Source organism: Melanostigma gelatinosum, assembly GCF_949748355.1.
Source record: "Melanostigma gelatinosum genome assembly, chromosome: 4".
Lineage (NCBI taxonomy): Eukaryota > Metazoa > Chordata > Actinopteri > Perciformes > Zoarcidae > Melanostigma > Melanostigma gelatinosum.
In genome coordinates, this window is record NC_136637.1 from 24,293,360 (window position 1) to 24,436,544 (window position 143,185).

The 143,185-nt window shown below is 44.8% G+C and overlaps 9 protein-coding genes across 10 annotated transcripts; 4 read left to right on the forward strand and 5 right to left on the reverse strand.

Annotated features, from left to right (window-relative positions):
• Window positions 1-6,565: 6,565 nt before the first annotated feature.
• shdb (Src homology 2 domain containing transforming protein D, b) lies at window positions 6,566-28,251 on the reverse strand. Of its 2 annotated transcripts, XM_079266864.1 has the most exons (8): window positions 28,103-28,251; window positions 27,066-27,449; window positions 25,344-25,494; window positions 22,317-22,556; window positions 14,054-14,131; window positions 13,131-13,305; window positions 9,864-9,983; window positions 6,566-7,480 (listed from the first exon to the last, which is right to left on the reverse strand). In XM_079266864.1, exons 2-8 carry the CDS (start codon window positions 27,396-27,398, stop codon window positions 7,294-7,296), a joined length of 1,284 nt encoding a protein of 427 aa, XP_079122990.1. In that variant the 5' UTR covers window positions 27,399-27,449; window positions 28,103-28,251; the 3' UTR covers window positions 6,566-7,293. The 2 variants fall into 2 exon arrangements, with proteins under 2 accessions (XP_079122990.1, XP_079122991.1); XM_079266865.1 differs by lacking the exon at window positions 14,054-14,131.
• Window positions 28,252-31,548: 3,297 nt separating this feature from the next.
• ankrd24 (ankyrin repeat domain 24) lies at window positions 31,549-45,159 on the forward strand (the record flags this gene model as incomplete). The annotated part of the gene is made up of 22 exons (XM_079267250.1): window positions 31,549-31,584; window positions 33,478-33,608; window positions 33,941-34,029; window positions 34,111-34,175; window positions 34,328-34,385; window positions 34,658-34,728; window positions 34,944-35,050; window positions 35,661-35,833; window positions 36,516-36,538; window positions 36,769-36,861; window positions 37,005-37,121; window positions 37,209-37,328; window positions 37,442-37,571; window positions 37,717-37,895; window positions 39,495-39,658; window positions 40,047-40,819; window positions 40,924-41,240; window positions 41,878-42,111; window positions 43,214-43,390; window positions 43,471-43,635; window positions 43,794-43,859; window positions 44,807-45,159. The coding sequence occupies 22 exons, from the start codon at window positions 31,549-31,551 to the stop codon at window positions 44,867-44,869; spliced, it is 3,351 nt and encodes a 1,116-aa protein (XP_079123376.1). The 3' UTR covers window positions 44,870-45,159.
• A 478-nt stretch (window positions 45,160-45,637) lies between these two features.
• Window positions 45,638-59,548, reverse strand: shc2 (SHC (Src homology 2 domain containing) transforming protein 2; the record flags this gene model as incomplete). Its single annotated transcript, XM_079267889.1, has 13 exons — window positions 45,638-47,215; window positions 48,058-48,209; window positions 48,348-48,670; window positions 48,768-48,947; window positions 49,611-49,704; window positions 50,198-50,378; window positions 51,659-51,785; window positions 52,130-52,181; window positions 52,367-52,420; window positions 53,034-53,153; window positions 53,433-53,493; window positions 55,519-55,589; window positions 58,811-59,548. The coding sequence occupies 12 exons, from the start codon at window positions 59,546-59,548 to the stop codon at window positions 48,081-48,083; spliced, it is 2,130 nt and encodes a 709-aa protein (XP_079124015.1). The 3' UTR covers window positions 45,638-47,215; window positions 48,058-48,080.
• A 3,540-nt stretch (window positions 59,549-63,088) lies between these two features.
• Window positions 63,089-65,153, forward strand: cks2 (CDC28 protein kinase regulatory subunit 2). Its single transcript, XM_079266577.1, has 3 exons — window positions 63,089-63,248; window positions 63,747-63,874; window positions 64,581-65,153. Exons 1-3 carry the CDS (start codon window positions 63,190-63,192, stop codon window positions 64,622-64,624), a joined length of 231 nt encoding a protein of 76 aa, XP_079122703.1. The 5' UTR covers window positions 63,089-63,189; the 3' UTR covers window positions 64,625-65,153.
• A 66-nt stretch (window positions 65,154-65,219) lies between these two features.
• Window positions 65,220-67,037, reverse strand: cimap1d (CIMAP1 family member D; the record flags this gene model as incomplete). The annotated part of the gene is made up of 4 exons (XM_079267560.1): window positions 65,220-65,707; window positions 65,981-66,094; window positions 66,401-66,511; window positions 66,998-67,037. The coding sequence occupies 4 exons, from the start codon at window positions 67,035-67,037 to the stop codon at window positions 65,220-65,222; spliced, it is 753 nt and encodes a 250-aa protein (XP_079123686.1).
• A 1,804-nt stretch (window positions 67,038-68,841) lies between these two features.
• cpamd8 (C3 and PZP like alpha-2-macroglobulin domain containing 8) lies at window positions 68,842-105,759 on the reverse strand. The gene is made up of 44 exons (XM_079267632.1): window positions 105,394-105,759; window positions 103,312-103,463; window positions 103,102-103,124; window positions 102,167-102,332; window positions 101,710-101,762; window positions 101,073-101,090; window positions 100,519-100,573; window positions 100,184-100,297; window positions 99,794-99,878; window positions 99,518-99,626; window positions 99,065-99,292; window positions 98,742-98,912; window positions 98,524-98,652; window positions 98,157-98,355; window positions 97,676-97,854; window positions 96,036-96,185; window positions 95,751-95,912; window positions 95,489-95,631; window positions 94,800-94,862; window positions 93,535-93,766; window positions 92,552-92,705; window positions 90,868-90,998; window positions 90,664-90,715; window positions 90,226-90,524; window positions 89,397-89,465; window positions 89,151-89,307; window positions 88,817-88,993; window positions 87,440-87,521; window positions 84,075-84,231; window positions 83,825-83,899; window positions 82,083-82,248; window positions 81,537-81,623; window positions 81,264-81,400; window positions 80,829-80,984; window positions 79,927-79,989; window positions 78,412-78,671; window positions 78,223-78,310; window positions 75,736-75,810; window positions 75,415-75,520; window positions 74,949-75,059; window positions 74,652-74,864; window positions 73,165-73,239; window positions 70,644-70,845; window positions 68,842-69,854 (listed from the first exon to the last, which is right to left on the reverse strand). Coding segments are annotated over exons 1-44 (5,610 nt in total). The 5' UTR covers window positions 105,480-105,759; the 3' UTR covers window positions 68,842-69,853.
• Window positions 105,760-106,436: 677 nt separating this feature from the next.
• LOC306776539 (uncharacterized protein) lies at window positions 106,437-114,490 on the reverse strand. Its single transcript, XM_079267251.1, has 14 exons — window positions 114,411-114,490; window positions 113,936-114,000; window positions 113,257-113,324; window positions 112,964-113,081; window positions 112,508-112,612; window positions 112,318-112,421; window positions 111,969-112,127; window positions 111,610-111,751; window positions 110,718-110,859; window positions 110,151-110,265; window positions 109,445-109,473; window positions 108,385-108,799; window positions 107,683-107,965; window positions 106,437-107,372 (listed from the first exon to the last, which is right to left on the reverse strand). The coding sequence occupies exons 1-14, from the start codon at window positions 114,473-114,475 to the stop codon at window positions 106,906-106,908; spliced, it is 2,277 nt and encodes a 758-aa protein (XP_079123377.1). The 5' UTR covers window positions 114,476-114,490; the 3' UTR covers window positions 106,437-106,905.
• A 7,176-nt stretch (window positions 114,491-121,666) lies between these two features.
• Window positions 121,667-122,932, forward strand: foxe3 (forkhead box E3; the record flags this gene model as incomplete). The annotated part of the gene is made up of 1 exon (XM_079266924.1): window positions 121,667-122,932. One exon carries the CDS (start codon window positions 121,667-121,669, stop codon window positions 122,930-122,932), a length of 1,266 nt encoding a protein of 421 aa, XP_079123050.1.
• A 4,693-nt stretch (window positions 122,933-127,625) lies between these two features.
• foxd2 (forkhead box D2) lies at window positions 127,626-129,882 on the forward strand. Its single transcript, XM_079266572.1, has one exon. It carries the CDS (start codon window positions 128,055-128,057, stop codon window positions 129,153-129,155), a length of 1,101 nt encoding a protein of 366 aa, XP_079122698.1. The 5' UTR covers window positions 127,626-128,054; the 3' UTR covers window positions 129,156-129,882.
• The last annotated feature ends 13,303 nt before the right edge of the window (window positions 129,883-143,185 follow it).

The following is a 143,185-nucleotide window of genomic DNA, read 5'->3' on the forward strand; positions in this document are numbered from 1 at the left end:
GTCGGCAGGAACACCAGACAGTTTGTCGGCACGTTTTTGCACCATATGAACCGCAGATCCGTCTGTAGTCACATAACAGCTGAAGTCATACATATATAAATGCACAAATGCTCCGATTTGTCAGTTTATCATGCGTTATTCAGACAGAAGAAGAGAAATGTCATGAGATTTAACCCGGCTGCACTCATTAAATATCCTAATGGGAAGCTGATTGATGCTCTCTCAATCCAGTTCATCAGTAGACCTGGGTCAGCCAGGGTTATGAATAATGCTGAGAAACTCTTGATATTTATTTCAAGCAAGGGTTTCCAGCTCCACGAGGTCAGATAGCTGTTAGTCATGAAAGAGCTTCCTGTTGTGAATAGTCTCCGATCTCTGTTTCAATTTAAAACTGAGGTTTTGTTACATTACAATTCAAACAGTGTGTACATGACGCTTTTTACGTGACCATTTAAAGGATGCGTTGAGATAAAAAAAAAAAGTGTTTGACGCGGCATCGTGGAAAGGGTTTGGTTGTCCAAGACCAGACAGGAGCTGACAGACTGTGCATTTCATACTCACCTGAACTGAAGGATGTGTCTCTGCGCTGCACCTCCGGATCTGATGGAAAAAGACAGCGAGGACGCAGTAACAGCCGCGCATTTCCAGCTTAAATGTCACTGGCTCCTTCTTGAATTAGCCGGGGATGACGGTGGCCTTATGCCATCTGGAACATGAGGAAATGACAAAATGTTGAGCTCCAGCATCATTTGTAGTCGGTGAATCCCTCTCTCCTTCTGCTCCTTTTTATCATTCTCACCATTCTGGTCCAACTTGTTCATATTTCCTCATTAGATTTAGTTTGATTCAAATGTCTTTGTTGTCAAAAAAATCTGTTTGGAGCAGTAAGGAAAACAACGTCCACACAAGTGAATAAGATAAAGAACATTGGACCTTTTCATCGTCAGTAATTTAGATAACCGGGTGAACATACAACGTACAGATTTACTCCACAAAGGACAGATGCATTGTTGCAGTTTCAGCAGAAGTATGAGGTTTCTGGAAGCGTCGGCTAATAAATACCAGGTGTGCCAGCTAATTGCTCAGTGGCATCAATTAGATAACTAAGCTGTATACCTGGGAAATACAAAGTCAGAAGGTCTTCGTCTCGAGCCAAAAAACTTGTGGCATGGAATGTATTCCCGAAATAGATAATAGAGAAGGGCGTGATAAAATCGCGTGTGGAAAAACCTTCCAATAACAACATAGACAGACTGTTGTTCAAAAATATGGATCCAACTCCCTGGAAAAATTGAAGAAAAAAATCCAAATGCTGGAAAGATCGACCAAAAATGAGGAACCAAAGAAGTAAAGTTCAGAATAATAATACGATTTCAGGTTTCATATCGAACGTATTGAAAAGTTCAGTTGTGTATCAGCTCAAATGTCCCTAATGGTGATTACATACAACTGAATTGTGCTCAATTTACAGATTAAACAAACGCATGAGGATATGAAACGGTGCTAAGTTATTAATATCTAACACCACGTGATGAATTCAAACTAGCTCGGTGTAATCTAAACAACTCTCAATGTCATGGCGAAATATTTAGCAGATTTTGACAATGTGGATGTGATGCAAGATTTCAGAACGCGACTTCTCCTGGAGCAGGACTTGGTTCGACACAATAACAAACAGACTGGATTAAGCTAAAGGTAAAGAGAAAGGGTTTTATTCCTCCATGGGGTCCTTTCCATACCGTTCTTAGACATGTTGAGAACAGCCTCAGCCTCTCAGTGGCAATAACAAGCGATTTTAGTGGACGTTCCCTCAATATTGGACACAATTTTAAAATTGTTGTCTCCGTTTGACACTTAGACACAAAAACATGGCGAAATAGGGTCCAGGTTAAAAAATACCAACCTTTGAGGGGAAAAATAGTCACACAGTGAAGATGAGCAGGAAAGACCCAACTGTTCTCATCCACAGACTCAGTGTCATCATCCTTTCAATCTTTATCTCAGAAAACAAGCTCAAACATGTTCAGAGATTGATGGATTCCCTTTCATTTTAATCTTTTTCGTGTCCTCAAATTCCAGAAGATGAGAGATTCAATTTGTCCAAACACCATTCAATGGTTGCATGTGCTAACTGGGTCAAACACCTTAATAAATCATGTTAACCAAATAGCCGTCACCAGTCTTCTTTGAGGATTTAGACATGGTGGATTTGTGTCATTCTCTGTGCACAATGCCTATTTGCATATGACTGATGTGAACACGACAGAGGACAAGAGAATCACACCACCCCCTGTCCTCATGATCCTGGTTTTATACCGTGAGGAAATGGGCATGCATGCGCATGTGTGTGTGTGTGTGTGTGTGCATTTGCATGTGACACAGAGACGCGTGTGTAAGCATCCTCGAGTGTTTTTGAGAGAAAGAACAAAGACTCCATCTGGTCCGAGCTACTGAATGTGCCAGTATGAAACGCTTCTCTCATTCTCAAGTCCTCTTTTTGAAGCAGCGTGTAGGTGGAGTGGGGCCAGGCGGTGATCGGCGAGGGCTCCCGTTGGAGGTGCTCGCTCATGCAGGGAGCCCCCAGCTGAAGCGATTCTCTCCTCTACAGCTGAGTTGCACCCACAGTCATGTGGCATGTGGTGATTCTCCTCCGCTACCTTCACCTCCACAGCTGCGTAATTACTTGTGCAACAACCAGAGTGAAGACTCAGGCAGACTTTGGTGATAAGCTCCCCGGGATCAGAGGGCTTCATCCAGGGAGCAGCTGGGAAGAAGCTGGGGGGGGGGGGGAGAGCGAAGGCAAAGGTCACTTGGTGGGAGGATATCTGAAGGAGCTGGCTGAGACTTGGATTGGTGGACACAGCATCCCCCTCAACACCCCACAGCCATTCATCTCCTGTAGTCAAGACTCCGGTTGAGTTTCAGAAGCAATACCAAAGTAGAAAAAGAAAGAATGTTTTCTGACAGTTTCTATTTTCTTTCTCCTGAAGCAACAACATATGCCTCCTTTCTAGGACGTCTTATTAAATAGGAGTCGAATGTGTGCCTTGTAGGGCTGCAGCTAACATTTGCTTTTACAACTGATTCATCTCTTTGATTAATTGCTTGTCCTCTAAAATATCAGAAAATAGTGATAAAGCTCCATCTCAATTTTCCCACAGCCCACGGTGGTTTTCAAATTGCTTTTTTTTTTGGTCTAAGATACAAGCAGTTAATATATAAACATGGAAAACAGCCTCACATTTGAGAAGCGGGAACCAGCAACCACCGAAATGATTAATTGATTGTCAAAATTGTTGTCACTTATTTTTCTCTTCATTGAGTAATTGATAAATCAACTCCATTTAAAAAAGTATATTTTTCATGTGAGAATAATTTCAGTGTTTCTCTGGAGGACAGGAAAGCCATTGTGCAGTCAACCATCATGTCTCGTGCTGCTCATTGCACCTTAAAAGTGCTCAATACGAACTTCAGAGCATATCCATTGCTTCCACACGGCTCTCAACATGGCGACAGCTGAGCCGGCAGCTAACGGTGCTAACGACACAAACAGCCCGATGACGAGTTAAGTGTTTATGAAGGAGGCACGAATCCCAGGACCGGGACACATACCGTATGAGACAATACTGACCCTGAGAAGACTGCTCTTCAGTACTTCACACAATACATTGAATGAAGCTGAAGATCACTTAATTTCAACTGCTTAATCTCCGCTCCATTTCTTCTTCTGCACTCAGGACAAAAGAGTAGCATACCCGATTAAATGAAGTGTAACTGTATTCGCCAGTCTATGCACGCGGCCTTTCATTGCCATCCTACCATAACAGATAGGTGGCAGGAGTGGATAAGCAATCTATGCCAAAGTCAATACCACCCCCCCCCCCCAAAACAGCAGCTGCTTTCTCTCCAAACCCTCTGTGATTGCGGTCCTCTGGTGGGGCCTGACGGCATGCACACACCTGCTCACTGCTGACCTCCAATCTCCTTCCCCCACACCCGCAACTGCTGGGATTAGCGTGTCTGTGATAGGGGCTAAGTGAGGAGGACGGCAGCCTTCTAGTGTGACACGAGTGTCCCGTTGCTCACTTGTGGCATTGAGCGCGGGTGCACAGCTGGCTGATTCCTTGCCTCTGTGCATGCCAGCAGCCTGGAGTGTTTGTGTGTCGTGTAAAAAGAGCAACGGGCAGGCGGAGACACCCATGAAAGACTTCAAGTGTGAAACTCATGCGAGAGCCTCGGACAACTTGGTTTCAAATCTTACTCGGCACAAAATAATGAGCAACAAATGGGTCTCTCACAAGTCCCCCAACTTCGTGGAGGTGCAGTGCTAGATTGCTGTAAAACCCATTTAACAGAAGTCCCCTTTGTTCCATCTCATGTAACCTTTAACCTCCCTCTTGAGATCAAAATGTATTTTTGATGAGAGCTCTGGGCAAAATGGCAAAATTTTGTTGTGAAATGTTGAATGACTTATTTCTAAAATGTCTTTTTTTTTTAAAATTTTAAAAAATTGTTTTACTTCCTAATTTGTTTGCTAATTTGTTTGTTTTTTTAGTGTCCCTGTAAGACATGCCAGCGTGTCGGCGATCCATCATGCGAAACACCAGGACCCTGAAACTGAAGGACCTAAATAGAATTCGGCCACAATTCACTGTATCATTTACACCCGTGCTTTTTGACACTGCAACATGTTAAAATCTCTTCTGTGAAACCGGTATCAAACTATGAATAAAATAATTTTAGGCCAAGCATGCGTGTGTGCATGTTATGTGGTTTCCGAACATGTACTCTGGCTCTGCGTTGTTCACAGGTGTTCATTCCTCCAAGCATGTCTGATGGATTAACAGCTGCAGTCACCACCAAACCGGTGGCACCGCCCAGATCTGACATTACACACATTGTGACATGACAGCTGCACGCACACACACACACACACACACACAAGACAGTCTACACACACCAAAATCATGGTATAACGCTGTGAGGACGTTGCCATTTGTTCCAAACTAAACAAATGCCCAATAAGAATAGAGCTTTAGATTAGGTATCCTTCAGTCTACTAGAAATGAGCCAAGGGACATTATGAAATACTGGAAAAAAAAAGAAGCAGAGACAAGGTAAGCGCTACACAAAAGCCAGAGAAATGAGTGAGATATGTTTGATTTTTACATGCCGCACTGCCACAGTCGTTAATATTCATATCCCTCCCCAGGGAGCCTTGTTTGAAAAATGGGACTATAGCAGCCCCCCCCCCCCCCTCCATGTCACCGTCTCTCTCTCTACACACAAACACACACTTGTTTGGAGTCTCATTGGGGAAGTACAGCCAGGCAGCGTCTCCTCCCTCCCTTTTTTTTTTTTTTCTTCCTTCGCTTCTCCCCAACAGAGTGATCCAGCTCGTCTCTCTCCGTCACGCGGGTAATCAGCCTCTGCTATTTCATTTGGCTCAGTAATGAAAGCAATCCCAGTGTTTTTCACTGCAGCGCAGCCCAAATAATGAGGGCTGCTTCCCCCCCCCCCCCTCAGCCACACCTCACCCCCCCCAGTCCTCACCCTCTCCCTCCCAACCCTGCTGTCAGTGGATGAGGGAAAGCAAATGTGCGTGCATTTTGAGTGTGTGGAGCACGCGATCTTGCCAAGTCCTTTGTGCCTCTCTTCCTTCTTTCTGGGTGAGTCTAATGAGTGTATTGCATAAAAACAGGAATATTTTGCAAGTCTTTTCTTTTTGAATCAAAGACAAGAAGAGTTTCCTTCTCAAATTGCTTTTGAGGCGTAAAGTGGTGGAAAAAAAAATACACAGTATTGCACAAGAAATGAGAGAAAGCCTTACACCAGTCTGAAAATGAACATGATTGGGTGTCGCAGAATTTGGTTTTTCAGACAACTCATCTCCGAGCCCCTGCTGCCCCCCAGGTTGGGAACCACTGACCTACATGTAGAATCAACACTGTGCATACAGATGAGATGCTTCAACACAGCAGGTAAATTATACATCCCGTCATCTTTTTAATAGTGACAGAAACTGACCATAATAATAATAATTATTATTATTATTATTATTAATACAACCCAGTCAATTTTGGATAAAGAAGAAATGATGAAAATATTTTTTCCATTTGTCATTTTCCAATGTTCATGAAGTGTTTGGAGGAAGTTGGATCTCCTCTAAAATCAGTGTTTGCCACAAAATGCTGCAACCAGGCAGCAGACCCGGGAACCCATTCCAGATGGCAAGCATGTAACGCAAACACAACTCACCAACGAGCATGTAAGGACTCAGCCGAGTGAAACATACGCTCAAATATGTAGAAAGTGCGAGAACGCGGCCGACAGTCACAAAGTTTGAGAGTTGTGCTTCCTGCATCTCAGCCTACAAGCTTAACTTTAAGTCAGTGAGAAGACAATGACAGCAGTGACAGGTTGCCTTTTTATTTTTTTACAAACCCAGCATTGTCTAACAAACGAAAGGCAAGCAACCGACAAAGAGCTCCAGGTCAGCGAGGGCAACACAAGCGCCAATACAACGTCTCTGTTGCTCAGGAGGAACTCACAGCAACATGGAGATGTGTCCAGCAAATCCTCAACGTACAGCAGCACGACAGTGCAGAGCAGACTGGGTGAAGACTAGCAGGTGCGGCTTTGTGTAGAAAAGCATCCGAAATAGAACTGCTGTTGGTAAAAACCTTATATCTTTGAAAATAGCTTCTTTTTTTTTCGTGAAAAATGTAATTTTCCAACATTTACATACGACAGGGTCTCCCAAGCCCGAGGATGACAATTTAATGAAAGATCAGCTAAATATGACGAGTGAGGTTTTCACCTTACAACAGCAATATTTTTTACCAGTGTCAATGAGGTGTTTTATGTGGAACAGCAGTAATTAAATGTACATTTCTCATAAACTGGGGCATCAGTACATTCAGACTTTCTCCCAGCTCCAGCTCGGCGAACTTCTTCTGCATTTCAGTCAGCTGTGAAAGACGTGTAATAAAGTTCAGTTCAGTAAGGAAACGAGAGAGAAGTTACAGCAAAGGCTGCCTCAAGTTCAGGTGTTGCATTTCATGTCAATCGATCCCCTGGATGTTAGAGACACTTGGCGCAAGTACAACAGCAGTGGTGGGCGAGGGCATTAGCCCACGGCGTGTTGAACCATCAAAAGTAGTCCCGTTCTCTCTTCTTGTAGTTCCAGTCCAGCAAGAAGAGAGAGCGGTTCACTCCGCTGGGAAGATCCCATCAAACATTCAAGCGTCACGTGTCCGATCACAACGACGTCCCGGAGGTCCCGGAGGGGCGTCAGAGTGTCTGCACCAGCACGGGGAACAGCAAAGACAGATGCTCGGCGCCTCGGATCGGGAGTTTGTGCGTGGTGTAGAAGTGGATGACTTCTGGGATGGTCTCGAAGGGAGGGCTGTTCTGTCCCAGCACGTATTTGCCGTCTTTATACTGAGTGAACTTCATGTGCATGAAACCCTGGCAGCTCCTGTGGGGAGAAAACAGGAAGAAAGGGTTTATAATGGAAGGAGACAAGAGGAACAAGAGCGGGAGAGATGGAATATGGAAGTGAGAGAGGAGTGGCGGGAGAGGGATGACATGAAATGTGGGGCACATAAACGTCAGACATTTTGTCACATAATGACACACTGGAAATGACAGCCCGGATTTATGTTCACGTCTTTTTTGTTTTCTGCACTCGGAGGACATGATTCCAACCAAGATTTAACACCATGTCACAAATTAGGAAGGCCGGGACATTGTGATGGATGAATGAGTGGTGTAACAGCTCGGGGGGGGGGGGGGGGGGGGGGGGGGGGGGAGAGACAAAAGCCAGAGGGAGAGAGACGAACGCTGGACTGTGAAAGCGGCTTAGCCGAGAGAAGCACGCTGGCTTCCTCCCTTTAAGTGATATTCAGCCACGACAGGACTTCCCCTTTAAGAGCCAGCCAGTCATGATGTACGTCTAATTATAGAAGCAGAGGGAAAGAGGACGCTTGAAGTCGGTCCCCATAATTGTCATTGTTCTAGTCAACCAAATTAAATTTTATAGAGAAGTTAAACTCTCCAAAAAACACTCGCTGTGACTACAAACAGACAAACATGTTGTGATTTGTTCCACTGGCCTCAAGAGCCAGACGCTTCATCACTCGGAGTTGACGGCACGCTTTCATCCGGTCCAGTTTGTTTCCTGGACTCTTTGCACCTCATGATACATTAGAACGTACGAGAGCACCTCCATAAATATTCGTGCTGGTTGAATTCTGGCAGGCCTGTCTGTTTCAGTGCAGACTCACTTTTCATGTTCTTCATCTCGTCTCCAGTGAACAACCATCATCATTCCTCCCGTTGTCCACGTTACTATCAGACCTTACATGAGGTGAGGTTGACTTTTTCCAAGGCTAGCTGCATTATTTCACACAGTTTAGCTGTTATTACACAAGCCGTCCTTGCTGTCATCACAAAGGTAGAGTCAGCAAACCAGTCACAACACCCTGATGAAGACCAACCTACTGTTTCTTTCCAGTCCAGACACAGACATGACTGAGAGACATAAAAGCTCAATTTAAATATATTACAACTTAGGCCTTAATACTGTCGTTTTGGTGGCTGTTTCTATCTGTCATTTTTTTGAATACACACACAAGCTTTCAGTCTTCTCTCCAGGCATACCAGACAAACAGAATGCAAGGGCACTCAAGTATACATTCCAGTAAATGGCCCTGATGCAAAATACCTGACACAAGATAACACTCGAGGGTATTGTCGTCTCTTGGCATGTGCAGACTACAGAACAAGGGGTAGATTCGTGTCAGACAGTGGAATGAAAGGAACGTGAAAGTAGGTCAAAGCCTTTAACGTGTGATGGAGTTATGACTACATATGAGTTTGGGTAATAGTTCGGGCTTTTTTTAACCATCTTCTCTTCCAAATTCATTTCGCTGATCAGGCGCTTACTTGAAAACCTGTGTGATCATCAGATTGCTCTTGTTTCTTGCCACCTCAGACTTCTTTTTGGTGTTGTTCAGTTCCTCGATACCAGCAATTAACTGTTATTACTGGTTAGATGGCCAAAACTAAGACAATAAAGGCCGTATGAAACTAAAGTTTCCCTTTAAGCCGATTAGAGATCTAAGCGGCTTCGAGTCTTTACAGATGGGGCAATGAAGGATAGTCCCACATTCTAACCAAGCAAAAGAACCAGCGCCAGCTGGGAAACCATTGCCAGGAGTGACCTTGTTGCTTGAGCAAGTGTGCGTGTGTGTGTGCTTGTCAAACCCACTCTACTCTTGTAAATGAGTAATGCATGAGCTTGTTTATATGTCACCTCCCCTTACTTCCCTCCCGGATTCCCTTCTTGTGTGGCCCACAGAAGGTAATTCATATTCATTAGTGATTACGGCGAGGATGATGTGTGCACTCAAGTGTGCTCAACCTGCCTGATTACCACTTAGAAGGCCCGCTGGGGCCACATAGGAAGGCCCCAGAGAGGGGCCAAGGATGGGCTGAGGACAGCGGGATGATGGGAGGGCGGTGTGAGGCCGGGACAATGGATCGCGGTCGTAATTACAAGGGAGAGATTTGACCAGATCAGCAGTATTGTGCCCTGCAAATGAGTATCGGGAGCAGAATCAGTGCGGCAGTGATCTTGAGTGGGGGTGATGGTGGAAGGGAGACAGAGGAGGGAGAGACAGATTGAGACTGCGATATGAGATCGCTAGCTCATATCGCATAAATTAAATTGTAACACTGTTTAGTGGAGAACGATACTGAAGGTGCACAGGTGTTTGCTTAGCTTGTTGTGGTATGTCAGTCAGTGTAGGGGTGTGTGTGTGTGTGTGTGTGTGTGTGTGTGTGTGTGTGTGTCTTACCGTAGGGACAGGGAGTAGTCAGTGCGGTTGGTCTGACTATTTCTGACCAGGTAGCTACATTCTTTACACAGCGTTAGCAGAGACTCTGCCTCCGAACGCGACAGCGAACCGTGGTACCATCTGATGAACAGAACACACACACGCACACACACACACACACACACACACACACACACACACACACACACACACACACACAGTTAAGTGTGATTGCAACACATATTTTCACACCTTTTGCTGCTGGATGTCACTGGCATCGAAACTCTGTAGTTGTTATTTTATCGATTTGAATCCAAAAGATGATAATCAAGTGAGAGGTAATTATTAGTCGTATGAATGTTTCTAGAGATTAAGATTCAAGATTTCTAGGGAGAAAAATGAATACCAAATAAAAAAGAAACAACTTCTCTAGTCTCATTTTTCACAGCTGGGCATTTTCAGTTACAGCGGTAACACCATGGTGGAGAGCGTTCTCGCATCTGCGCTGACACACACTGCGAACTGTCGTTCCATCAGCACATGGTCTTCAACATTGTAGCCAAACAACACTTCTAACAAGACGCAGAGTCTACAACCATGCTAGCATCCGCTGAAGCTTGCAGCAGCTAAATGCTCACAAAAGTATGCCAACGTGCTCACAATGACAATGCTAACATGCAGATGCTAAGCAGCAGGTGTTTACCACGTTCACCAACTTAGCTTAGCATTAAGCATGCTAACATTTGCTAATTAACAATAAAAACAAAGAAATGGCATTGGATGAGTATCTCTGCCAAATCTTATGGCAATCTCTGCCATAGTTTTGGAAATTTCACGAAAAACTACAAATGCCAACCTCGTGGTGGCGCTAAAGGAAGAATAAGGGAATCGCCTCTGGGGACCAGGAATGTCTGTACAAAATATCATGGCAATTTATCCAGTGTTGTAAAGATACTTCAGTCCGGACCAAAGTTGTGAGCCAACAAACCAACTGACCAAATTGCCATCCACAGAGCCTTTCCTGTATTGTGGCTGTAAATACACTCACAAAAAATGATACAATAATATAAAGCACTGTTTGGGATAAACACAGCCAGTAAGTAACACAATTAGATATTCTTAGCCATGACTTGGTGAGGTGTACTGAACGCTACAGGTCGACAGTGATGCGGTTTCTGTTTAAAGCAGATCTAAAGGAAACAAAAAGCTCAAAACAGCCTCTAAGACAGGGATTCCCAAAGTGGGGTGCGCGAGCTGCCTCTAGGGGGTGCGCGAGAGGAAAAGTGTAATGGCGGTCTGATGGTGTAATAATATTAAATATAAAAAAATAATGTAATTTTAATTTAAAAACTGTCAGGTGGGACATCTGAAGCTATCAGTCGTAAAAGAGGAGAGGGACAGAGAGAGAGAGAGGAATCGGAGGCGAGGGGAACGGAGAGGTGCAGCACAGACAAATCTGGAGGTGAAAAAGAGGAAACGAGAGAGCATCAGACTGGGGAAAAAAAAGAGGAAATATGATGAAAAGTATCTGTGTCTGGGCTTCACTTGGATTGGCAACGCAGATTGCCCAAAGCCACAGTGCGTGGTGTGCAGTGAGGTTCTGGCTAACAGTCTGAAGCTCTTATTTACGTCGCCACCTGAACACCAAGCATGCCAGTGCAAGTCAAAAGCCCCTTACATTGTTTATATCCAAATTGGAGGAGTTACAAAACAGCCAAAAACAACTGCAGTCTCATTCATGTGTTGGTCTATAAATGACGCACTACGGGCTTCATATCTGGTTACAGAATAGCGAGAAAGGGGCTACCGCACACAATCGCCGAAGACGTGAGCTTGCCAGCTGCCAGAGAGATGGTGGAATGTATGATTGGGGAGAAAGAAGCAAAAATGTTGGACATGATCCCGGTGTCCAACAACACTGTGTCGCGCCGCATCGATGCTTTGTCCGAAGACATCCTGGCTACATTAGTCGCTCATTAATTGTAAATTAAATGTGATCATCTGCCTCTGAGCCTGTGCGTGTGTCCTCGCATCCGTATTGCTCTTTAAAAGTGACGCCTTGTGTCACTGAAAGTTATTGAAACTTTGTTGCAGTGTTTCAGGGCGTTTTCACACCTTCAGTTCGTTTGCTTTGTTGCAGTTGCTCCTTTGTTCGGTTTGTGTTCACACTGCAACATTTAACAGCGGACTAAATCTTGTAAACAAATGCCACGCGCGAGCAAACTGTTCTCTCATTGGTCCGATTCTTATGCGGCTATGAAGGCTTAAAAGGCTCTGTTGCTTCTTTTTTTTTTTTTATTAAGGGGGGGGGGGTGCGCGAACCCAGTCGGGATGTAGAAGGGGGTGCGCGGCCTAAAAAGTTTGGGAACCGCTGCTCTAAGACATCATCAGGGAGTAATGGGGCGTAGTAATCAACTGCCATCCTTAAGTGAATCTGTGCACATGTATCCGTTTGTGAGCACAACACTGTGTGCGCACGTGCTTAAGGGGTGTCATGTGCTTGGATTTCATTAGTAAAACGGCCTTTTATGAGCACAGAAACAGCACATGAATTACACCAATGATGTCTGAAACTACAAGACCAAAGTAAATGTTTCCTTTTAATGTTCCGACTTAATTAGTTCTCATTCTAACCTTTCGCAGTTCTGCAAGTTCTCACCGCTGCTGCTTAGCCTAAACACATAACTGCTTCTTTTGAACGTGTCCGTGCCCTTAATAGATCAAAGCGGTGCAATAAAATTCAGTTTTTTATTTATTTGTGGGATGTACAACCCCTTTCCCCCTGAAATATTCAAAATCCGTCAAACAACAACGTTTGATAACGTATGAGCATGGCAACCATGCAGAGACACTTACAGCCTGCAGAGATGAATAGTTTATGCTAATTGTGTTTACATGTACAAATAATTGCATAATTTATATTTGTTTGATGCATTTAAACATCAGAACTCAGAATAACGCTCCAGACAACATGCCTGCTTTAATCTTATGTTTCTGTGATGCGTCTTATTCTTTACAGTCCTTTGATTGCCACATGTGTAACTATTGCACAGCATTGTGGGTACAATTTGCAGCTGATGGGAACTGTATGATCAGTACTATTAATCTTTCTTCATCCTGAATTATATTCAAGGTAATTAAATGTATGACAACAAAGACAATCATTAATTATCAAAAGCCTCTTAATTTGATGAACCCTTAATTGGAGTGTGTGGCGTATCTACACCCTCAGACACCTTCATGTGTTAATGTAGCTCCTGTGGGTGTAACAGAAGACTGCGTACATACACCTGCTTCTCCAGAGGCAGAGTAGGGTCCACTCTCTCCCCCACCATGGTGAGGCCTTCCTGCGGCATGCGAAACTTCATCCCCCCTCCCGCCAGCGGGCTGGACCTGGGCCCCGGCGGACGCAACCTCTCTGTGGGCGACGAGGAGCGGTCCCACTCTGCGCCATCAAACTGCACTGTTGGCAGACGGGGGGCAGAAAAAGTGAGTCCGAGTATTTACACAGTGCTGTGATCAAAGGGGATTAAACCTCACAGGCAGATTTGGGTAAACACCAGACATCCGGCTATTGCAAAACCACGCATGCAGCAGAGAGACCTCTCGTGGATGAGTCAACGTAGAGGACAGCAGGCCTGACAGACTGCAAAACTATCAGCGTCATCACAATTACCGGCAGCAACATTTTTATGAGTCACCGAGGGCAGATAAGAGACAGGAAGTTGGCGTCTTCCCTGCTTGGCTCTGTTGCAAGTCTTTGTCTTCCACTAGGCTACGCTGCAGATTACTTAATGTTGACGATACCGATTCCATTCTGGAGCAAATTACGTGTACAGACCAAAGTGTTATTTACCCCTTCTGCGCCTGATTTTGGTGAAATTCAATCTGCAGAACTTGTAATTAAACATTAAGTGTACCGTAGCACTTCGAAGTACCTTAAAATGAACAAGGCAGACATCTCAACTTAGAGGGAGCTTTTCATGCGTGGTTGATGCAAGAGGGGAATGTGGTAATTTAAGAAGGGAGAGCTTTAAACCCCCCAGAAAACGGACAACACAACAAACGCAACAGGCAGGGACAAATGCAAGGTGGTGCAGATGTAGGACAACAGCTGGGTCATGAAGGACAGGGTGACTGCATACGCGCGTGTTGGCGGTGACAAAGGGAGGCCGTAAAGGGGGAGGGTTGTGTTCAGGGTGAGAGGTCACCTGGCTCTCTGACTGGGGGCTCCTCCTCCAGCTGACCCACCGGGGCGGGCCAAGGCAACTCCGACAAGTCCCTCATTTCTAATAGAGGGAAGGGGAGCGGGGAGGAGGCGAGAGAAGAGAAAAAGGGAGCGACGGAGTGAGAAAACAGCAGATGGGCTCGAACAAAGTAACGATGGGAGGATGTGTGAGAGAAGTGGTGGTGATTAAAGATGCAAGACTGAAATCAGGTGCAAGATTTGAATGTGAGGAGGCGAGAGTGAGCAAGAAGTGAGATGTGGAAGCCCTGTTGAGAGGGTGCATGTGTGATTGCATGACAGATGTGGTGTGTAATCAACTATACCTCCTGGCACGAAGAAAGGGAATAAACTCTCCTGTCTCTTTGCTTCATCACACTTGTGGGAAAAACCATCTTCAGACCCTTTATTTACATCATTTGATCATGCGTGAAAAGACTGAAGAATGCAAAGAAGATAAAAGCAGAGAGGCCATGAGACGTCAGAGGCTGCATTATTTAGAGTCATTTGAACAAATCCACTTTAAGAAACTGTCTCGTAGCAGTAGATGCAATGAAAACAAAGCGTGACTTTATGTGCACTGCAACCCACAGAGCAGCGAGACAGAGGAAAAGCAGAGCGCGGGGGCAGAATAATGCTCCATTCACTGTCCTACCAACAGTAGCAGAGCGGCAGAAGGTTCACAAAACTGAAAATAGCTCATTATCTACCGTGGCAGGCAACCATGTACTTTAACAGTCATTACTGCAGCCTCACACACACACACACAGTCGCATTATGCGATTTGCCAGTTCCACACAGTGCATTCGGCTCCTGCTCACAGCGAAAACGGATTACAAAACAAATAAAAGGAAAAGTGGGGTGACGTCTTAATGAGCAGACAAATCCAAAGACCCCCCAGGCCGGCGACATCAAAGGCCATTTGAAAAGGCGTTTGGCGAGAGACCCAAGCTGTACATACATGCCCCTCTCCCTCCCTGGTTAATTATTGAGCAGGCAGACACACTGCGCCACTTTCTCTGGCTCTCAGGTGAATTATTGATGCATGGCGCAGCACAATGGCCCCATCTGGAGCAGCCCGCACCTGCGCTGAAGCCAGGATTAAAGTGTGGCCTGGCACCCCTCAATAGCAGACATGCCCGGACACAAACACACCAGACACCTCGAAACACCAGCGCTGCCACACTGCCGCCTGTCCGCTCGCCACCACATCACATTTCACGCCTCTAATTTTCAAGTGAAACTGAGAGTCACCGATTGGAAAGATAGAAGAAGCACACAATAGCAAGCGAAGGGTAACAAGAAAGGAGAGAGAGGCAGAAAAATAGAGACAGCCAAGACAATTTATTACGACTGTGCTCAGCCATCTGAGTGACAGATAAGCTGGGGTAGTGCTGTTGCACAGACGGAGGGGGAAATTCTATCAAGATTCCTTTTCTTTGATTCTTAGGTGGCTGCTGTCCCTCTTAAGGAATCATTCTGTTTGGTGTTCTTGAATATTGAACCTTGAAAGTTGTATTTTGCTTTGCCAAAAAAATAAGAGGCGAGATGATTTCAATTGATCCCCAGGCTTATCCCAATTGCCTTTTTTGGCTTTGGAAAACGGATATTTCTAACTATACACTTGTTTCTGGCATCCGTTTCATTTATCTAATAAACTGTAAGGCAGACCACTCAACTACCTGAGTTTCAAACCCGTTTTTTGGGGGTTTGGGTTTTGGAAGTTCTCTTGTCATAACAACATTCAATGTCAAATCACGGCCTGATTGGATAAGTAGAATCACAACCAGTAGATGACTGGATCCTTAGGTCCTTGATACAAACCTTGATATATAAAAAATAAATAAATAAAAAAGGTGCAGTCAGCAATTTTGTCAAAGTCAGCGCATATCTCCTCACAGTCCGCGAGCTTTCCATTCGGTGTGTGTGAAGGGGGGGGGGGGGGGGGGGGGGGGGAAATGGTGTAAACAGCCCCGGCTCTGTAAATAGGCAACAAAATAAGTATCTCGAACCGAGCTCCACAACAATGTTCCAGCCAATCAGCAACAGGGGAAAGGTCATGGGTGTATAAAGAGAAAGGCAACACAATACAAAATATATTAAGAGTATTTGTGTGGCACAAATATCAACAATCAAGAATTGCTGACTCCACCTTTCAGACTTCTCAAATATCAAAATAATAATCACGAAAATGTAAAAGTGACCAACAAACAAAACAGAACTAATCAGACCCATAACAGATGTTTGTGTCTCTGCGGCTCAATGTCTGCTTTACGGTGCGGCTACAACTGACGGGTCGCGACCACGGCGATGTCCGCTCCGAGAGTTGTACGTGTTTTTCGTCTTACGTAAAACGTAAAGCCTTCCCCAGTGAGTCTTCAGAATGTGAAAGTTCATTTTAACATTTTGGTAGTCAAAAAAAAAAAGTCTTGTTCAGCACAGAACTGAGCTCCACCCTCTTGTGTCACATCTGGTTGCAAAACAAAAATCACTGTAGTCCACAAACCAATGGGTATTAGAGGGACAATGTCAACTTCTTACATACAGTCTATGGTTCAGTCAGACCTCTCTGGATATGCAAGGCTAGATTTAGGGTAACCCACGTAACCCTGCAGGCTCCACCATGATAACTGGGACTAGTGTCTTTCTTTTATCCGGGAGAATTGGCCGCTCTCTCTACTGCAAAAGGCTGAACATACACACAAACAAACCTTGCCACAACTCCTCACTGGGATAACAAAAGGCTGAATACCAAGCTAACACACACACACACACGACATGTCACTCATTCACTAAAAGGGAACATCTGGCTTCCATTCACTTCCAATGGGAACCTGTGGATCTCATAGATAGCGGGCTGTTACAAGACAATGAGAAGCACTAATGGTTTACGGACAAAAGCACACTCATCAGCGCTCACAGCCTCGGCTCATGATTTGTGCTTAAAATCGACTCCACAGTAGTCATTATATATGCTTAAACAAAAGGAGTGCCCCCCCCCCCCCCCCATCAGTTCTGTTTCCCATCTTACCCCAGCTGAAGAAACAGGCTACAGCGATTCAGCAATCTTTGGTCTGCCAAAAATCCCACATGTGCTGGTGCCTCTTCTACCTGCTAGCAATTACCCGAAATAATGTGAGGGGGCGGGAACGACCAGACCTTTCAGTGTTGCACACAGGACACGTCGCCTTGAGTGACAGATTACCCACTTTTCAAGCACACCAGCTGTTTTCTGTGGCCGTGTAATAAAGGAAGAACAGACAAAGACAATGGAACAGCTTCATTAGGTCCATTAATGAAGGCATCTGTTTTTCAAACGGGCCTGGCGTCACATCTTTTCTCAAAGACCTTCTGCTGGGCAAAACGGTCCCCAGGCAGACAATTAACACCGTATGCCGGTGAAGACGAAAAACACAAATTCATACAAGTTTCCTTTTCATAATATGCATCCACACCATTTACATTTGAATTCCAACCACCACACGTCTTGTCCGTGTATCCATTTTCCAGGCAGTCATTAAATCTATCCCTCTTTCCTCCTCGCACCGCTGTCACCTCTCTTCCTCCAAGTGGGGCATTATCTCTCTTTTGGTATTCCCTCGCTCCTCTCGTCTCGTGCCCTACTCTACTTCCATCACCCGTCTCTCACATCGGGCGGCGAGAGGGAATCACGAAGGACATGCCTTTTCATTAATGTCAATGAAGGTTCACGCTGAAGGAGAAAGAAATGCAACGATGGGGAGAAGGAAGGGGCAGGTGAGAGGAAATGTGACAAAGAGTAAGAGTAAAGAACCAGAGGAAGCGACAAGAGTCCTTCCACTGTAACGGCAAATTGATGAAGAGGCTGGTCAGATGGAAATGGAAACCTTTTTTTTTCATTTTGTGCGCTCACATTTGCATGCACACACAGATAAATACATTTCAAGGCCCCTACAGCGACATACACACATGCAGAACAGCCCAGAAAACCGTGTTCCGTTTGGTCAGACACAACACATACAGATGCAGAACATCCATCAAGGTGTCTTTGCAAGCTTTGCTAAACAGACCTTCCGTAGATCACTTTAAAGCACCCTTCAGCATCTAGCCCAAAACACTATTCACACAAGAGTGGATAAAGCAATCCAATGCTCTGGATGCTGATCTTAAGTACATTAAAGGTTTACCATGATCAGCATCTTAGTTCAGCATGCCAACATCTGCCCACTAGCCCGAAACATAAAGGTCAACTGAGGCCGATTGAATGACATTAGTTTTGCAGAGGTTTGGTCATAAACCAAAGTATTGGACAAATTCAACCTTTGACCTGATGATGGCTCTAGATGAAAAGTGAAGGGATCCCCAAAGGGATGACCTGTGAGAAGAGAACTCTGTTGTGAAGTTTGATCGTTGATTTTAGAAAAAAGAAGGCAAAGAAGCACACCCTTGTCAGCATCATAGGAGCAAGTTTGCAGATTTTATGTTCCTGGGAACCAGCATCACAAACAATCTGACTTGGTCATCACACATCTCCATCCTGGGGAAGAACGCTCATGAACGGCTGCAATTCTTAAAGAAACTCAAAAAGGCAAAATCCTGATGGGGACATGCATGTCTGTTCCAAATGTCATGCCATCAAATAGTTATCAGAACATTTTACTCAAAACCACAAACGGCAACATCATGGAGTTATGAAATGAAAAGTCAGGGGATCACCAACGTCAGTAGGATTCATCCTCTGGGCACCATGAATGGCAATCCATCCAGAAATGTTTTGAGACGTCCTACCAACAGACATCCCCATAGCATGGCTAAAAACTAAAATGGCAGTTTTCTCAACTGCTATATCCTGTATATTGTTTGGAATAAATCAATTACAATGTATATCAAACAAAGTGCCTCAGAAACAGAAAAAAAAAAAAAAAAAAAACTATGGGATCACAAAGATACCCACTTTAACGTGTTTTTGTGCTGCAAACAGTTTGTCTGAACCAATTTAAAAGAGAAACATAAGCCGTTTGCCTTCATGACACACACATTCATACTGGGGAGCTTCCCTGCAACAGCCCCTGTCTTCTGCTGTTGCCTAATGAGCAGCTGGACTGGAGCAAGTGGAGGAGAAGTGCTTTTCTCAATGGCACCATGATAGTAATTTCTAGGGGTGGAAATGTTGTTCATTCATCCGTCCTCATCCAGATTTCCAGCTGATTTGCGACTCTCTAATCAAGCTCACACTCCCATCTATCGACAGCCATCATCTCCATGGAACAGCTCAAAGCTCCTTTACTGGACTGAAAACTGACAAACATGAAATACCTGACACATACATTCATCTGTTCGTTAGTTGTTGCCATCAGAGAGATAATTAGATTGTGCCTTTCATTAGCGCACTAATTGGTGCCGAATGGTTGCAGAGCCGATCACTCTCCGCTGGACTGTCTATTGACTTCCAAGAATTAATTACTGCTGTAATTTGAGTTGGATGGTGGTGACTGGAGACAGCTTTCTAACATCGCAATTAAAACCCACCGAACTGAGAGCAGTCCGACCCCTCAGGCACTGCTAGACTCACACTCGCACAGCTGAAGTGGACACTGGAAAATAAATTAAAATGCTTTGGAGGAAAGCTTATTTCTGATACCATTTGAAAAACAGCCGTAGAATGCAATACTCACCCGGGCGATTACATTTAAGCATGGATAAGCTGTGGAAATCATAATTACAGAGCTTCTCCTCAGAAGCACATGCATGAATGCAACGCACGGAAATCCACATACAATACGCACCAGCGTTCCTCCCCCCCCCCCCCCCCCCCAACACTCATTTGTGCCAACATGCACACAACCTCTTCTCACCCTTGAATTAGGGGGCCTGATAATCAGAGCTGGAAAACCTAGTTGAGAATCCACGTGTGTATGTGAAGGTGATGATGAGGGGCTGCTGGCAGATTGCGAGGCCCCCCTTTGCCCCCTGCAGCGGGTTATCTGAGTGAGTGTGTCACATCCACAGGGAGGGAGGGCCATGGGGACAGCACCATCACCGCTGCTGCGTTGGCATATATATATATATATATATATATATATATATATATATATATATATATATATATATATAGATATACACACACACACGTATATATACACATATATACACACACACACACGATGGATTGCACCCTGCCACGATGGCCCCGACTCCCCCCTCCTCTCACCTCGCCACAGCCCCCCGACCATTAATTCTCCTCAAGGCCCCTCCCCTCTGCAACACCGGGCCTCCACAAACAGCCATTGAGCTGCCACCAAACATACCATAACCTTCCATTTCTCTCCAGCTGGCTGTCTCCACAGCCTCTCCGTCCATCTCCCTCTTCCTTCCCGTCCTTCTCATCTCTCCCCTCCCTCACATGTGGGCCGTGCCTAGCAACGCAGAGAGTCTCTGGGAATATGGATTAAATGTGAGACTGGAAAACACTGTTTGTGTGTTTACACTCCAGTGCTTTGGTGTGCTCAGACAGACAGCACCGCCAGCTCAGACTGCCGACTCCAAATGGAACAAACATGGGGTCAGACGACTGGAGTCGTACAAGCGTTTCCCTCCACTGCGCTCTCTGATGGCACTGCTCTGCAGCAGCGCCGACTGTATTGTGGCACAGAGAGGAAAAGCTGGAGAGGACTAAAGCGGCAGGTGAAGCAGGAACGAGCGCTAAGCAGGCGAGGGCTGCTATTGGCTTTTAAATCAACTGCCGCGCGCCTCCTTTTGAATTCACCTCCGCTCTCAAATAAGTTACGGAGCCTCTTTGCTGCTCCTCTGCTTAATGCGATTACAGCCTGAACACTGTGTGAATGTCTTTGTGTTCAGACAATGGTGCGCTGACCATGACTCTCTTATTACCACTGGATCGGTCATGCACACGCAGGCATGTAATTAACTGAGAAGAGAGAGGGGGGGGGGGGGCACACAGGAGGGAAGAGGGGGGAGGAGAGGTGAGAATGGAGGGGAGTGCGTACGAGGCTAGGTTGATTTATTATCCCATCACCTTGACCTCGGTGACTTGGAGATGCAGCTCAATTAAGCAGACTTGGCCTTGCCTGCCTTACACTGATCCACTCCGAAATGACCCATCAGTCCAGTTCCGTTTCCCTTTACCCCTCCGGTGCTCTCATTTCTACTTCACTCTCTCCCTCCAATTATATTCAATACATGGAACGTAATGAGGTTTGGGACGTGACATGCACAGTCTGAAAAATAGTAATCATGCACCGACGATTATTTTACACGAGGTTTATGAAAATAAAGGCTTCGTTCCTCTGCTAACCTTCTCTCTCGCATACACACACACACACAAGACATCGCTGACAATTCTAATGATCATCTCAGAGGTTGTGACTGTGGTCCGTTATATGTGAGAGAACAAAAAATCAATGGTCAGCAGGAGGTGTTTAGATGCAGTAAAAGAAACAGAGATGCGTGTCAGCTGAGCTGAGACAGTGACGGTCAAAGCACACAGAGAAAATAAAAGAAAAAAAGGATTCCGAGCTGTAGTGATCGAGGAAGACTCTACTTTAAAGGTCAGGACAGTTAGATGAGTATTTCACTATGTCGTGATGGCAGCACGGCTCCGTGTGTGCTCCTGGCTTTGACCTTAAAAACAGCCCGTAACCAGTTTCACAAATCCATTTTTTTCTTTTTTAAAAAGCACATTTTGTGAGATACGTCTTGTGCTCGACACCCAGAAGCTCCGGGGGTTGTACAATCGTCTGCGCAGTAGGTGGTAGGGATTCAATGTTTGGCTAAAAGACAATACAATGGATGATTGCCAATCGGGCGGCATTAAACCGGGTGTTCAGTAAAAAGTGATTTTCCTGCAAACTGCTCAGCCATCCTAAATATTACAACCTCAATTTTTGCTCAACGCTTATATTCTGGGACGCTCTGAATATCGATTTAAATATGCAATGAAGCATGATTCAGCAGCTCCATGGTCTAAAACGTATTTGTGAATTGATTTCCTGGATAATTCTGACATTTCTCAGAACAACTGCCATGTTCTGCAGTTTGAAAATTACAAGCAAAGACCAGTAGACAGCCGAGTCAGGGGAGCATTCCTCCAATCAGGTGAGGGAACTTCTAATTGAAGGACAGCTTATCGATTATCTCTTGTACCAACCTACATAAGGTCGCTAGATGTAGGTGGCTTTTGCCAGACCGTGCGCCGCCCTGATATTTATTGACTTCACTGTAAGAATATTGTCATAATCTTTACCAGTTACCTGCAAAAGCTTTGGAGATGTGATCCTTCTTCCATTCCCAGGGTAGGTCATACTCATCAGCCGGTCTCTCGTCATCTTGCGGCAGCCTGCTGCTCTCCTTGCTCTCCTCCTGGGGTTCTCCGTACAGCAGCCCCGGGCGCTGGCCTCGCTCATCTTCATAGGGCGTATCGTAGAGCTGCACTCCGCCCCGCGGCGACCGCCGCCCTCCTCCTCCTCCTCCTCCTGGACCGCGCTGCAGCTCTGTTGATGCAAAACAAAACACATTCATACGCAAAAATTTAAATTGAAATCTCCTTGGATGCGTTACCAGTCTGCGAGACACAACAGGCAACGTTAAGACATCATATTTGCCAGTAGCGATGAAGTTCTCCTAAACACAACAGAGACGTTATTCTTCAGTCAAAAGAAAAAGAAAAAGCCTGTTGAGTTCTGACATTACTTGAATTCGAGGAGAGAGAAAAATGATGTTTACACAGCTCGTCGCGGGCTCAGAAGCTCATATGGGGGGCTTAATAAGGCCCCGGGCTAGATGCTGAGTTGCAACACGTTAGACAAACTCCTTTCTCTCATCCACCCTAAATCCCAGCAGCAATCTAGCACGGCTCGCAACAGCATCCGTGTTCCCTCATTAACATTTACATCACTTTCTCAGTGGGTTCCAACCCGGGAAATGTTTCTCAGCACTTGCAACTGTTGTGTGGCATCAGATATGGCCATGAGATAAAAGGCGTTAAGATTATTGACGCACAAGAGGAGGAAATCGGATTTCTAAATGCGTCAAAAGGAGCCTCTAGGCTGCAGCAGCGATGGCACCTTTGATATGTTGACCTCAAAAATGTACCCTTTAAAAAAAAAGAAATACAGGTGGTACAGAAGAGGAAAAAATGAGGGGGGAAAAGAAGGAGTCGGCATCTTTTGTGCACACAGCCGGCAGCCTTGCAAAGGAGGTGCACTCACGTGAGAAGGGAACAGGACTAAAGAGAAGGGTTCACCGGTGAAAGGCAGGGGGGGAAACTTTAACCTTCAAACGACAAGACACCGCTATTGGGCGGCCCTGTAGTCACCATGGCAACCAAGTGGAGGGCTTGGGGAAAGGCCCCGAGGTTGTGAAGAAGAGGGCGGAGGGGAAACGGAGAGAGGAGGAGGAGTAAGGCGAGGGGAGGAGGGATAGAGGAGGCGGTGGGGCGAGGAACAGGCGGAGAGGGAAGAGTAAAAAGGAAGCAGTGAGGAAACAAGGGGAGGCGGGGGGGGTGATGGGAGAAAAGGACAAGGGAGGGAGGTCTGTCAGCGTTTGATGTTAAGTCATTGAGACAGAAGCACAGCGGGGCTGAATGCTGCTCTACCTGCGCTGGGAACCCGCGGTGTCAGCGACAGCCTGGAGATGGAGAAGATGAAGGCGGAGAGATAAAAACAGGCGGAAATAAAATGAGAAATTCATAGTAAACATGATGGAGGAAAACCACAGGAAGGGGGGGGGGGCCAGAAAGACAGAATGGTGAAATAGATTGAAGACTGAGGAGAATGACGACAGGAAGTCAGGCACACAGATGAATGTCAGAGCTGGAACGATCTTTGATCCTTGTGAACGAAACTGGAAGCACTGAAGATGGTTTTTTTCCCCCTAAAACGTACAGTCAAAAAAAGCACACAGGTGTCTTTTGAGGACAGTCTTTGTGAGAGATAATTACTATCCCGAGTCTTTGCCGCTCTGCTGTGTGTTTTTTGATGACAGACAGACTCTAATCTCCCCAGCTGCAATGAGAAAAGATTGTGTTCAAGGTTTCTCAATTAGGCAACTGAAGCCCGATAGCGTGAACTTCATTTGACCACCAAAAAGCCGGACATAGTTTTTGCGACAGAACAGATTAGAGAGAAAGCCAGACTCCCCTCAGGGCCGGGGAGAGCACTCCAGATGAAGTGAGAGAATGGAGGAAGAGGAGGGGGGGGAGGCTTTAACACTAAATCGCTAGGACAGAGCAGGGAGAGTGCGAGGGAAAGGGGCAGACAGAGAGGTTATGGGAGGAGAGACGAATGGAAAACGATAGATGAGAGCTCGATGATGTGGGAGGAACTCACAAGGGAGGAGGGAGGCTCTGAGACTGGATACCAGGCAGACGCCTCTAAAGGGATGTTCCACCAGGCGGAGAGCGTGCGACGGGCTAAAAGCACGGCGGAGTGGACAGCGCCAACTAATGTAAAACTGTCATTAAACCGGAATGACTGAGCAAGACTGTGTTTAACACTAGTGAGCCTAGAACAAAGGAGAATATGGAAATAAGGATGCAGTATTCTGCAACTGCAGAAGCACTTCACTATAAAAATAAAAAAAGAAGAAGTGCGATAAAGACTGAATAAGTCATTGATCATCTCAGGGTTGTTCATCAAAAACAAATTGCTGACAGATTTAAGATCAATGACGACACTTCGTGCCAGTTATACGAGATGGTGCGCCTGAAAAGCAATAGAACAGCAGACTGCTTTTTATGTCAGGTAAGAAGTCTGAATTTAACCCTGCAGGATGTTCACTTACTCTCACGTTATGGAGGCAATTCTGATTAATTAAGTAATTAATTATTGGATGAGTTTACGACATGAGGAGAGAACCAGCAGAGAGAACTACAATACAAAAAGGAAGCAGGAGAGGGAATGGGACTCGAGCACCGTGCCTCTGTGATGACAATGTGGGTCAGTGAAACATTCGAACACTGATAAGGCAAGGCAAGGCAAGTTTATTTGTATAGCACATTTCAACAACAAGGTAATTCAAAGTGCTTCACATAAAACCATTAAAAGCATCAAAACATAAGGCAAAAGAAAAGGAGATTTAAAAACAATTAAAGAAACAGTGTAACAAATAAAATTCAGTCGTAAAAAGTAAAGGCGATTTAAAACATACATTGAAACAATAATTGATGCCTCCCTGAGACATTACGCTGCACGCAATCAACCATACACTGCCGCAATTCTGCAATTACTCACACACAAACCACGTCTGGATAAGACACACCGACCGATACGTGCACTGACCTGTTATGACCCTCTGGGCCTCGTACGGCTCCATGTAGCTGTTGTTCTCACAGGGAACAGGTCTGAGATCTGCCTCTGGCCTGTGGTCCACGCGAGCGTCGAACGGGTCAGAATAATCTGTGTCGCCTGCCAATGGAGCAGACGGCACCACCTAAAGGACAAAACACATGACTGATGAAGAGAAATGGGTTCGGTTACAGAGCATCAACGCGTCCTCGTCGGAAACAGAACGTCACCATTGACATTTATACAATAAATGCAAACCAATTTCTAATGTTGTTTTGCAAAGCAATCACGCCCTCACTGAACGGAGCGTGAACTATGTTTGGTTACAGAGAAAACGCGTTTTGGTATCATCGAGACAATCATTTGCATCTTTAAGTGTGCACCATCGCAAAACCATACCAAAGCTATAGCAGCTATACAATGTAGTTCCCTCTTAACAGCCTTGAAGAAGGGACTATATCGCATGTTTGTGGCTATATTTACATGCAATGCAGCCAGAAACCATCCTGTCTGAGCGGCATGTGTTTTTTTTGTCTGTGGGAAGAGAACACAGAGTGTAAAGAGGGTGCTGGTTGCACAGGAGGAAACCAGTGATCAGCTGGCACAGTGACAGCTACACAGGCAGCCATATGGTCACAAACACACACACACATGTGCATATACCTATAAACACATACACATTTTGGCAAAGGGCTCTCTTCCCATCTCTTCCTCTCCGACAAAAGGAATCGCTGTCGCAAAAGGCTCGCTTCCTAAATTCCCGCTAGACGCGCACACGCCCTCACTAAATTACATTTTAATCCCATGTTGATTCTGTAACAGGTTATCTATCGACGCACAGGAATCTGCAATGTAAATCAGAGTGCGGTTGTTCCCACGGACCCTGGGAAATTAATGAGAGCTATCGACCGGCGTTAAGACCATTACTTCAATCCTCTTCAGGACTTTCGCACTTGTAGCATTTTCCACGAGCCGAGTCATGGATTTAACTGCAGCTATGAAAACCCTGAAATACGCCTTAACTTACTCAGCACATGCGAGCAGAATCAACTTGAGGACCATTTCCTTGTAAAACCTTCGCTTCCCGCTCTAGTCGCTCCGTGTCAACATCTGTTTGCCTTTGTTCTTCGCAGTAGCCGTGTATGTTGTCTACAGCACGACATGCACAGTACATAGCCGGAAAACCACTGCAGTCTCGATGACACAAACAGCACCACGGTATAAATCATACCTCCCCGCGGCCCTTGGCATATCCCCGCACCCCGTACTGTATAAGGCCCCTCACATGTGCTCATGCGGGGGTCTCCCTCAGCTTGGAAAACTAAACCCCATTTATTATTTATGAAAGGACATAAACTCAAGGGACTGTGACCCTCTCAGACTCAATGGTCCGCTCGAGCCATCAATAATTCTTTCTTCCATCTAGGGCAGCGAATTTATGTGGCGCTCGGGACGTAATGTGATTTATGTAAACAATGCATATTTGAGACACACATTACTAGTCACTTGCTTATGGAGTCTGATCGATAAAGCTGTCACGGAGATGGAAACGGGATGAGAAGTAGGGAGAGCATTTCTTTCTATCCTTCATCACTTACTTGCCTTCATGCCTCCCTCTCACTTCCTCATAAAAAATAAAAAATAACTGAATTTGTCATCACCCGCTTTTTGCTTACACCTACACACACACACACGCTGAAAATCGGAGGCTCTTACAGGCTCTTGCTGGTCCTCTAAAGAGACAGTACTGAGGAGGATCTTGGTGCGTCCCAGCTCCTGTGAGTCCACTTTGATCAGTCTGTGTTTGGGAGACTTCACGTCCACACTGGATGACTTCATGGGAGACCCGTACACAGGTGTGGCGGGGTCAGAGGTCCCAGACTCGCCCCTGGACCTGTTTTCTGAGTCCTCGTAGGGATCCTCGAAGTCCAGGTCCCTCTGGAGCCGGTAGGCTTTGAGGATCTCGCTCTCCGTGTAGTCTGGTGTGGGCGGCTGCGGAGGCACCTTCCTGCTGCCAAAGCTCAGGTAGTCTTTCAGCCACTTGGCCATCGCAGCTCTGCTTCCAAACCTGCTGGTGCGTGGTGGAGGGGGAGCAGGAGGCTGCAGGGGGCAAACAGGGACATGGGGGTTATTGCTTGGTTATTGCTCATGATAGTGTGAGCTATCAATTACATTTTTGCGGCATATTTTTCTGATTGTTGCAAGACAATTGAAAGATAAAACGAAAATCACCAAAAATATATTTTTTTTAATTCCCAGGTCCTGATCCTTTCATAATATCTGTGACGGACAACTTTCCACTGACAGCAGAGCCTCAAGTGTGCGTTTGCATGCACTCATGTGCCATTAAACTACACCAACAGCTGGGCTTTAGGCACTCCTTTTGTTTTACGTCTGGCATCTGGACTTTGCCCAAAGGCTGCGATTACAATTCACACCCCTGCAATAAAGTCCAACGTTGACATGCTGATAAAAAAAAAAAGACAAAACAAAAGACTTAAAGTAAATATTAAAGCAATGAGGAATTAAAGAAATCGTGTTTTAAATGGAAACATCGCATTAATTGCTTTAATTTTGTAATTCAACAAACATTAAAACATAACTGGTTTAGTTTGGGCAGACGTTTTTGGAGAGAGCTTTAAATGAAAGATGAAAATAACCAGTTTTTGTGTTTAACTTTCAATCTTAACAGTCACAAAAACACTGGATTGAATTACTAGAGAGCGCTGCGCTGTGAACGCGCACTCACTTACCAAACCTATTCAGTCCTTCAGCCACTTTATTCCGCGTTTCTTCATGTCGAGCACAATAAAAGCGGCACAGAAAAGTGACAAAACCTTCCACTGCTCGAGTTTCTTTCTTTTTTTTACTCCACAAGAAAAAGGGAAACAAGAAAAACGGCAGCTTTTCTGGTCCAAAAACAGAAAGCACTGAAACCCTCCGGAGTTCCTCCAACGACTGACGGCAAACGTGCGAGTGAAGCGAGCGCCGACAGCTTCGAGAGCAACTCAGCCGAGCGGTTAAAGGGGAGGCGCTTCGGTCCCAGTGGAATATCCTCCGACTCCCTTTCGCAGTCAGCCGACCGTTCATTCATTGAAATATCTGCACAGCACACCGCCTGCAACAACAGATGCATCCTCTTTCAAAACCACTAGAACTGCTGCAAGCGGGGGAACAAATGAAGAAACCGGAGGTAAACAAGAAGAAGAAGACAGAAATCAGCTCGCGCGAAATGTGCTCCAAACGTGCATTATTGATTCGCATGACGTCACTGGAGAATGTTCCTGTTTTAGCTTCACTGAAGGTTTTTCCAAAAGGATTTTTTTGCAGTTTCCCCCCCCCCCCCAAAAAAAACCTGAAGCCTGAAGGGGAAACAAAACTGTTATCTGCTTCCTTTATAAAAGTTTTGGTGGACTAAGGAAATCTCATCATCTACAGTGGAGTTTAGACAGATGTGTAGACACAAAAACACCAGTTATTACAAAAACAAGAGGACAATAGCACTGAGGCCTGTCCACTCTGATTGAAAACTAATGCATTTGGGGTTAAGTGCGTTTCATTCGTTTTGTTTTCATCCTGTCTTGAGTGCGTGTTCATCCTCCCACAGATGTCCCATTAACCGTGTCGTCCAGGCTGGTAAATTGGATTGTGTGCTACAGTGGGTAGGGCCATCAAAGCCTGTTAAAAGGCCGTAAATGCCTCCTTCTTCACGACACTCATGAGCTCACTTTCTCCCAGGGGCGGGGAGATGGGATGAGGTCATTGTGCTACAATCCACTCCCACCACAATCATCAACATTATCCCATCAAGACCGTCACATCATCCTCCTCCTGCATGCTCCAGTGTTCACCAAGCGCCGACTTCAGACCCAAAGGGGTGGGGGGTGGGGGGGGGGTCACAGGGATCACAAATAATTCTGTTTCTGAAGGCGACCTGCGGGTATGTGACTGCAAACATCTCGCAGGTCCCTGCAGTCCAATTTAAACCATTTATAGCAGTGAAGTTGTAAACTTGAAGACACGATCAATTTCATGACATCAGCCGACAGAAAAGGCATGTCAAAGTTCTCCAGGGCCGAAAGCCCCTCCGGACTCCTCAACCCCTTTACGGTCTCCTCCTTACTGCACTAAAAAGATGCTTTTTGTTTTAAAACATCAACAGAGGAAGATTGTGGCGAAACAAAATCTTGTGGGAACAAGATTCATACTGAGACTCATTAACATGTGGGAACAAGATCAATAAGATGTGTTACAAGTCTTATCTTCTGGGAATGATACAGATCTTGTTTGCACAACATGGGACCTTGAGACAAGCGCCGTCTTCCCACAGGTGACGATCTTCTTCTTCAGATGTCAAAGAAATACCATTTTCTGATTCTTCTTCTGCCCTTTCTTTGCCATCATTTCCTACCTTTGTATTTCATCTCTTATCGTGAATGTACCAGTAATCTTTCTCATCTTCCCCTTCCCCACGGCTACACATTCCTGTTTTTCATCTGCACAACACCTCCTCTTAACCCAGTAACATATTGTTTCCACCCTGGCTATATGGTGAGAGCCAGAACTCTACGGAACAAAAGATTGTTAACTGAGCAAGAGATGCAAAATCAGAGGCAGAGAGAGAGACAGGAAAGCTGTCAAGACTCAGCGAGAGGAAGACGCATGGAGAGCACAGAGGAGAGAGGAAAACAGAAATCAGGATCTCTCCCACAGTGAGATCATCACAAACAGGCAGACAGACGGGTATTCAGTCGTTGTGTTTTCCTTTCAAAGTAAACACAGTTTCATCGGAGCCAAAAGTGTAATTGAATCAAACAGAAACAACAAGGCGCAGTGGAATATGTCAGATAATTAATAAGACTCCCTCATTATAAAGGGCTAAATATGGATGTGACATTTCCTCCAAACTTTTAAAATTGTTGCTTTTTTTTTTTAACAGCTTCATTAATTACACAATCATGCCGTAGAGCACGAGCGGCCGTAGACATTCATGTACAACCTGACACACATCGATAAAAGTTATCCTTTGTTAAAGTCATGCATTTAATTTAGGGTTGGAAAAGAGGCTTCACAGTTGAAAGACTCGCTTCTGTAGTTTGTCCTCTGCTGTGCATTTACTGCCCTCCTTTGGTGGCTGGTGTGTATTACAGGTATAGTTTCTATTTTTTGATAACAACAGAGGAAAGTCTAATTTCACTTGATAGTTTGGGAAAGTAATACAAAGAAAATAAAAGTTTGGGAAAGTAAATGAGGTAGCCTAACTTAATTCGTATCCAATTACGACCAAGAACAGGGCAACGTGGATGAAAACAAAAAGAGTTAACGCCAGGACTTCAGTACAATATCTATTTATTAAAGTATTTAAGCTCACTAGCACCCAAACTCGTAGAGTGATATTTAGTTCAGCCCTGCATTGAAGTATTGTATGCATCTTTCACTCACCTCGCTCTTTATTACAGTACAAAGGTAGTTGCTTCCGGGTTCAGCTCCTCCAGCGTTGCCATTGGTTAAATTCACTAGCTATACCATTTCAATGACTGGTTGACAATGTCCAAAATAATGAACTTTCTCATAAACCCACCCCCCTGCGTTAAAGCGTGAGCTCGAGCTGCCGACACAATGACAAAGTTGGACAAGACGGAATGCTTCTCTACCATTAACTCTGGCCTGTTAAACCCAAAATAACAGCACTGCACTTTACCACCACGTTGTGCGAGACGTCCCGCACGCGACAGTACATATCATCCATCATCGCCAATCAAACGCTGATCCGGTGTTTTGCGCAATGCTGATTGGTTGATTTACGATGGGGGCGGGTGCATTGCTGCTGTCCGCCAGGCTGCACTGACGATGGTGTGTTGCTGCGCGCCGCTGATGGTACAGAAGGAAAACTCACCTGCAGCTGGACTGTCCTCCACAGGTTTTGCAGGTCAGTTTATACATGTGTGTTGACAACATTACCTGTATGATCATATTATAATTAACTGGGTTATAATAGTTCCTTAAGTATTCCTAAAATGTTGGAGCACCATGATGTTGCAATGTTGCTGGGACAACTGTTGATGACTTAGTGATGGGTAAATAAATTCAAACCACTTCAAGACACAGCCTGAAGCTGTTTCTTACAATAACACTCAAGTTTGTGTCTTTGCCTTGTTCATTGCAGTGTTAGTGTTGAGACGGAGGCCATCAAACCATTATGAAGAGTCTGAAGGCAAAGTTTAAAAAGACTGAGGTAAGAGCCATCTGTTGGTGCCATGTGGAGCGTTACAGTTGGATGTATTTAAAAGTAGTACACCTGTGTGCTACAAGCTATTTAGAGACATAAGCCACAACAAGCTGTGTTTTAACCTAATATTACAGCGTTCACCTGCTAGTCATCTATATAGATCCCAGGATGCTCCTTTTGTGTGCATGTGTGTGTGTGTGTGTGTGTGTGTGTGTGTGTGTGTGTGTGTGTGTGTGTGTGTGTGTGTGTGTGAGTGAATGGGGGGACCCTGGGATTCAGTGTCACTGAGCAGCAGCAGGAGAGCAGGACTGTCTCCAGACTGCTGCTATAACCAGAGATCTCAGGTAGCCTTCAATTATTCACACATGCGCACACACACACACACACAAAGGAACCCCACTTTCCTGCTGTCATCTCGGTGCTACTCTGAAGGGTTTTGTAATGTGCGAATTAACCTTGTTCCCTGATGTACTTCATTTTTAGGATTCTACTTCTTTTGCCTGCTCCATGTAGCGAGCTGCTTGTTGCAGGCCGACACACTGGGGTCAGTGACCTTGCAGCGCTGGTGGAGGCAGAGAAACTAGCAACCGCTGGCTCTGCAGTGCGGTCTGAGCTATTTGGATCCTGGTGATGCTTTTAGCACCAAACAGCCTGTTAGTGTCCGTCGCCTTCTGGTGAAACTACCTCCCTGTTAGCGTTAGTAATTACCACTACAACAGTGACAAGGATGATCCTTTTGGATGAGTGGTTTCACTTAGTAGCCATTGAAGTTAAGAATACATTTCCCAGGGTTTTCCACACAAATAAACCTCCCCGTATAGCCTGAGAGACGCATACTCTCCATAGAGACTAAGATTTGAGCTTGTTTGTCTGCCTCATGATGTCCCCTCCGCCACGTAAATGACCATCCAAACTTGCAGAAGCGAGCCAATTTGTTTCTCCTCTTTTTGCTGAGTCCGTGCATCACACAGGCCCTGCTCTGTAACTGCAGAGAAACAGATCTACAGTATGACGCTGCCGGGGGGTGGGGGGGGGGGGGTACCGTGCAGGACCTGACACAAAAAAAAAACCAATTGGAGAGAAGGAGGAAGCTTGTTACAGAGAAGTAGGCTGCAGAGGAATTAATAGGTTAGAGAAAGGAGGACAGTGAGGAAAGGAAGGAGGTGGCAGTGGACAGACCGGCTATGTCCCTGCTAGCAGCTGAGGCAGGATGATGGGATAGCGTTTTGGATGCGGACAGGGAGCAGCATATAGCAGGGATACTGTGTGTGTGTGTGTGTGTGTGTGAGTGTGTGTCAGAGTTTTTTTGTGTGGCGAGCTATTTGATTTCAACGGAGGTGTGGTTTTGAGGACAGCATAAATTCTCCAGTATGTAGATCTATACTATGACGCTGTTGTGACCTCTGAAGGGTATCTGGTAGAAAGTTATGGGTGGCAGAGTTCTCTGCAGTATCGAATGTAACTGTGTTATGTAGCGAGGCGGCAGTGTGTATTGTCAGGCAGGACACACAGCGGTGTCTTGGTACTCTCTGGCTGTATTTAGCTGTATTTAGCTGTGTGTGTGTGTGTGTGTGATGCCCTACTAAGCGGTATGGATCCTCAGCAGCCTATTTTTAGCCTGATGAAGCGGTTCTGTCCTTGTTTCAGCCTGCTGCCGCTGCTAGTAGGTATCTTTTCTCTTTATCTACAAATCACAGGGATAGGAAAGGAAATATCCCTCTATTTTATAATATTTCTGTCTTTAAAGTAGCGTGTTGTTACTTGTAAAACTTGTATCTCTGGGCACCATTCTAACAGCATTATATGTATTTCTTTGTGATGAGATATGCTGTGTGTGGTATCAGTTTCCGTTGGGGCGGCTCGAGGTGGTGACCCGTTCTCTGACTTGGTCCCCCTCAGAGTCAGGACTGGAGTAAGAGTGATGAGAGGCTCCTGCAGGCTGTGGAGCAGAATGAGCCCGACAAAGTCTCCGCTCTCATCGTCAAAAAAGGCCTCTGTCCCACCAAACTGGATGCCGAGGGCAAGTCAGCGTAAGTTGGGCACCTCGTGTTTACCTTTTTATTCATTTGAAGTAAGTTTGTATTCCTTTCAGTTCCGCTCATCAGCGTCGTGGTTATTTTTAATAACCGCTGTTGTTGCTCCTGGCCACGTGAAACACATCATTTATTGTGCAGCCGCAAAGTAGTTTCCCATGGAAATGCCTAAACGGGGAAGATGTATTGCCTCCTTTCTCCTGCACTGAAAATAAAGTGATGAGCGGAATCAGCAGTTGGAGCTGAACAATTCTCGGAATTTTATATGGAAACCGATTCTCACATCTCAACTCTCGTGACATGTATATTGTCCTTGGTCCTTCCGGCAGGTTCCACGTCTGTGCATCCCGGGGCCGCCTGGACTGTCTGGAGGTCATCATCTCTCACGGAGCAGACGTCAATGTCACTGATGGCGCTGGTGGGGAATAATCAAATACAGGTTTTATCTGGTGAATTGTCATGAATTGTTTATAAATGTCTGTTTCATAACCGGTTGCAGGCTTCAGCGCGCTTCACCTCGCAGCCAAAAACAGCCAATCAGAGTGTTTGAAAAGACTCTTACAGGTAAAACACACAAGGACAGTGTTTTCAGGTTAACCAACAAATACTGTAAAATATTAATGGAATAATGTAAGCTCGAATTTTAAGACGCCACTAATTACAGATGGTTTATCTTTTGCTGCTTATTGCTTCTTCTTTTTTTTTTTACCCGACAGGAGAGATTAGCAGTAGACTGCATCGACACCTTTGGGAGGACACCGCTTCATCACGCAGGTCCCAGTTAATGAATTATGACACCAGTTTTGACACTAAAGAGTAACTTTGCATGCAACAAATACCTCTCATAGATCCCATCCGACATCTTTTAAGTATTAAAAGTAAGCAGGTGTAAAGGAACACTGAAGCTAGACTTGACAAAAATATTTGATCGAACACCCAACTGAACAGAGAGGTGCTTAGAGATTTAAACTGCGTTTTCAAAGGCCGCTACATGCTGCTGTATGTAAACTCCTGATATTGACTCTAATTGTGATTATTTCCTGCAGCGGTCAGTGGCTGCTTGTCCTGCTGTGAGACCCTGTGGGATTTTAAAGCTGATCTGGATGTCCAGGATGGGGTATGTTGAAGGGTTTGAATAGTTTGAATAAAGTTTAGGCAGCGTTTTCTGTTTTGAATTGTTACGTGAGATGAATAAATAAATTAATCAGCATTAACTTTTTATTTACCTACTTTATTTGCTCTTATGTAGTACTTTAGACATCACTACCAAACATGTAAAACGTGTTGTTGCTGCATGATGCTTGAATAACCGTGTGGATCTCTCTCTGTCAGGACGGGGCCACCCCTCTGATCTTAGCGGCTCAGATGAGCAGAGTGGAGCTGTGTGTCTTTCTGTTGGGTCGAGGTGCCAATGCAAACATGCAAGACAACCAGGGAAGGTACTGGACTGTTAATAATACTCTGGGGGTTTGATGAGGCAAGCGGGACGGCTGGATCCGGAGCGCTCTCTGGTAGCTGCTGCTGAAGCTTTGACAGATGGAATGACGGCCTGCTGAGGCCGACTGCGGCATTGAAACAGCCTTCTTAGCGGTGCTAGAACCAAATGAACCTCTGCAGGAGTATTCTCACAGCAGTGGGGTTGTCTGGCTCAGGGTACAGGAAGGATTCCCATTGAAGTCTCCAGAGCTTTGGGTCGATTTGGAAGGATGCAGGTCAAGACTTCCAGCAGGGACCAAGAGCTTTCAGTTTAGCTTTGGATATCTGCTTGGAGAGGATTATTAGAGACATTTGTTCAGGCCACATCATTGTATCTAATGGAAATAATTCCAATGCCTTTTCCTGCAATTCATCCTGAATCACAATCTGATCGGTATCTTTGGAATCCGTGACCGAATTGAAAATAGAGGTCTGTGGGTTTAAGCGTTACTAATGACACACAGGCTGATGATTTATCAGTCTGAAATGGATGTATGTAATTCGACTGCATTGTTCGTTTCCCCAGTGAGGCTGTTTTCCTGTTGAACTATGATGTTTCGTTTGGAATCGCAGGTCTGCATTGATGCTGGCGTGCGAGAGCGACAGCGTTGAGACCGTAGCAGCTCTGCTGAGAGGCGGGGCCGACACGCAGCTGGTTGACGCCCTGGGACACAAAGCTACCGACTACAGTGTAACAACGGGCAACCACCGCATCATGCAAATACTGCAGGACGGAGCACCTCCAGGTACAGTATGAGGCACCTGGAGAGATAGACGTGATTGAAGATCTCACAAGGCTCCTTTGACACTTCACACTCTTTATAATCATGTTATCATAAATGTAAATGAAACAGCTTCTTTTTTGAAAATATAAAGTGGCAGCATGATGTGAAACACGTGGCAGCGACATCTATCCGATCCTCAGATCCAGTTTGTGGCTTCTGTCTGTGCTGCTCTGGGTCCTGGCTGTGACTCTGCTCCTCCAGGAAAACTGTAATAGTGGGAAGTGGATCAGGAGGACAGCTGGGTGTGATTGTGAAGTGGGGTTTGAAAAAAAGAGAGAGAGAGAGAGAGAGAGAGAGAGAGAGAGAGGCTTGTTCCACTTTTATCTCCCAACAAAGACATTGCTGCTATGTGGAAAACAGATGTGCGGCTGGTTTGAAAGGGAGATCAAGGAGAGAATTTGGTTTGTATTTGATGCCTGACCACATTCGTTTTATTCTATAATTGAAGATTTTAGTACAAAAAAAACTACAAGACACATGGACGATACTAATACAAACTACATGTTAGAAAAGAGACAGGAAGTGAGAGTATATTACTTGCGTATGTGCACGTATTCACATGTACCCCGAGCTGTTTGCTGATCTCATTGCTTTTGAGGTTAAAGTGTCTTGCTGTGTGTTTTCTTTCCCTCTGCGTACGAAGCTCCTGAGGGCGCAGGCGAAGAGGTAATGTTGCATAGCTGCGTGTTGGATCACTCCCTCCATCAAATGAGCTCATGGCCCACTTGGGCCGATCATATTGTGCATGTTTTTCCAATATGAGGTCATGATTTGTGGGGGCTGCTTTCTTTTTGTTTTGTCCTTCGCTCCTCTTTGTCACCGACCCTTTGTCTTAACTTGGTTTACGTTGAGTTTGACCTCGGCTTGTCTGTGATCAACCTCCCACCCCCACGCAGCCCCCCCAAGTCCCCTCAGGCGCCTCATCAATGCAAGGGGGCACTACACCCCGCAAACGGAAAGCTCCTCCACCGCCCCGCTCTCCTCTCCAGGTACTGTGAGAAAACCCTCACTGGATGGAAAACACTTCCCTCCCCCCCCCCAAGTGTTCATAATAGATGCTAATCCCATTGGTAATATCTCTGTCGTACAATATTGCGAGAGAGATTAATTTAAGAGTGTTATGTCTTTGAAGATCCAGGGTCTGCCACCCTCTCCAAAGCCGCGGAGTCCTGCTCCGTCTGCCCAGTCCCCTGAGCCCCAATCTCTTTCTCCATCTCCCCATCCTCCAGGAACACAGCAATCAGCCCAGGTCAGCGCTGTAAATCTTGATTTTTCCTGTAACGTGAAATTCAGACTTCATCAAGTGCTCACATTTCTCGTGGTTGTCTGTGTAAAGGCAGAGGATGAAGAGGTGTTTGAGGAGATTCGCCGACTGCGTCTGGAGAGAGGCCGTCTGCTCCAGAAGATCAAAGCCTTTGAGCTGCAGCAACAGAGCGCCCTCTCTGCCTTGAAGGAGGTACGACACACATCCAGCGGCAACACCTGTATCAGAGAAAACAGCGCATTTGTGAAGACTTAGGGTTGCTTGTTATAACCACCATTGTTCTTGCATGTGCGTGTGCACTCTAGTTGTCCCAACTAAAGCAGCATCTAAAGGAGACGCAGGCAGAGAGAGACAAGCTGCTTGATGAGCTGAAGGGAGGCCATGGTATTGGGGCCAGTGACTCTGAGGACATGGATGAAATGTTTGACTTCCCAGGTATGTGTTTACATGTGCTTCCCAGAACCTGATAGAGAGCATGCATGTACTTCCTTGCTATTCCACATGGGCATTCCCGTGTGTATCCCATCAGGATGTACACGGATTGATTGTTGTTGTCGGTTCTCTTTAACTTTGCCTCCAGAGAAGCTGCTCTCCAAGCGCTCCAGAGCCTCCCCTGCTCAGGATGAGGCCACTTCTCAAGGAGACGCAGACTCGGCCAACCCCTCCCCTGTCCCCGGAGACCCGGGGACTGTTGCCGAGCTGCGCAAACAAATAGAGGAACTCGCCTCACAAAACTCTGAACTAGCTCTCAAAGTGCAGGTGCGGTCAGAGAGAGAACAAATGCACAAAAACACGCCTAACGAATGACCGCACTTACAACCAATCACGCATATACAACGAAAACAATACTCATTCAACTGGCATGCCCCACTTAAAAGCACACAAACATAACCTCCCTTTTCTCTCTCTCTGACACACATACACATATCAAGATAATATCACAAAAATGTAAATTTGTATGTTACAGCAGCAAGACACACCAAAAAGCAAAGTAACCAAAATATTATGTATTAAAAAATGCACAATATATACAATAGAATAACAGAGTATGACAAATGAAATATCAGAAAATAGAATATATAAGATAAAACAAAATGCACAATATATACAATGAAATAGAGTAGTGTTAAATGATCTGCCGAGGTGAAAAACAGTCGTGCAAAACTTAAAAATCAACCCCAGCAAACAACAGTGTAGCAGTGTGTCGTTATGTGGAGGATGATCTGGCCAGAGCTGTTATTGTAAAGTCTTATTGCAGTGGGCAGGAATGTTCTCCTAATCAGACACATAATACGATTTTTCTTTTGCTAACGTTGTGCTCTGCACGCACGCACACACACACACACACACACACACACACACACACACACACACACACACACACACACACACACACACACACACACACACACACACACACACACACACACACACACACACACACACACACACACACAGTCCAAGGGCATCTTTAAAAAAGAAACATTGATAGTGAAGTGATTATTAAGTGCTTCCCCCTCATGCTGGCTCAGGAGTGGCTGACTGTCCCTGACTCCAACATTAGTCATGACCACTTTAACTTCATGACGCCACACTGTGCTACACTAATGCAGTGAGGCAGTTGTGTCCATGCAGGTATAAATAGAAGAGAACAGCATCAGATGCAGACACGGGGGGGCAGTTTGTAGACATTCTTTACTAACTGGGTCATGCTGGTTGAAGCACAGGAGTTAGTATGCAGAAGTATTCTGCTCTCGTGTGCTTCACTCACCACTGTATGAGTGTAGAAGCGATCTAGGAGATATGAGATTAAACTACAACCAAAACCTCCTGCTGGGATTTAAATGGTGGAGGGATTCCATAACTCGTGTTTAATTAAGTTAATTAAAGAGCAGTTCTATCAGTTTTACACATAAAGGTCAGTTTACTAGTCATTGAGAGTCCATTTTAGCCTGTAACAACAGTTGTACACTGTCTTCTGGAGGAGCTTTGTCAAGAGTGAGAAAATAACTTGGAAGTGATGAAACCAGGGTTATGTCTGCATGGGCTTCAATTTATAAATGATTTATGCATTCATGACAGAAACCCATATGTATAATTAACAGGATTTAATTGCTGCTGCATTGATTTTTACATTTTTTCACTGGAGTACTCTTTTAGGTAACAAGTACCTGCAGTCGATGGTGCTCACCTACTTACAAGCCTAGCATGAAAGGTTTTACTAAAATGTGAAGTGTACTCTAAGGCCACGACATGTAAATGATGCTCACAGTACATATCTCCACATTGACTGATAAACAGTTGCTGAATGGTGACAACCTCCATACGTTACTGTAATCTCCTCCGTGTTGTGCACAGATGCTGGAGATGTTCGAGAAGGACGACACAGACATGCAGAGCTCCAGCTCGGACTTTGTCCCCATCGTCCAGTACGAGACCCTGAGGAAGGAGTTTGAAGTCCTTCAGGAGCACCTCTCTCAGGCCCAGGCGTCAGACGAGGCCTCCAGCGTGGCAGAGGACTGGTATGACTGATTAATTCATACCAACTCAAGTGGCCGTCACAGGACACATTCACCGGAGCTCTACGGAATCAGATCAGGGCTTTTATTATGAGATGGGCTCACTTCATTTCTAAAGTCTCAACAGTATCTTTTGAGGGTCTCCATCAGGGCCATTTTTTAAAAAGTGCTGAGCATTTACATTTTTCCTGCAGTTTGGACTGTTCATCAGACAAATCAAGCGGCGTCACCGTCTGCTTTGTAAAATTGCAATTGCGATTCCTGCATATTATCTACATGTTGATCAGTACTGGAAATAACCCCTAGCACGGGTTTCTGGTGTGATGTTAGACATGTTTTTGTTGTTTGAGTTAGTGCAGGAACGATTACCAATCTTTATCTTGTTCTGCAGTGGTGATGAGAAGTCTCAGGAAGGAGGTGCAGATGCAGAGAGTGTGGAGGCTCTTCAGAAGAAGCTGCGAGGGCTAAAGGAGCAGTTGGCCTCCTCCCAGTCTGAGCTGGAGGAGTTGAAAGAGCAGATGCGCCTCGGGGTGCTCTCTGTGGAGTGTGGCGAAGGGGACACTGCCGCAGCAGGTGCTGGGGCCGCAGAGGAGGGTCCGAACCAGGAGGCACAGCAGCTGAGAGCGAGGGTGACGGAGCTAGAGGAGGAGCTAGCTAAGAGACTGGCCGAAGAGGGAGGTCAGAGCAGCCGCGACAGTGACACAATCAAACAGCTGACAGAGAAAGTAGAGGAACTCCGTGCTGCTCTGTCCCAGAGAAAGGCCGCGAAAGAAGACGGGGAGAAAGACGGCGAGAGCAGAAAGACAGTGAAGGGCCTCCGTGACAAAGTTGCTGAGTTGGAGGCAGCCCTGGCAGAGGGCCGGACATCGGGGAAAGATGGTGGAGCAGCAGGAGATGGAGGTCAGGTCCGTCGTCTCCAGGAGCGTTTGGGAGAGCTAGAGGGCGAGCTGAGGAAGTCTGTGCCCCGCTCCGAGTTGGAGGAGGTGCAGGTGACTCTGGGGCTTCAGTGCGAGCAGCTGGCCAGGGAGAGGTCGGACGTGGCCAGAAGGCTCAACAATGCGCTCCTGGATCTGGAGAGACTCAGGCCTCCTCCACGCGGAGATGACGAAGAGGAGGAAGAAGAGGAGGAGCATTCAGAGAGCTCAGAGCCCTCGGGCATATCAGGTGTGCGCTGTTGTTTTTTCTACTTTAAGCATCCAAGTAAAATGCAAGATGATTGACTTTTCTTTCCGTTTTTGTGAACGATCATGCCTCTGTTGTCCAATCAGAGCACTCCAGACGCACCATGGCAGCAGTGAGAGAAGAACTGGAGGTTGCCAGGCAGGAAGCAGCCCAGGCTCTGGACTGTCTGTGTGCTGAGCGGGAGAACCGGGCACAGGACACCCTGCAGCTGAAAGACGCAGTGCCACTCTCAAAACATAGGGAGGCGCTGTCTAGGGTATCGGAGCAGCTCGCTCAGACTCTGCAAGAGCTCCAAGAGGAGAAGACCCTTCGTAGTCAAGCTGAGGAGCAGGCTGCCGGACGAGAGGCCAAACTGCAGGCCAGGCAGGATGCCGTACCCAAAGAGGAGCACGAGAGAGTCACGGTCAGCAGGAATCAAAACAAATCTGAGAGTTGCAGTTCAGTCAAAATGATTTAGAAATAGTGAGGATATAGGCGAAGGTAGGCCTGAACAATGATTCAAACATTGATCAAAATCACAATGTTGTGCTGAGGGAGCTCTGAAATTTTCAAATTGCCGGAGGCACAATATTTATTAAAGGCAACATGTGTCAAAATAAAATGTGAAAGCTACTACAAGGAACTTTCAATTTCTGTTGATTTTGGCTGTCCTTAAAGTGTTAATGTTTCCGAGCACCAGTGTGAGACTGTTTCACAACCAGTTAAAAGTCACAGTTTTCACAAAATAAGTCCTTCACTGTTTAGAACGAGGTTTTTCAAAGGGACACACAAGTTAAAGCATCTTATTTGTTCGTAGCAGCTGCTTTTAGCTGTTTCCATCGTGTTGTCTGATTAACAAGGGGGTACAACATTAGCTGTTGATCGTTACTTACAGTGTTTTTTTCACTGTTAGTTGGGAGAACTAGAAGGAATTATAATCCAATGGGTTGTTACACATATTGAACTTAAGATGAGTATTTTGCTCTGGCTTTCTAAGTATGTTGCTGGTCAGACTGTACATTAGAATTGATCAGGTAACCCGTGCGCTTTCTGTCTTTTAGGCGGAGCTCCAGCACTCCCTACAGGCCGGCGAGAGCAGTGCAGCAGCAGCGCAGGAGGCTCTTCTGGAGAAGGAGATGGAGCTGAGGGAGCTGAAGTCCCAGAAGGCTGCAGAACAGGGTCTGATCTCCAAGGAGGACCACGAAGCCCTGCGGCTCTCTCTGCAGGCTGAGATCAACGCCGCCGCAGCCCGTTTCAACGATCTCACTCGCAAACACGAGAAGACCTGCACTGAGGTGTGTGTGTGTGTGTGTGTGCGTTATTGAGTCTGCCTCGTCCAATCCCTTCAAATGCCATCTAAAGCCACATGCGATGTTATTGTGCCTGCCACAAAGTAATCTGTGTTCCATGAAGGCCTTTTTCCTGCCTCTACATTATTCATGTGTGTATTATTTTCTCTATTCAGTGCGTCCCTCTGTTTCATTGATCCCTCTGTGTATGTGCCTACTGATGCAATGAAGTACTGTTGTATGTGCACTATAGGCTGCTAATGACACTTCAAAAGTCATTTCCATGAAAACGCTCACTTTGTAAACTGGGTAATTGCCTCTCCGACTCAAGTTGGCAAACACAGAGGTTAATAAGTGGCCACATCTTCACATGGAGAAAGACATGAAATTAGCTTTTATGCTCTTCATAGATTGAGTCCGGCTAAAAGTAGAAGGGATTCAACAGCAAAAACACAGGCTGTTTGTAACAAAATCCAAGATTTTGTTTGGCGGGTGCTTACACACACGTAGTAAGTACATTGATGCTGATAATGGAGGCAGTATCGTCACAAAGTCACATTTCCCTGAGATAAAGCAACAAAAGCAAATGCGTATATTTTTACTGTAGCTTGGTTTAGTGTGTTCATGTGCACTCTAGCGTGGGTGTGCGAAGATCAAAGAGAGAGCCGTTACAATGGGAAACAGGAATTTGCTTTGAGCAAAAATTCAGTGGGTTGGGGGAATAATGATGTTGAAGACAAATATTTTACATTTGACTCAAGATGAAAACAGGAAGAAGAGGGTATGCTCATCGTCCAAATCAGGAAACAAGACAAGGTATAGCATGAGATGTTACTGTGGAAATGACCAAACCAAACAGCAAAGTAGTGGTGGGTGAAGGTTTTCTACCACCGACACAGGTAAACACATCAAATATTTCCTGGAGTGTGTATGTCTGTCTTGTATTAATTACGGCAGCAACTGTAATTCCCCTTTCAAAACCAAACTCCAGTGCTCCTGGATCAGCCTCCACTTCTGCAAAAGCAGAAAGCATCAGAATGTGTAGACGCGATCAAACGGACTGCCTTGCTGAAGTGACATGGTGCCACTGGTGGTTTTACCGGTCTAGGTGTTCCAGGTGCAGAGGGAGGCTCTGTTTAACAAGAGTGAGCGACATGTCGCGGAGTCCCAGCTGGCCACGGTGCAGCAGCAGCTAGCCGAACTACAGGCCCAATCCAGCCACATCCAGGAGCTCCACAAGGGCATCCAGGAATCCCAGGGCCTGGTCAAAGAGAGGGACCGCAAGGTGAGAGTTCAGATGGCCAAACAACTGCTTTTAAAGCACCTTTGAAGTGGCTCAAACTCATGCCCTCTGTCTTTGTGCAGATAACAGAGCTGTCCAAGGAGATGTTTCGTTTAAAGGAGGCCCTGGGAGCTCTGTCGCCTCCTCTGGGCATCACCACCTCCTCCTCCTCATCTTCCCATCATGGCAACCCCGGGCAGCAAGTGGCACTGCAGAACAGGATCGCCATACTCACCCAGCAGCTCCAGGTGAGGAGAGCACTGACACTCGGGATGTGTGACGTGAAGACAAAAAAAACAGGATTTCCAAAATACTTTTTTTCTCACTTCTTCAGACCATATCGACCATCATCTATAAAAACAACAACACAGACGTGACAGTTACATTGTCTGTGGCCTTTTTGCAGGATTGGGAGAGAAAGCACAAACAGGTGGTGACTGTGTATCGTACGCATTTACTTGCAGCTGTACAGGTGAGTCGAATGCACACATCCGCGCCAGAGCACAAACTGAGACTGAAGCCCGTGTTGTGAGATGTAAAAAGGTTTCCACGTGTGTATGCGTGGATCTCATGACGGATGGATCAATGAAGTGTTCAGTGGACGGCACTGACCGCTGGATTTGAGTTTGTCCCCCTTTGTGGCGCAGACCATTAAGAGCGATCCGTCCACCATCTCTGCTTACCAGATAAAAGCGGATGAAATTTCAGAAGAGGTGCAGGCAAAAAGGACTCGACTCATTCTCTCGGCCTGTCAGTTTAATTCCTTTTGTCATGTTGGTTGTAATGAGAGATTGCTCAGGTGTCGTAAAGAGAACTGTTGGCTTCTTATTTATGCTTTTAGCAGGTTGGGGATGCATGGGTAGGCTGTTGCTTAATCTCTCTTCCTGGTGCATCAGGCATTGAGATTGAATGACCATGTGATTCATATTTTTTTGTTTTTGCTCAACACATTTAAAGGTGTCAGGTTCCCGGGTGTACAGACTGTACATGAGCACATTACTTCTCTCCCGGGTTTGTGTTTTCACACTTTGAAAGAGGCCTATAGCGTTACAGTCAATCCGTGCAATCTGATCGTAAGAACAGTATAATCAGCAAAAGCCTCTACGTCCTAGTCGGCCTGATTGGTGGCTTGATGGCTGCTGGCCATAGCGGGACGGCATCTCTTTTCAGCGGTAGTGTTAGCCCCCCACTTTCCCTCTCTTCATGCACAGTTTTTTTTTGGTTTGTGACCAGCTTGAAGGCAGTCTTTCCTGAACCGATCCTGCAAAATTTCAGTTTGCTGCTCTGCAAGGATGCGTGGGTAAACCTAAAGAGCCCGTTCTGGGGGCTCTGCCTGTGCTCATAGAACAAAAAACAACAACAATGTGGAATACAATGTAGAAACTTCATTTTCTTACACTGGTGTGTGTTGCCCAGCAGGGCCGTATGGATGAAGAGGTGCAGGGTCTGCTTCTCCAAATCCTGAGGATGTCACAGCCGTGACACTGAACCTCATAACGCCCGCAGGTTTCTCTCCACCGCCAGTCCCTCGACTGGTCAGCATGTAGCAGCTCCAGCTCAGCAACCTGTGGGACCAGCGTCACAGAAACCTCGTCCAGGAAGCCAAATACAACTGATCTGTGTTCAGACATAGCTGCATGTGTACAATACAGTAACTTAAACAACAGTCGCAAGGCTTGACTGACAAGCGAACAGTGAAAAACAGAACTGTAGAGTGCCTTCATGGCTGGATAAGTTAAATGACAGCAGCCTATAAATCAGGGGTGTGTGGTAGTAGAAAGTGAATGTGAACAGAGAGTGTAGAATGTAGAAGATGTGCTTTGATTGTGTGAAAAGCATTTCGATTTTATACAATATTATTATAATAAAATAAATAAAAACAAACCGCTACGCTGTTGGTCCTCTTCTTTGTACCTCGCTCCATGCACAGATACTGTAGATCGAACAGACAATAGGTTTCCAAAGCAACAGCTTCTACGCTGTCCCTCGCATCTATTATGGGGTGATGGAAAGCTGACGTCTTAATTTGGCTGGAGCATTGTGCATGGAAGGTGAGACAGCTGGGCTCTACTGTGGAGCGGCTACATTAGCTGGCAGATATGACGACTCACAAAGCTATACCATTTGAATTGTACCCTCGTTTCAAGTCGTTTTATTGACAAAAAGCCATGAATCAAAGAACAGATCCGAGAAATTCCTGAGAAAGCAAAAGGGGAGATCTGAAATAATCACATGAATTATTTGGACCTCGCCAAACACCTCGTAGGCCGCCTCGTGGCTGTGCATTCATGAGGCTGCAGCCAAGAACAGTGAAGGGCCTGGTTCAAGATATGTTGCTAATGACACAGAGGGAAACGCACAAAGTATGTCACCTACCTCGAGTAAGATTTTAAAATATTAGATTGGCATGGCTTACCGTCACTGCGGCCCAGGAGCAGGAATACACAAGCAAGTCATTGACAAGTGAAGACACAGATGTGGGGTTATAGGACAATTGATAAAATGGTGCATTTCCCTGACAAATTAAGGATTTCATTTCAAGTCCAAATCCCCTTTCTCTCATATCAATCACTGTAGAGGAGCGCCATCTATGGCTCACATCTAAGACATTCACCGAGGGGATTGTTGTTTTTTTTAGGGACACACATAGAGACAGCAGTCATGACACAAGAAGACAGTGTTCAACATTGAGCCCAAAACAAGAGCAGCTTACACGACTGTTCACAAGTATAAGAGCTTGATCATCCTGAAGTTTCTTCAGTCATTCATTGGCATGGCAAGAAAACTAGTGTTTTGCATTAGGAGCATAAATGCACATCATATACACTCTGACACGAACGCCTGTCTCTGTAGTTAATAAGGCACTGAAGTTGGAGGGGCTGTAGAAACACAGGCATGGATATACTGAGCTTGTATGCAGAGTTTTAAACCCCAGGGCGTGATATTGATTTGAAATCTGACCAATAATGTCCACAGGCTTATACAACGAGCAGTCCTTACAAACACACATTACTGATATTCATGGTAAATGTGATAAAACTTTCAAGACAATGTATTATATGTCCACTTGACTGTCTGTATGATAATACCTTTTTTTGTTTTTTTTTACTGGGATTTGGTGCCTCGATTCATCATGGAGAAACAAAACAAAGAGGCAGAAGTATGTGTGTCTCTTTCATGAATGCAGCACTGACTCAGTATGTTTCCATTGTGCCATCTCAGGGTCCAGGTACTGCAGAACATGTCACAATAAACAGTCTTTGCATTCCAGTGAAACAGACACTTCTTCCATTGTCTCGCAGTATTTGCATGCCTTGCATTTACACAGGAATGAATGACAGAGTAACCTGACATCAACAGTGGTGTGTAGCAGATTTGTTTTGTTCAGAGTTTTGTTATGGCGATGTCCATTATTTGTTCTGTGAATGACCTGTGACTGACTGACCGGTCATGATACCAAGCCATGGTTCACTGGAAGCACCTCACTGCGACAGCCATTGTAGGACTTCACTGCGTATCAAATCCTTATTTGATTCCCCAAAGTTCCTCTTCAAACAGTCGTCGGCTTTGGTTGACAAATTTTGTCTGGAATTCGTCCAACTGTGGATTCTTAATAGCTTCATGCTGAGGAGTTTATGATCGTTCGGGTAATCCAGGCAAAAGGCAGAGAAAGTACAAAGAGAAGTCCGATGCCTCAGTCTCCGTAACGGAATTGTTCACGGAAAGAAAGCGTCACGCTCTCCTTTGTTGCACATAGATATCCATCCGTAATCAATTGTTTCCATGTTATATTTTCTGTAGCGTTTGCATGGGAGCTCAAGAATTCAGCTGTGAAATATAGAAGACAAAGAAGGATGATTATTTTTGACACAGATTGAAAGTTAATACAGTCATTTTCTTGGCATGGCAGAGCCATCACTCATTTTCGTTTCCACATTTATGTTTAAAACAAAAACGTCAGTTTGAATAGCTTGTGTGCATGATTATCACGCAGTTGACAGCCGATGTTGATGTTGACATTGGTATCAGTTGACGCGGTGTGTTTATAAATGGCAGTGGCACGGCCACCCTACTCACTGCACCTTGCACATGTTTAAAATAAAAACTTAGTATTGAATGCACAATAAAGAGGTATGTTTATACATGCCACTAGGCCCAGTTTAATATAAAACACACTTTTATACAATATATATGGTCGGGGGGTCCCTGCTCCATCTCTCTATCAGTTTGGGGGTCCTTAACCTGAAAAACGTTGACGACCCCTGACCTAAGCTGCATGTCTTTGGACTGTGGACTGACACGAGGAGCACATGCAAACCCCATGAGGAAGGCCCCTCTTGCGATGAGGCGACAGTGCTAGCCACTACACCACCGTGAAGCGCTCTTCTTCATATGTATTATTTTCTCCGCTGCCCCACTGATAGGCCCTTTTCACAGCATTGCAGGGTAAACAAAGGTGTAATTAATAAGATTAATCATGGCCCCGATCCACTGAGATGGGCCAGGGGCCCTTGTGTTCTGCATGCTGGCTCACTGAAATGTCTGTGACACACTAAATAGAATGGGACCATAATTCATTCATGGCTGCAGTGAAAAGGGCCTATATCTGCATTTTCAATCATGAAATCATTTTAGTCACCTCGTATATACGTAGCACACTGCATGCTTACCTTCCCATGAAGGGCCGGGTGGCTCACTGTTTCCTCCTGACCACCTGTTTGAGGTGCAGCTCACTCTCTGCTGCTACAATAGGCAGCTCATTCTTAAGGTGGTATGAGATAAGGTGGCTTATGCTCTCAAATAACATGTCTTTGGTCCGGACCTGTACGGAGTACAGATAAAGATGGGAGGATGTGAGTTATTGTGTTCACTACATAAAGCACAAACCTTCCAAGCAGGATGTACAGTATGAACTTGAGTATTTTTTGGTACGCTGTTTTTAGCTTGCTGCCGGACTCACCACTCCCTCAGGGTCCACTAGCAGTAGGTGTTTGGGCAGCCCACAGTGCATGCCGGTTAGCACATACTGTCCTGGGTTGGTAGTGCTCTCCCGGACCAGGAAGTCTCCATCTCGGCCCAGGAGTTTCTCTGCGTCTCGCCTGCTCATGCGGCTGTGGTACCACGTCTCCCTGCGGAGCTGCTCCTCGTTTGGGGCCACGGGGGCTCGACGGCGTGGAGGGCTGGGCCACTGGTCCTCCAGGATCCGGACACCCCCCACTCCAGCTGCAGACCCAGCAGCTCCTCCACAGGCCTCGTGGAGCTTCAGGGCGTCCTCGAAGGGCCCTAAAAGGACAACGATTTTTCAAAAAGACAAATGTGGTCACTCTATAGTATTTTTCAAAATGTGTCAGCCTGTGTCCCAGTAACCCTCAGGACCTACTCATGTCGAAGAGGTCCATTTTTGGACTGTCAGGTGCCCGGGGCCCTCTGTGTGCATTGGGCCCCTGCGCCAGGGAATCCAGGTTTTCCAGACTTTGGGTGTTGACGTACTGATGTTCCTCGTAATCTCTGCTGCCTGGTGGCTGGCTGTCAGCACACAGGTAACCATCTGCTGTCAGACCTGAGAAAGACAGCTGCCCTCAATACATTTTTTAAATTCTGGATGTGCGTGTGAGTGTCATGTATGTGTGTGAAACATGTTTGTTTTAATCTTTTGACTCCATCCAGTGGTTAAAATCACAACTTGAAATATTGAGCTTTGTCAGTTTACCACATTGTATGAATATATTACTTCAATAAATAATCTAAGACAATCAAACCAGTTGCTCTATTGTTCTTAAGTGGGTGTGTATTGCTAAAGTCATAATCATAGAACAATTGTAAGAAGCAACCAATGACGAGGCAGCCGTCCCTCCACCAAAACAGAAAAGAAGCTTCTCACAATACTAATATTGACATTTAAATAACAAATGTTAACTGCTGTGTTTATTGCATATTTCTACACTAAATTAGTCTGAATCTTATCCACGACTATATTATTTTGTCAAAAGTCTTTCTACTATTGTTTTAAAAGTCCTTTGTCAAGAAGTGCCATCCTGAATAATAATCCCAAGAATCCTAATTCTAAGTAACCTTCATTCAGGGCACAACGTGCAGTGAGGACTGGTCATGTACCATAACAGGTCACAAAATGTCAAATATTTTCAGAGAGATACGAGCACACAATTTCATCACAAATGTATTTCCAGGTGTAATACCCCTCTACGGCCACTGGGTGCCTCACCTGAGCTGCTGGTCGTCTCAGTGTCCCAGTGCAGTTCATAGCACAGCTGACCAGGGGGATAAGAAGCCTGCTCCCTCCTCGCTGGGGAGCCCATCTGCAAACACACACCAGAGGAACACATCCTCAATACATTTAGTTGCTCCATATACCTGAACGGACAACTCTCTCATCTCTTGTCCCGCGCGTAATGCAGTTTGGAAGCACTCTATTTGAAACATCAGCGACAGCATGTCACCGTCGTTTGAACAAGGGAGGAAAGGAATAATTCCTCTCAGGCGGTGGGCAACACACGAGCCAAGGCTTTTTATGTAATCACATCTATCTTTGGCAATTACGGTGCAGGCACATCGGGAAGACAGTTATGGAGTATATTTTCATGCTCCGGCTGTTTAATTCCACGTAAACAATACGGGGAAGGAGCACGAAAACACATCAGTCACCGGTTTGTGAGGGAGCTGTCAAAGAGCTTGGCTGTCATTGTCTGGTAAAGTTTAGTCATTGGCGATGACCAGATGGAGCTTTGATTACATCTGATGACGTTAAGACGGTACGGTTACGTCCAGAAACAATGGTGCCTGGAGATTCACCTGTGCTGCCGTCTTGCTCTGTGGTTGTGTGTGGATGTGGCCCAGCAGAGCTCCATTTGGCCTGAGTCTGGAGTCCACCACTCCCCCGACAGGAGGCTCCTTCCCTGGGATGCTGTTGTAGTAATTATGTTCAGAGAAGTCCTCATCCTCCCCCCACATCACCTCTTCTGTCCTGACAGACCTGAAGAAGTGAAAAAGATACATTTGATGATCATAACCACACAATTAATACCACAACTTCGGTAATGTAAACTACTGGTTCCCAAACTGGGGGTCTCGGCCCCGACTGGGGGTCGCCGAAGCTTCAGCCGAGGTCTTAAAAGTTGTATTCTGTTGTCGTTTTAGATTTGTGCACATATTCGGGGTTTTCCCTTGTAGTTTCAATTGCAATCTATTGTTGTTTTGTTGCTTTTGTTGATGATATATAATACTCACTAATAATTCACTTTAACTTGTACAACTTGTGTCAAAAAAGAAGCCGACTACGTATGTACGATTGTTGAAAATAAAAGTGAATTAATAAATATATATAATAGAGTATTGTATTAAAAGTTCCTAAAATAACAGTAGAACTCATCTCCAATGCAATATTCACAGGAAATAATCGTGATTGCGTTCACTATTTGGGTTGGTTGTTCAGTCTGTTCAGATCCGTTCTGTACTGTTATTGTTATGCATGATGTATAATATAAATATGTCACTTGGTCAGGAGTCGTAAGTTTACTCAATGATCCAAAAGGGGTCCCTTAAGGAAATAGATTTATGTTGAAATTATTATTGTATTCTTGTATTATTACGTTTTACAGTGATTAATTGGATCATAATGATAAGGAGATCTGGGTGCTCAAATGGATTGTCTGATTAGATGACATGTCCACATCCGAAAGGGATCTTTATAAATCTGATAGCGATTCATCAGATGTAACAGTCTGAAGTGTCTCTTGTGTCTGCAGTGGCATCACTGCAGCACTTGGGGTTTGCTCCAAAGAGGTGAGAAGATCAGTGCGGATCAATATTATGAGACGGACTTCAGGTAATACAAGAACAAGCTATCATGTCTCCTTGTAATAAATAATAAAGAAATGTGAGAGTTGTACAGTAGATCAGGTGTTTGAGGAGGAAAGCGTGACTAAGCTCTTTGACGTCGGACGCCTGGTCAGTATTTATGTCAAAGTAAGTGTGATCGATTGTGCCAACCTCCACTTTCCCTTCCTGTGGGTGTCAATCTCCCGAAAATAACAAAATGTTTCCTTGACATTGAAGTGCCAACAATTTTAAAGCATTTTTCTTTTTGCAACAGGAACTGACAGCATGCAGTTATTTCTCAGCACCACGGTGCCTGCTATTTTACAAATCAATGATTATCTGTCGCGTCGCCGCGCCACAGATTTGGAGGACAGTGACAAAAAGCGCTTTTCATCGTGTAATAGAAGTCATGATTGTGGCTGTGCAGCATCTTACCTCTCCATAGACGCCATGGTTTTAGGAGGACTGTGCAGGTACTGTTTGAACTGCAGCTCGAAGGCTTGGCCGATGGTACTGATGACACCCTGGGCTAAACCGTCTGAGCACTCCAGGATGTGACATGCTGCAGGGAACAAAACAAGAGAATACTCGCTGAGCGTTTAACCATTTCTTTCCAAAACATTATTATGGTCATTTAGATTTTTCTTTTCTTCTTTTTAATGAGGCGATACCTTGCTCAAGAATATGAGTAATTTCTATTCTAAATCAAGAACTGTAGACGAGGTTTTAGTAAAGTCTACTTTCATATCAAGAATAGCTTCCAATATGCTGTGATCTCACTTTTTTTATTTCATACTATGTCATTGTGGCATCATAAAATACATATAAAAGTGAGTAATCCATGATTAAGATACAATCCATTGTTGTATAAATGTGGTTATGAAACTGAGGCTTTTCCGGACATACCTCTCTGATTCACTGGGTCTTTGGCCACATACGCAACATAATCAGGCGTGTCCTGCAACAGAAAGGCGGATAAATCGAATTAGACCAGATAAATTCGACGTATATAACTAAATTAAAGCCCTCATTGATTCTTTGGGTCATGAGATTGGAATCCGGTCAGATGTGTGCAGTCTGCCAACATGTCCATTCCAACAACAACAACAATGTAGAGAGCTGGGAGCGAAGCGTTGCACTCACTGTGTCTCCTCCAGAGGCAAATGAGATGGACTGCATGGGATGGTGTGCAATCACCTGAAAGAGACAAGCGGATTAAACAGAGGAGCATTGATTAATGTGGATACAGACGAGACAAATGGGAGATAAGAGATGTCAAAGCACAAAATAGTTTAGTCAGCAAGTTTTTGACACGATGCCAATACACTTTTGAAGTTAAGTGTTGCTACACACCGCTTATTTTTCATATTTTTATTTTCAGAAAAGAAGAAATGCTGCTGAACATCACTTCAACCGTTACAAAACGATGTAATATTTAACAATGAACAACCCCGACTATTGTTAAATAAGAAAACTTGCTCTTGAACTGATGATCAAAGTTGAAATTAACTGACACAAATCATTTCTGAAATTGAATAATAGGAATTCATTACATGTAAAAATGTAAAAGATTTAATTTATTTGTGGTCAGGAAGAAACTTTCTTTTCAGCAGCAGACAATAACATTGAATTAAGGTCAGACACGACAGGCAAAACCAGAATTTTTCATGCACTGATTTTGCTTCAACAACATGTGCAAATAGTCACAAACTGAATTGTTGATTTTTTTTAATTTGATTGTTCAAAATACCAAAGAGACAACATTTCTCGACAAAAAACTTTGACTCTAATCTGCCAACAATCGTCATACCTGTCGTGTGGTAGGGATAAGCAGACCGAGGCCATCTATGGAAATATTGACTGCAATACCCATGCCTGCAAATCGCAGATTACTTTTCCCCATAACGGACTGGAGAGCTTTGTTATGGGCCTGCATGAGGAGGAAAAAAGAGAGAACACTGTACCGTGAAAACTGTACTTTTATTCAGAAAACATCAAATGTCATCCTGTATTTACTGCATTTGTTCTGAGACAAAGTACTTGTTTATGTTTATCAGGACAATTCAGACATTATTTAAGTGTCTTAGGTTTCTTAAAGCCACCGTACTAACCTGTGTGTTAACCCATAGTTCTCCAGCAGGGATACAACAACTTAGTATGTAGTAACAGTAGCGTAATGAAACATGCAAAGTATGAGTTTTCTATTAACCTTCTTCTTCCACGCTCCCTTTCCGCCTGGCACAGTGTCACACAGCCTGTTGATGGCTTCCCTAATTAGGAGAATCAAGAGAGGTCAAAGGTCAGACTCCAGTGGGACACTGATCTCAAAGGCTCAAGGACACTAAAAGTAAAAATCACGTGGATTCCCTTCAACAATATGAGGAGCATAACTGAGACTGACGGTTGTAAATGCTGAGTCAAGAGTTCAGGGGTACAAAAACTGCTGCGTCACAATAATGGATTCAACAAGAACAGAAGCTTTGTGTTCCCTCCCTCGGGCTAAGGTCACAGGTCACAGTTCAAATGTCAAGAAAAGGTTTCCAGCAGGTCTGTTCGCCAGCACTAAACTAGTTCTTACCACTGATGTTAACCGACAGTGATTTATCATCCCGTGTTCAACTCCCTGTCAAATTAGGGGAGAAGAAACACGATAATTTGCCAAAATAAAGTGTCTTCCACTGCTTCTTCAGGGCATCGTTACTCACATTTATTTTCCTGCAGTGCAATTCTCTCCGCAGGTTTGGAAGAACTTTGCAGTGAAGCTGCTATAACTCCTGGGATTGGTCGCCTAATGGGTGTTTAAAGCCTCTGTGTGTCTGGTGGCGGGAGTGTGGCATAATGTGGAATTGAGGCTGCAGGGGACGGCGGGGACGGCAGTCAAGCACCCAGCTGCCCCTATCAAGTGGCTCGTAAATATTTAAAAAGCAGCGTCCCGGGCCCCATCTCGAGTAAAGGTCTTCTCAGGGATTTTTGAAAAACACCACAATGTTCAAATGACTCTTGCTGATGAGAGGGCAGAGGCATGAGGAGGAGGAGGAGGAGGAGGAGGAGGAGGAGGAGGAGGAGGAGGAGGAGGAGGAGGAGGAGGAGGAGAGAGATGGGCTGTTGTTGCAGCGTCTGTATCTTCCCTGCACTAAAATGCAGGGCCCCATTAACGCTGGTGTTGCTGTTTAACACCGTGACACAGAGAGTACTGTTGGGAAAATGGAGCTTCTTCAAGTCTAGGAGCTGAAGTACATTTTTGAAATACTGACAACCACTGAATGTTTTTGGTGTGGTTTTCCAGGACTAAATGAACTTGTGTACAAGTCAGCTCGCTGAAAAAAAGGCCAAGCTGTGGACGCGTAATAACGGTTTAGACTTTAAAACGCTGCTTTTGAATTGCACCCAGCAACAATTAACATGGAGTAAAGCATCTTGTTGAATTTGTTAGATTGATTAAGACGATCAATCATTGATTTTTGGCCTCATGGGACGAATGCCCCCCCCCCCCCCCCCCCCCTGTGTTCCCCAAGGTATCAGAGACCTCATGCCATTAGCATCACTGGGAAAATGTCAGTTTTAAAGCTGCTATTCATAAAATGTCTTGCACATGCAACTGAATGGAAAAGGCTGCTGTACAGTCAACTGAGGGAACGACTCTATAGTTAACAACCGCAAGGATGCAAAAATAAAACATATTTGTTTTTTAAACTCTCCTCTTTTTTAAACTCTCCTCCTCCTCTTCAAGAAGTTACAAGCGCAGACATTATCCAGCAGGGTGCGTTCATGGGGACCACTGCAGCTTTCCACAGTCATTAGTAAACATCATCAATAATAGATCTCCCTCTCTATCGCTCCATCCTCTGCAGTCTCCTCCCCCTGCACTTAAGCCTCGGATGCACGGTGGGCTCCGATTACATGCTGATCGATTGTGGAGGAGAGAGAGGAGGGCGAGAGACAGAGAGGGAGGGAGTGTGCTTCTCCCATGAGGCCCAGGGTTGCAAAGAGCCCTGCTTTTATAACAATAACATCACATGTAGGGCATAACAACACGACACAGACATACTCAGACCCCGAGGCGTACTTCTCTATGTATCGTCACTGGGCACATATACATGAACTGAGACACACAACATTGTATTGCTGCCATTGTTCAAAACGTGACTTAAGTTTTGCTTTCCATTGTTTATACTTGCATTGGCATTTCATTTTCGTGGCAAATGATGAAGCAGGGTTTGGTAAAAACGTTTCTCCACATTTGACACACACCGCTGGTGGCAATTTGCAACGAGTGTAGATGGTCACCAGCGTACCTTGTCACCTGAGTCCGCGTGTTGAAGTCCAGGGAGCGCATTGACTTCAATACTTCAATGCAGCCCATGTACTGCAAAAAGAAACAAACAGAAAACAAGTTTGGGAAACAATAATTATCAACGTGTCATGTGAATTTTGAAAATAAATGCTGAGCTCCAAAAAAAAACGCACTCTGGAAAACTATTGAGGTCACCGGAAAAGTCTTCCTTAAAAAATATGCAGTCTACAATATGTAATCCATGAATGGTAAGCATGACAATTTTCCCAAAATGCATCATAATCTAAATTAAAACCCCATATATAAGGCCATTAAAGTGTACTCCAGCTGAGCAGCTTCCTAATGGCTGGCAGGTTGGGGTGATAATAGCACCGTGACTAGATTAGCAGCACTAAGAGCTCCAAATCATGGACAAACTGCAGCTTCTCACGCCTCTGGGGGATGCTGAGGGTGCGAGTGTGTTTGTGTATAAAATCCCTCCATTGTGAGGATGTCTTGTACTAATTTGAATATCTGTGAGGTTTACATCTATATATCAGAAGAATGAAAAATCCTCTGACTGTGGCACATTCACAGCCTTGATTAGGACAAAGCAATAAATGAACATCCAAATAAAAAGAATAGCACTGTTGGCGTTGCCACTGAATGTGAAAGGCAGCGTCAGTGGCTGTGTTTCGCCTGCGCTCATCTCAAATATCAGACAGACCTTCGTGACGTAAAACTCCTCAGCGGTATATTAGCTTGTGTGATTTATAAACTCCCTGTGAAACTAATACGGTGCTACATAATTTATATCCTCTCCAACACCACTTTGGCTCAGTTGATGCCATATTTAGTGCAGTTGCCGGGATTGTTAGTGACTGCAACGGACAGCAGACAGACCACACGGCAGCCATACAAACAAACAGAGAGAGAGAGAGAGAGAGAGAGAGAGAGAGAGAGAGAGAGAGAGAGAGAGAGAGCAACCTTTGAGCCCGAGAGCTTAATGAGCGTTCTAACCAGATTTAGAGACGAGGGGAAGTCTTCCATCAGGAAAATTGTCTCTCTTTTTTCCTTCCCTCTCTCTGCCAATGCCTCCATTGTCACACACTCATCTGCTGATGAAACGCATCCCCTCTTCTATCACCCTATCTGCACTGCCCTTCCTTTTGGACCAAGTCTCCAGCACACGATTCCTAGTACTGCAGGGACACCGACTGTCCGAGAAGCATTCCTCGGGAAATGTAATAACACTCATGTCCCAATTACTGATGTAATAACTTCTCATTTAACCACTAAAGGCAAGGCAGGATCGAAAAGCATGTAAGTTGTGTAACGATGGATGGACTGATGATGGACAGATACTGAGGACAGCAGGATGTTAGTATCTGGATAGTGTAGATGATGAATGACTAGGGTTTTTTTCCCTAAGTGCTGTTGATGCAACCCTGTCTTGTTTGTAATTCATGTTGCCAAAGTATAAATGTCTCATGTCCTGGACAACTAAGTTCCTTCTCTCATACTTTTGTGCACTGACAGCATCTGAACCACAAAATGTACGCGCTGCACCATGGAAGGACCTTTCTGGTGAGAGGTATTCATCATGTGACTGATTAATACTGTGCACCAGACTGTGAGGGAACAGCATGAAATGATAGCAGTCTGGTTTTTATGTTGCTCTCTCAATGATAGCAGCGTTGGCAGCTGCAGTGCTTTGTTTGACGCTTGCTGCAGTGTCCTGGCTGTCAAAGAGGGCAGATGCAGGCCAGACACAGAGCCTGACATGGCTGTGTGGACAAAGAGAAAGTGCAAAAGGAGGAAACCAATACTGCAAAACATACTTGTGTCTTCGCCAGCAGAGGAGTAACTGTGTGGGAGCGAGAGGCACTGAAACAGAAATAGAGGGAGGGAGCGCTGCGCGCTATGGTAGCTATGCTGAATAAAAATGGCACAGGGCAGCAGAAATCTGCTGTCACATTGACACTAATACATGCAGCAAGTGCTCCTCCCTGCATAGATTTACCACTGAATTGCACGTATAGCTCTGCATCTCAAACGTTAGCTTGCACAGGTCATGTAAAATGATCGCGCAGCAATGAGCGCACTCCAAAGCTCGGTCTGACAATTAACCGAGATTTCAATCAAACATTGGAGCAGGACTTGTTATGAATGGGGGAAAGCGTTGCATGATGATAGGAGCTCATCGACAGACCCCCTCCCATACCGACCCAACCGTCCTCATCCTCATCACATGATGCAAATGACTGTGATTAAATGTAATTGAATATAGGAATGAATGGTGCCTGTATAATGGCATTAGAAGGCGTGCTTGAGCCCCAGACTGGGCTAATCAAGAGCCATGTCATTCGTTTGAGGAGGGGGGGGGGGGGTGGAGCAGCGCAAGAGGGGCGGAGGTGAACAGGCGCGGGGGATCGCTAAGGGGAGATCATTGACATTGACGTCAAGCAGTCTGCTCGGGGTGGCAAGCCCTTTGTAAACACAAATCACAAGTACTGGTAAAGGCATCTCCTCACATCTCTACCGTTTTATTCACAATCATCCTGATCTCTGCGGTGGGACAACTAACCATCCATGATGTATGATCCTGCTTTTCATTTTTTTTTAAACCACAAAGAGTTTGTGTGCCATTTAAAAAAAACCTCATTCAAGCATAGTCCAGTGACACCAACTACATTAGAGACTTGGATTCGCTCAGATATTGTAACTCCCATTTCGTGGATACGATCTGAAGTTCTCCTTGCACACGTGACTGTAAACAATCCAGAAGCCACACAAAGAACACACCACTCCCACAAGCCGACAGCGGGAGCTCACAATCAGGCATAGGTTGCATGCACTACAAATACAGATGGTTATTTTTCAAAGTAGATCATATGATGCATACAACCTTCGGTAAACACTGCGATGATAAAATACCTTGCTACAGTCATTCTAATGGGGTATCTTTCTCCACCCCTGACGCCGGTGTGCTATCCTGTCGCAGTCACACCAAGCCATCTATCTGGATTATATATTCCCCAGCCCTCGCCACATGAGCTGCATAACAAACTGCCCGGCACTGTGGTGTCCTTTTGTTTCCCACCCAGATAGAGAAACCTTTAAATGGGGCTATTAATATTTCGTGGTTCATCGATTCTTGTGAGCAGTAAATATGTGAGCACCAGAGGAAGAAAAGTTAGTTATTTTTGTTGCGCACTTCCCAAACAAACCCTGAATTAAGTGGATGTTTAAGGAGTGTACCTTTACAATGCATATACTGCATGCATTAAAAACAAAGGTGCCCACTGACTCACCCTGACAATATAAGAGGCCCCTGGTCCTGCTATCTTCTTGTCAGGGTGCAGCCAGCCTTGAGAGGGTTTGTGGATGAAGCCACCCTTCTGGGTGAAGTCCTCTCCCTCGAGCCACATGCCTTCCACCCTTGTCCTGCGGACCATTCCTGACCTGGAGCCGCTGGAACCCCCAGGGCTCGCCATGGCCTCTGTGGCCCCAAATCCGTGGCCCCCTGGATTGGCAGAGTTCGCCGCCGCAAGTGCTCGCTGCCCTCGAATGGCCTGCAAGGAACAGGGGGTGACACACACAGGGTCACAAGAGTTAAGCACCGCTGCGAGACTGGCCACCGGGCCGCTGGCTGAGGCCGCACCACTGTGCCTGTGTGATGACGAGCTGAGTGAAGAAGAGGTCTGGGAAGGAGCCGCCTTCCCTGAGTCCTTGCTAGAGCTGGACGGGCTCCGGCTGAGCAGGGAGTTGGAGAACTTCCACTGGGGCATCCTGGGGATGAGCATGCAGAAAGTTGTGGTGGTATCCTGGTCCCCATCCAGGGAAGGGGAGTCGGCCAGGGCTGCAGCCCCGGCAGAGGAGGACGATCTGGCAGTGTGATCCAGAGGAGGCAGGGGAGGCAGAGGAAGGCTGGTGGCGGAGACCACCGGTGTGGCCACAACTTTGCCGCTCATGGCTAAGCTCTGCATCAGGTCGTCGGAGGAGGTCACAGACTCGTTGCGAAAGCGGCCATACTTTGGCTTAAGGAGCATGCCCGGAGGAGCCGCCTGGAGCAGGAGATGGGGGGGGGGGGGGGAGGGGAGAGGTGTAATGGAAGAAGGGGGGAAAACTAGAGAGAAAATCTTCCAGGTGGAGTCCTATATCCTTGTCAACTGAACGGCGTCTGGTCCTCTCCCGTTCACACACACTGTCCCGCTCTCAGGCCACTCTCCTCTCTGTCTGAGCTGGCCTGCTTCCTTTCACTGCTCGCTCGTATACTCCCATTCTCCCTCTCTCTCTCTCTCTCTCTCTCTGGATGATGTCATTGGGTCTTTAGCCCTGCCCTGCCCAGCTGCTCTCAGACTGTATTAGCTGAAACACATCTGCCTGAACCGCAGTCAACCTCACACACACACACACACACACACTCTCTCTCTCTCTTTACAGAGCACCTAATTTCTATATACTATAAGAGAGATTCTGCAAATGGATAACCTGTCAGTATATGTTAATCTTGAGGCTCACTTAGCAGCAGTATTTCAAACCTTTCTAATTGAACAATGCTGCCACTGTATAAATTGAGACCACTGCAAAATGCAATGATATTAAGATTATAAATACAATTACTGTGAAGTGACGGGTCACTCGGAGAGTCCACTTTCTTTTCTCTCTCTCTCGCTCTCTAGATGATAAATATTGAATTTGAATAGACATTAAACAAAACTAAAAGCTAAATATATGATAAATAAGCAAGCACTCCTTGTACTCTACTGTCAATGTATTTTATTTATTTTTTTATCTTTGATTTTATATCTATTAATAATGTATTTCACAGTAAGCATCAGCCCTAATCAGACTCTGAATGTTTTTCACGGGAGCTCAAAATGTGCAATGTACTGTAGAGTTTTAATGAAATACAAAATAGAAAAAATAATGACAACATGGATTGTGAATGTGAGTAAATGTACTGGAATGAGTTTCATCCCATTAGTTAGAGTGTATTATGTGTGTGTGTGTGTGTCTGTGTGTGTGTGTCTCTCATCCGTCTCCCCAGGGAGCAATCGGCCATTCCACATCAAATCACTTCCACTCTGATTTCCACTCACAATTATATTTTTATCGTACACAGGGGTAAATAAAGCAGGATTCTCAGTGTGAAACAAACTGAGTTAAGCAGGTTCTCTCTTTTTTTGGGGGGGGGGGGGGGGGGGGGGTTGGTCAAATCATGCAGACATGGTGAGAGCAATGTCTGCACTGGTTGTGAAACAACCCAATAGTCAGAGTCACCTGTTACGCAAAAAGAGGGGCCGCAGACAAGGAACGGATCGTTATGTTCCTCATCAACTGCTTGATTCAATCAAGCCCGTTATTAATTCATTGAGTGCAATCATCATGTTGTCTGTCCAATACAATGTGACAGAAGGACAACACAGTAAACAACCTGTAAACAAACAAACTACACCGATTCAAATGGGTTTAAATTGTGCACTACACTGACCGCTATTGGCACATTTGTAAACTTAAGTTATTCAGAAAGGCATCAGGAAACTTACCGATGTGTCAGGCTGTAAGGGGAAAGACGATGAGAAGAATCCAGCCCAGTGAATTTCCAATGACTTTTATCAGAGAAAAGCAACACTTCACACAGCACAAATGAGCTGCATCTGTGGTTTGAGTAAGAGAATAATTTCAATCCACGAGTCAGGAAAACTCATTACTACGAACGAAGCACAGTGAAAAAACCCACTGGGACAAGCAAACTACCACTACGGCTGCCATCCCACCAGCTTCCAAACAGCCAATCGCCTCCTGTTTGTTTGCTACAGAGTATAAGAAGTTACTGATAAACCAGATGGATTCACTGCATGTTGACAGATGCACAAGTAAGCTGGCTTTTCCTCAATATATGTCCTGTCCCCTTTTCTGTGAGGACAAACACCAAAATACCTGCTCTTGCAACATACTCTACTCAAAAGGAAAACAGATATGAAGTCATTATTACTTCAAACCAAATTAAATAAACATGCTTTAAAGAAAAAGATACAAGCGCAACCATTTGAATTCTACGTTTAATTGCCATAGATAACAATATATTACTCGCTTGCAGCTGGTCAGTCAACTACACTATAATTTTTCTGTATGTGAAGAGTTAACATATGTGCTTCCTGACTTTGGTAGTTTGCATATACAAGAGGAACACACCATGCTGTGAATACACCACCAGTCATTAGCAGCCATTACCTTGACAACAGTGATTACAACATAGGTGACTTACTTCCAAGGATAATCCTCAAACTACTTTGTTTTGGTTAACATATAAAGAGAGTTTATCGTTCATGTACTTACAAAACATGTACTGGGAAAGGTAATATGTTTATGTAAGGCCCAAGAGACAATATAATAGATGACCGATGTTCTCCTTTGTGTATCGCCCATGATGGTGGCACAACAAAAATGACTGAAATATAAAGAATAAAAACAAGTCAGTGGAAATAGGCCTGTGTCACATAATGAATTAGAGAGTGGTCTATGTTAATAGCAAATGATAAAAAAATTGAATTTGGAAAATATCAAGCGACAAGACAAATTCAACTGGATCCACATTTGGTAAAGATAATAATCTAGGCTACCTAACAAAATATATAACTGAATACATTAGAAAAATAAGAGCTAGTGGTAAAGAAACATCGTTTATGTAAGCTTAGTGCATGTCATTATTATATGCACCATCCATGAATGCAACCAAATTAAAAGTAAAATAATTAACAATTCGGCAGGCAAAATTAAATTGAAACTTACTAAGCTTGGAAAAAAACACGAATGATGACAATTTAAAGACAAATGCAAGCTACATTGATGGGCTATATTTAGAAACACCGTATTCCATTGGGGTTCATGTTAGATAGAGTTCCAGCTAAATAGTATCCAACCATCATTTGCAAACTCACTGAAGGCTAAATGTAATTAGTAATTATGTATTCGCTTTGTATACCCACTGTCTGTAACGCTTATGGTTCATATTTAACTCGAATTCCGAAATGTCCCGAAAATGTAAATTGTTGTTTTCACCACCACCGAGTGCCTTTTCCATTTCAACCCGGGCACCTCTCACCTACAGTCCGAAGAGCTCCAGCCATGGCCCCAGTACACCCTTCAGCACCTCGGGCAAAACAACTCTTTGCACCGGGGTAACGACGGAAGGAGGACTCGCAACGTGGCAGAGAGAGTATAAAGACGAAGAACCCCTCTGCACTCCCATGAAAAGTCCTGGCGAAGTACCAGATACGTTCTCAAAAATACAGAAAATGTCTTCATTTTAAACGTCTAAGACCTCTTTGAACTATATCGCACAAGACCAAAACTTAAGATACTTGCGTGAATGTTTGTTTTTGAATAATTTACGGGGAAAAACACACTTGTTCGCAAAGCAGTGCTTCCTCGTTGAAGAGTCGTGCTTTCACATCCGAGTGGTTCATCTTTTCAAACATAGACGATCTAGCTCGGTGGGAAGTCGACGTGCTGCTGCCTTGACCAATCAGGGACATGCGGGTAACCGTTGGGTTTTGAATTGTCCTCTGAAAACAGCGGCAGATGACAGCAGCTTCGTTATTGCTAAGTTAGTGAGCTAAGCTACTTCACATAAACCGCAACAGCTCTCTGGACTTCAGCTTTGACTGCTATCGTCGACGGGAAAATGTCGAAAAAACAGATTTACTACTCTGACAAGTACAACGACGAGGAGTTTGAATACAGGTGTGATTAACTAACGTTTTTTGGCACGAGTTAAAAGTCCGTTATTTTGTGTTTTTACGTTAACGTTAGTTAGCTTAACGTCATATTACGGTAGGATTGGGTAGGCTAGCTAACGTTACACTGCTGAACGTAACGTTAACGTATGTTGGCAAATGGTAAAATGCAGTAACGTTACAGAGTATATAGGTTGTATTTAGTTTAGCATAATAATTACGTAACACTAAATCTTTGAAAATAGCTAACAGTTAAGCTAACAAAAACACTCTTAATCCACTTACAGCTAATAGCACGAGCTATGGTGACTGTTGGGTTACATTAACGGTGACGTCAATATGTGTACATTATTAGCATCATGAGGACCTAGCCGTCAACGTTCGCTATCATATGAAGTTACCTGAAACAGTCTAGTTGACTTAACGTTACTTCTTGACCATCCCTAAAATACGTTTCTGGTTCTTTGTGGATAATTCTTTGCTGTTTTTCTTTATCGTCCCATAGACATGTGGTGCTTCCAAAGCAGCTGTCTAAATTGGTGCCCTCCTCCCAACTGATGGCAGAAGACGAGTGGAGGGGACTCGGGGTGCAACAGAGCCAGGGCTGGATTCACTACATGATACACAAACCAGGTAAGTTTGCACATATATCCACATGCATATTAAAGGAGCTAATAATATGGCAATCATCCATTCTGTCCATGCTGGTTGTGAAGAAGTCCTTTTTACCAGGCGTCTACAAGATATGACAGAAATGTGCTAGATGCACCCCAAAGCTCAGCCAAAGGAAACATGTTTTTAATGGTTTCAGCAGTCTAAATTAGTCTCATCAAATGTGTATTTCCAATATTGTAGTATTTTTTAGAACAAAAGTCCCGTTTGTGTTTATGCCACTTCCCTGCTGCTCAGCAAAAAAAACAGTGTAGGGGAATGGAATGATGGGATTTTGTATTTAAGACTGTTTGGAAATACCTCCTTTAGCTTTGGCTCAGCTGTAGAGTGCAGTTTTCACACAGGAGGACTGTGTATTTTGGCCACAATCTCTTACGTTGTAGTCTGCCACAAAAGGATCTCTTCATCACCAGTATAGAGAAAAGGAATGATTACAGGGACTGGTAACTCTTGTTTTACAACAAATGTACATCAGCATGTGAGTGTTGTATTAAGATAGTCATGAAAAATATCTGAACCGATCCTTTAAAAGCCTGTGCCATTAGACTGTCATGAAACTTCCTACACACAGCTGGTACACGTGAAGGTACACAGTATATACTATAGTGCAACCACTGTACTGTGCAGATGATGCTGACAGATACTTCTTCTTTGCTTTACTCTCCAGAGCCACACATACTGCTTTTCAGAAGACCTCTCCCAAAGGATTAAATGGAAACCTGTAAAGTGCCTGCTATCATCTTTGCTGATATGTATTGTCTATGAACCATACATCCTTCATACTATCTACATATGTTCTAATGTATTGTGTAGAAAATCCTTGGTTGTATTGTGTTTTTTTTGTCCTTTCAAACTCCCTCAATTTTTAGAGGCAACGAGAGGCAATCTGCTTGATTCCACTGTGAATGATAACCTTATAAACAATATGAAAGTGAAAGTTTGCCTGTCAAGTGTACATTTTAATAATTTTTAAATGTCTTTATGATGCCATTTCTATGATGATTTATTTACCGAGTATCGGGCAGGCATAGTTATTTTTTATTTTTATTTTTTTTTTCTCCTTCCTTCAAGTCCATTACTTTCCAAAAAGAGCTTTCTATGTTTTTCCTATTCTTTAAACTTGTGTTTGTGTCATGTACATAATATTATTTCAAGATGTTATAAATGTTGACTGGGTCATGGTTGATTCAACACTTTCTTTGTTGCTGAAAGAACAAATTAAATGTACTTCTTCACATTAGCTGTGTTTTCTCATGAATATTTCTTTCTACCAGAACACAGAATTATGTTTTCTGTGTGATGCTGGTCAGTCGGAAACATTGACAATCAATGGAGTAACAAATTCGGAGTGTCTGATGCCCAGGGAGTAGGCTGGGGCCCGAGCCTTGTGAACTGTCACTTTCTCCGGATTATACGTCCCAGGACCGGGTTTGTTGGTGGCATCTCTGGGTAAGTCGTGACGTCCCAGCATGGAAAAGGCAGGCTTTCTGGGTAGATAAACACTTGGGTCCGTACTGTTGTACCTGCAAGGCCCTGGCGTCTGGGCTAAATCCACAGAGGGTCCCCCTGTGCTGTAAGTACCTGACATTGTGTAACTTGCGCTGGCTTGCTTGTTTGGGACTTGAGGGCCCATTAGCGGAGGCAGACAGTACTTGTTAGGAGCCGGTACTGAGTCGACACTCCGGTACTGTGAGCGACACCCCATTGTGTAAGACGGTGGTCTGCGCTGGAGGTTGTATGGTGAGGTTTTCTCAGGGCTGTATGCACCCGGTCCAGGTGTCTGGAATAGCTCCTCTAGTGACCAGAAAACGGTTGAATAATACAAACCATCAACTCAACAACATATGGTCGAGTAGCATGCTTAGTGTGGTGCAGATTTTCAGTTGTAACAGCTGACACTGGATCTGTAGAAGTAGTTTCAAAAACACATGTCTTTGTACAAGGGTTCATCCTTTCACAATAACGGATAAGTTAGTTTGGTCATAATTCAACATGCAGCATTGCAACATATTTGAAACAAAATGTGCACTCACAACAGTTATTTGCCTGTTATGAAGAGGAACTTACTCTGTGTTTTCACTCGGGCCAACATGGAGTATGCAGGTGTGACAGCCCTTCCGAAACGAGTCATTTTTGCATCAATGTGATACTGTGGCCCTGGACTTGAGTCTACACAATACACTGCAGGGAAAGTAAACATGTATGATCAATTCAATACATAATATCTGCTCCGTCACTTTGTTTTGATCATGCAGTGGTCCTAAAATACACTGGCTAGATGAACATAAGGTGAGAATCTACATATCTATGAAGCGTCGTCTCCCCCTACTGGCTTTTATTCAGCATTACATAACTGAGGATATACAGTGTAATGTGACTTGGGTCATGTGGTGTATTTAGGGATATTACATTTAAAACTAATGTTTTCTCTGCAGATATGTCGCTACATGACAACCTACAAGTTGGAGAAAGAGATGAAGAACTCACTCGTGTCACTCATCCTGCCATGGAAGGAATAAGCAGGGCTAGTCGTCTTGGTGAAGTCGTGGCCCATGAAGCCAATGGTGGGAGGAAGCCCATAGCGCCCAGGCCCTGGCCCTGGAGACGTGGGGAGTCACAGATGTACGGCACATTATACAACATTAAACATGTTCACAGTGCACAAGTGACACCGTTGTGCAGTAAAGGAGATCCAAACAGTTTATTTCAGCACCAGTCGGTTCATAAGAATGCAATGTACGCACATTTGCTGAATGACAGAATGTTACATAACTCAGAATAATTGTGGCCTCTTATTTGGCAATCTGATGAACTCAAGTATGAGGCAAGAATGATCTGCATCACCACACCTCATAGTGTACAAGTGTTCGGTGGCATTTTTCACAGAGGGGAGCGAGTCCTGGCAGGTCTGCACACTGAGACATCCTCTACTCTGCTCAAGTCAGTGTTCCCACTTTGAAATTATGAAATAACAAAAGTGACCAACTGGAACATGATATTCATGCCCTTACACAGGACGTACAGTTTTAGACACATGAATTTACACAATCAGTAAAAAAAAAAAATTTCTATCAGTGAACTTACCTTTTTCTTTTCCTGCTATTAACGGGTATTTTTTCTCCATTTGACTCTTTGTAGAGGCGACGAATACTTCAGGAGTCGCTCAGTAGCAGCAATACTACCAAAAACATTCACACAGCATGTCAGCTGCCTGAAGAAATATTCATTGACAATTCTAATCCCATAAAAACAAAACCTAAAATGCAATGTTTTTTGCACCTTACCACAGATAGTTCCCTCTTTTAGCCAGCACTGAGGCCGACTGCATACTTGGAAATTCAGCCGTTAGAGGAGCACCTCACTCAGTCTTGGTGGTCTTTCTTCAGATACCACAGGATGCTCCAGAGTCGAGCCCCACTATGCCCACGCTGACCCCCTTGATGGTCCAGAATCAATCCCTAATTTCCTCTGAAACAACCAGGAAACCTGAGACGCATAATCGGTATCAAAGTGTCAACAGCGGAGCAGACTCTACACTGGATCGGGTTTTTTTCTATCCATCTGCCTGCTTGTCCCTTTGTCCACCTGTGGGGGCTCGGACACATGAACAGCCCTTCCTCCACAGAGGTTGATGTAAAGGTGCACTCAGCTGGTGCTTAGGAACAATGTCATCACTCCGATTCACTCTCACGTAATGCTAGCTCCCCCCTGCAAACCATGAAACAAAGACCCCCCCCCCCCTCCTGCTCATGGCTGTGTGGAGAGGCAATATCACTCTTCAGCCATGCATGCAGTTGCCACAGAGACTGCTGTGGAGAGTTTGTTGCGGCCTGGTCCCGTGTTGTCGCTACAGTAACGTTTGTTTCCTTTTAGGCTGGAGAGGTAAGGCCTACAGCATCAGCTCAGAGCACATAGGAGAAGGGGTGTCGAAGTGCCACAACTCCACAAACATCTAAACTGTGAATGACTGTCTGTATGCGCTCTCCATACACACTTCCTTACATTTATGAAAGTAGGAATGCAGAGGAAATTCATAGTCATTTCCATAGATACTGTGTTTTCTATTCCTCAAGCAGGCGTTTATAAAGCCCCAAACACAGCAGGGTGAGATGCGAGGGCAGCACACCTGGAGCAGTTACAGGCCGACTACCTTCATTTGACAGACGACCCTCTGGTTTCTCATCTTCATCTTAAGGGCAAACCGATTCCCCAGATGCAGGAACGGTTTCGCCCTCTTTGATCTCCGTTGGTCCCAGTTGGGATTTGACGGACTCGTTTACAGGCCCGAGCTGCCTGTTGCCAGAGGCCACAGTAACCGAGAGGGTCGACAAGTGACGTGCGGAAAACAAACATTAAACTTTAACAGGCTCCAACTCTCTCCGGGCTGCTGCTTATAACCCAAATCTGTTGTTGGCAGTCATAACACACATAGTACGGTGCCCAGAGAAACCCAGAGACGTATGCAGCCTGTACACGCGGATACACACACACACACACACACACACACACACTTTCTGTCTCGAACGCAGAAGCTTGCCAGGGGTCACGGAGTCCGTTGTCAAAGCAGAGGAGCAGCAGGGTTGCGATGCAGCTCGCTGCCGACAGGAAATTATCTCCAGACTTAACGAGCCCTTCAAAGGAAATGGAGCAACGCAGCTTTCATAACCTGCACCTCCTCTGCCAGTGGAGCAGATGCATGTACTGTGCTGCATCTGCAGAGATCGCATTGTTCTTCAAAAGTAAACACGGATCAAGGCATTTCTTCCCTGCAGTTATACAAAGTGTAATTGCACGAGTTATAACAGAAGGAGTTGGTGTCGCAAAGTGCAGAAGACAATAACTTAAACCCAGGTAACCCATTGATGACTGGACACAAGACGCACGGCTAGTCTGCTTATTAAAAAGGAAACAAAACCAAAACCTTGGATTGTATACAAATTTTATTCTCGTTTGTTTTAAAAAGCACAAGTTTTGATATGAAGAGGGGCTACGTTGAATCAAATTTGGTACATTTACAGAAATCCTAAACTTCATTCTTGATTTTTAAGTTGATTGCTTCACGAATCAAAATTGAACAAAAACAAAATAGCTTATGAACTGTACAATCAAATCTCAAGGTAGGTAAGGGGAAAGGCGACTTGAGAGTAGATGATGTTGGTGTCTCGGTGCGACAGTTTCAGAAACGTTTGGGCCGGTGTGTCCTGGTGGAGCAGTTTGAGTCGGTCAGAGACCTTCGTTACATGTCGGTCCTCTTCTTCTTTGTTTCCTGTCAATCTCCCCTGTGCTGTCTAATATGAGAAACATTTGAGGTCATGTTTCTGTAAAGCATATGGTTAGCATATATGTCTTTTTCCAAGCAGGATACCAGCACAGGAATTTCATCAAAGATTTCAATAATTGGGTTAAAGCTTGCTGTGAAAAAAGAAAAAAGCCTTTGACAGCACATTGCCTTTTGTTTGAACTCAAAAGAACCACAAGGGCAGAAAGTAGACTGTATGGGCGGGCAATGACAAAAAATAGAAATAAAAATGATATGACCTCTAGCTACAAATAAATACCACAGATAGAAAATATAAGAAAATATTTTGCTTAAAGTCAGGTGTAATTACAAACATAAATACTTGATTATTTCTTCTAGTGATTATAAAGGCAGTACAGTGAATAACAAAGACGCTATGGTGCCTATTGGTGAGCAGGAGTCTGGAGGAAGAAGAGTAAAAGTCTGGAGGACACCACCTTTAATAGCAGTCGCACACAGTCACAGCCAACCACACACACACCGATGTAGAAATGCATCCACACAGCCTCAAACACACACTCTCATTCTCCAGACTCCATCATCTCTTCCCTTCAGGCTGAGCAAGTCTCTCTTCTCTTTCCATTCACGAGCATATTCACAAATAATGTACAATTTGGAGGTGGCTTCACTCTGTGAGCGTTTCTGTGGACGACAAGAAAACGAAACAAACCGTCATTTTAAGACCATCTCAGACACGTTTAACACTTCTTTCACAGAACAATAGAAATCTATGGAGCGCTTATCGTTGTTAGTGCAAGTGAGCTCGCTCATGGACGCCGCTCTGCACTGCTGATGACGACGTCGCGGAAGCTGAGCACCCACCCTCCGGTTTGCACCGTTAGCGCTGATAGCACCGTTAGCTGCAAGCCGCCGGCTCAGGCGTCGCAATGGGCATATACCCACTGGGACTCACGTGCACTACAATTAAAGGCGCGGCCGGACTGCGCGTGTAAACCTCAGAAGCTCGGGTTACAACACACACAGAGGGAGAATGACTTCATTTCTGCTCAGGTATTACTTCACGATAGCTTTACAGAGCAAATAGTTGTTTGCTGCTCTATGAATGCTCTGAATTTAAACTCTAGCACCTTTAACATTATTGCCCGGTGCATTTCAAAGTAGTATTCAAAAGTAGTATTCAAAAAACTACAGTGCCCAGCTGTTTAAGTAAATATCTTACAAAAAATGTATATTTGTGCCCAATGTTTTGGTCTGAACGCTACAGACAGGTCGAGAAACTCGGCAAGTATTGAGAGACAGACCGATGCATTGTCTGCTTTGGTCTTTGGACAGGATTTGTTGACAAAAATAAAGAGATCAACACCGGTATATCCTTTAAGCTCGAGGAAAAACACACTACAAACATGCCCGAGACCTAGAAACCAAAAGTCTGAAAAAAAAACAACGACAAATCTTTGGAGCAGCTCCTACCATCGCTCGGGGGTGTTTTTTGTGTCCAGTGTGGGAAGCTGAGTGTCTGCTTGTAGAAGCACCTTCTGCTGGATGACCCCCCCACCTTCAGGAAGGTGGAAAACGTGCCCTCCCTCTGCATCAGCAAGGAAAGGATCAGAATCTGGGTCGTATTCATAGGAGTAGTAGGACACCTCTGCCATGGAGCCCTGCTCCTCTTCACCTGGAGAGATCCGGGACGGGGGGGGGGGGGGGGGGGCGGGGGGGGGGGGGGGGGATGGAGACGCATTAAACCAAATGAGAGTTGGTGGAGAGGCCTTGGCAAGGTTGCTCTTGAATGGTTAATCACAATCTCTGTATGAACTTGATTTCGTTGCTGAAGGGTAAAGAAGTCTGCGTCATGGAGACTCAAAAGGCACCCTTCTGACTTTGTGGCCGCTAGAAAGTTACAGAGCAATGTTTTTACATTTGGCTCTCTGCTTTGTCTGTTCTCGCACAAGAACGTTCACGCATGGAGTTGATCCGACACACATTCCTGCCGATTGTTTCACACGACTCCACTGATCTGCAGGTGGTTGTAAAGTACAAAGGAACATAGCAATGCAGTAGGGAAGCAGAAGAAGGCCGTTAACAGTTGAACTAGAGATGTTTCAAACCTTTAAGGACGATTGACTTTGCAGATGTTTTTACGAGGAAGACATTCAACACCTTTGTTAAACCCTTTCGGATACACACTATGCTTTTTTGGTGATCAACACTGGATGTAAACACAACTTTTGGCAGCTTACAACAAGACTCCGCGGGGCCTTTTGAACATCCTGTACATCTGAAGCTCTTGCAGCAATACCCCATCACAGACAGTAGGGGTCGCTCCCTGCTTAAAATGTTGTATCGTCACAGAGCAGGCGACCACAGACTCACTCTTTTGGATAAGAGTATAGCTTTATTAAATGTTTACCATGAGAATGTACGACGAGTCCACTTTAATTACATTTTACATCTTCATGGTTTTAAGAGGAACACGCTGGACTTTATGGTTGAGGTCTAAACACACACACACACACAAAGAAGATGTAGACATTTGATTCTTAGAGAGGGAATTTAAAAGTGACGAAAGCGCATTCACATGAAGGCACATTTCATCTCAAATGAAAGCTGCAAGCCCGTGTATCCGTTGACTGCATGTTGTCTTCTGGTGCAAGTTCACTAATAAGACAAGTCTGCACAGGGCAGCTAATTCCAGAGCTTCAGCTTCCTCCACCGTACCAGTGGAAACTGTCAGCTCCTTGGCACCGGCCCGCCTTCACCGATTACACTCTCAGTGCACTTAGCGGGCATGTCGTCGACATTCTAATGGTTTACAATGACAGTGTTTTTACAGTACTTATTCAATCTAATCACCCCTGGGTTATCAAAATCAAGGCGAGTGTGTGTGTGTGTGTGGGCGTATTTGCCTGTGTGAGCATGCAATATGTATGTGTGCATATATAGATGTTTACATATATGTGTGTGTGTGTGTGTGTGTGTGTGACTGCATAACAGCATTCCTGTGGTGAGTGTGAAGCTTTTGTACTTCAGAGACCTTTGACTGAGAGCAGCTTTTTGAGCTGCAGCTACCGGGAGCTGCAGGCTGGGAAACAAGTCAGCGCAGGCTGTGCCACATCACACACACACACACACACACACACACACCTGTACACAACTCAAACATTCACATAGGAACACATGTAATCCACACACACACACACACACAGCATGCATGTGCAGCGTGCACACTTCTGCAACTTGTCAGTGACTTGCAGTGCCTTTTCATGTTTGTGTTGCCAAACGCAACACAGCTACATCCTCCCCGGCCGCACGCAGCCAAACATCCGATCAGGAATTCTCTGGCTGCCTCTCGGGAAGTGGCAACTGATCTAAGCTCATGGCAGAGCAACAATCAGGCCTGCAGTGTGAAACCTATCCACCTATTTATCACACCGATTGTAGACATGATGTGCTGCCACACACACCATACGGATCCGCTTTCCTCTACTTTCTTCTCATCGCGTCTCTCTCTACCCTGCTCTTTTTTTTCTTCTCTTTCTTCTTTCATCTCGTCTGCCGCTCATCCCTCTTTAACCCCCCCCCCCCCTTTCTCAGTTTTACATCCCCCCCCAAACCCTTTCATCTCTTTGTCTCACACTCTTTCTTCCCTCTACCCTTGTGAACTCCCTTTCTCCACATCACAAAAAAACGTTCACGCATAAAACATATGTCATGCCTGAAATCTGGACCCTCTACATCTACATTCAGCTGAGCAGAAGCCCGGATAGACTATTAATGGAGGCGGGATCACATGACATTCCTACGGCAATCAAAGCTGTAGCATTCAGACAAGAGAAGAAGTAAAAGCTACTGTAGAAAACACATGGAGTCTCTGCCTCGGCTGCTGGGTTCAGCTCAGCAGGCAGATGAAGGGAAGGTTGGAGCAAGAGAGAGGTGGATGGAAGGTAATGCAAAGCTGTGCATACGTAGGGAGAGGTGTGGTAGATGGAGTTACCTGTGTGTACAGGCGCTGAGGGCTGCTCAGTTTCCTGGTTTGCTATTGGTTGCCTGTCCTCCACCCCGGTCGCCACTGGAAATACAAACACATACAAACACACACGTTCGATTATTCACATTTGCGCGGCCGCCACGGCACTTAAAAACAAAACTAGTAATGAATTCAACAGAGTTTCAGTGTTGCATAATCGAAATGCTTCCCAGAAGCATTATCCACCCCATTAAGCAACACTTCTTGGCAAAATAATGATGATACACTCGGTCTCAACAGAAGCCTGTAATGAAATCTTTCCAAAAATAGCAGGGGCCAAACTGTGGCCGCAGGGACCGTGTGTGGAAACAAATTGTATCTTTCTCCTTTTCAAAACAGGGGAATGGTGACAGGAATCTCCCCCCGCGCAACCATACACAAACAAACAACGTCAGGGAGCGCTCAACAAAAATAAGATCCTTTTGATAATCTACAGCATGAACCACTTGGCACAAACTGAGGGCTTTTCCCAACAAAGTTGTGTCTATGCCTTTTTCCCAATCCGCTCCACAACATGAAGGCTCCTTTGTTGTTGGGCTGCGCGTCGGAAAGGAATGTGACAAGGATTTCAAAGGGCTGGACAAAAGCACTCTGTCATTTGGAGAGAGCCCTGTAATACAGCAGAGAGCGAAAGAGGGTGTTTGGGGGCACGGCGGGTAGCTCTCCTCAGAAAACTCATCCAGTAATCAGCTCAACACCTGAACAGCTGTTTCTACAGCTTAGATCACAGCACACACACACACACACACACACACACACACACACACATCAGAGCCAAGCCAACGGACTGTATCCAATAACTCATTCTTCCAAAGGGAGGAAAGGTTCTGGGACATACCATCAATGTCTGAGTTACAGCCCACCTACTGTAGAACAAACAGTACACAGTTGATTTGAGCTGCTCTTGGAGTAAAGTGAAATGCAGACATCAAAGCAATTATTTCCATCCAAGTCAAGTAGCATGAGCATGATAATCAGGCTCAGTTGCCTTTTTTGTCTCACTTCATTCATTCAGCCCGACGTTTTGTTCATGTTCGCCAATTTCCTGTTTCGTTTTGTCCTAACCAATCAGCTGCTGCCACATTGGATGCTGGGAGCACTGATCAAAGAAATATGTTGATTTAAGAGCTGGCGCTCTACATGGACGTACAACTGATGAGTCAATCTTATTCGCGCTGTCGCTACTTTCCACGAATGTAGCTACCAGGTAGTTAGCTAACTGCGTAAAAGAAGATGACGCCCACTTGTTAATCCTAACCTCTGATTGGTCAACGGCTTCTCCAACCAGAAGACCGATTTAAAACGTTAAACATATCTGAGATGGGGGTGGAGAGAGGACTGGAACCATGTTTTGTAGTAGTGCAAGCAGCAGCGTGAGTGAATTACGGAGCCTCGGTAGTTGTAAGGCCAAAGTCGAGGTGATGTCAGATGATGTGCGATGAGAGAGCTCTTACTGTGAGGACACTGGGACAGGGGAACCTGCTTGATGCATGTCCCATTTCGACAGGCAAACACCTCCATCTGACACTGGTTCTGGTAGAGCTGGCCGTCTGACCCACAAACTGGCTCCCCGTCGTAACCGCAGTCCCTGTAGCACGTGCAACGTTCAAACTGCTCCTCCTCCAGACAGCCAAACACATTGTTGCACTGGTTCGCCTGCACAAAACCTGCAGGGAAAAGAAAAAAGAGTTTTTAGTCGACTGATAGTGGGGTGTCTCTGTGAAACTTTAAAAGCGTCGCATGAGTCTCACCTATCCACTGATTGGTTGAACTTTCCACCTCATTGCAAGTGGGCCCATCACACAGCTCCCGTGCCAGCGGACTGTTCTCGCTGACGTTGTAAAACCGGGTGGCCTCAAAGGCTGCATGGAAAGCATAGACCCACACCAGCACGTTCACACATCCACACAGACAAAACAATGATGACGCTCACCATAACTAGGTCATCAACTTAAAAGAAAAATACCCAATTTTCTACAAAAAAAAAAAGAAGCCACTTCATAGCTTGGCGAGTTTCTAAGCTTCCCTGCACTACTGCAGCGCATGGGAGCCGAGTGGTTGAAGCACATTCCATATAACAGTAACGTCCCGGGCCAGTTGATGTCATTCTCATTTCTACACTGTCCTCAGTCAAATAAAGGCGAAAATGCCAAATAAATATATCTTTGAACATTTTGTTAAATATTCAATATATTTGAATATTCGTCACATGCACACCTGGTTCATAGTAGTCGTAGATCTTGACCGGAACAGGCGCCGTCTTGCCCACAATGTACTCCCTGATAGCTTGAAAGGCCACACATGTCATACACTGGCTGGGGATCTAAGAAGGGGTGACACACACACACAAAAAAAAAAAAGAATGTATGCATACGATTACACTTTTTTACACACATACATACACACACACACACACACACACACTCACACAAAACCCTGTGCAAACACTGGCGAGTAGCCCTCTACTCATCCACCATCTCCACACATACAGTCTTCTTTGGAATGAGCTCTGACAGACACAATTTGGACTAAACTCACCTCATCAAAGTAGAACAATACTTTTCTTCCATTCAGCTCATATCTCTTCAGACCCACTCGCTTGTCCATCAGCAGCTGTTGAGTAAGACAAAAGAAAAATCAGGCTCAGTATGTAAAAAAAAACACACACAACACAAGTTTAATGCTGGAATTTGTTTAGACCTTTTGTAGGGTATGTGTGTATTTTTATGTCCTTGGTTTAGTGGAAACTATATTTTCCTCTCAGTTGCCCTGTAACCTAGTGACCTTACCATCTTACCCACCTAAACTGTAACATGTTACACGGCAACGTCCTCTTTAAAAATATCAGTTTCACAACAATGCACCATGAATGCATACACAATTGAAAATGAGCCAAAGACATCTTTCTTTCATGCATTATATCTATCTGGATCAAGTAAACGCTATGGCCGATGCTGAAAAGACTTTCGTCTGTAGCTGATTAAGAGTACAAAAGGACCATTCATGGACAAAGAGCACATGGCTCATAGCTAAGCCAGCTGGACATTTGATTCCAACATTAATGGACAACTAGTAGTCACGAACACGGACAATAGTAATCAGCACCACGACGGACTGGACAGCTCCGTCTCATGCTAACCAGGGTTCATTATTCACTGAGAGTAAATACATCACACAAACCCCTGGATTGACTGAGGCAGTGCTTGCTGCTTGCACTCGAATGTGCTCTGTGGGCCACAACTGGAATTGAAGCCATATGTACTCACCCATGAGTGCATGACATGACTGCAGGGTGGAAAACGTACAGGTTACCAATCATGGAATTGGCTTTAGGCCTTCATTAGTTTAAATCAACAAGGGTCCATAGCTTTCCTCTGAGATCGCCTGATCAGTGTTTCATACTTAGAGACTTCCTGGTATTTTGTGAACCTTGAGGATGAAAGTATAGTTGGGTCAGACATGCATGACCATATCTAGTAAATATGAGTGTATGAATGAGTAACGGGGAAGCTGTTTGCTGCAAATGTAAGTGTGTGCATAGAGAGCCAGCAGAGTCAATTCCCCCCACGGGGTGATTTTTCATTCTGTCAAAAGGTGGCAGCCTTTGGACAGCAGGGGTTTATGAGGTGCTCAGCCTGAGCTGGCGCCACCGAGACACACACACACACACTCGTTCTCCCTCTCTCACACACACACGCACACAAACACTACTCAACTGGCCTCTCTGTTTACGAAAGTATTGTTTGTCTATCTAGCAACTACACATTGCTAATGAACTCCCTCAGCTCAAATGTTAAACCCACGGTGTGTTCCGGATCGTTAAACGAAGCTCATTATATTGGGGTGATAAGAGGCAATGGTTGTGGTAGCTCCCAGTCAGTCAATCGACATCATTCATGACCACAGCTTCCATGAAAGCAACTAGACATGACTGTAGAAGCCAAGCTTGCCACCATAAATTGAGGAATGTAAGTGGCAGTCAGGCAGGCAGGCAGCAGTAAAACTCCGAGGGAGGCCAGCAGGGGTGTAAACTGAGCTTGTTAGCCACTACAACTTGGGTCAGCTTCAACTGACACACTCACAGGAGTGTGCGTGTGTACGTATGTGTGCCGTGTTTAACATCTCCCCAGGTAGCCAGAGAGGTGGCTCTTTTAGAGGTGGAAGCCTGCAGACTGAGGCCCTATAACTGTGTGGTAATGAAGGACAGGCCTCTGATGGATGGCTGGGGAGCTGACCTGGATTCAGCCCTGAAACTAATCATCTCTTTCTCTCGCTCTCCATCGGCAGAAATAACCCATCCATCCCACGTCTGATACTCCTTTAATCCAGTCCTCTGTTTATTACAGTATATCTGGTCTCTTGCCTCTGTTATTTTGCAAACTATGCAAAGTCTGTATCTTACAGGGCCCGAAGAGGTGCGTGTACTTGGCCCAGAGAGGCCTGACAGTCATTGACCCTGAGACATTGTAACTCTACGGTCGGCTGGTCCTTCTCTTGTCACACCCAAAAAAAACACCATCAAAAAGGACCCTCGCCTTAATGATCTTTCCATCGCCTATGACACAATCAAACACATGAGGACACACGTGTGTAACACGCAGCACTAAGAGGGGCCCGTCCCATTTGAAGTAAGTCTTCAGGAGCTGTTCCGTCCATTTCCTTACAACAATGGAGATCATGTCAGGCAATCACGCGCCGCTTTCCCTCCTCCGACTAATATTTACACAACAGCCTCCACTGTACCACAGTAAAAACATCCATATCTAAAGTATCTGTGCTTATGCGAGTATGTTGAAGGATGCATCCTGTGTGAGTGTGCACGTGAGTCGGGGGTTTGCAAAGGAAGCCGGAGGAGTCTGATGAATTCCATGACATACTGCATTTCCGTCGAATGGTCTCCAGATGTGGCCGCATCTGTCTCTCCTTCCACCTGCCGTTCAGTTTGGGCACTTACCTGACTACTTCCACTGCGTGTGTAACAGTCTGTGAGCCACTTACATCTGGGACATTAATGTGGTTACATACCCTCTCTAGACTTTCAACATCTGCTCGGAAACCAGAAATCATGGGAACATCTATGACGGCCATGTTGGACGATCCTGAATGGAGCCACCTACACAGAGAGAGTGGGGTCAGGGTGAAAATGATTAGAAGCAGAGCTGGGCTTTCCTGCGACGCCAGCTTCTTTCCTGTTATGTAGTTGTTGTGTTCTACCTGGCACAAACTTCTAAGGAGATGTGGAAGTCCATTTTGTCCTGGTGGGCAGCTGGGTCGTCGTCTTCGATGGGCGCCCGCCGCTTCCGGTTAAGCTCAGAGCGGTTGTCAGCACGGCTCCGGGAGCGCGAGGTAGGGTGACGGGAAGACGAGGAGGAGGGGGGCTGCAGGTGTCGCTCCTGAAAAGGCTCTTTCAGGTCCACCTTGAGCTGGAAGGCTGGCTTGGCCACTGGGTCGGGTAGGTTGTAAGACACATCGATCTACAGACACACAGAGAGCAGCGGGAAGGTTTTTCCACAAGGATATCCATGAAATTAAGACTTTATATGCTGGAAAGGAAAACATTTAAGCACCACATTACAAATATCACTTTGAAAGGACTGGCCAATGCCGACTGAATGTTTACTTTCACTGTCTTAGTTGTTTTGTGGTTTGACATCCCTGTATCGTAAAGTTACTCTGGCCATGCTAGCGGCCTGGCCAGAGGTGCCCTAGGTATAGCCTCGCAGTAATATCTGCTATCAAACCACGTTTGTATTTGTTGGCCAAAAAAAACAATACTTTTGTATGAAGAAAAACAATTATTAACTTTTGGCTTTATCATTTGGAAACAAGTTCAAATATGAAAGACCTCTGGCCTTGAAAAGACAACAACGTCAGAAAAAAAGGCGGCGCTTTCACGCATAAACCACAAATCATATTCACTTGACACGAGGCATGCTTTCAGTAGATCATCCAGTCTGATTTGAGACCTTTGCAAAGCTACTAAATAATAATCCTGAGGCAAAGGACACATACTCATCACATACAGTGTGTCTACAAACACACACACATCTCTTTGATTGCCCCACTCTTGTATTTCATTAGAGCCCAGGTGCTGCTGGCCTGAGGGGCTGTCAGAGGGCTGTGTTGACGGAGAGGTGCGGATGGAGGGAAAGTAGAGAGGGCGAGAGGTGTGAAGAAAGAAATTGTGTGTTTGTGTGTGTGAGAACGAGTTGGAAGACATTTCAGGCGCTGCACAGCAGAGCACAACATCCGCTGCTGTAGCCGGCTCTGCCTCGGTCAAATCAAGTCATACCTCGCGTGCAGGTTTCCGGAAAAACGGGATCGTAAACACCTCTGATCGCCCGTGCTTTTTCAGTCATGCCTTGTTTGGTTTTTAAAGCCGACGAATGTATAAACACAGGTGATAAGAAGAGAGGACAGAATATCATCCAACAAATAGGAAGAAGAATGATTCTGTTTATGAAAGAGGTTTTTGTGCATCTGTGACAAGGTAGGAAGTAAACAGCATCCCGTCCAGGGGACCACAGGAACGATCAACACATTCCAAAACAACTGGCTAAACTCTACCAGATTACTCCAATTTAAGGGAGGAATTGAGGCATTATGGGACCACTGTACCGGCAGATTCTTGCTGTGAGCTGATGGAAGTATGCCGAGCGTTATGGTTCCCCTTTGGACAATGTTCAAGACGGCAAATGTTTCTATTGTTGGGAGTGTGTACTACAATACCTGCAAGAGACAGCAGCCCTCTCCTTTAGCGCTGACAAAAAGGCCTGTGGGGATACTGGGGATCTGAAAAGAGAGAGAGAGGAGAGAGAGAAGAGAAACAAAGAAAGTCAGAGGGGGCAGGGAGAGGTGAATGAATCATTTATCAAGTGAATGAATGCTGTAGGCTGCTGCAATGCCACTAGTGGTTCCCTGGCTACTAACCAGCAGGCCTTAATTGCCCCCAATTAAGCTGACACCACTAATCACAGTAGAGGAACATGCCCGGCAGAGAGAACGTACTGCACTCTCACCTGAACCACTCGGGCTGTCCGTTGGAGCACTTAACACACGCATGCAAGCGCACACACACACGCGCACACACACACGCGCACACACACACGCGCACTGACCTGACCTGACGCCACAGTGCCCTGGCCAAGGAGGTGCGTAGCCACACTGTTAAATGTGTAATGCGTGGGCAAACAGGCCAATAAAAAACAGTTATAAAATAAACAGACCAACAAGGTGCTTCTGGGAAACCCAGGGCAGTTAAGCCTGGTTTGGTTTGGCAGTGTGAAAGCGTCCTGGCTACTTAACAGCCGGACATAGAAAGAGAGATTAATGTTTAATGCCAGAGACCGGCTCTGGCACATACCGGTAGTTGCTCGTCAATCACTACAATAAAGAGGGAAAAGTTTCTCCATTGCATTTCAGCGCTGGAGTTTTTCTAATGCTGCCTCTGAACTGCTGGCAATCATTCGTAGAGTTGACGACTCGTGAATGCTGATAAAGCGCTGTCAACCTGGACGAACATCTAAAATTAGCAGCAAAGCAAATCGATTGTCGTGCCTCATCTGCACAGGAAATACAGTTTACTGCTTGCCCTAAACACATGAATTCACTGTTTCTATGGATGTGGTTACCTTGGCACTCTGAAGGAGTTTCTGGTTGTCCCTGTTGAGTTCAAAGGTCTCCTGGAAGTCGAGGTTGGTGGAGGCCAGTGAGATTGTGAGGTTGACCCCTCCGACATAGGACAGGATGGCATACTCTGACAGAGCCTGCAGAGCTACACACGTGTCCTGCACAGGGGTTGAAGAACCATTTTGTTTTTAGGATGAATAAATTACAGTTGCTTTCGTGGCAACAGCAAATTGACATCACCTTTACTAAAGACAGTCGTGACTTAAACCCTAACTGCTGCGTCATCAAAAACAGAGTACACTGAAATGATTCTGGTTACTTTCATTGTCATTTCTTTGATTGGTATTTTTGTCAGACAGAGAAAAGCTGTTTGATTTGATTAGCTCTTGGAATGATGCTGAACCAGAGGACAAAAGAAGCCAGACAAGACGGGCTACCTGTGTGGACGAGAAGCCGCCCAGGGCATTCCTCTGCTGGGAGAGCCATTTGACCACAGGCAGGGCAGAAGCCACATCCCCCAGGAGGGTGTAGGTCAGAAGGCCGTATGCTGTCATCTCCACCTCTGCTGACACCACTGGGAACAAACAAGAATTAGATGCTTATTTGGATTTATTTGGGGGAAATCAGACAATATCAGATCTGTGTGGTTGGCCGAGGAGACGGCAGGTACAGATAATACTCACGTCTAAGGTAGGTAGTAATGAGTTTACCTGACTGAGAGAGGCCATCGCTGAAGCCCATGAAAGTGTCCTCATGTGTCATAGTGCTGCCAGTCAGACTCCAGTGGGTGAGTCCATCTACAAAGACAAACAAAGTGAGATGAAGACAGAGAGCGTACAGGGAGGGCATCCTGGATCATACGACTCATTGTATCCATATCCTCATTGTCCCGATCTTTCAGCAGCTATGCAACCAAGCTCTGCGTCTTCGTTGTACGTGGGGAATAAACTCATTGTGATCAAGAAAGAGTGTTCCACTGAACTCTGTCAAATCTGCTGAAACTTGCAGAAAGTTTCAGTCAAGAGGAAAAGAAGGGAAATGGCCAAAGGAAACCCAACGTTGAGATAAGAAACAGAGGGGGGAAGGGAGCGGTGAATAGAGCTACTGCTGCAGCAGCTTCCTTCAGTCACTTCTGTAAGTAGCCTTAGCGCAGGAGGCTTCAACTGTAACGCTGTTGCAAAGTCATCAACGACATGTTTTTACATTTGAATATGTTCTCATTTTGTCCTGGTGACTTGCTCACAGTGAAGCAGTACCTTGTGTGATGGCCATGTGGTTGAGGCGGCGCAAGGCCAGAGGGGCGTACGGGCTGCGGAGCAGCGCCATGGCGTACGCAGACAGGGCCGTGGTGTACGGGTCATCTGCAGAGTAGGTGTTGCTCTCCAGGAAATCCTTGGCTTTGGCCACTGCCACCTTCTCCTCCTGGAGCAGACAGGACAGAACACGAGACGAACACAAATGAACAACAGCTTAGAAGAGATGGCAGAGGTTGACATTGTGTCATTTTTGTTAGAATGTTCTGAATTTATTCTTTTTTGTAGCATATTTGCAAGCAGATGTACATTTATGTACATTTCTTCTCCAACTGTTGATAACCGGTTGTTTGAAGCTGTAAATGTGTGAGTCAAGTGAACTGTTTTAGGTGTATTTTAGTTAAAGTGATACAGCACCATTCACTACTTTTAACTTACATTTTGCTTTATTATGGCGGTGCCTCCATAAACACAATATTTAGGATTTCTGAGCGTGGTGTTGATGGGAGCAGGCTTGCAATGCAGGGCACTTGTGAATGATGGTGGTTCCACAGACAGTTTATAAAACATTGAACAGTTAAAAGTAACAAAATAAATTTTGTATTCAGTGTTTGTGAAGTTTTCATCTTTAAAACTACATTGATTTCCTACAAAATAACTGTCAAAAACATGCCCTCTACACGCACACACCAGCACGTACAAATGTACGCACGGAGACACACACAGATCATCGTCACCATCATCATCCCTCCGCTCAACTGTTCAGAGGCTGCACTGTCCAAACTCACAACCGCCTCCTCCTCTCAAATGCAGTTATTGAATAAACGTTCATTTTGGCCATTCAAAAGTTGAGAGTTTGACTTTCATCTCATGCAGATGTGACCTTCCCTCTCATCCCTGAGATGATAGGCCTCCAGAGCCACTCACTCTAATTGCAGCAGTCATCTTTTAATGAAGTGAAATTGGAGAGGGGGGGGGGGGGGGGGGGGGGTTGAAGGTTCTGCTTTGATGTGAAGGATACCTTTTCAGTTTTTATCAGTTGTAAAAAGGACAGAAGCTCAGACTCCATCCCTCTGGGATAGATAGTAGAGGAGGAAATGCTGAATAAAGAGTCAACTATGTGGACAAATGGAGCGCAAAGACAAAAACAATCAGAGCTACAGAAGCTTTGTTCAAAACATGCTGAGGAGGATTTCACCAGAATTAGGTTGTAACTCTTCCCTTTCCCATGTCGTTCAGTGATTAGTGCTATTAGTGAGAGAGCAAAGAAAAGACAAGCCAAGAACAGGGAGATAAGTAGGGCAACAAGTCAAAAAACGCAGAAAGGAGACAGGGAGGAATGCAACCGAGGTGTCTTTCACGGAACTTAATCGTCTCTGCCCGTCAGACCAAATCTTTTGATGTGGTCCAAAACGTGATTAGATATTAGATTAGCAGCACTGGCGCATGACAAAGATGAGAAGGCTGACTGCCAGCACATCCATCTTCACAAATATCAGGAATGCAGCGATACGTCCACACACGAAATGCACGAATATTCCCAGCAGCCTGGTGGGCGGAGTAAGTGGGACAGGTAGCGCACCGGTGAAAAGACGTTTAACCAACCGACATGAATCCATTTTTACAACACTGCATCCGCTGTAGATGAACTTGTATTTTTACGGGGCTTGTTAATAAAGTGCCGTCACATTAACACCGTTTAGCTCACCGCTGAGGAGCGGTCGTGATTCTGTTGGGCTGCTTACCTCGGTGGTTATCCCAGTCTCCAAGAGAGCTGCTACCACATACGCTGTAAGGGAGATCTTCCCATGGATCCCTCCCTGTGGACACAAGCACACATTCGCATAAATGACGTCTGAGGAATATTTTTTTCCCAATAATTCATTCCATTAAATCATGTACATTTTTGGGGGTAGCTACGGGGCTGGAATTGAATTTGAAAATGCCACCGCCGTTCCTGCTTTTAACCCGACCCCCACCGAGACACAAGCCTACCTGCAGGTCTTTGTTGAGGATGCGGCCCATGGCGGGGAAGGAGCCGTCGTCTCGCTGATATTTGATGAGCCAGGACTTGGCGGCGCGAAGCTCCTCGGGGTCGATGAAGATGAAACCCCGAGACTGAGCAAAGGACTTCAGCACAAATGCTGTCAACCTAGAGGAAGAAGAGGTGGAGAGGTGAGGGGAAGGAGATAAGAGAGGAGATGTATCTTTAGATCCTTTGAAACATGTGCCGACAAATCCCCCCCCCCACCAAAAAAAATATGAAGAGTTTGACTGCAATCACTTTGTCAACAGAGTGAGAAGTTTCCCAACCAGTCACACTCCTTTAATCTGTCAACAGACTGTAGATGGAGGGATGCTTTTGTGAACGACAGACGGAGAAAGGACTGATATGTACAGACGGGTCTGAGGAGAAAAAAGTAGCGCGGAGGGGCGCAGAATGGTGCGGCGGGCTTTGATCACCACCACATGATGCGGCAGCTGTGCTCTTGAGAATGTGAAACCTCACACAGCCCCCAATCAAGTGTCTTTCTGCATGCATGTTGGAGTTTCCCCAAAAGCATTCCGCGACTTACACAAACACGGATCCCAGGGACGAAGGTTGTGCATCTGGCTGGCCTGGGAGTGCAAACTGGAAGTTTATGAGTCGTGGTTTTTAGTGGGTGGCGATGGAGCAGGGGAACCGCGGGGAAAGGCCAAGGTCCGGCCCGGGGGACACGGCTGAGCTAATAAACACACACTCATCCATAAACAACAGACCTCCCGGTAGTGGTCGAAAAAGCTGAAGCCTTTGGCCAACAACTCCTCAGTGACAGCAAGACATTCCATTACAGCACCCCTGACCACAACTGACTAATAGGATGAGGCAAGCTGCCTTCCAGGAAAACAAAGACACACAAGATGGAAATGAGCAAATAAACAAACTAGCGCTCTAGTTTCTTGTAGTGCTCACAGCTCATAAGTGAGAGCACAGTCCAGGAAAGAGCACCGGGGGAGAAGGGGAACTTTACTCTCAAAAAAGCAAAACACTAAATCTTCCCCGCCTGGAAGCTGGATGTTATTCCTCCCTGGAGACAAAACTAGGGATGAAGTCGCAAGCCTGTTGGAATTTTTATAATGTTAAGTAATATTGTGTCACTGGCTTTAAATTCCCAGGAAACAGGTACTGGAGAGTGTAAATATGATTTAGTTTGGAGAAGGAAGGCAGCCCCAGACATGCTCACTTCCACCACGCGGCCCAGAGGTCCCCCTCTCCCGATTCTCCCCGTTCCTGATTCTTACTTCTGTTTCCTAACTCCCAAATTCCCTCTCTGAGCTGCCCTTATCCAGCTTCATACTTCAAAGGGTAGATCTGACGGCAAATAGAAGACAATACATGGGCGTGCTGCTCCATGATAAAGCCGAGGTTGATAAGCTTAATGGGGAATGTTATGAGTTGGACTACGGGAAGGCTCTACAGCCAAGCGATGGCAAAAGAAAGACAGCAACGTTGACTTGCCAGTTTGGCACAGGACTGGAAATATAAATCGGGTTAAATACAGCAGAGTATATCAGTTCTTTCAATCTCTGGTATTCAGCCCCCCCCCCCCCCCCCCCCCCCCCCACCCACCCCTACTAACGCTGTCAGATCAGTCTTTGGGCAGACACAAATGCCATGCCAGCCTCAACACGTAGAGCCAACTACCGGGAATGTCAGAGAAAATGAAAAAAAGAACTGCCCCGCTCTTAGAAATAGTTATAGAAGGAGGGAGTTTGTTTAGCTGGGACTTCAGCTTCCTCCGTTATCTAAAATGGAAGAACATATGGACACTGGAGCTTTCGTTGTTCGAAAAAGTATTTTTAAAATCTGTGTCGTGAGAGAGTTGAGGGTGAAGGCTTCAAAGGGCAGCAGGCTTGAGGTATACAGTAAGATACTGTGATGATTGTCGAAGAAACATTACAAATCCAAAGGAGTGACTTTATACATGAAGCTTAAGGTTGAAACTCAGGTTATGTTTAGTCAGCTGGAGTCCGTGATTAGGGAATTAATGTAGTTCATGAAATGTCTTCACAAGTATGGCAATAAAAACCTGTACATGTTGGCACAAACACACACAGTGTTGGTCTGTGTTTCTGTGTTCACGAGACAGAAGGTAGTTTTCATTCGGCTCAGCGTGAAAAGGAGCCAGCGGGTTGAAGACATACCGTCGGCCCCATCGCTCCTCGTCGGTGTCTCCCTGCGTCTGAATTAAATGAAGTCAGTGAACTTTCACTCTGTGCAGTGTTAACAGCCTTGGCACCAGAGATGGCCAAGCGCTGCACACCAAACCATCACTGCCAGCCTTGTCATTATGTTCAATCTTTTCATTAGATCCTGTCCATTTCCACTCGGATACATTTTCACAAGCTGGAATTCATAAACACTGCATCACGGGTGCTTTTACAGTAAATGCACTGCTCTACCCTTGAACTCTGGAACCAAAACGAAAGCTGGGCTTGTTTTGGATGCAAACATGTCGATGATGGATTCATAAAGTGTCTGATGAAGCTTAACCGAAGGTACACCATCTAAGTCGTGCCCACCACAACCCACACTCGTTACCCCGGGCGCCAAGGAAAACTCCAAACCGCAGCTTGTTACATCCTCACATCCTCTCACAGTCATCCCGGGATGAGTTCAAGCTTTCCACAGCAGTTTAATGTTATTACACCCAGGTAGTTAGTCATTAAGACGCATGCTCCGCTTCTGTTTGCTAGGTCATTTCAAAAAATTTAAAAAAAGGTTCGAGAGCCATTTGGCGAAGTGGCTCCAGACAACTTATAACAATGTCTCCGATAGCTCGTCTGCGGGGCCAAAGCAGCATGGGTCCACTCCTTCCACTCAGTCCAGTGCCATGGGTATGAACCCTGATTAAATCAAATCATGACAGCTTTGCCTACCTCAGGGATCCAACCATGCCGTTTGTTTATGATTCTCTGCCGTTTAAGTAACCTGCTGTTTCACAGCGTTAGCTCTATTAAATATCATAATACCCACCTTAGCTCATAAATCACCCAGAGGTATGCACACTGTGCGTGGGCCTCAAAATGCAAGCAGTGGAGCTCCCCATTGAGGGCATTGATTTTATTTGGATCACTATCATGAGATGGCTCGGCCTGCCAGCCTGACCGCAGGGAGTGTAAACCTGAAATAAACACTAACCAGTGATTTAAACACATCAACAAGCAATCGATTCATTTCAGCACTGAGATTCCGATGAAAACTTCATTGCTTTGGCCAGCAACCTAAGTCCCAGTTACAGCTGAAGAATGTGGCTACAGCGAAGCATTGGCTGATATGAGTTGTGTAAACCTCGACAGCTACACCTACAATGACTTACCACATACTGCCGGAGGAATCCCTTTCTCCAAAGGCACTGTAGGATCCATCCTGCCGTTTGTAGGTCAGCTGTCTCTGGTAGCCTGGAGGAGAATAAAGAATGGGGGAGGTGGTGGGAGAGAACTTTCAGCAAGAATCGTTCCTCATGATTAGTAAGAAATTACAAAAAGGATGAACATACTTTCTTCCTATACACCACTGCAGATGCTTTGTTTAAAAAGTCTCAACATTGTATTTCGTGTTCTAGAAAAGTGTCAGGGTGTTAAGTCGGGGTTCTTCTGTGTGATCTTCGAAGTTCCGGCAAAAAAAAATGAGAAGCAGCGAGGTGAGACTGTGTTTTACAGGCGGTGCAAAGACAAGCAAAAGCACCACTTGAACATGTGGTACTTTCCTGATCTTGAAATTGGCTTTTTTTGTTCGGCATTTTATCCAGTGAACAAAAACCCAACAACATTGTGATCGATGTGGAAATCATGGTACGTTAGGTCCTGCTCTTTATCCAGCCCAGCAGCTGAATTCCTACTTTCAATGATGCATAGCCTACACGCATCGGGATTCTTCTGGGATCCTGAGGCTCCGTACACATTTTAAGAACTCCTCACAGTCACAACTCATTTACTGCAGATCCATCTGCAGCACAGCCTGTGTCCCTGACACGGTATGCTAGAAAAGGTCGAGGAGGGTTAAGTGGAGAAAACAGAGGAGGTGGAGAAAAGATTGCTCTGGGTAACTCCGTGATCCAAAGTACTCAGCGCCAGCCAGGCTTCTCCGTCGAGAAATCCACAGCTTCACAAACAAAAACCACCGTCCAAGGTAAACTTCACTCCAATAGTTTCCAGAAATTAGACAAAATTCCTTCTGCTCAGCATTAAGTCACTTTGCTCAAAGTCGAGCCAGAAGGGATTTGAATTGTAAAGATTGATGATACACTCTAAGAGCTTGATTGATGCATTTGTTTCCTCTGCTTAAACAGCTGCTCGCTAATTTGTCAGTGTCAAATATTGAATCACCAATTCAGGTTTGTCCAACAAAAGTAGGGCAAGTTTGCGTGAAGTAAGAGCTCTTGGTACTCTTGATACCTATCCTGTAAGACATATCTTGACATTTTAAACGTTTTACTGGACATTGTATCCAAACCTGAGTATATCAGGAGAAAAAATGATGAAAAGACAGATCAAATTTACAATAAATCAACAGTTAAATGTACAAAACTCAAACCCAAGTTTCCCTAACACAAACATGTAAAACTTCATAGGCTCAGAGGTGAAGACAGTTCTTTTTAAAGCTTAGTGAGGAGCTCATCCTTTTAAGGGTGCAACATGTTGTGAAAACCAGCATTGCAGTTGCAGTGCTGGTTTGCAGTTTGCAGTTCATTTACCTTGCAACAGGTAATCAGTTGCTTCATTCTCAACTGCAGGGCCGAGCTGCCGGGTCTTCTGCAGGTACTTGAGAACAAAGACGTTGGGGGCAAAATGGATCATGTTCTGCTCCCCACATCCAAAGGGCAGACGCAACAGCTTGTCCAGGTTATTCAGAGTTGGCCCCATCACATCCCCTAGTACGGGTGTACACATAGACACACATATAACACACGTGTGTGGAGCTTTACCGATCTGTGCGTTAAGAGATGTAGATAGTATAATGAAAGTGGTGTCGATGTTTCGCACATGCAATTAGAAGTTATATAAATGCACACTTCACAAAAAGTTTACCAATCATAAATGCGGTGGCTCTCTCAGATCCAGGCACCATGTTGTGAGGGACCCCCAGAGTGAAGGCCTCGTTGTGGTTCTCATCAGAGTCTTCCTTCCTCCAGATCTTAAACTCCCCAACTGATCCCCAGCCTGTTGAGAAGCCTATGTGACGCACCTGGACGGACAAACAAATTAGCATTCATGTTATTATCAGTAAAGATAAATCACTGCAACTCGTATAATAATGCAATAAAAGAGTCAGACCTGTCCAGAGAATTGGCCTGTCCACTGGAGGATCACTGATTCATTGGATGGATGTAAACCATGGCCCACCTGGAGAGAATTATGCAGACGGGCTGAAGGCAAACACTTCAGGAGCACAAATAGGATGGTACACAAAAAGATAGGAGTCAACGAGAAAACATTACGAATCAGTGAACCCAGTTTTGTAAAGCAACTGATGCTTTTTTTTTTTTTTGGACTCCCTCATACTTAGCACTAATAATGTTCTTCTGCAAAGTCTTGGTGATGCTAGTGTGATTCACTCACCTCCCACACACAAACACAAACATACAAACGGACCAATGGAGAGCACATTTCCTCTCTGGGACTAGAGTTTCATTGCGTAACCACATTAAACCACACCGTGCAAGGCCGAGCCCCACAGCTCATTCAACCCAAAAAAATGGCACCATCCGCTAGAAGAGAAATGAATCCCATCGGGCTGTACTGCGCAGGCTTTAACTCCTGCCTTTGGTGAATGGGTTGAGGCTCATGCTGGGTCTGGGGATCACAGTCCTCAGTGACATCAGACCGTTAGGCGTGACCTTACCAGACAGCATGCCAGTAAAAGTGGCGCCAGTCCTCCTAATACTCAGACCCCATGGCCTGCTGAGTCTTTTTCAGCCTCTTCTCTTTGTGCCGGACTTGTGACACCAAAGGATATTGGTGCAGGACATCACATCAGTCCATGTGCTCATCATTTCACCGGCTCAACAGTTGATTAATTGCTGCCAATCTATCACACTAAACCGATACACATATATTTATCCGACCTCTGACTTTCCTCTACGCAGTTCCTTTATCTCCTTACCTGGACAGCGCCTCCCTTCCAGCTGATCCAGAAGCTGCGGAACTCGTCCCAGGAGAGGATGCCCGGTGTGGCGGCACTGATCAGCGGCTCGCCCATCTTGCCCAAGGAGATCCAAGAGCGAGTGTTTTGCCTACCCCCAAGTACGATCTCTAGCATCTCTGCACTGTCGTAGGGGCTGGCAGAGAGGGCAAAGTGTGCATCGTTGTGGGTCTTCACTGCCACTTGGAACTGGTTCATCTTGGCCGGCTTTTTCACATACTGGTACTCGTACTTGTTGGGGGTGGAAATGTGGATTCTCTCTGAAAATGGAAATATGAAATACTCAATGAGTCATTTCAAGAAATGTAATTAGGGAGATGATACAGCAGGTAAGCTGTGATCTACCATTGGTCTCCTGAAAAAGTCTTAAAAATGATATGACATCAGAAGAATATATACCATTGGGACAGAAGAAGACACTGTAGGTGTATTCTCTTGGAAGGCCTTCTGGCTACAAGGAGAGTGGAGAGGAAAAGTGGGATGAATCAAGAAATAATAAAAAGGTTTCGACAGATTATCTCAGAACAATTCAAACCTATTGTTGAAATATATAAAAGCAAGTCTTCTCTGTCAAGTGACATTGATCAACAGCAACTTTCTCACCTCCACATGGACAGTCCTGCGGACATAATCCAGGCCGATCGGGGTCCTTTTATCGTCCACGTCGTTATTTGTTTTGCCCGTCTGGAATCCATCTGAACAGCAGCTTGGTTCATTGTAGGCAATAGCACGAGCTATCGGGGCAGCAGAGAACAGGATCAGCTTTCCTGATTTGGTTTGTGCGGTATGTCCGCGGAGCATCGCCCCAAGTCAGTCGCAAGACTTGAGTCATTGTTCCCGCCTATATTCAGTTATGTGTTATTAAATAAAATGCCAACAGTAGCAGCCCTGGGGCAGAGAGACAAGCCCTTCAAATCGGTCTGCCTTGAGTATCTTCGTAGCTCAAATTGTTTATAATTATCACTACAAAGTACTTCTCAGAGTACATGTGACTACCGGGCGAAATTGTTTTGAATTTTGCCAGTCTAGACATTGAGGCTCATCCTATACGAAGTACTTAAAAGTCACTCTTTATGGGGCGGAGGTTAATTAGAAAAAGATATCCTAACAATGTTGGCAAATGTCAAGAGATTTGGACAACATCAAAAGGTGTTTGTGAGGTCAAAAATCAGTAACGGCAGGATATGACCATATCTCTAACGATGTCGTTTGTGGACATCAACATACGTGACACAGGACAAACATGTCTGTAAGAGGACTCCCACTTCTCTTGCTGGGGAGCACATTGGAAATGTGGCCCTGTGCCAGTGGCGTCTCTTTGTGTGTGTGTACTGAGAGGGAAACACAAGGGGCCAGGGGACTAGGAGCGGGGCCACGGGGGGCCCATTGACCGCCAGTGGCCTGCAAACTCATCAACATGCCACTGAGTGTCACAGCACAGCTCCGGTTGCTCCCCCACTGCTGGCCTGCTTTGTTCTCACATGCGTTCTGGAGGGCACTGCTTGTAACTCTGGGTGGGTGACCAGATCACACACACACAGCTCCGGCCCCTTGGCCGGCACAGCTCGCTTAAGTCAAAGACTTGCCTTTTTGAAAGGCATCACACTGAGGGCACGGACGCCCTGGTGAAAGGCTGATCTTTTATGCCACTTACGAATTCAAGTAACGCTATTTCAATGACACAGCACAATCTAATCTGTATCGTTTACATTAGCATCAAAACTCTGACGCATACCTGCAAAACAAAGGCTGAGCCACGTTTCTGGTAATGCGACAGGGGTTGTGGGATATAAGAATAGTTGATCCTACATTGTTGGAGTAATTTAACTTAAGGTCTTTAAGTAAATATAAAGGTGCTTTGTTAGTATGTGTGTAGTAATGAAGTACGACAACTCATTTGATCTCCTGACCAACAGTGAAAATGCTTGCCGTGGGAAGAAAATTCATTTCTCAAGTATTTCCAATGGAAATGCCTGATACCTGGCCAACTTACCTGAATACCTCTCTAATCTTTGCCTTGCAACTGGCAGTGTCATGACATTGTGAAAAAATGTGCAACCCCTACAGCCCTGCCTGTAAAAGTATTTAAAATGATGCAACACAGCAGAGAAATCAAGAACCCTCGTTCATTTTCGATTTCAACATTAAAGGGTATTTCAGGGGGAGCGTTTCCTTTTCAGAATCAAGGGTCAAAGGGTTCGGGTTCGGGGTTAGGCTGTTGTATGCTGTACAGATGAAGGCAAACTTGTGGTTTGTAAAATGTACTTCATAAAACCGACGTGACTACCTGTGATGTTTGCGGACCCCAGTTCCGTGAAAGACAACACAATGGATGTAGGCGTAGCCTCTCCAGGAGCAACACACTTCTTCCTGGTAAGGTGGTGCTTTCCAGGGTGGCCAATAAACTTTATGCCTTTCGGAACTGAGACTTTGACATGAACCTGAGAGGGGAGAGAAGCAGGAAGAGACAAATCAGAGGCAATTGATCTCCTCTGACGGGCTACAATGACATCATTCCGACCGGCACGCCCCTCCCTCATATAGCGTGTTCTCTTCAAAGCCCCGAAAGCGAGAGAGAGAATTTCTAAATCGCATTACGAATTTTCCATGCCGACTGACTCATGCTTCTCACGCTCCCTGAAGGATTACGTTCCACTCATCAACCAATTTTCACAGAGGGCTCGGTAATGCAGAGGGGATCGCTCGACTGTTTTTCATCCACACGCCACAAGTCGTAAATAACTGAGCAGAAAATATAGGAATCACATGTTGCCGGGGTGGACATCAAAGGGAGGGGCTACTCTGGTTTGTATATTCATCTCACATGACATCAGGGCAGCACACGCACAGGCCATTTAACAGGCTCATCTGCAAACATCGTGATGTCATCAGTGTGGAGCGCAAGACAGAACTAAGAGGGCTGTTCAAAGGCAGCGCTACAACCTGTTCAATTTTTAAGTCTTTTGCCAATTAAATCTTTTCAAATACCCTCTCAGAAAACCTTATTCTCAAACCATCCTTTGGAAGACGGTGACAGTCACGTAACATGCACACAATTTGAGGGTAATGGGCTAAAACATGAGTATGGCCCTTTAAGCCGTATCCCTGCGAAGAAGTGGTACCCTCGTCATCTTCACAAATATATCGATAAAGACTACGAGGCGTGTACTGTGTGAAGGCGACTGCTGCCGAGCCTTCTTGCACATAATGCTGCACTGTGGGAACGTAACTTGCTTCCTGTACATCTGCCGCCCTCATTCATCATCTCACCTCTGAACAGGTCGGCAGGTAGTTGTAGACAGTGAGGGGAACTTTGGTCTGCTCCCCTCGGATTAAGCTGGAGGGCAAGGTGAAGTCGACAAAGAAGGGCTTGAAGGTGCGAAGCTCCGCTTTCTTTGCTAAGCCCAGCCCCTTTTCCTCCGACAGGCCGACGGCTTCGGTCACCCAAGTGGTGATCGAATCCGGCACTTCCAATCGCAGCTCGGCTTCGCCGGTCTCAGAGCTGCAAGTGACACATGTTGAGACACAACTTGAGTGGCAAGCTTAGTTGGAGAGTGAATTAACAAGATTCTTTCTTTCTTTTTTTAAGCATCCTTTCGTGGTTGCTTCATAAAAAAGGCACAGACTACAAGGACAAGCTTGATGAATCAATGGAGATCACTTTTATGTCAGCAACACCTGCGTCAACACCAACACCTGCACCAATGTAACTCCTGCAAACTCTCTGACATGGACAGGTGTGAGGGACAGTCAGGCGTTGACCCGATCTGTTTCTATGGATGAAATGGACCGAGCTCATTATTGGCAGCGCACATTTAATGTTGGTGTTGGCAAACTGTCGCACGGCATAATAAACTTGTAAAAACTCCACGTGTGCCCTCCCTTTTGATCAAAGTTGCCCAAAATCCACTTTAATGGATTTTTAAGGGAAATCAAGAGCTTTGGACTTCACAGGATATTCGGCAGCGCTGGAGTCCCATCCAAAGGAATCAAGCATATGGAAATCTATGGGCAGTCCATTTATGTTGGCTGAAAATGAATGGAAGGTGCTGTTGAGAAAGTCTGTTCCAAGATCGGCCAATTTAAATGAGGCACATTCACACCCGGAGGGGGGGGGGGGGGGGAGTGATGGAACATCAGGCTCCTCTCGCACCTTTCCTCCCCCTCTCTTCCATCTTCACTCTCTCTTTCCCGCGTCCTTTTCTGATCCCAACTTCCCTTCCACTGTTCATCTTCGTCGATATTCTTCTCCTCACACCTCCTGTTTGTCTTTCCTCCTCCTGCTCTACCTATACTTGTCTCCTCTTACATTTCATGAGTGGTTCTTTACCTTTTGTCTCCTCTCTGTTTCATCCTCATAGGTTTTCGTATGTTTGCTCCTCTCATCTCTTCCCCCATCTGCATTTTTCTACTTAAGTGCTTGGGATTGTGACTAAATCCCATATAAGTACAGACAATCTGATATTTCTAGCCCCGGCCATGTAACACACACACACACACACACACGTGAAATAATAATACAAAGATTTAAATACCTGACGTTGAGGCAGTGCCACACCCAAGTCTCTGGGAAAAATGTGCGCCTACGCTTCTCTGCTCTGCAACCAAAACACAAGCTGACATCAGTAAAAGGTTTCAGCTGCTCACAATAAAACACCAGCAGCATTGGAAAATGTATTGTTCTGCACTCCGCTCTGACAATCTGTGAGTCACGTCATGTGTTTAATGTTCAGCACCAGAGTGGCACAAAGGAATGCAGACCGAAAATATGGACACACCAACAGAACTCATTTCTTTTGTCATTTTTTTTCTTTTTTCTTCTTTCATTACTCATTTTGGAGACCTTTTTCATCCCAGGCACGGCAAATACTGGAATGTGTACAACTAGAATATAATACTAAGAGGCATTAAGTAATTATTGCTCTCTCGTGGGTTTGCTTTCAAATGAATTGCTTTCAGAAAAGTACATGCTTTAGCAACTGTGTGTGGTCCAGTCAGAGATCACAGTCAATTTTCATCACTAACTTGTTTTCTTCCATCCGGCATTAAGGAGTGGAATAAGTAACTCAAATACAAAGACCCTTAGTGGTGCGAGAGGCCACCCCAACAGAGAAAAGCTGAGGAAGGCTCTGGGTTTTATCTATTAAATGAGGTTTTTCAGTCAGGAAAACAACCTTAAGAGGCACACAGACGGCCTTTGACTTCTCTGAAGCAGGTCACTTACCTGGTTGTGGGTCGAGAGTGCATGGCAGCCACTAAGGTGGAGGTGTGCGGCTGGAAGGCGGGAACGGCCTCGTCTGTGTACATGCCTCCGCTCTGCCGGTGGTTTAAACTCACCATATCTGTCATCACAACCAGCCCAGTTTCCTGTGTTAAACATAGAGAGAGAGAAAAAAACACACACAAACACACAATGATTGCTATTTCTTTTTTTTTTTATACCTGTACCATCTCTGCGGGCTCTTTAACGAAGTGTGTGTTCTCACTGAGAAAGCAAAGCGTGCGTCCTTGGTGATGTCCCAGTGCCACGGGAACACAGAGGAGCGCCTGCGCCTCTTTGATGACAGCCCAGGCCACCAGAAGTGTCCGTCATCTTTGGGAATGCCGAAGGCATCCGAAACGTCAAAATCTGCCAGCTCTTTAAACACCTGCCCAGAGGAAACGCATTCATTCACTTGTTTTAAGAAAAACAACAGGTAAGACTTGGTAAAAGATTCAGTCACAATTTAAGGCGGACAGAATGAAGATATCGCTGTAAACTTAGAACGGACCTTATCTGGACTGAGCTGGAAGTCAGGCTTTAATAGATAAAGGCTCTTATCCACAGTGGCCACACACACACAGGAGCCTTTTTCTCCGCGGACGCGCAGGGTCACGGGGTCTCCGGGCATCGACTCATTAGCTGACAGAGAAACAGACACCTGCAGACCGACCAACACAAATCAACTGTAACACGACTGTGGACCAGCAAGCATTCATACAACCAGTTATTTAGACCAAACTATTGTGTATTAAACCTCAAACGATAGTTGGCAGAAGGGATGCAACTAACAATTATTTTAGTTGTTGATTCACCTGCTGATACATTGTTAGATTCATTGACTCATTAATCATTGAATCTATAACATGTCGGAAACAAATCCTCACATTTGAAACGTTTATTTTCCAATTACTGAACTGACGAAATGTTCCAGCACCAGACGGCAGTGTTGCCCGATAGTTCTTAAGTAGCAATGTTTCGGTACCATATTCAGTCAACGAACATAAATCCTTTCGTGTTGAATTGTAAGATGTGGTGGGAAACATGAGGACAGAGAGTGGAAAACTACAGACTTTGAAAGAGGGAGGGATGGTGAGAGTCGGTCATAAACCTTCACACTAGCGTGCAGTCACAAATTAGTCCCGTTAATCGGTTCCGCTGCCCTCCTCTCACCACTCTCATCCTCTGCTGTCACGACCCCACTCATCTGCCTGCAGCCTGCGTGGCCTCTGTCTCATCATGCCCTCACAAACCCCCCTCCTCCGGCACACACCCACACACACACACACACACACACACACACACAGTGTTGTAATGGCATACCAGGGAGCTGTAAATACTTCAGGGAGTTAACTCCACCTAATGCAGGCAGGAACTGAGCTCTCCCAGGCCAACACAGCTGTTTGTTTACAGACATTACACTGTGGACAGAGCTGGTGCATGGATACTTGGCCTCAGCTCCAAAATATATATCCTGACTTCTCCATGTTTTTATGAATTATTAATAAAGATATTTTGATGATACCTGAGGCATATCCAACATCAACGTTTGGGCAACTAACTTACCCGCGTTCATTTATTAATGTGTGATCATTTTACAAGGTTACAAGGTTTATTGTACGACAGGGTTGCACAACGGAATTTAGACTGTTTGCTACAAAAGGAAAGAAAACAAAAGTCAGAGGAAAGAAGCCATTTTGAAGTCTGCTGGTTCGGCAGCAGATACGTCTGTGTCTTTTCCCAGACAACAGCAGGGTGAACAGGCTTTTTCTGGGGAGAGTATTGTCTTGAAATAACAACGGTTGTTACAGATGAAATGGTTTTCTTGGGATACTTAATGCCTTTCTGTGTGTAGACCACCTTGGAAAAACTGAATATGTTCAGCTTAAAGCTTATTTTGAAATGCCAACATGGTCACGCTCCTTGCCTGCGTGGTTCATTTGTTTTAATAGAGGGACTAAGTCATGGCTGAAAAGGAACCAAAATAGTTCTCAACCCAATACCTAGACACACGTACCTGTATTTTGTATCTTGTGTATATTTGTGTTGACACATTTTCTTTTTCTTTGAAATGAAAGATGAAAGTCTCGTGTGGAATGGGTTAGGGGAAAGCAGGGAAGCCCAACAGTATTTTTTCAAGATAACGCAAACCTGGTTCTCAAAATCGGGCTGGATCGGGATTTGCAGACTGTCCGTTACGCCTTCGCCGTTTTCCCTCACGTAGTAGACCAGCAGACGGCTGAGTGGTGCCATGCTGTGGCTAACGGGAAAACGCAGAAACGACACGCAGCTGTCCATCTCGGCCTGGGAGGAGGCGGAGCCAGCAACACCTGGCGTCGTGACAGCAAGGGGTGGGGGTGAAACAGTATTCATAAAGACTCGGTATTCTGATGTTAAAGACAGCTTTGATAAAGATGCTGGGACACTCGATCAAAGAGAACAGATAGGAGGATCACAGGGAATAGCTTGGGGCCTGTGTGATGCTTACATAAGGGGCTAAAAGGCTTAATGCTCAGACGTTTTAACTCAGAGCACATGCTGCTGAGAGTAGAAAGAAAACAGGCCTCCGAAAAGGTTTTTCTGAACATCTTAAATCCATCAAAATCCAGGGGATAAAAAAACACACACTGACCAGAGGCAGGAGGAGGCAGCTGGGTGGTGTGAATGTTCTTGTCAAAGGTGACTGTCGCCCTTTTCCCCCGGTGCGAGGCTGTCAGGTTGGCCGGTTGTTGGCCCGATAGGACGATGTTCCCCCTCGATGCCACCTCGTAGTGTAGCGTGAAGTTACAGGGGCAGGTGGATTTGAATGCAACTTCCGCTTCTCGGCCGACCTATACGCACGCCGGAGAGACGCAAAATACGCTGACGTCACCAAGTTGCCGATGACACTGCGGCAGCATTGACGCAGTGCATTATCTTTTGGTGAAAAATGGTCTGAAACGACTGATGCTGAAGACGACATTCGCAGAGGAATTGAGGAAAAGAAGGGCAGCGCTGACCTGGAGTGGAGCACTGGGGCTCTGAATCTGGATGTGACACCTGCTGGGAGAGTACCAGCTACTGATCGACAGGTAGCTGGGCAGGTACTGGTCTCCTACTGTCTTGTCGTCAATGGATGTCACCTTAGTCTATGCCAAACAAGAAATAAAAAGTTCCTGCTGACAATGACCATCTCTGTTCCCCCACGTTTATATGACCTAACCCTCCCGCTACTGACCTCTAGCCAGACATACTGGGCCGCGGTAGGGATGGAGGGGATCTCAAAGGTGGCCTGGCCGTCCTTGGCGATCAGCTCGCTGGTGTAGACATTGTCCTTGGGGGTCAGCTCTGCCTTGACGCGCACCCTCACCCCATCAGCTGGGCTCCCGTCAGGGTACGTCACCTCAATCTACAGGGAGAGAATTAACAAACAGCAGGTGGGAAGATACAAAAAGCAGACACCGGGGTAATTCATCTACAGTCACCAGGTGGCAGACATTAAAGCTGGTTACGAACAGGATGCGGTGTTACGTGCGGCGGGTTGTGTCTCTACCGCCTCACCTTCCCTTTGTAAGGCAGACCAGGCTTGAACTGTTTGCGCGTGTCCTTTGAGTACTTGATGTCAATGAGCTGTTTATGGACGGGCGTGGAATCGTCGAAAGTGGTTTGTCTGCTGCCATCGATGCTGCTCACCGACGCCCAAATGCTCACGGTGCCCCTGAAGTGGTCGGCTACATCCAACGGCATCATGTCTTTGACACACAGGCTGAAGTTAGCGGAGCCTTTGATCTGAGAACAGGAGAGCAGTGGAACGTCATTCTAGTGCCAGAGCTCGAATCGCACATAACAACAATTATGTTCAACGTATGTATGGTAATGATATTGACTAAATTCAACCCGAAATAACACAATCATATTTCAATACCAGCCTTTCATTTGCTATCACATTCTCAAACATGGAGCAGTAACACGCAGAGTCAGGATATCTGTTGACCAGGGAGTAAATAAACTGACCTCCATGCTTTTAATCACAGGATGGCCCATCTCATGGCGGTAGTAGCCCACTCCATTCACGGTCATATTCACTGTCAACTTCCCCATCACTGCTTTCCCAAAGGTGTACCTGTACCACATTGACACGTCAGAACTCTACATCTACGAGGCAGCAGTCAGTGAATCCAGAATGAATTAGAAGAACACGATGGCCGCACTAAAGCAGAGCTACGTGTACCCAACAGAAGGAAAGACGAGGCTTCACTTTGGTTTGATATGTCATTTGAAGTGACTTACTTGGCCCTGACAGTAGCTTGCTCGCATGAGCTCAGATCACGAATGTAGCGCGGTGGATCGATCACCAACTCAAACTTGGGCATCACTGTGAAGGAGGAGAGATAATATTGCTCCAGTTACATGATTCTAGTGGTGGTTGTATAATGTCTCGTACTCTCTACGAGTGTCTTTCTGCATAAAACGACACTCATTGCAGTGTTTTCTTCTTGTCTCTAAAGATGTTTATCAGAATCATGTGACGGTTGCGTCTTTATTTTATGAAACACTCAATGGACAAAAGTAACTTTTTAAAAATACACTGAACATGAAGTATCACTGCTGGAAATAAAAACACAAGAGGACAATTGATTCTACAAAGAACTATGAACTGTTGTGCTTCTCTTGTCTCACCATACTTCTGCACTTCAAACGACTTGTTATAGGTGTGGCCCTGCACCTCCACGAAGATAAACCACTCCCCAAGCACAGGCTGGTCAGACAGAGGGAAACTCATGTTCACGACGCCTACAGGACACAGAAATGTAGTCAACACCTTCAATGCCTGTATGATGGACAGGGAGCAACCTCACCCGTACCACCGTACACACCCCCGATACGTTTTATCACCCTCTTTTTTAATACTGAAATAAAATGAGCAGTCCTAAAATGACATTGAATGACAATGAAGTTTGAATCGATATGCTGCACAATGAAGGTGCAAAGACACGAGAGAAGCCGTGGCTCACCACAACAGATGGATTTGAGACTTCTCCACTGGACCATCCTGGATCCTCTTGGATCCTGTCAAATGAAAAGTGTGAAGATTACTCATTTCACATGTAAGTCCTTGAACTGAACGTGACCCAGAGACCTGCCGACTGTCAAAATACTTTTACAACTTTCCCTCCGGTTGCAGGTAAAAGAGCAGGAAAAAAACTAAACTAAAATCCAAGCGCTAGCTAGAAGTAATGCATGAGCTTCCCTAAGCTTCTTATGTAGCAGCAGCTTGTTATTTGCTCTACAAAAAACAGTTCTGGGAAGACAGACAATAAACGAGTAAGGCCAGCAAGTGTGAGACAGGGAGACACAGTGTGTGTGGGGTTGTGGGGGGGGGGGGCTGATAAAGACAAAACCAAGAGACGAGAAGAGATTCCTTTCATGTTGTTTATCCTTGTACAGTTCCAAAGAGCGCCCTGTTATCTAGGTGAGCTGCCCCGACTCCTGCTCTGTAATCTCCGACCAGGCCGGGAATTCTAATTGCCACCGTCCCCTGGGTGGTCCCAGGCCAGCCTCCACTCACCAAAACATACGCCTCAATCTGCAAAAAGAATTTTAAAAAAACAGAGAGGAAAGATAAGACATTATGAATAAGATACAAACTGTTACGCCTCGGGAGGATCCTACGCCCAACGCTTCTCCCCACTCATTCCTTATCCAACAATCATCCATCTGTGAAAGTGAGTATTGCCCCGTACCAGCAGCGGGCCTTTAGAGCTGCAAACATCAATAAACCGTCTGTCTGCACAGTTGCACAGCATATTCGGAGCCATTGCTAACATTCCAAGAGAAATGGCTGCTGTAAACAGGTAACTGTACATTTCTCTGCACTCGCGGCAGACCAGGTTTCTCCTCTTAACTCCACCAATTAGAGATGGAAAAGTATGTCTGTGCTAAAATAACATGTTGTCATATTGCTGAGGTGATATGGTAAAAAAAAAAAAGGCGACGTGTGTCAGTTGTATGATGTAAACACGGATCTGGAGATTGAGAATTTGTATTTTTTTGCAATGCAGATTTCGCCACACATCTTGTTGATTTTCAGTAAAGACTCAGTTCTTTGTGGCTTATTTGCCTGGTGTCAAAGAGTGGTGTGCAATGTTTGCAATGTTTTCAGGCGCAACTTTATTTCCGTCAACGTGACATCTACTTTGAATTACCTTGTCATTTACTGGCCTCAGATCAGGGGTGACCGTGTAGACATTGATGAACACTGAAGGCAGAAAGAGAAACACAACATTGTAAAATGCAGCAGGTTTGCACCCTTTAAACATGCATTGTGAACATTTACTGGTATTTCTGTTCGGATCAATGAATGTGTGCGCCGTCACGAATCAAATTATAAAATATTGTTGACAGAATTGATTAAATTGACCGTCTGAATTCATGTGATGGATTAAAATGCTACATCCCAATCAGAAGACACCGTACTACCTATCAGGATCCCCATCGCTGTTCTTCAGTTTCAACCCAGCATCAACATGACGGCATCTTATGGCTGATTTTCATGAACCAAGTTTGATTCCGTGACAAAAACTCCCAAAAAAATGAGCCTCAATGCGCTGCCTTTCTGTGCAGCGATTAACTGACTGACTACCAGGTGCACTATGAGGGAACCTTTATGTTTGGGTTTGTAGACGGGCTTGTCGGTCTGGATGAAGACGGCCGTGCCCTTGCTCTCCACCGTGACGGTGGTGTAGTTGTGGAAGATGTAGCCTCCCTCGGCGAGGTGACGGTTCCCCCACACCTTCAGATGGGCCTGGCCTCTTAGCCCAGCGGGAACCTGGTGGCACACGCGCACACACACACACACACACACACACACACACACACACACACACACACACACACACACACACACACACACACACACACACACACACACACACACACACACACACACACACACACACACACACACACACACACACACACACACACACACACACACACACACACACACACACACACACACACACACACACACACACACGGATTTACCAAAAGTAAATGAGGTCAGTGGCGGAAGGATTGAAATGTTTACTGTAAGCTGCACAGTTCACCTTGATTGAACATTTTTGATACATTTCTATGGAACCAAAGCCACCGCATAAGAAAAGAACCACATTCAAACACCGGAGGACGATGCCAAGCCGAACCAGAGCACGCTGCTCATGACTGTATTTCACGAGAATGAGGGTGGAGGTTACAGGGAGGGGCGAGACGGAGGGGAAGAATCCAGTTGTGTATACTAGATTGATCTATTCCAGCCTTCGGGGGCGGCGGACCATACATGCACGTCAACAGCTGCTGCATATTATATTGAGGCTGTTACCTTATTCCCAATGAATGAGCGGAGACAGATGTTGCATTACAAATAACGTTAGTGTCGATTTGCATGTTGCCTGAGGAATGTGCACGCAACGGACAAGGGGGCTCTCACTACTGTGCAGCTGTCACAGCTAAACAGCGCCGCGCAGTCTACACATCTCTGCAAGGCAGCGTGCACATCACCGTGGGAAACGGCTTCAGTAGAACATCGTTGGACTCACCTTTAGCGTGATGGTGCCTTTATCTGGAATAGAGACAACGAGATATGTCAATGTAAGATACTTTCCTTTTTTTTCTCAGAGCATTTTCATGTACTTTTTGTCTCAGTTCTCTGAAATCTGTACAAGGGTCTCTTGGCTCAACTTGTTAGTGCAGGTTCTCCCTCTAAAAGTGATGCACTGTGCCGGCGTAACCTTCGCTTTTGTTCTCACCGAGCACCGAGACGTGGCTGTGGGCGACCGTCTGTCCCTTCACCGTCAGCTGCACCTGGACGCTCGTTTCTGCTTTGGCGTTGAAGATGGTTACGCTCACGCTCTCCTCTACGCCCGCTCGAAACACCAAGGGTGCGGCCACCAAATAACCCCTGTGAGAAGAGCAAGGTGGAGAGGGGGGAGGGGGGGGAGGATGGGGATAGAGAGGTGAGATAGAAGGAGGGCAGGAAAAGTAAAGGTGGCAAAACAGAGGGAGAGAGAGAGAGAGAGAACAAAGAGACATGAGGAGGACATACATGTGCTAAATATGCACACACATGAATTGCATCAGTGCTCCACATTTAGGCGCGTTCAGACACTGACACCGTTTAAGTGAATGTTTTTCCAGTGTTATCTTTGAAGACGACACAGGTAAACGAGGAATAAAGTCACATTTCCGTCTCGCTTCCTCCCTGACCCGCGCGCACGGCTACGTGCACGCAACACAACACACGTACAAACAGGGACATTCCCATTGGATTTGTGCAGCGAGATCAGGTTAAATTTCAATGGTTACCAGGGACACGGTACCTGTCGGCCAATGAGCGTCCCGCCCTGCTTCTCTCTTTGGGTGGTCTGGCACCTCTTGACAGAACCTCGGCGTCTGTTTTGAAAAATAACGACTGAGATTCCACACGGTCACTCTGACACTTAATTGAGGGAAGGAGCCTGTCACCGAGGTCACAGAGCAAAGGTCATTCTTTGATGCTTATCAACAGGGGGGGGGGGGGGGGGGAAAGGCCAATTTAAGTTTGATTTGGATGAAAGAATATGCCATCTGCTGAGGGACTACGTCTGTCAGGGAGCAAAGACAGAATAATAATACTATTTATTTGTAAGGTGCTTTTTCTAGACCCAAAGCGCCAGTTTCAGGGACTCTTGTACGCATGGTCCTGTAATCTAAACCAGTAGTGAGGCCTGTGAGGGGTTATCTTAGGGGCATGAGGAGCAGTTTAAGGAGAACTTACGAAATGCAGTTGTAGCTCATTTGCTACACAAGAACAACACGATAAAACAAACTGATGTGTCGGAGTAGCCAAACCTGATTTGATAAAAAAAAAAGAACACCCAGTCCCAAATTAGCTATGCCATCCACATGCGGCAGATATGTACCTGAAACAATACAAGCGGGAATATTCCCTTGTTTGTTTCAGCCATCACCAAGTCATTCAAACTCTTACTTTTCAAGCTAAATTGGCCAAATCACCCCCTGAAAAACTTTACTGAAGATCACACAAATTAGGAATGAGCAAAGCCTTGAGCGCAAACCCAATTGCATGCCTGAGAGAAGGATCAGGTGGTTGGCATTACAGCACTACAGCATTGCAGCCGGAGGCAACTGCAGTTCCTGAGAGAGAAAGTCATGAGAAAATCCCCCTGGAAAACCAGGCTTCGGGAGAAGGAAGATACAACGAGGAAATTGCCTCTGCGCGTTTGATCTACAGTGAGTTTAACCAGCTCTCGGATGAGCCCGGATCAGGTGCTGGAGACCATGCTTATTTCAGTCACATGGCTCCATGTCGGCTCCTCAACTTCTCATTGTGTTTGCCCAACTTCTGTCCTCAGCTGGTCAGTGCCTTAGAAGGATTTGTGCTCTTTTGTAGGTGAAGTCTTGAAAACAGCCAGTTCTTTTTTTTTTTTTAGTTCAGTCACATGGTTTGATGCTCTTTCGCCTTTTTGCCCAAATTGCACCCTCAGCTGAGCTCTCCTTTGCAAATCACGCCTGCATTTGTCAGTATTTTCTGTTAACTCATAGAGTTGCACTCAACAAACATGAACGGCAAGGTTATCATCAGAAATTACAATAAATCCTCACATAGAACATATTCAAATCGCACAGATTAGGACGGTGATTCTTACAATTTAGTGATCAAAATGTTTGCTGCACATATTTTAATCTAAATTGCTGATGTTGCTGTGACCACACACACTTTTCCCATTTGATATAAAATGTTGACGCTGAATTTAATAAAAGTTGTGCACATTACAATTCCCGGTTGAGAGCATCGGGAATGCTCGTAGAGAGCAACGCGGGCTACTTACTGTCTTTCTTGTGCAGAACTTCTGCTCACGTTGCAGATGAACAAAGTCCATGAGAGACTCAACGCTGTCAAAGACACCCGCAACATGTTGGCCTCAGTTAACGGAGACTTGCCGGATATCGGCTCCCCCCCTCTGAAGGACTTCGAGGGTCCTCCGACTCAAAGTTAAATGAACTTTAACAGTCTGTGTCTGCAGCTCCCTCTCGCTCCGTGTTTCTGGCCATCGAGGTCGGCTGGCATGGTAGGCGTGCAGGAGCTTCGTCCGGAACCAAAGATCAACTTGTTTTTGTAATCATCCCACTTCACCGAATCCAGTTCCAAGCAAATCTTTTTTTTTTCTTCTTCCTCTTAGAGCCCCGAGAACACGGACAGTCCTCTCCCATGTGCATTCACCCGCCCCGGTTCCGTTCTCTCATATTTCAGCATTACAAATTGGAAGCGTCCTCCCACTTCAGGGAGCACACATGTCACTCTAAAGCAATGTTTGACATGTAAGAATCCGTGCAACTACTGCTTCCGACAGTTCCTTCCCGAGTGATCTCTAGTAAGTCGGTGGGTTTTTTTCCTGCTCCTCCAGCAGCCAGTCAGGAGACGTCCGGCTGCGCTTCATTCACCTCAATGCGTCCTCTTACTTGTGAGCCGCGGCAGCATGACTAACCCCAGTGTGAGGCGCGAGCCCGCTGCTCAAACCACCATCAATTACCTGCACAGCTCACATACTTCAGCTGACAACTCAGCAGATTCACCGGCTACAAATAGTTTCCTTTGCGCTGGAAAACATCAGGATGCTGCCGAAGTGGAAAACAAAGAGAAATTTAAAAAAAAATACAAATACAAAATAAGGTCTTAAAGAAAGATTACAAAAATGTTAAGTCTTTTTTTATGCTTGTTTAAATACGTTGGTGCACTCTACAGATATCTGCTGCCCTCCGGTGGTATAAGGGCTTATATGCAGTTAAGTCTCACCGAGTGTAAATGAAGGACCAAGGCATTTCTTTTACGCAACATTTATTTAAATGTTTCTGAGGTACTTTATTGATGAGAACAAATGAACAATGTCAAACTGTAGTTTTTCAGAAAACTTCTGAAATACTTAACTAAAAAACTACAATATGGCATGAACACAATATTAAAACAGTAACAACATAACCAGTAAAGAGTAACATTATAAAAGTAAATTCACATCTTTAAGTAAATCAGGTACCAAGTGCATGATCAGGATGAAGAAGCCGCTTCAGAACCAAGAGGGAGCTTTTCTTTTCCGAGTTCAGCTTCAGCTGGAGCGTGGCCAATGAGCTCAACAAAAGCCCCGACCCTAATGTTGAACATGTGTCCTCGAAAGAAGTGCCAAAGCTCAAATCCAATAACAGGAGCGGAAAGATGAAAACACTGCTGAAGTATCCCGACTAGATTTTAAATCCCTGCCAGTGGCACCGATCACCCTGTGGACGGACAGCAGCAACGAGATCATTTATTCTACATGTAGTGACGATTTACTCTTTTTGTATTTGTCTCAAGCACAATCGTGAATGATGTTCCCAACGCTGAGGTCTCTCTGTTTCTCTGCCACTACGTTGTGATACAGTCTGCAGTGCAGTTTCCCTTGGTCGGGCTCAGTGAAAGCAGCCTTGGAGAAAATCAATTGGTCATCCTGGTTCACCACCACGCCATACGCCCGACAGAGTCGGGCCGCGAGCACCTCGTCTAGAGATAAGAGCCCAGCCAGTCCGTCCAGAGGGAAGCGGCAGTTGCGGCTGCTGTATCCGTGGCTGTATATTAGCAGCAGGTCTCGGCCGCATGTCACCAAGTGTCGGTGCAGAGCGCAGCTCTGCAGGAAGTTCAACCTCCGAGCCAATCGGAGCAGCCGTACGGGGTTTCGCTCCAGAAAAGCTCGGTTGATGGAAAGAGCGAGCGCGATGGCAGGAGAGCTGCGGAGCCGCTCGGGGAGCTCCATGACGTGCTGCGCGGCACGAGCTGAACCTGGGGGAGGAGAGGAAAGAGTAAACAAGCATGAAGAAATAAAAAACACAAGATATTTATAATCTACTGAGGGGAGCTACGGATAAATTCTGACTCCAGTACACCTTTGAGTACGAGGTCAACAAAATCTATTGTTGTAGTGTAAAACACAGACTGGGGTTACATTTGCTGCCAATGACAACAGCTCAACGGAAAAACTCTTTCATCAGATCTCTGCATCAATAGCCTGCTCATGTAAGTTATATGATGCTTAAAATTGCATGCAAATACACCGGCCAAAAGGTCAATCCTGTATCAAACAGTGACAAACCCAAGTTGTACAGCAGACCAAGAGCTTGCAACTCTTCCTGGTTGGGATGCGGCCCCGTTCCGGTCGCGTAGCAATCCAACAGCCAGCTCAGATTCTCCTGGAGGTGCGTGTCGTTGATGCGTGGGTCGTAGAGCCGCAGGGGCTCGCCACAAAGCCGATAGGAGGCATAGATGAGGAAACGCACTGCGCGCTCTAAAATGGCCACACAGGTCAAACCAGACACCCTCTGGATGATCATGTCCTGTTTCACGCCACGCAGACGATCAAAGGCGAAGCTGTACATCTGGAAGACGAGTTACAGTTATGGTAATATATTTTGCGAAGAGTTTCACATATATTTATGTAAATTCTATGGCCACTGGACTGATAGTTTTGTCGGTTTGTTAGGCACCAAAACACACAGCTTGTGTTATGGAAGTAAGTGTTGCGCTGTGTGTCCAAATGTCAAACATGTACTCATTGCTATAAGGTAATTTGGTGCATTTTCTGTACTCTAAAGAATAGGTTGCTGGTCTGGACATTTACTGCATGTTGTTTTAGAGGATGCTTACATGAAGCTGTGCCAACTGTGTGTGTTACAGTAAAGTAAATAATGTTTCAACTGCCATCAAAGGTGTGTAGATGACGCCAAAAGTTCCAATTCCCTTAACACATGGTTAAAGTTTCTCTTGACCAAACTCTGACTGGGGGAACACTACTTGCCTCCGTCCATGGCCGCAAGTGAGGGGAGGCAGCGATGTCATCAATAAGATAAAACACAGTTTTCAGCAACACTGCAGGTGGACGTAGATCTGTGGGGTTTGTCGAGTCTTTCCCAGCTGCTGGTCTGGAATACTCTTTCACGGCACACGAGGGGTCTCCCCTGGGCCGCCGGTCTCTTTCCGTGCCCATTAACAACTCAAAGCGGTGGAGGCGGTTCTGCAGCTCGCGGTCCCGCAGCTCACGAGCTGGGCACATGGTCTGGCAGGTCCCGCTGGGCACGCCATCTTTCCCATGATGCTCGCGTCTCTCATCCCTCTCCCCGTCTCTCACCTGTGCTTTGCCATGGCCTCGCTCTTCAGTCCTCTGTCTCCATTCTCCTCCTCCTGGTGGTGCATCCCTCCTCTGAGAGTGAGAGCTGCTCGAGGGGAAACGGGTTGGTTGTTAGCTGAATATGTAGTCTTAATAGGAATCTGATACAATAAGCATACACAAGAAGGGCTTCTCTCGCGGTGGCACTAGTCGACATCTGACCCAATGACAACTATGTTTAACTCACTTCTGCTCTGACGTGATGGTTACATTTTTCTGTGGAGTTATAGATTGTTGTGCAACACAACACAGATTTATACTGAAAGATAAAGTTACCTTTATCTTACAGTACACAAACATACAGTATGCAAATAACCTATTGTATCTGTTGCTTCATTAATATAACAATTAGCTTTAATTGTCATCCTAGTTTTATCTGAATTCAGCTTTTGTTTTCTGCTTTTTCGGAAGTTATGCAACAAAGGACACAACAGCAACGTGTTTCCTGATAGCAGCTGGTAAGGCTATAACTGACTGGTAGCTGTACTGCGAGGCTGACGTCTAAAGTTAGGCATTAGCTAGCTACAGCAGTTAGCTAGCCACCAACGACATAATAACGCGCCAATTACATTACTGTCATCGAATAATACGCAAGTTAAACGAAGCAATCTGTCGTCACAAGTTAGAAAACTTGGCTTTGTGTGACATTTGCTATAAAATGCTTGATATGTGAAAAAAAGAATGCACTCACATGCGACGAGGCGCTCTCCTGCGGTTCATTAGTCATAGAAAAGCACCGGTCGTCACTTTCCAGAATCAGCCAATAGAAATGAGTCACTGTTGTTTTGACTTGACGTCACATCCGGAATAAGACGCGCAGTTTTGAACGCAGAGCAGTTTAAAAAAAAAAAGACTGCTCTGGTTTGAAGTTGAAGGCAGGAGGATCTTTGAATTAAATTATACAAATCGTAGTTTTACTATTTTTAAACATTTGTAAGTTACTGTTACATTTAATCCTGAAACACAAGAGGCGCAAACTACACAGAAGAAATTCATATAACTGAATTCCACACTGCTTCTACATCAAATTTTTAAATTAATTTGTGGTAGTTTTCCGTTATCGAGTAAACATAAATGTAACATGGCTTTAAACATGCAACTCTTCTCAGAGAGGCCCATTTGGATCCCTAATAACATGTTTGTCTTTTAAATGCCCATGTTGACAGTTTAATCCATATTTTCATTGGTTCATGTTGCATTTATTACAATAAAAGTATGAAGTAGTATCAGTCATTTACAATATATCATAATACAGCTGCAAAGAAATCAGACGGCATACATAAAAACAAGACACAATGGTACAAATACATGTAAACTGGGGGAAATAATTGGTTGAGGGGTATCCAAAGTGCATGTACTGTGTATCCCATGCTGCATGGCATCCTTCATTGTTTAGGACAGAAGAGATGGTGGGTTCTTGCGGCGCCGAGCTGTTCTTCCTCCGTGGCCTGCTGGACATGGATTGTGTGGCGGCAGACCAACGATGACAACTCCAGCAGCTCTGAAAATGTTCTAGGAAGATGGAAAACAACAATGTTTGAAAACAAGTGCAAACTGGTCAGGATGCATTTTTTTTACACATGCAGTTCTTTAGAGGTAAGTAACTGCTTTGTTTTCTAGGGCTGTCAAACAGCAGCCCTACTTGTTTCAGCGATATGAATCTCTTTAAAGAAGACTTTATCGCAGTTATGACAAAGCAGTCACAGCATAGTGAAATATTATGGGAAGGAACAAAAGGGGAACTAGAAAGGTGCACTCAGTAGAGTGCAGATCACCACCAGGTGTGTCTGCAGCGTCCATGACCACCACTGCAATAACGTGTGATTGAATGAATGCATCGCTCAGACGCACACACATTAGCATGCGATCGCATGATTCTCCTGGCGTAGATAATTAATGAAAACGCTGACAAATAGCAGATCATGTATTCACAGCACCACCAGGTTCTCTGTATATGTGCCTACCCTGACAGCTGCTGACTGATGGCCTTCGATGTTGCTTTCATGTCCTTAAGGCACTCTAGAGAAGTGCTGTTGTCCTCATGATCTCCCTCTGTGCACTCCATCAGCAACGCCTCACTCTCCTTCAGGCAAGCCCCAGCTTTATCTGAAATGAGCAGATACGATTATAACAACATCTATCATAGGTTCCTGCAAAACACATGTCATTTGGGGTTCAGGAGCACACAGAAACTGATTAAAAGAGCCACATTGTTAAAAATGTAATTTGTTTTATGAGGACTCTTACTTTGATCACCAAGTTCCTACAACACACAAATATCTGCACAAGTCAGAATAATACTGGTTGTTTTACATTATTTACTGACCATTCCTCATTCTGTTATTCATTCATGTGCAATTCATGTGCAAATAAATAATCTGTGCAATCCAAATATATATTTTTAAATGTAATGTTTTTTGCACATGTATTATTATACCTTTACTGTGTGATTACATGTTTATTATACTTTTGATCTTCTTATTTTTTACTTATGTCTCTTGCACTATCCACTCCGCTTCTGTAATCCTGCAAATGTCCCCGCTGTGGGACTAATAAAGGATTATTTTATTAGAGGGTCCTGTATTTGTTTCGTCTGTGCTCATCTCATAGGTTTGAAGTGGCCAGAACGCAGCTGGAGTCAGGTGATGTCAGATAGTTCCCTGAACCAATTAGAATTCACCAATTAAAGAATAAATATCAGAATATCGTTTTATATAGTCGGGGACAAACCGATCAAAACATTGAAGCAGATTAGCTGAATTTTTGAGTGTTAAACTAATTCATTTATGTTTAACAGTGTTGTTTTTGCACAACTTTAACTTTTTAATGACTTTTAAACAAAGTAAAAACAACAACCTAGGAACTCCTTTCTGTCCCCGTCAATGTAGAAATTCTTGACAGGCAGCTCATGTCGCGTGGTGTCCACAGCTGCGGCGAAAGACTTGTAGTTCTTTGTGAATTGCTTTGCAGTTTCCCCCACAGGAGTCAGAGCGGCGATCTGATGGAAAATTACAATATTAGTAAGATGCACTCATCCTATCTTACACACACTTTTTCTTTACATTATAACACACTTCTCTAAAAAAAACATTTTGTAAAATATTTACATTCTAAAAAATGGACTTTCATGGTCTTTTTTTATTTAGTTATTTCAACAACATGCATTAACATTTATTGTTTTTAAAGACAAACCACATATCATAAGACATCCTTACCTGTAGATCCAGCAGCTCATTCGCTCGCCTGTCCTTCTCCATGAGGAGGTACCGACGTTTCTTCTCCTGGACCTCATTATGCAGCGCCTCTTCTTCCTCCATCTCCTGCATGAGCCTTGCCTCTGCCTCAGCCTCCGCCTTTGCAGTGTTGCTCTCCATCTACATCAAAGTGATGGAGTCAGCGCAATCACAACACGGGACTCTGACTGTTTATTCCCCGCAGAACACAGCGGACGAGCCACTAAAAACTACTAAGATTACATTTTATTGTACACTGATTTAACAAAGCAGATGCATTAAAAGCAGTGTTCAGCCTTTCAGATACTCGTATATGTTAAGACTCGCTCACCTTAGCTGTGAGGTAGGCCAGTAGGAATGTTTGCATCTCTATGATCCTCTTATTAGTCTCTGGATTTCTCTCAAGCTCGCCTGCATTTTCAAGAATTGTTTTTTCTTCAAGAAAAAAAAAAAAAAACCAACCTGTTATACGACACATTTGTACAAAACTTCCAGAATTTTAAGACTTTCAATCACTTTACCTTTAATGACTGAAATATCAAAATCTGGTCGAAAGCCGTGTCCATCTGAGAAAGTGGATTGCAGAATACTTTTCCCAAACAATGAAGTTTCTTGTGACGTCATTGCTGGAAGGAAAATGGCGTGAAAATACGCATAAGTTATCCATAGTTCACATTTTGACAAAGTTAGACTCGATCCGAATTCAGGGGGAATAAGTTATTAAGAAGATCTTTGCACTGCCGGCTTTCATGTTAGATTGTAAACGATTCTAGTTTAGTCACTTAAAATCTTAAGTATCAACAACAACTTTTACACCTAAATATATATATATATCCCCTTTAAAGCAGTTTAAGAGATTGGAAGTTAACATCATTGCTCCTCGAACACACGACAATAACCATAGTGAGAAATGTACTCGTCTCATGAACAAGTGTGTGACGTATACATGCGCAGTTATCACCAGAGTAATTACTTACGTGTTGCTGGAGGGACCATTGAGCGTCTCGGTGGAGTGCCGACCCTCGCTTTGACGCCACTGGGTTTTGGTGAGGAAGGTCTCAGCGGAACAACAGACTCGTTAGTCAGTGAGTTACTCTGTAAATGGTTATAGTGGTGCAATGAGATACAAATGTATAACAGACACAATGTAACAACAGGTAGACACCTGAACCGCATTGACACCACAGAGGCAGAACTTATTAAAACATCTCTTGTTGGATTACCACGAGTGAAACGCATAATATGTTATATGAAATTGAAATAGTATTACCTTTGAAAGAGACGTCTTCTCAGCAGCCTGCATATAGCGAGACTTGACAATAGTTCCACTTACTAAAGCTTGATGTTAAGACGTTAACAAAGAAAAAAAAAGAAGTTGCTGAAGCTTAGTTAAACCTATTTCAACACATCTGTACATCGCTCACATCATTGAAATGATATCAGCTACAAGTTACCCCTCAAAAAAAAGGAAAAAGAATTGTTTAAGAATACAAACACAGTCGAGAAAAGAAGCCAGTTAAGATGAGCACATTTACAACACAGTTTGTGATATTAAATATGATACAGCTTTGAAGAAGACGGCATAAAGCAGTATATAAAAACAGTTTTGGACCATATTGAGTCTATGGGTGGAGCGAGAAGATTTTGTTCCAGAAAAGGGTTTAAGAGGTTTCTATGCAGCGTTATACTGAAACACTTTTCTGATGAGACAACGTCCCATCAATGGGATGTTTATAATCAACATAATTCAAGCTGATTATTAAAAGGTAATAATTGTGGAGAACATTTGGAAAGATTGTTTTAAAACACTGGTAGAGGACTGTATGGTAATTTGTTGGCATACAGTTAACTAACGTTATGTTTAATGTCTGATAAGTGACAGCACGACACCCAAACTAACAATTAACTTAGCGTTTATGAATTTAACGTGAACATATACGAATACTTACATTTAACACCTTTCTTCCCAGTTCCGGTGGTGGTGGGTTTACTAGCATTGCTCCCACTTTTCGTGCTGAAAACAAACCAAAAAGGAGTAAAATAAATTAAAAAAAATGTAGGAATGAGAGCACAAATTACAAAATAAAAAGGTGACTTTTATTTTGGAAAACGAGCTAAATCGAAAGCGTTGCTAACAAGTTAGCTTACAGTAGCTACCGATAAGTTATTCACAACAACATAACGGCTTGTACGTGTATCTGCTTTCCCAGACTACGTATTAGCTATATGTCTGGTCCAGCAGTGTGAAAATGTGATGTCTCTGTTAAATAAAACGTTATAGCGCATTAACTGAAATAGCTTAGCCTGACTGGCTCTTCTCTAACGTTACATTACATCCTCCTAAAATTTAACTGGACACAAACCTGCGAACTACAAGAAACTAAATAAAAAGACAGGACCAAATACGAGGAGGACTAACGTTACCTTTTACTCTCGTTGGAGGTACTTTTAAAAGTACTTGGCATTGTTGACGTTCTTCTCGACGCCATAATGTTTTTGAAGCAAACCGCCAGTGCACCCGTTTCTTTTAACCGGTAGAAACAGGAAGCGATACGTTCGTTCCGCCCTTCTTTGTGTATTTGTGGCACGTTGAAAAGTTAATGCTCAATTTAGCAATTGCTAAAACACGATTTCTGAAACTACGACCCTCCTTGTCAAGACTCAAACCACAAAAACACATACAGAAAAAACAGAATATTACATCTCCTGCTACACCAAACACTTCATTCAAAATGTAATAAAGTCTTCCAAAATTATACTTTTGCAGCACAACTTTTCACGAAAACACCAAATAAATAGCTCTTATCCACATGCCAACTGCACACTGATGTGACTAAGTATAAAACTAATATTTAGTTTAAATGTGTAGCATGCTGTAAATATAAACTATGAACACAAATACAATGGGAAAACAAACACATTTGTTTATTCTCAATTATCATATACTCAACTGAAGATGAAACCGGGTGTAGTTAGTTGCAAAAAGTATGAATTAGGATTTTTAGTGTAAATCTTACAATGTGCTTATGGTTTAGCATACATAGTCAATAGATAGGTTATATTAGTGATAGTTTAAACAATTGAAACTGTATTATACTGTTTATTAATAATCTTGTACCCTCTTCTCTCTCTCTCTCTCTCTCTCTCCACAACCCAATTCAATTTATTGGTCAGACACAAATGTAAGATGATTTCATCATCATGTTTATGGAGACAGATGTCTCTATTAGAGATAAAGTCTTTACCATCCAAAATGATCAGATAGATAAAGCTCAATTTTGTTTGAGGGTGGATTTGTCTTCTACCACTAGTAACCACTAGATGGGTGTAAGGGTCTACAATCCTTTCAAATTACAATATACTCTCAGTCTGTACAGACTTCATTCAAGATTATGTCTCCCCACTGTGTGGTGTCTGCTTAACAAGTTCTCTTACCTGCAGTTTACTGGCTGTTTGTGTGCACATGTCTTAAAGAACATAATGGGTGCTGATCCCACCTGTCTGAGCTGGTCTCGGACAACAGGAAGGACAATGTGAGGAGAGCGGGTGTGGGACTGGGTGGTAAACACTGACCAGCAGCCTCCATCCTAAGTCACATCCACAGACACATGGGTGGATAAAGCACCCGGGGTAGAGAGAGAAAGAATGCCCTCTTATATATATATTATATATATGCCTCAGTCAGCTTCAAAATGTAGGCAATTCTGCAGTGAGTTTGATATTTGCATGGGAATTCTACTCTGTATCATTTTAGACAAAGTTTTTTTAAGAGTAGTTGGATTAGATTTGATTAGATGCGGTGAGCATGCTGGATGACATCCAGGTCATTTTATTTTGACCTTTCTGCTTTAATGAATTTTCATGATAAAAGGTTGAACATTTGCACTTGGCACTAAAACAAATATCTCACAAATACATGCCTGTTTTTGTATGTGTGTGTGTTCCAAGCATGTGATGTGTGTGTGTGTGTGTCCTATCAGTCTGTGTAAAGGCCGGCCCTTATCATTGCTCTCCTCTCTCTTTCTCTCTCTCTCAGTGTAATAAAGACTTGAGGCTGTGTGTCCGCATGCTGGCTGTCCATCTCTCACCACCAGGCAATGCCAGCACCAATAGCTGCCTTTGAGGTGGAAAACAAATGCCGTTGATGATGGAAACATGTGCAGTATGGATGGACTCTTTTGGATTCAATCAGTAGAACTTGTGGTTAAATAATAAAAAAAATGTTTGAGTGGTATGGTGGTTTCCTTTAACTTCTCTCTGGCGTTAAGAACTAGATCCAAAGCTGAAGTGAAAGAGTGAGAAGAGCACGTTGAAAGACAGTGAGGACGCTGAATGAAAGTCCTTGTCTCTTTTCTGAGCCCACCTCTCTTGCCTTTTTCTCTTTGCTCCGAAACTCTGACGTCCAATGAAGGATTCGTCTATGTCACTGTGACCTCACTGATACTCTGCTTCGCCACTTGGACACATTTTTCGGGCGATGGAAATGCAAGATGAAACCCGCTTGAATTCATATTCTGAATAAAGTGAAAGGGAACTTGTGCGCTCTCCTAACACATGTATGTACACATGACTACACACACACACACACACACAACCCACCCATGCAGCCTACTCACCAGCCCTTCTTCCCTTTGCGGTAAGCTGTTACTCATCACTGCCCGGTCTGCCAGTCTGGTCCACATAGCCTTCCAGGAATGCCTCAAATACACAGTGCCTCATACAGTGGAGCCAATCGGCAGTATTTGGCGCATTCAGTTGGATATCTGAACGAACTCACACTGCTCTAAATCTGATTATTGTGCTTTTGCTTGTGGGTTTTGCTGTTGATTTTTGTCAGCATCCAAGAGTTGAATTTAAGAACCATAGTATTGCAGCTTTCCTGAGCAGATGGGTGTAGGATTTCTACTGTTTGCTCTTGTCTTGTGAAGCTACAGAAGGACCCAACCAGTCAGTCAAGGGCTCCCAGTATTAAGTAGATAAGCTTCTCTCTGTTGGATAACCACGGTACGCAGTGGAGCATTAGGACACTGTTTACTTCCTAACTTCAGACTATCTGGGCGGCTCTGCTGGTCATTTTTGTCCCTTTAAAATCTCCAAATCCACTCAGGGTGTATCACACTGGGTATGTCCTACTGGTAGCAACAGAAGCTTTGATATAAATGCAACATATTCTCATGGAAAATCAACACTTTTTGAGAAGCAGGAATATTTGCTTTGTGGCTGAGAGTTAGATGAGCAGATTGATACCATTCATGTCTGTTAGTTCAATGTGAAGCTGGGAAAAGGAGACTATTAGCTTAGCTGACCATAGCATAGCGTAAAAAGGTTGTAAATGGAGAAACGGCCAGCCTGGTTCTGTCCAAAGGCAGATATAACATGTTGAATTAGTGAGATTTAGAGGCGCTGGTCGGTGGATATTTTAATATTTTGGACAAAGCCAGGCTAGCTGTTTCCACCTGCTCTCAGTCAAAGTTGTCCGTCTCTTGGCTTTAGCTTCATATTTAACAGACAAACACGTCAGTGGAGTCAATCTTCCTATCTATTTCTCTGCTAGAAAGCTAATACGTGCATTTCCCAAAATGTCCAACCATTGCAGTCATTGCAATTTCGCTCAGATGTCACAAATATCAGGTAGGTAAAGGTGGGCTCCAGCTGAGATAGTGGCCTTTTTCTTCCACCGCAATCTGCAGTTTTGCAATGACGAGCAGCGTGGCCTCAAAGCAACAGCGAAAACTCCATCAAATGACCCAAAGTCCAGTTTTCCACCTCATGCACGTGTCGCTCACTTCCTAATTGTTTAATTACGGTGCTTGTCTGCACACTATGTGACCTCGGCTTGGTGCTCACTCTTGTGGATGAAGCCTGCAGCATCCCTGAGCTGCGGTGCTGGAGGCTGGGGGATTTCCTACATGTGTCTCGGGGGCAGCAAGGTGTTTATTCAGCCAGAAACATCAGGAACATGCAGTGTATCTCCAATGGCATCATTACAGGTCAACGGTTTATGTTCCTGAAATGTGCAATTGCAGGAGAAATGGAGCCCGCATGCTCCTCTGAATGTATCTCTATGTGTTGCTTAAGGAAACGTGTGTAACTTCAGAGACGAACAGAGTTGTACTTGTGAATTCATTTGAAGACCGTGTGTGTGTGTATGAGTATCGGCCTTTGTGTATTTGTGTTCAGCATCCATGTGAATTTTTGAGAGTGAGAGATGAGCACCATACAGCAAGCATGACTGGTTGTGTGTGTGTGTGTGAGAACCATGTGCGGTTCTTTAGCAGGGCAGTGTAGCGTGCAGTGCAGGAGTGAGCAGAGGCGGCCCAGGCCAGCAGACCCAGTACCCTGGTAATCCCTGCGTTTTCAAGAGCCCTGGCCCGTACTTGATGAGCTTGAGCAAGAAAAAGGTTGCGCTCTCTCTCGTGTGTTCCCCTCTATCTCTCTCTCTCTCTCTCTGTCTCTCACTCTTTTATTCCCCCTCTTTTTCTCATGCCCCCCCCCCCCTCCCCTCCCAGTCCCCTGGAGCCACTTTGCGAATGAATGGATACCAAGTGTTTACTCAGCAACTCTCCCTGTCCCTCTATATTTCTCAGGATTTTATCAACAAAAGTACGGCTGCCCTCTGTAAGTCGACTAATTGGCCATTTTGGTCTCAGTCTACTATTTTTTTGAATGCCTTTTTCATACTGAATTACTTATGTCCAAGAAACGTATTAGGATATCTCTGGTAAACACAATATTTAAAGTCATTTTTGCGTGATTATTTGTGGAGAAACTCCATTGCACAGATGTGTTGATTAAATCAACTATAGTTGACAGGAGAGCCCTAAAAAAGAGGAACCTGCAGACCACCAGAGACTTTATGTGCACATCTGACTAAAAACTGGGGATGTTGGGGGAAGCATTGCACAACCCTGCCATTGTGACTGGACACACCTGCATTCAACTTGTTCTACCTTTGTGGAAACTCACATTTTGTGATTGGCTTCTGCCACAAACACAACACCTATTTTAATGATTCCTGGGACACACGCATCCAACCACTGTGTAATGTCTTGCTGGGTTTAAATCTCTCATAGAAGTAAAAAAGGAAAGCTGTGTTCATTTCAAGGGAGGAGTAAATCTGCCTAAGTTCTATAAAACACGTTTAGAACTTATTAATAACTGTATGTTTGCGGTTTAGGGTAAAAAAAAAAAAACTAGATATATTTTTCAATGTTCCAGCAACTCTGAGCTAATTGCTGAGCTGAAATATATGAAGGAGTTAAGCCACAAACAGAATGTGACAAAAAGTGAAGCATGATGTGAAACTTATGCAAAACAAAACAAAAGCCCTCTCTGAAGGACGGAAGGCCACCTCAGTCCCTGCCTGACAAATCGACGACTTGAAATTCTCTCTATTCATGTTTAGGTGCACAGCATGAAAAATAAAATCAACAAATTGTTACATAAGTGTTATTCATTCCAGCATATTCAGGCTGTTTTTGGCATTGCCTTAAATATGATAATCTACATTCTGTGGTCAAGTGGTCACACACATATGTAAGTGTGATTCAGGCTACAATCAGCCAACAGGAACCACTGCCTCCAAGATATGCAAACCACACTAAATATTTGAGGCTGTGCATCACAATGAGATGCAACCACAATACCCAAAGCTGGAGTTTGTATCATCAATATGAACCTGAATCAGCAGGGCCTTAGCTCCTGCATAGCTCCTCTTCAGGGAACCTCCACCTCCTGACCGCCTGTAACCACACTGCGGATTATCCACCATTAAAAAAAATAAAATAATGTGCATACGGCTCTCTCTTACCTGTTGCATACAAGGATGCCAAACTGAGCTCAAACTTCAGCAGTGAAATGGCAGAAAAAAATGGCATTTTCAATCCTCTTTCCTTTCAGTGTATAAACAGCAGCATCGTCGTGGTATTGAGTGAGGGCGACAATCTCAGCCATTTTGTACAGTAATGCAGTGTGAAGCTGAAGCGCGGTGTTCACTGTGTACAAAACAAAAATGCATGTGCATGTTCGTTACATTGATGCACGGTGTCTGCGACAAGCGTGTGTAGGGAGCGTATAGAGGTGCACAGAGGTATGGGGAGGCTCCGGTGGGGTAGTGGGGTGGGTTTAGGAGGAGAGGGGATTAGCAAGAGGCCGCCGGCCCCGAGGCAGAGGGCCCGTTTCCTGGCCTGAGCCCCTGTTTGTCCTGCCTGACCTGGCAGCTCTGGGGGCAGATCCTGCTTGGATACAGCCCCGCTCCCACGCCTGTCTGAAGCTGTTAGCCACTGGCTGTGAGTAGCTAGCTGGGCTTAGTGTTGTCTGAGCTGCGGCTGGGTCGGGAGGGGTCCTATCATCTGTGGGGGGGGTTTCCAGCTACTCTGTGTTGGCAGTGTGAGGGTGACGGGGTAGTGGGCGGCTATGATTAATGACTTTGGTTGGTTTATCGCTACCATATTTGTTCATATCAGGCCTGTTAGCGGGACAGTTGTGTGAATCTGTTCCCAACGCATCTGTACAAACGGATGACATTGACGAAATCTCCCAAAGGTATTTGATTGAGTTGACATCAGCCGATTGTGAAGACCATCGCATCACATCAAGCCATTCAGACCCCATCTCACCCTGGTGTGCCATGCCTTTATTCAGGTTTGCCTTTCATTTATTATATCTGTACAGCCTCAGGTTAGTAGTGCATGACGCACAATGACATGATCAGTCTGCCTTAATACATCGTATCATTCACAACAGTCCACAGCAGTCACCTCCCTGTGTATCTTTTCTACTTAACTTCAACCCTCTATTTGCCTAAATCATCAACTAGCACCATCACACGATTGTGTTTGCAGGGTGTTGTCTACATACCACTTGTGTGCAGAACTGTGTTTTCCCTTTAAAGATCCGTAAGATAACACCTCTTCTCTTCTCTGGGACTGTTAGATTATCGCTCTCCAGAAATGGGAATGAAATAAGGGGATATTGACTTTTCCTCCCCAAAAGCTTTGATAGCTCAATTGCTTGTTTTCAGTGGCTTGTTATTATTTTTCAATTGGTGGATTGGCTGTTGGGCTCGGAGGAGCACGGAGCAGCTCTGTGAGTGTTGTTTCTGCCCTGGATATACACAGAGCTGTCAGTGAAAGCAAGGAGAGAGGAGCGATAGAAGGGGTTCATCTGTAAATCTCTGTTGGTGCCTCAATCAGTAGAGGAAACGATCCAATGTTTGGCACAATGGGCTTCCCAACACTGTGTTTATGGGCTTCATCTTACACTGGACAGCTGACAAAAGGCCTTTTCAAAATAAAGTATTTTTTAGCATCTAAACCATAAACTCTTTTTGAAAACTGGCATCAAATTAGAACAGAATGACCATAACAGTGCACAGAAGAAAAAAAATCCTTCATGTGATTTTACTGTCAAATACTGTCAGAGGGTTAATAAAATGTTGTTTGGGGTTTTGCCCTCCTGCCTCCATCGTCACTGGCGAGCCAGTGGCGTCATTCCTGCCTCGCTTTATAAAACTGTCAACGCCTCTCTCTCACCTGGACTGACACTCATCACCCAAACACCAGGGCAGGAGGACAGGGCTTTATTTCTGGCCAGAGCAGGGGATCGGTCGCTGGTAAACTATACGCGACGAACATTTTGACAAAAAAACAAACAAACAAGATCCTCACATTGTTTCTTTTATGAATCTGGCAAATTATTCTTACTTCTCTGGCATGTGCAACATGACCGCAGAGACGCAGCACTCGCCCGCCGAGGCGAGTCCTGTTGTCATGATTCCAAGTGTGTGCCTGGACTCTCCGCAGCCGCCTCTGATGCTGCAGGCCCGGTCGAAGGATAACGTTTTGATCAAGTCGGAGCCCCGGGGGAACAGTCCAAACACGGAGGACGGAGCCGCTCTGGGACTGACCGAGGAGCACCTGCCCACCGGGAGCCGCCGGAGGAAGAGGCCCGTGCAGAGGGGGAAACCTCCCTACAGCTACATCGCGCTCATCGCCATGGCCATAGCCAACTCCCCCGAGAGGAAGCTCACCCTGGGGGGCATCTATAAGTTCATCATGGAGCGTTTTCCCTTCTACAGGGAGAACTCGAAGAAGTGGCAAAACTCCATCCGCCACAACCTCACCCTCAACGACTGTTTCGTGAAGATCCCCCGGGAGCCCGGCAGGCCAGGTAAAGGCAACTACTGGACCTTAGACCCGGCCGCCGAGGACATGTTCGACAACGGGAGCTTTCTGCGGAGGAGGAAGAGATTCAAGCGCACAGACGTGAGCACCTATCCCGGCTACATGCAGAGCTCCAGCGCGTTCACCCCGACCCCAATGGGCCGGCCCTCGTACCCCAACACCCTGTACGGCGGGATAGGCTCTGGCTACGGCTCTCAGCTGACCGCCACGTCCCCGCATCCGGCCATGCTGCATCACTACCAGACCTCCGCCGGGGTCGGCCAAGGACAGCCGCGCAGCATGTTCAGCATCGACAACATCATCAGCCAGCAGACGGTGGTGCAGGGCGGTCCGGGGGGCGACCTCAACTCCCAGGCGCTGGGTTTGGGGCTGCACGTGGGAGGTGACCTGGGCACCATGACCTCCAGCTGCTCGGTCACCGGCAACGACCCGTCTGCGTGCTTCCAGACCCAGACTCTCAACCCCTCGGCGAACATGCTGAGCAGAAACAGCGGGAACCTCTCGTCCAACCTGGCCGCCGGGTACCCGTACTCCTCCTCGGGTTCTCCCCCGCACCTGCCCGCCATGAGCCAGTCCGGGTTCTCTCCCGGGAGCTCGCAGGTGTACTGCTCCGGAAACCGGCTGTCCCTGCCGGCCCTGCGCCCGGGCTCCTGCGCCGAGCACACGGAGCAGCTGCTGGGCCTCGCCAGCCCCATGAACTCCTACAACAACACCTACATGAGACAGGCCAACTTTGCGTCAGGATTAGAGCGCTATATGTGAGACATTATTAGCACAAAAAAAATCCGACTTCATCATTGGCTACTAAATAGTCACATATTAAAGGAATAGGCCCTCAATGAGCCCATAAGAGGTGAAACACATAACAGTAATACCATTGGGCATGACATACGGCCTATTCAAAATGCCTATATCCATTAAACGACAGATTTATAAGTTCCTGAATGAAAGGTATTTTTGTCAGGATAAGAAAAGACATGACACGTATATCTTGTGACACAAAATGACCGAGCCTCATGATAAAACATTCCTATTTTAAAAGCCATTTTGATCCGTTTGACACATTCCATGAGTGTACGTCAGAGAGTTGTATGTATTTCATTGTGCCACCTTTCGTTCATATTTCCTGCGCTCCAGAGTTCGTTTTAACATGTGTTTGTTATTTTGTCATTCAATTCAAGTCTGCTGATTTCCATGTAAATACTTTGTTGATGTATAAAAACTTTATTAAAAGAAAAGAGTGTTGTCGTTGCTGACGACAGGTCGCCTTGAATAAATTCATTTTTTTACAGTAAAATAAATGTGGTCTTTATTCTTTATTCTCGATAATTTGTCTGTGAAAACATCATTTTTTTAATCTCATATATATATATATATATATGATATATATATATACACTACAATCTGCTCAAAAACAGCTCAATCTTTAAATGTGTTGTGTTTTAAGAACAAGTCAACAATGAATAAACAATTAGACACAATGAAGATCTAAATCACAACACATGAATTCAGATTTTTTTTTCAGAAAGTAAATGAAATATGAACCACATCAAGTCAACACTATTGATCACACTTATTGACTGAATTAGTCAAACAGTGTACGAATGAAGCACAAATGTTCCCATCTGTTTACATATTGTCCAAACAGAGAGAAACAATATTGTACCAACAACAATGACGAACTAATGTTGTATAAATGTGTATTCACCTTTCCAGCTCGAACTGAAGTTTGTTACATCTTCACAATTTTATAAAAACAATTTAGCTCGTAGGTTGTTTTCCTCAGAATGATACTTTTAATTCCACCAACTCTTACTCAGACTGTGGTAATGAATTTAACTCGTCTCTTTCCCCTTTTTCAGGATATTTTAATCAAAAAAATGCTATAGTGCTACTTGTGAAAGGGTTTTATGTTCCCCAAAATATTGTCAAATTCAAGTGTCTGGATGCACATATCATTTAAATTGAATTTGCCTTAACTGTTGATAACGGACAATATCTGAATTATCTGAATATATGAATTGGTTCATCGATAAACAAAATAGTAACCAATTTATCAAAATTTGTGAAGTGAAGTCACCTGAAGTGAAGGAAAAAAAGGCATATTTGGTGTTGGTGACAGAAATAAAATAGTTTACAGATCTTCGTAGCACAACAGGGACAGTTTTCATCATGGTTGCTCAGTGACGGTGCAAGTGGTCACATTCTGAGGTTCCCGATTAAATGTTAAAGTTGTTCAAAAAAACATAACTCGTAAAAAACACTGACAAATACAGATGCAAAAAGTAGTATTCTAATACAATCATAAAAAGCTCTGCGTCTGCAGGTTTGAATGCTTATGAATAATATGGCTGTATTCATTTGTCTGTGTGTTATATCCTGGTCTGATATTGAGACGCTCAGACACTGAATCTATACTGCACTCAAACTATTGATGCACCAAAGGGGCAGATGTAGCAGCTGATGGGTCAATCAGATCAAACATATATGAAACAGGTACAACCTATAAAACATGACTGCATCAACATATTTCATGGACTTGGACTTTTACAGCTATTTTAAAGCAGTTTGTCAGCATGGCCAAATTAAAAAAGTTCTAACCAGCTAAACCTCATTACTGAGTTATTCATCACCAGGTTCAGACTTTCCACCACTAGATGGAAGCAAAAGCAAGATGTGGGATTGCATCGTGCTTCAGTTGCCACTTGTTGTCTTGAGGTTTCTACACCTCAGAGGAAATATTCATTTTACTTCAATACAATCTATAAAATATGATCGTCATGAATGAAAGTACCCAAGAATGAATCCATCAATTCGTTGATTGACAGCGAATTAATCGATTGTTGGTCTATTTGATAATTGTTTAGGTCAATTTAAATTACTTGAACGGTTATCCGTCAAATTAAAGCTTTCATCAATTCTACCCTATTTTGGAGAGTTTGTTTCATTCAACCTTAGCTTTCACTATCTGTCTGAGAACCAAATGCAAATGTCCTTAAACATCGGGATGCACAGGAATACACACAATTCACACTTTATGCTCTGATGTTCTTTTAAAAAGACAATATTTGAAGATTGAAATGAGGCTACTGCCTGTTATTAACAAATGTTGCCTGTTTGAACCTCTTTTTGCTGTTTTGTTTGAAGGCTGTTGTTTGTTCTTTTGTGTGAAACTTGTTATGCTTCATACCCTGCTAAAATAAAAAACTATAAAATAAAATAACTAATTTGCCCCCATCTCAAAATATCTAGTCGACAATATATCTCTTTTTCATTTGTATTATGATCCACGCTTATAGGACACAACACTGGTGTTTACTGTCAGGGTTCCAACAGCAGAGGGCGCCTCAACATCACAAACTGCGACGATGAGAAACTCCATTCGGACAATTCACAGAAACCTCACTGAACCTTTGGAAACGTGAAGGACCTGTAACATTCTACACAGCGCACGTTCTGCAGGTTATTCAATTTAACCAATTCAACCAACGTCAAAATAATGCATTTTTCATCAAATGCCAAAACAAAAGTATGTGCAGCTGTGGAAGCTTAATGTGTTTTTAGAAGTAACAATAAAAAGAGCTGTAAATTAAAACAGCCCTATAATTTTGTCGCTACACAAAATACATGTATATATTTGAGTCTATTTATTGTCAAATACAATATTGGTAATATATCTTCAAATATATTCCAACACAGAATAAATCAACAATAGGCACTAAGAATGGTATCGACAAATAGACACAAAAATAAGCATAAACAAATCAAATGTATTGGCTGCAAACTGTTTTGGCTTTTGGATTGAAATACAATTCGAATTGTGATTTTTTTTAAATAATTAAAAATCTATTCTACAATATATGGCTGCTTCTGAGGCGTGGAGAAAGTAATGCGTCATGTGTGTGGGGCAGCTGTCAGGCTGGTCTCAGTGCGTCTATTTCAGAGTTGATAGGACTTGTGACAGGCAGGTCAGACCAGAGGAGAAGCTGCATTAACCTCCTCAGTGGAACAGTCTTCCCCTCCAACAAAGAGTAACAACACAAGCAAACAAACACATCAGACTGAGATGAGATGAAACTCTACCCCAAATATGACAATTAAATGAATGTGGTGCTGATGATGTAAATACTTACATTTGTGTTTCTGCGGCGTAATGAGCTGGAATGTCAGCCCGCACACATTACAGACACATTACACGTCGTCATCCCTGCTGGCCTTCATCCTGACGAAGACGCAGCTCACCATGCCCCGGTGTGCCCTTGTGAATTATGCAGAAAATGCAGATAGTGTTGTGACTTTTTGACAAGGAAAAAACAAAACCCGTGGGAAGTGATCAGGGAATTAGGCGACTGGCCAAAACCTTTGAGGGCGGATTTCAATACGGCCAAAAATCAGCCAATTTATTAGGGGGAGAGAATAAAGAGCTCATTTAACACTTTAACCAAAAACTGATGTAACAGGTCGAAATGTCTCACGTCTGAACAAAAACTAAACATGTTAATTAAAAGCCAAATTAAAATCGTGATAATAGGCCTATGACATCCGGGTATTTATTATTATATTTAACTTTATATCACAGATTAAGGGCACACATTTTAAGTGTAATATTTCTGAATCCAACAAATAGCCTCCATTGGGTTTGAAAAGGAGCGAAGCTTTAATAATAACAATCATAATAAATGTATATTTTAATAAATAAAATGATGGATTATTGATATTATTCATTGTTAATATTGTTATGAATAGTTTTCAGAACTTATCTTTGAATCTAATTGTCTTTTTCTTTGAAGACTATTCCGAGCTTTAAGTGCATATTTTTTAAACTTTCTGTAGCCTAAACAAACGGCGCATTTGATTTGACTCTGCATATCTTTTACATTAATGTAGGCTGTATCATTGAAATCCCAATCACCATCATCGGAGACCACCTCATAGGCTACTTCTCTCTTATAATGAAAAAAATGTTCAGAAATAAATCGCGTTTCAATGATTCAATAAAAAACATCGTTTTTGGGTTAGGGTTGAAACAATTTTGTTTTTAAAGCATTTTTATTCATACTCGACAATACTTGACAATTTATTACGAACATAAAAAATTTTTATGTTCGTAATAAATTGTCAATATATTGATGAAGAAAATAATAAGGGATATCTCCAATACGTAAATGTATTACTATTTAAATTCTCGAAATAAGATCATATGCACAGGAACAACTGATGTTGCCCATACAAGTTGCCTAAAGAGGCAACATGTTTTTGATATTTCTTGGTTAAGTTGTTTTTTTATCGAAATATGTTTGAATGATTCAAGAGCAGATCCAAATATTACGTTTTGCACGGCAATTTAGTCGAGTTCCTGGTAACAGTGACTCAAAGACCACGTGACCAGCATGGTCCTATAAATACCTTTTGAAAGCTAGAGGCGATAGTGTGATAGTCTGGCTGGATACCTACCCAACCCCCGTGCGTAAAAGATATTGTGGAACGATACTTGGAGATCCAGAAGTAGCTTTCTCAACGAGCTACAGCACAAACTGATCACAGACGGAAACAATCACATCTCCGGAAGTGAAGAAGTCTAAATCGGCGCAAGATCGATGATCTGTGACAGTTTTTTTTTGAACGCCAGAAGTTGTCTGCTCGATGAGAAGCTCGCACGGCCCTGCTTGACCAGCCTCGGACGACCAGGAGTCGCCAGATCCACAGGTCAAAGAGTCATTTATCTTTTCAATAGATTCTAGCCATGTGTGCATTCAGTAGTTGGAGATAAAGCTGCAGCAAAAGCCCTGTGCGGTTGTAAGGGGGGAGAGGGAGAGTAGCCTCGCCGGACTAGAGGAGGAGGAAATCTGGGAGAGAGGGGGGAAGAGAAGCGGCGTCTCCGAGGATGACTTTAGGGGCGGATATGTCCGACAGCTCTGCATTGTCCGAAGATGTGGACATCGACGTGGTTGGGGGTGACATATCCGTTGGAAAGGACGGAAAGTACATTCACCACGAGTTCAACTTGGACAATGACTCGGACGATAATTACTCCCAAAACGCGGCAGAGAGGGTTTCTTCTCCCGGGCTCAGCAGCTCCGACTGCCCGTCAGACCAGATGGGTTCCAGCGCGGAGGTCGGGACCGGGATCGGGGAGAAATCCCGAAAAGGCGCTCTCGTGAAGCCCCCTTACTCTTACATCGCCCTGATCACCATGTCCATCCTGCAAAGCCCCAAGAAGCGCCTCACTCTCAGCGAGATCTGCGAGTTCATCAGCAGCAGATTCCCTTACTATCGGGAGAAATTCCCCGCGTGGCAGAACTCAATCCGCCACAATCTTTCCTTAAACGACTGCTTCGTGAAAATCCCCCGAGAGCCCGGCAACCCCGGGAAGGGCAACTACTGGACTCTCGACCCTGATTCCGCAGACATGTTCGACAACGGGAGCTTCTTGCGGAGGAGGAAGCGTTTCAAGAGGCACCAAACTAATGAAATCCTCCGGGAGACTGGTGGCTTTCTGCCCGGGTTTGGATACGGCCCGTACGGATACAACTATGGACTTCAGCTGCAGAACTTCCATGCAGCCCACAACCCGTATCACCCGCACCACACAGGTGGCTCATTCCCGTTCCCTAACGCGCCCTGCACCTTGCCCTCGTCAGCCTCCATATTCTCCGCGCCGCATCACCTTCCCTCCCTGTTAGGTGCCGATTTAAGAAAGCCTTTTTATCCCCAACTAAGCCCGTCTCTGCCGCCTCTCAAGACGGACTCCAGCACCCCGAGTCGGCCCTCTTTCTCCATTGACAATATCATCGGTGCGGCCAACTCCGCCTCTTCCTACGGCGTGCAGCCGGGCAGCCAGGCTCAGATCCTGGCCATATTAACCCCAGCGCTGGCCTCCGCTTCCAATCATTTGAGCCTATCGCAGGACAGCATATTACAGGCCGGGCCACAGGGTCAGACTTTTTCCAGCAAAACCCCAAATATGAACACTTGTCCTTTCTAAAAAAAAAAGAAAAAAAAAAAGAGTGAAAATCTTTTATTATAAAGCCAATTGTGGCTTCTGTGTGAAGGTAGGCTGTACATTCTTGGTGAAAAAAAAGAGTGTTCTGTCTCTCCCCATTTCCTATCAGTGTAAGAGGAGAGCGCTTTATTTATGGTGTGTAAATACGTGTATAGTATTGAGAGACAAATGCAAGAAGGGTCTTTTTAAACAGTGCTGACCTGCAATCTGGCGCGTGGCCTCCATTTGTCAGTGGAAGACAAAAAAAGATCCTGTTATTTTTAACATAAGTTAAAAGGTGTCACCTATGGCTACGGGGATGTTTTTTTTTTTTAATAGTTGAGAATTTTATTATGACCTGCATTGTTTTTATTTTGTGCGTCGTGAGAAAATGGCACTGTTGTTGTTGTTGTTGACATAGGCTGACAGAGACGACAAACTCAGGTTTTACTTAGAAAGCACATGGAGACAAAGGGGGGCTTCTGACACAAGAATAACCATTTCCCACTGTCACTCCCTCCTCCAATGAATCTCCTCTACATGGTGAATTTGTGACAATGTCCTTTCATGTCGTCAGTGGACACGTAGGCTATGTGGTTTTGGTATAAAAGAGCGCATTACCTCTCTCAACTTTTTAAGTGTTGTCCGTTCTTATCTATTTCACATTTTTACTCTGTGAAACATACAGTATGTCATGTGTTGCCAATAGAGAGAAAGAGAGAGAGAGAGAGACACCTAAATGTTCATAGGTCATTTTTTTGTTGTAATGACAAGAATAATAAATGTTTGTGAATTTGAAAAAAACAACAAATCGTTAATTAATTTTTTTATTCCACGGAAAGTTGATTCCTCAGAGTTAATAAACAAATACGAAGGGTTTAAAATAGACTAAACTGCAGCACGTGAGTTTAATTAAATTAAATGCTTATTTTGTCAAATTAAAAGAAACAAATGAAAGTCAACGTTTTATTTCTTTTCATTTAAAATATTGTTTAATTTATTTCCTTGTATTCTTTTTTTTTTACGAGTTTCCCTTCAGTAAAATATCCAACTTGTTATATTTGCACATTCTGGTCAAATCTTAACATTTAATTTAGTCTTTTCTTGTTCTAGTCATGCAGCTCATAAATATAAAGCATGTATGTGTGGACACTGACCGATTACAATAAGCTGATCACACACAAAAAACACAAGATGAGTCTCTGCAGTTAATCAGGACTCCTTTCAGGTGTGAAAAACGCACCAGATTCTGCGATTTCAAACACGACTCGATGTATATAACAGTCATGAATATCACGCAACAGTGAGCAAGTATTCCTCTTGTGTGGCTCTCGCTCGCTTGTAAAGGACCATTTTCAAGCAAGTTACAAAGGCTCCGGCTGAATGGGGGCGTTAGCAGGCCTCGGCGGTCTGTAATTGAAAGTGAACAAGGATATACCCACGGTCTTTCGGGCTTTCGTTGCTAATTTGTAGCAGCATTTTTCATCGGGCTCCCTAATCCACCATAATGCGGCTTTTTGGCCGTTTGTTGATGTTGTCAGTGCGGACCCCTGGCCCAGGGGAGTGAATGTGCGCGCAGCGAGCGGTCCCCTGTGAGACCAACCACACACATTTAGACCCTGAAAAGCAATCTTCTCTAAAGGCCCTCGGTTTGCGCCGCTTTCATGTCATCGTGTGTTGTCTCGGGATACGTATAAAAGAAGCAGTGGGACTCCTCCGGCCACAGAAAAACAGGCCCATTGGTCTTTTTCAGAGTTGTTGGAGCACATGTTTCCAGACAGAAGGGGGTGTAAAGCCTCCTTTATTTACCAGATCTGTGTGCAAAATGGTTAAATTAGTTTGCGGGTGTTTTGACAGATGATTATTAAGGATGAAGGGTGGGAGGGCTGACTCCTCTGTTTTCCTTCAGCACAGCTCACTGAAAGTCTTTGAAACGAAAACCAACACATGACTACTTTCTTTATCCGGACGCAGCCTTTATTCCCCTTCTCTCTCCCAGTTGGTGCAAATTTTGGGGATTTTGGGGAAATAATTTTGATTAGAGCTTCTCCCGCCGTGTATCCGTGGTGTTAATTGATATCCTGCATGCATAATTTACCGAGTAAATGAGGTGGAAAAAAACATTTAGCAGGCTATTGAAGTTTCTCTGTGCACGCTCGCTCTGGCAGGGAGTCATTACGCACCGCATCAGTCCATTAAAAATCCACATGAGGCGTTTGCAGAGGTGGTTAAAAAACGGTTAAATAACGGCAGGAACGAAAACAAAGCCAATAAAACTCACGGGTACAGAAAGCAATAACGCACGCGCGCACTGGATCTGCCACGAGGAGGTTTAGCCAAAGGCACCGGCCTTTGAAAACGGACGATTGCAGACTGAACCCATTTTCTACGGATTTTCAGGTCGAACGCGCACCATCACCGTCCATCTCCGCTTGTAAAGATTACAGGCTCGCGACCAGAATGGACCTGGAACTCGCTCTTCCTCAAAACCACCACAGACATCGGAACACGTTAGACATCCGGGGCGCGTCTTCTTCCCAGCCGCCCTTTCATTTTTCGTGTTCGTCCTAATGGGATCCCATCACCGCTCATATATATTGACGCGTTCGTATATTTCAGAAGGATGCGGGGTTGTCACTTGAGGACCACCCACAGTCCCAGCGTGCCTTTATTTAGGCATCACGACATCCGTCATTTCTCGTGACTTCCTCTCAAACGAAACCAGGGCTGAGTGACATGTGAAGTGACAGCCAAATGACTCGACAGTCACCAACAACACATTTATACATTTTAAGGAAATTCCCATCTCTGTCTAAGCGCTCGTGCTCCGTTTGGGCGTAGAAGCAGATGAACCCGTATATAATATATTGATAGACAGAAGATGTCAACGTTCGATTCATCTCTTCTTCTCCTTTAGAGATTAGCAAGGAAAGTCCTACATCATATAAGATGAAGTGATTATAGACCGTATTATTATTATCATCATCATCATCATCAAATTATCATCAGAGTTCCGTCCTAAACGCGCGTGACAGCAGGGGATTAAATGAAATCGTTTTGCTTAAATCTTCTCCTGCCTTGCCAATAACGTGGCGTCCCTGATCGATGCACAGTGCACTGCTGCGTCTTGAAGGGCGCGAGGACAGAGGCTGTGCTGACACCGCCGTGTGTGCATTGTGTGTCTGTGTGTGTCTGTGTGTATGTGTGTGTGTGTGTGTGTGTGTAATAGATATATGGGGCCTCAAGGTCAGGCTCGTCAATTGAAGCAGTTTAAAGACATTCTTCACAAAATGTATACAACTATATAATATATGCCCTCCTAATGAAGCTACACAGTTTAGGCCTATACCTTAAATACACAGTGGCCTATTATAGCACATCATTAGCATAGTGCTATATGGACACACGATCCTTTGGTGTTTTAGTCCCCCTGAAATGAACCATATCTTAATAATTGATTCTGTCTTTTAACGGGTTGATTTATTATGCAGAAACATGATGTTGCCAGAATGACGATCAAGACACACGGAGCAGGTGCTTCACAAAAACACCTGTATGATCATTGTAGTTCTATTTTCTGTTGATCACTTATAGGAACAAAATTTGATTTGAAAAGCCGACTATTTTCATCTGACCCTTGCAGTCTCCTGAACGTAGTTCCCCAGAAGAGAGACCCACCAGGCCGCAGATCTGTTCAATTGGAAACTGCTGTAGCTGGTTATATTTCAGGGAGTATAGGACTGCTAATAATGAAAACAAACCATCCAGATTTGACTTTTTTAAGACATGGCCTTCATCCCGCTCCATCACACACACTTGTCCACAAACGTCTGTGGTACCCGACTTTGGAGACAGGTTGGGGACAACCCCTCTGACGCTCTCCTCTAATAAACCAGCAACTCATGAGCTACGTCTCTCACTTTTCTATGAAACAAATAGGACTTTATCTTAACCCCTATACCTACCCCCCTCATCTTTCTCCTCCATGTGTGTGTGTGTGTGTGTGTGTGTGTGTGTGTGTGTGTGTGTGTGTGTGTGTGTGTGTGTGTGTGTGTGGCAGACGAGCCTCCACGCCCCCGCAGAGGAATGTTGGCCCGGTCCGCGGCTCCCTCGGCCTGGAGGAGAGGCGAGCCGCGGCTCTGCACCGCCGCTATAAATCACAGCCTCCCCTTCGCTGCTCCCAGTCTCCCTCCAGCCTCCGTGTTTTTGCAACAGACAGAGGAATCCTTTCGCTTAATTAATTTAGAATGTGTAAATAAAGCGAGGACAGTGAACTCCCCATCATCTCTGGAAACACAATATTAACTTTGGAAGATCTTCGCCCCGCCGACTCTGACACACTAAACGAACACCTGCTGCAAGAGGGCGCGCACGGACACACACAGACACACACACACACACACAGACACACACACACACACACACACACACACACACACACACACACACACACAGTGTCGGGGCAGGGTATTAATGACTGCAGATATTAGCCTGCAAAGGTCACCAGAACATGATAGCAGGTGATCGCAGTCATTCAGGCCTGTTTTAGAAGAGTGAAGATGTGTGTTTACTGTAAAGTCTGGGGCCTCCTGTTCCTATTTGTTGTTTTAAGTCTTCAATCAGACATTTGTCTTTAGAGTCATTCAAATGAAACAGACGAACCTCTTAAAGAGTTAAGAAAGTGTTCAAATTAAAATCTTACTCTTGGTACACTTTCTGACATAAGTGGTATGAGAATAGAAAGAACTGCCGGTTAACTGCCGTATATGTACAACTGCATCTGCTTTACAGTGAAAACATACACATCATCCTCTACTCCCGAGTGTCCACACACGGTGCACAAGATGATTTAGAGGAATCAGATCAGCCACCTGATCGGGCAACAAAAAGTTACACATAGGGCACAGATAAAAACACACGATGCAGGTGTTGATCCAATAACCGACACCATATGCATATACCATGCCAGCAGATAGTTACAGTTTACAGACAGAAGTGGAGTGCGCAGAGCCACGCGCATATTAAAAACAGACCAATAAGATTAAGAAACATTAATGAAGCAGAACAATGTGACCCCCGAGCAGTGGTGAACAATTTATAAGGTCTCCACTTAATGAGACAATATGCATCTCAGCTCTCTTTCAGGTTCATCACCTGCAGAAACGGCATCACTTCCAGCTTTAGCTTCTCAAAAGACAAATATTTATTACTGGCCTTAGGATTTTGATTACATTTTTGACCCTCTGGCTCCCCTTAATTCCAACACTGGTGTAAAATCAACATGGACTATTGGAGCCTAATCCAAAAACTCTACACATTCACTTAAAGGCTGTTATTTAGGCAAATTGAATTCAACTTTTTTATTTATTTTTCCTCAATGGGGAACTTTTGCGGGACTCTCAACGTCCCCTGGTGCTCCTCGGACCTCAAATAAGGCAACACGAGTCGTCTCCATCAACCCCGCTCCTCGGTTTGGCTTTACCGGGACGCAGGAAATGAGACTGCGCAGCACTTTTCTCTGCACCGCTTTGATAGCGAGGCGCAGCTGCTGCCGTTCGCTCTCGCGCACAATCAGCGGCGTCATGCGGGCAGCTTTTACGGCGTCTTCCATTTGTCGTTTTCTTGTAGTTTGCACCCTGCATAGAGATTGTTTAATTTTCTCCCCATAGGCCAAAAAAAAAGTATTAACATGCCTTTATGGATTCAATTAAATTCGTAATTGAGTCTCAGAGTTGACGGTAAGTTATTGCTTTTAGTTTTCTCTGACAGCTCATTTTAAAATGAGAGAATAAAACAATCTTTAAAATAAACAATTGTTTAACGTGTATATTTCTTCTAATTACGACCTTTGAGCCGAATTAGTCTAAGGCTCATTAAAACCGTGGACACATTTTGCCAAACAAAAACAAAGTCCATTTCAGGAAACAAAGTCCATTTCAATTTGTTTGATTTCTTAACTATTATATATATATCTATATATCTATATATCTATATATCTATATCTATATATATATATCTATATATATATATATATATATATATATCTATATCTATATATATATATATATCTATATATATATATCTATATATATATATCTATATATATATATCTATATATATATATCTATATATATATATATATATATATATATATATATATATATATATATATATATATATATATATATATATATATATATATATGTGCGTATTGGTTTCTGCCTAATGGTTTTTAAGAGTGTAATGATTTCACTTCAAACGTGGAGGCGACCCAGCAAAGTTAAACAAAAGTCAGCGTGGGGTGTGATATAAGAAAATGCCAAGGACACTGCAGCCTCGAGGTGAAAATGAAACTTTGTTTATCTACTCCTTTTCAGCGTGAAAGTGTGCGTTTTCCAAAAAGTAGAGTGGGGGGGGGGGGGGGGGGAGACCTCGCGATAAAATGTAAGCTTACCATCCAGAGTGAAATGCGATCGCGCTGAGGTCGTGGGGCCAAACTTTTTAAGACTAATGTTTATTTAGAGAAGTGAGCGCTGTCTATGGGACTCCCCGTTCTCCCAGAATGCTTCACTAATGTCTTTACCAGGCCCGAGCAGACCACCAGCAAGACTGCACAGCTCTCTGCACAGCTCTCTGCAGCCTGTTGTGGCCCTTTGAGACATGCAGGGCTGCATTCAGTGCAAGACACTGTGTCCCACTAATCCACCATTAAAAGCACCAAGTGGATGGAACGAAGTGTACCCTCACTCTGGATGAGCTGCCTTTTAAATAAAAAAATCGAATGCAATGTTTTGCTTTTTGTTAAAAATAAAAAATGTCATATATAGCCTAAAATTGTATCAATGCCTTTCTGATGATATTTAGCTTAGAGTTTTATCGACTTGATCAAGTATGTTCCAGACATATTTATTGAGTCTTATGATGCTATTTATAATCATTAAAAACTAAATGATATTGAATTGAGATATTAGGCGACCAAGCTTTCTTAATCTTACTTATTTAAAAATGTTTGACAATATATTTAAAATAGTCCTTCTTGCCGAAAGAAGCGAATCTGCATTAGGAAAAAGTGGCATTACCTCACCTGATGTTTTGATTAATCTAAAAAGAAGAAAAAAGGTTTCATCACAAAAATTGACATATTTGCAGCGCGTGCCCCCGGTGCCTGCAGAGCAGCAGTGTGTTTTCTTACAGTTTGTAAAATTGAATTAGATACGGTGGAATCTGACCTCTCGCCAGACCTGCACATTTTTTCAGCCCTCATGTTTTAGTGTTCCTTGGGTATTTGTTGTTTTCTCAGCTGGAACTGCCATTAGACGTTGTGTCCGTGCCGTCCATATCTTTACCATCTCTCCTCTGTAACCCCCCCCACACACACACCTCACTTTCTCCTCCTCTGGGCAGCTCACACACCGCCACCAACGTTGATCTGAGTCGCAGACTGGACAGGACTGCAGCACAGCGGACCACGGGCATGCGCACTGTGCACACACACGAATACCCGGAGGAAAGCACATGTACACACAAAGGGCCCGGGTCCTTCTGTCAAGTGAAAGTGCCGATCAAACTGCAACTTTGTTTCTTGAACATCTTTTGAAAGGTTGGTGATGAGGAGTATAATTTCGGTGCCAGAAAAAAAGATTTTCCACATGGAATGTCACCGGTATTTTTTTTTTTACACAAGGTGCTGCACGAAACAAAGACGATGTATTATGATTATTATTTTTAATATATTATTATTTTCAAACTTGGTTCGTGCTGCAATACGAAGAGCTTCAGCCCTCAAAGATGGCCACCCTTTTCTATGCGAGTTATTGGCCAAAGTGCCTGTACAATTGCACACAATATAGGCCCATATGATTCTTCAGCACATAAGAGCCCTGAGGAGCCACAACAGCAGTTAAAGAGTCAGCAGCATCGCAGCCTGCGAGCTGCCACTTCACTGGAGAGGCAGAGTGTACAGGAAGAGTCAGAGGACGGACGGGGAAAAACAGGCCGAGATGGATAAAGAGAGATCCAGAAAACGACATGTTGTCTGTATTTGTGATGTTTGTGCAGGGGAGACTTATTTCTCGGGACATTTATTCTTTCCGTCTGCGAGGAAAGACAATACGAGCATCCTTCATGTTCTCAGGGAGGTCCCAATGCCAACAATTCTGAGCATCAACACGCTCATAGTGAGCGCACGTGATGAAGTCAGTATGTGTCAGGAGGTTTAAATTCATAAACTTTCTTCATATCGGTTCAAGTTCAACTTGCTCAGCTTTTATGTGGTTGAGTGCAACCATGCGGACGTGCAGGTAGACAAAACATCATAAAAGTCTTATGAATGGCAGCCTGTACATATTCCCACTACAAAGAGCTGCACACACATGTGTTGACTCAGTGTCACATGTAGCAATTCCTGATATCAAACCGGGTCTCCGAAGCACGGGGAGCTTTTATATACATTTATTTTCTCTTTTTCATGCTATTATTCCAAGTCTGTTCATACATAATAATGCATGACAGCTGCACCGTTCATTGTAAGACTGTGTGTGTTCTTAGGCTGAAATCCAATTAGCACTGATGTATCACAAATGGAGTGTATTTCTATTTTTTTTTTTACATCTGTGAGTACATCTGTGTGTGCGTGTGTCTGTATGTGATTGCACAGAACGCCCCGGTTCAAAGGCGAGGTGAATGAAAAGGCCAAAGATGATGAGGCCACTCATGAGGCTCCTTATGGAAGAGAAACGTCACGCATAAAGAAAGGAAAGCAGAGCAGAGCAAAACCTGGCTCCACGGCGAGAGGCTGATGCACTCTGAGTAGAGGTAAAGGGGCATCTGATCACATGTACGCGTATGCGTGTGTGTGTGTATTTGGATGCGGGGGGGGGGAGAGTTAATGTTCACGACTAGTAGACTCATTTCAAAGGGCTAGAGGCGCGGCTGGGTGATGGATTGGAAGCTGAAGGGGTGAGCAGATGGGTAAGTAGAGAAAGTGAGGTTAAGTGGCAGTTAGATGTTGCAGATCTGAGCAGATCAAGAGTGGGGGTAAAGTGTGTGTGTGTGTGTGTGTGTGTGTGTGTGTGTGTGTGTGTGTGAGAGAGAGAGAGAGGGAGAAAAGCAGAGTTATACAAATATGCTATATTTCCGGGAGTGCCACCAAGACTTCCTTGTAGTGTGAATATTGTATTTGTCGCAGATTTCACACATTTCGACCCCATTTGACGGTCGCTTTGAATGGTGTTGCCGCTCCTCACTCTCTCTAATGGTGTGTTCGCACAGTGAGTAACAGGATCGACAGCTCGCTACACGGCTCCTCTTTCACTCCGAGCAGTGTGTGGACGATGAGCACACAACGTTTCCTGTTCGGTGGCCATTTGCAGCTGTAAAAAGCAAATCCGCGCTCTCTTGTTTATGCATCGTTTGATCATTCTACCGTGCAGCAACAAAATGGAAAAGAAATCGGCTATGAATAATTTTAAACTACCAACACCAATAATGTTTGAGTTTCCATGAATTGAACAGAATCTGCCAACTCCACTAAATTATAAAGGACCAAAAATGATTACACGTTACAGTGGACACAAAGAACAGGAACACTTTATTCCGCCAACAAAAACTCTTTTGTACAAAACACCACTACTTTGCAATGCCACTGTTTCCAAATGCAAACATTTAACTTCAGTAGAAGAAGAAGAAGAAAAAAAAAGATGAAAGGTTAAAGCAAAGTTTAGAAAGACAACTTCATGGTTGGTTTGTGGTTTGGCAAAATTGTTAGAAACTAAAGGTTAACCAACAGTAGAAAACCTCCTGGTATGAACTGTGAAACAAAGCTGCTGGACATATTGACAGAACTCAACATCAGAAGAGAAAAAGGCCATAATCAGCACTTGCCATCCATAGCTTGTAAACAACGTAATATCATGAAGCAACATCCAAAAAGGAACCACGGGACCACGAAATGACACAATGACGTGATGGCAGTAGCCTACAGTTTGTTTGAGCTAAATGGCAATGTTAGCATGCAAGCATGCTCACAAAAATCATGCATGCAGACGGTTTAGGATTTTATTTTGCTCTTTTTGGCATCATACTGTCGTTAAGCATGTTACAATTTGCCGTTCATCAATAAACACAAAGTATGGCTGAGTCTGAAGGGTCATTATTTTTGCAAGCTTTTGATAATAAAACAAAAAGACGGACAAATTGAACGTTTGCCCAGATGGTGGTGTAATAGCAAGATCAAAGTTACTACCGTTGATCCCGAGGATGACGTAAATGTCTTCATCAAACTTCATGGAGAACTTAAATTCAAAACTCCAAGTATATCATCCTCATGGTGGCGCTGGAGGAAAAGTCAGGGGATTTCTAAAGTCAGTAAGCGTCATCCTCTGGGGACCATGAATATCGCCGCAGAACTTCACAGCAATCCATCCACTTGCTGTTGAGGTGATAGACTGACGGAGAGACCGACAACGCCATAGCTAGAGCCACGCAGGAGTGATTGTACAGTATGATGGTGAGGATGTGATCCAGGCCCGCAGGCAGGTAAGCAGGCAGTGGCTGTTCTTGGTTGGGCTACACAGCCAGGCGCCAACAAGGTTTGGGGGAGGGGGTCATGTTGTGCATGTTCAGGTCTGGTTGTCCTCTCCCACATTGCGGGCTGGCTGGCCGGGACAGGCCGTCCGGGTGGCAGGCCTGTCACGGGCCTGTCGGTGCTGCTGTCACAGACCATTGTGGCAGTGGGGGATTGATGAGGAGCAGTAACAGGATGACTAACGGCTGCTGGGAAACAGGAACGGGAAGAGGAGGAGATGAGAAGCGGAAGACGAGGAGGAACAGAACTCAAGTTGCAGTTGGATACGAGAGGTTTAGCGAGGCTTCGCGGAGCATCAAATGCAAATGAAGACATGTCGTGTTGTTGGTGCTCAGGAAAACATCAGAAATTCATGTCTGCATGTCAACCGGTCTTTCCAAGCTTTCAAGCACTTTGTAAATATATTAGTGTCAGCTGGATATTGATAAAACGATACAATTACTGCGCTCTTTGATGGAGGCTCTCTCGAACTCCCTCGTCTTTTTCTTCATGTTATCAGGAAGTTCCAGGCAAAGTGTCCTTCAGAGTAATGCGCCCATTTGACATGTGCAGCCGAGGAGTTGTTTCTTCCCATCTGTCTGACTAAAAGAAATTACCAATCAGGATTATAACCAGACGTGGGCCAAATGGTTTTTTTTAAAGTTAATCATTCATGCTGAAGTTGGGAGCATTTTGATTGCCTCTCAAAGGCTCTCAACATGGCGACAGCGAGCCGGCGGCACACAGCTGCGAACAGCGCGAGCAGTGCAAACTATGGTGGAAGTGCTGAGAGAAGCAACAGTGTTCACCTGAGGGGGGGAATCACCCGCTCCAGCCACCTGCTACTCCAAGAAGGTTAAAACAAACAGCACTTGCAAATAAAACCTGGTCTTAACCTCTCTTTCCGCTGAATCATGCTCCCACTTTCTAAGTCCTCGCCAATTATCCTAATCCTTCCATCCACTCTGTGATGTTTCTCTGATGGCCGTCAAGGGATGTACCGGCTGATGTACGAAGGGTAATGGTCCTCCTCTTCCTCCTTGCACCCCTGCTTTCCTCTCCTGTTGGCTCTTCCTCCCCTAATTCAATTCCACATGCTTTTCTTGGCTTGACCGACACCCCGTCTCCATTCAACAATCTTTCCCTCTGCCTCCTCTGTCTCTTCTCTGACCTCCTTGTTTTCTCCATTAAATCCTTCTGCACTCGTTTTTTTCTTCTTTAAACCTAATTTCGAGTCTCTTCTCCCACTCTCCATCAACTCCCAGCATTCTCTGTCTGTTTTCTCTCCCCTCTTTCTGTCTCTCTTGCTCCCAGTTGCTGTGTTTTTAGTGCTGCCTCTGATTTGCAACCTCTGGATGTGCTCTCCGGGCCGTCTGCCTCCCTCAGAGGGAGCAGCTCACTGGGGCTGAGAGGGGTCACGCCTGGGTGAGGGATATCACTTCTCCCCTATCTCCTTCTACCTTTCCTTTATTTATTCACCCTTTAACTCCCCCTCTCTCCTCTATAAGGCTTTCTCTCCCTTCTAATCTTCTTGTTCTCCTCTCTAGACATCCCTCCTCCTTCTCTTTCGCCATCCCGTCCTCTTCCAGTGACATAATTAATTTGCTGAATTCCTCCAGAAGCACATCGGGCCAAAATCACATTTTAAAATGTCATATCACGACGAGAGGTATGCATTTGAAAATAAAATGATATTTATGCTTTCATCATCTCCCACATACTGCATATTATACATTATGTGACATATTTATATGCATGTGTATATTTCTTTAATGCCACCACAGGAACGATTTAGGCAAGAAGTGTGTGTGTGGGAGTGTGTGAGAGCGCTAATGAATGATTGTACATGTGTCAAGAAATGCCGTTGAAGAGCTTTGTGTACACAGATGCGGAAAGAGAGCGAGTGCGATGAGGAGGTCGGTGACAAAAAGGGTGAAGATGGAGATAGACGGCAAAAAAAAGAAAAGAAGAAGAAGAGAAACCGGCCGGTGTGTGTTCTTGTGGGGGGCAACTGAGGGGATCGTCTTCCCCCCTCGGCCCCTCCCTGGCCCCAGCCAGAAGCCTCCAGGGGTCCCTGGGTTCCTGAGGAAAAACATCTCGGCCCCCATCACCCCTGAACTCAGCGCTGGGCTGTTTACCTTGGCCTGGCTGCCTGACAGCTTTACTGATGTTACATACAGGCACACAGGGACCCTGATTCAGAGAGGGAAAGGGAGCAGGAGCACAGGGAGAGAGGAGGAGGAGGAGGAGGAGAGCAGGATAGATGAGCAATGGAGGAGTGAGGAAGATATAGAGGATGAGTGACAAGGATGGAGGATGGAGGGGAGGACGAATGGCACAAGTTGAGGTGAAAAGGAGGGAATATAGAGGGGCGGCAGAGGTGTGAGGGAGCGAGAGTGTTAGCTTACTCTGATCTTAATCACCACCATCAGATCCATTTGGGGAGATCTCCAGAGGAGAGAGCTGTTCGCAGGGCAGCAGAGTGCACGCTGAGCACACACCGAGAAGAAATACTGCCGGCAAGAAGTCTGCGCTGGAAACACAGGCATTCATTTTCATCAGCTTTCTAAGTATCGCTGTGCATATGAAGCAATATTTTGTTTTTAGGATCATTGCTCAGCGTAGTGTGAGAGTTTTATAAGCATATGTGGAATGGAGCCTCAATATTTGGACAGAAGCTAGCATTACTCATTACAGTGTGCTGTAGAAATGTATAGGCACTTTCCATACTGTTCATGGGGAGACACTGGGGCAGGGAGGGGGCTACTGGCACTCACTGTACAAATGTTGACACAAGTATACCATATCTATTTGAAAAAAATGAACATTGTCAATTTGGAACCCCCCCCCCCCCCCCCCCCTATTCATTCAACTATAACAAATATTAGTTAGGGAGGCCGATTGTGCAGGATTTGGAAGAGATTCTGCAGAAACGTCCCAGGTGGACAATTTTTGGCAGTTAGTGGAAGAACAAAAACAGGGAAACACACTTCTTTTGATCATGATTTTGAATTAGCATTCATCCCTCATCGTTTCAGGACAAAACTTCCACTCACGCCCGGCAGTTTGTCTATTTGTCGGCGTTTGTTTGTCCATCTCTGAGCCGCGGTGCCGGGCCCGGGCCGCAGGGGTTTCTGCGATGGGGTGGGAGGTCCGTGTTTTGCAGCTCAGAGCTCCAAGTCTTGTTTGTCTGTCCTGAGCAGCTGGACAAGCTGAAATAATACAAACGCGCCTTTGAACAGGCTGCTGTGTTGTGCCGCTCTGGTTTGGGTTACATCCCACACACACACACACACACACACACACACACAATTCTTCACTCAGACACACACACACACACATAGAACGGGCAACAGACTGGCAACACGCACAGAAAAGGCACAAACATGTGTCCACACAGACACAGGTGGACATGCAGACGTGCGTGCCAGCACCGATATGTGCAGATACACACAACAATACACCTTTG

Coding starts and splice junctions, on each gene's coding strand:
- shdb (XM_079266864.1), bottom strand. CDS start 27,398: ATGGCCAAGTGGCTGAAAGACTACCTGAGCTTTGGCAGCAGGAAGGTG. Junction 22,557..25,343: donor GGCCCAGAGGGTCATAACAG/GTCAGTGCACGT, acceptor TTGCATCAACAG/AGCTGCAGCGCGGTCCAGGA. Junction 7,481..9,863: donor GACTACTCCCTGTCCCTACG/GTAAGACACACA, acceptor TTCTCCCCACAG/GAGCTGCCAGGGTTTCATGC.
- foxd2 (XM_079266572.1), top strand. CDS start 128,055: ATGACTTTAGGGGCGGATATGTCCGACAGCTCTGCATTGTCCGAAGAT.
- cpamd8 (XM_079267632.1), bottom strand. CDS start 105,479: ATGTTGCGGGTGTCTTTGACAGCGTTGAGTCTCTCATGGACTTTGTTC. Junction 87,522..88,816: donor AACTGATTACCTGTTGCAAG/GTAAATGAACTG, acceptor ATTCTCCTCCAG/GCTACCAGAGACAGCTGACC. Junction 81,624..82,082: donor CCACATGGCCATCACACAAG/GTACTGCTTCAC, acceptor TTGTCTTTGTAG/ATGGACTCACCCACTGGAGT.
- cks2 (XM_079266577.1), top strand. CDS start 63,190: ATGTCGAAAAAACAGATTTACTACTCTGACAAGTACAACGACGAGGAG. Junction 63,249..63,746: donor GACGAGGAGTTTGAATACAG/GTGTGATTAACT, acceptor ATCGTCCCATAG/ACATGTGGTGCTTCCAAAGC. Junction 63,875..64,580: donor CTACATGATACACAAACCAG/GTAAGTTTGCAC, acceptor TTTACTCTCCAG/AGCCACACATACTGCTTTTC.
- LOC306776539 (XM_079267251.1), bottom strand. CDS start 114,475: ATGGCGTCGAGAAGAACGTCAACAATGCCAAGTACTTTTAAAAGTACC. Junction 113,082..113,256: donor AGAAGACGTCTCTTTCAAAG/GTAATACTATTT, acceptor AACCATTTACAG/AGTAACTCACTGACTAACGA. Junction 112,128..112,317: donor TGGCCTACCTCACAGCTAAG/GTGAGCGAGTCT, acceptor ACTTTGATGTAG/ATGGAGAGCAACACTGCAAA.